At 48.2% G+C, this 144,179-nt stretch overlaps 3 long non-coding RNA genes across 3 annotated transcripts; 1 reads left to right on the top strand and 2 right to left on the bottom strand.

Annotated features, from left to right (window-relative positions):
* Positions 1-19,927: 19,927 nt before the first annotated feature.
* LOC120103128 (uncharacterized) lies at positions 19,928-24,531 on the bottom strand. Its single transcript, XR_015621453.1, has 3 exons — positions 24,162-24,531; positions 23,908-24,035; positions 19,928-23,237 (listed from the first exon to the last, which is right to left on the bottom strand). It is a non-coding gene; the product is annotated as an uncharacterized LOC120103128 (long non-coding RNA).
* Positions 24,532-47,297: 22,766 nt separating this feature from the next.
* Positions 47,298-135,341, bottom strand: LOC120103127 (uncharacterized). The gene is made up of 3 exons (XR_015620487.1): positions 135,220-135,341; positions 92,302-92,385; positions 47,298-47,744 (listed from the first exon to the last, which is right to left on the bottom strand). It is a non-coding gene; the product is annotated as an uncharacterized LOC120103127 (long non-coding RNA).
* Positions 51,330-52,506, top strand: LOC148006042 (uncharacterized). The gene is made up of 3 exons (XR_015620486.1): positions 51,330-51,579; positions 51,694-52,036; positions 52,426-52,506. It is a non-coding gene; the product is annotated as an uncharacterized LOC148006042 (long non-coding RNA).
* Positions 135,342-144,179: the final 8,838 nt, after the last annotated feature.

Genomic DNA, 144,179 nt, shown 5'->3' with positions numbered 1-144,179 from the left:
GGGCTTGATGACACATGGGATGGGAGTGTGTTTGTTTTTGTTTTATTTTTTGTGTATACGTTTTTTCTCCCTTGGATAAATGATAACCAGGGCCCGAGCTGCAGACAGTGAGATGTTCCAGTGGTCCAGGAGCCTGCATTTCTACCATAGACTCTGGCAGCCCCTTGCAGTTTTGCACAGTAAACAGCCACAGGAGGCTACTGATAGGGATCTGGGATCAGACATCCACAGGCTGGACAAAGACACTGAAGTTTGCAAGACGAAAAGTGTACAGTTGTACACTTTTGCTATTGGCTTACAACGGTCCCTGTCCCACAGCTCAGGGCTGTGCACGGACAGCGAGCTCTGTGTCTGCATCAGGCGACACTCTGATACCCGGGTGCCCCTGTCCAGGCTAGCTCTTCAGCTCTACACCCTGCTCAGGGTTCTACAGTAACGCCTCATCAAATCCCCGCAGGGTCCTGATGAGGTCGATGCTGTTTTCCCTATCGGCTGTTGAGGAAATGAATGCTGAGAGTTGTGAAGATGTGTTCAGGGGCGATGGACTCAGGATCTGACATGGAGATGAGCTGGCTGCAAAACCCGCTCACAGCCCCTGCTTCAAGCTGCCAAAAAAAGGATTGTAAACGGACGGGTTTAGCATAGTAACTAAGGAAGGTGGTCCTTTCCCAGGTACGGTGGGATGGCGAGGCTCCAGAATGGCCTGCAGAACTGAGGGCAAGAGGAGCAAAGGCACCACCAGCCTGTACCCTGCCCCTTTTTGACTGGACTTCAAGTCCCTGCCACTGGACTCAGCCCTTGATATGAAGAACCCATTTCAGCCCATGCCTACCGTCCTGTCCCAGCTGCCGCTCTGTCCCCTGCCCATTAGAGATGAAATCACCCTCACAGTGGCCCTGTTCTTGCCAACGCCTTCAACCTCTTTGTCTCCCCCACACGCACACCTTATTCAGCTAAATGCCAAGTCGGGTTTAATCTAACTGATCCCCTCTTTATTTATTTTCCTGCCGAGGTATTGGCTTTCTAAGGGGAGCAGGATTAGAAGAGGATAGACTGTCCACAGTTCCGTCTCCACCCTGGGTCAGACCTCAGCTCTGACAGCGTGACCTTTCATGACCTTCCCTGTGTCAACTCCGTCTGCGGCTCTTCCAGCCCCACCCTCACTGGCCTGTTTGTCTGCACAGCCCTCATCCCCGACACACTGCTCACCCTCAGAATCTGATGCCTGGGAGAGAAGGAGGCCAATCACAGGGGCAGGAAGCACTCTGACAAATTAATGCCCAAATCTTACTCCCCCCACTCCAGCTGTGTGATGAGGTGTCATTTACATGCAGTAAAACCTGCCTGTTTGAAGTGTACGATTCAGTGATTTTTGGTATACTGACAGGGTTGCACAACCATCACCTCGTCCAGTCTCAGTAAATTCCCATCACCCACTTGTAATCGCTCTGGTCCCCGCCCCCAGCCCAGGACCACCGCTAATCTGCTTTCTGTCACTCTAGATTTGTCTGTTCTACACATTTCATGTAGATGGAATAGTTCAATCTGGGGCCTTTTGTGTCTGACTTCTTTTATTTAGCAAAATGGCTTTGAAGTCCTTCTCAGGAGCACCTGACAATGTTAGTCCTCTTTCGTTGTAGAATTGCGTGGGTCTAACACATGTACTTAGGAACCTACTGCAGAGGGATCTTTGGGTTCTGTCTACATTTGGTCTGTGAAGAATAACACCACCATAACAGTACGTAAGTCTCTGAATTCACACGTCTCCCTCTGCCTCGGGTGGACAACTAGACTGGTACCCAGATCTTGTAAGCTCAGCTGCATCTTTCTAACCTTCATCCCCAGCATCACTGACTGAGGTGTCTCCAATGGTTATAGAATTCTTTGCCTGCTCTCTGTACTCCCTCGTGTTGCTTTTGGGAGTTTTATGCACTCAGACTATTCTCTCTCTCTCTCTCTCTCTCTCTCTCTCTCTCTCTCTCTGTCTGTCTGTCTCCTCCGTCTATCTCTCTCAATCTCTCTGTCTCTCTGTCTCTCTCTGTTTGTCCCTGTGTCTCTGTCTCCATCTCTGTCTCTGTCTCTGTCTCTCTCTCTCTCTCTCTGTCTGTCTGTCTGTCTCCTCCGTCTATCTCTCTCAATCTCTCTGTCTCTCTGTCTCTCTCTGTTTGTCCCTGTGTCTCTGTCTCCGTCTCTGTCTCTGTCTCTCTCTCTCTCTCTCTCTCTCTCTGTCTCCTCCGTCTATCTCTCTCAATCTCTCTGTCTCTCTGTCTCTCTCTGTTTGTCCCTGTGTCTCTGTCTCTGTCTCTGTCTCTCTGTCTCTGTCTCTCTTCACAGCACTAGGTTAACAACAAGACTGTTGTGTTGCTATGAGGACAAAATGATAACGTTAGGATGGACAGACTCTAAGGACTCTAAGGTGGCCTCAGGACTCCCTCTTCCTGCTGTCCCACCCTTTGGTAATCCCCCTCCCTTGAGTGAGGTTGGGATCCATGACATGGATCACTAAGACCTGGATTGAGACTACCAGCTTGACGAGGTACCAGCTTGGCGAGGTAAATGGTCTTGTTAGAAAGGCTGAAGTGACAAGCTACGGGTTCCAGTGGTCAGCAGGGGCCTTGAGTAGCCTCTGGAGGGATGGCCTATCAGTGGGTCTCTGGAGACTATACAGAAACTCTGGCAGATAGTTATCGAGGAGCTAAGGCCTTCGGTGTCGTTACCACAGGGAACTTAGTTCCATCAATTCCTAGAGGGATTCCTTCATCAGCTGAGTCTCCAGATATGATGTGTCTCAGTTCCATGTTTGGAGCCCATGAGACCCTATGCAGGGGACCTTGCAGTCATATCAGGACTCATGAAGACTGTAACTAAAGAAGCGCGTGCTGCTTAACTTGTCTGCAGGAACTCAGCGGCATAAAATGAGCACAGATGAAGAGCTCACAGGGAACCAGCGCCCCCTGAGCATTGGCTGGTGCTGGTGGCCGCGGATCAGCACCTTCCCTTAGCTCCTACGAGCTAAACCTACCCCAAGAAATGGGCAGAAGGAAGTGAACCTCCTTCCCTTGCTGCCTAGTATCTTCCCATGTTCCTGTGTTTGCTTCCTTCCTTCTGTTCACTCCACTTTGCTGACCCCCTCCACCCCTCCACAGAGACTGTTCTCTTCAAAGTCACCAATCACTCTTAGTGGGCTGCATCCGGTGGTGTTTGGCTTCTCTGTCGTCTTTGATATCTTTGACTAGAGAAGCGTAGAGCTTTGTCCAAGGGAGACATTGAAACCAAGCCCCTTTCAGAAAGGCTCCAGGTCGACCAAACCTATCAGGGTTGGTGGCTCCTAGTAACCTTCATTCATTCATTTGCATCCATTATCAATCCACTTATCCATCCATTCATCCATACAGCCTTACACATGCTTGCACACTTTTTGTATGTTGCAGATGGAGTAACTGAGACTCTCAGTAATAGAGGCACAGTCCTTATTGTCAGTGGAGAATCTGTGTCTGACACAGAGGGAGATGTTGATGCATAAGTGAGCAGCGGAATTTCAGAGTGGTGTGTGCTATGACAAGGCCAGGTTGAAGGAATAGGGAAAGACTAACTACGCAGGCCAGCTTAGACTGTGTGATCAGAGAGGGTTTCCTCTGTGGATGACTGGGGCCGGTTGATTGTAAGTTGGGCAAATAGGCACCACAAAGGCCGCCATGTGGGAGAAATACCAGAGTGTTCAGGGACCAAAAGACTGGGGACTGGGACAGGGTTGTGAGATCAAACAGGACAGCCATCAGCTCAGCTAGGTGACCCCAGCATGGGGACAGGGAGCGTGATGGTATTCCCAGGGCAGTGGCGAAGCAGCAGAGTTGAGAGCAAAGAAGTCGTTGACCTGATTTTTGTTTTGAAAAAAAAAATCACTCTGGTGGCTGCATGATGAGTAGATTATTTTGCAAGGGTGAAATCAGAAGATGAGTTGGATGGTGATTAGAGGGCGTGGGGGAGAAATCAAGGGGGTTCTTTGACAAGGGCTATGGGTCAGGTTTCCCAGGATACTGACCCTGCAATCCAGGGCATTTGTGCAGGTCATCTATTGGGGAGTATCTGGGTCGTGAGGACAGTGGGACTGAGCAGAGCAAGACCTTTGACCACAGCAAAGTTGCAACAGAGCCTCAGCTGGAAACTCTGAGCCCTGGGAGATACCCTGCATCAGGAGAAAGAGACAACCAGGTTCCGATCCACCAGAATAGCCAAGTCCTGGATGTGAGGTACAGGCTTAGTGAGGGACAGAGCCTTGGGTACAGGCTGCACTTTAGTTGAAGGAAGCTACCGGAGAAGGATCCTGCAGTTATGAGGTGGGTTTAGGCACACCACAGCACCCACCCAGGGCTGACAGGCAGAGAAGGAGAGAACCAGCATTCAGAACATGAATCTCAGTGGACCTCACAACTGGCCCAGGGGTAGGAGAGAACAAAGGGGATAAAAACTGTAGGTTGGTGTGAACTGAGGCCAGGAAGAATTGCAGCAGGGTGGAACACTGACTGAAAGGAGTCGGTTGCAGAGGGGCAGTTCTTGGAGGACATACAGTTAAGTTTTGGCCATGTGCTCCCTAAATGGCCAGGGGGCACCCTTGACATACTGTCAGCCTTGCAGCATGGCTAGTCAGCCTGGGACCAGAAGAAGGTGAAAGGTGAAGACACAATTTGAGGGGAGGGAGGGTATTGTTCCCTTCAAGCTATAGAGGAGTCTGCAAAGACACTGTAGATTGGCCAAGAAGCAGAAGGATCAGGAGTAGGCAAAGTGAATACCATGACCATTATATTTGGTAAAATAAGGATCGCCAAGAGTCTTTTTATTTTTAATTTTTTAATTAATCAACTAATTAATCTATTTATTTTGGGAAGTCTCATGGAGTTTAGCCTGGCTTTATATTCACTGCGCAGGCGAGGATGACCTTGAACTTCTGGACTTCCGGTCTCTGTCCCTTGAATGTTTGCAGGTGTACTTGAAGGATTACAGGTACATGCCAACAAGACCAGTTAGCATGGTGCTAGGGATTAAGCCAAGGGCTTTGTGCATTCTAGGCAATGCTTCTACCAACCGAGCTACATCTCCAGCTTTTTCAATATCTTCTTTATAAAGGGCCATACTCTTTAACCCAGACTGGTTCAAACTCACAGCAATCCTTCTGCCTCAGCCTTCCTAGTACTGAGATCACAGGCCAGACATGACCTTACTATATCACCCTATTGCGGAGTCTTTCCTTAAGGAACGGTGGCGGGGGTTGTGGGGAGGTCAAAGGGAGAGTCCAGGGTGGAGATGTGGTCAGAGTTACTGTAGACCGTGGTTTGCTATGTGTTACTCTGCTATGAGAGAAAAAGAACCAGACCTGCCAGCAGATGTCTAACCAACAGAGTTTAAAAGCTAGGCTTGCCCGCAGCCTCCTCGTCCACCCATGAGGATGATGAAGCAGAAAGTGCTTAAGAGGATGAGCTGGGCAGAATCCAGAGCATGGATGCCGAGTTTGGACATGGTGGGCACAGGGGACCTGCATCTGCATAGCCAGGTACATGAGCAGACTGGTAAAGAAGAACGCTTATTTTCTTCTGAGGTACGACTGCAGGGGAGGGGCACCTAAAGAGTTTGCTAAGCAGCTGAGACAGACAGTGCTGTTCCTCATTTCCCAGCATGCACTGGGAAAGGCTGGGGTAAGGACCTGGCATCTAAGACTCTTCTTTCCCCAGGGGTTGGAAGGAAGCTTGGTGGGCACACTGAGCTCAGAGGAGGCCAGTGGGACACAAGGGCAGGAGGTCTCTTCAAGCCATCACCTCTGCCCCTCTTGCTTTGAGATGGTCTTGGACCATGAAATTGAGAAGCTTTATGGCTTAAGACGGGGCTGTCTAACCACAGGATGGAATTTCCTGAGCCAAGGTCACCTCTTCTCTAGACAGCCGTCGGACAAAGTCTACCCATCTTCTCCTTGCAGACACCATCCGTTCTGCCCTGAGATCAGTTTCTTTCCGACCCTCGCAGCTGTGTTTCAGATTTACTAGTTATGACAAAAACAGTCATAGTTCAATGGTCCTGACTCCACACTGGCTTTCATATTCAGATGACCTAGCAGATCTTCATGCCAATTTATTGATCCCCATCGGTTGTAATAAGCGGAGCTGTATCGATCACTCCTTTGCGCGTTCTGTTCTGAGGACTGAGCTGTCTCTAAATCCAGAAGTCACCTTCATTCAGCGTCTCTTCCTCATGCTCCTCTCCCCTTTTAGCCCCAGCCTCCTCAGCCTCTCCAGTCACATACCCCCTGGACCTATGGCAGCTCTGGCCTTATATATAGAAGCATGTTCTTCCCTGGGCTCCCTTGTCTGCTGCCACATCTATCCATGTTTTCATGACCTCTACATCCCTCTCATCCACTGTACTAGTTAGCTTTATGTCAACCTGACAGAGGCTAGGGTCATTTCTGAGAAAAATACCTACTTCCAATTGGCCTGCAGTTAGGTTTGCTGGGCATTTTCCTCATAATTGATGTGGGAGGACCAAGCCCACAGTAAGCGTTATTATTCAAAGGAAAAGGCAACTGAAGCTAGGGGTAGAGGCAGGAGGATCTCTGTGAGTTCTAGGCCAGCCGTGTCTACAGAGTGAGTTCCAGGACAACTAGGCCACAGAGAAACCTTGTCTTACAAAACCACCACTACCACCAAAAGAAGGGGAAGAAGAAGAAGAAGAAGAAGAAGAAGAAGAAGAAGAAGAAGAAGAAGAAGAGGAGGAGGAGGAGGAGGAGGAGGAGGAGGAGGAGGAGGAGGAGGAGGAGGAGGAGGAGGAGGAGGAGGAGGAGGAGGAGGGAAGGAAGGGAGAGAAGGGGAGGCAAAAAGATGTGAGACTGGGTTGTTGTTGGGGGTGGTGGCATTAATCAGTCTTCCTGCCTTCCTTCCTGGTTTCTGCTTCAGTTCCTGCCTCTGGGTTCCTGCGTCTGGGTTCCTGCCTTGAGTTATTGCCTTGATTTCCCTCAGTGATGGAGTGCTCCCTAAGAAATAGAAAATGAACTAAACCCTTTCCTCCACAAGTTGCTTTTGGTTAGTGTTTTATCCCAGCAACAGAGAAGCAAACTAAGAACCACAGAGCTCTCACCTAAGCTACAGGCCAAGTTCCAATCTCTCCATTTAACTACTGTCACAAGTCACAGGTCACCTCCCCAAAGCAACCCTTCCTGACCACATGTTCAAGGTCTGCATAAGCTTATTGTTGCTTTGACAAAATACTCAAGAAAACCAAGGTAAAGGAAGAAGGAGATTTGTCTGTCTGTTTTCTTGTTTGGCTACTGGTTTCAGAGGTATCAGTCTATGGCATTGGTTCCATCATCTCTCAGCCTGTCATGAGTCGGAGTGTCATAGATGGATGGTCGGTGGTCTGGTTGTGGTGGAAGGAAGCTCCTCCCTTCATGGCAGTCAGAAGTAAGAGGGCAGGGGAAGAGGTCAGGAGGCATGGGCAAGATACACACTTCAAAGACATTCCCCTTCAGTGACTCAGTTCTTCTACCCAGGCCCCACCTAATACCCCTGCTCAGTATGAGCTCATAAATGAATGAGCCCATTGATAAAGTTGGCCCTTTCATAGCCTGCTTCCCTCAATAGGACCACAAGCCGGAAACCAAGCTTCCAACTCGCGTTCCCCTCTGGGGGATGTGTCATATCCGAGTCGTAGCAGCATCCTAGCCTCTGCACAGATTCCAGTCTTATAATACTAATTGCAACGAGCTTTGTTTTTAATAGCAATTTCAGCTTCACTGCTAAATTGAGCATAAAGTGCCGAATTTCCATCTGTCCCTGGCCCCTCTACACACTGTCAATGTCCCCTGCCAGAGTGGCACATTTGCTGCTCTTGATGAACCCCCCTGGCATCATTATCACTGAGGGCCCATGGTTCACGGTCTCGCTTGGTCATTTTGTGGAATTCGACAAATGTATAATAGCATGTGCCCACCCATGGCCGCATCACATGACACATTCTCGAACTCCTCTGCCTGGCCAGCACTCTGTTCCCTTGTATTTCCAGAGACCACCCTCTCTAGCTTAGCAATGTGACTTCCAGTACTTCCATGTCTTTTCATGTTTAATAGCATATTCCTTTCACCACCTGAATAATATTCCATGGTGTGGGGATACCATAGTTTATCATCCGTGCATTTACTGAAGGACACACACGTGAATTTACAGGACTGTCAATGTATATCTGTTCTCCTCCTCCAGAAACTAGAGATGACTGTGTCTGTGCAACCGTAGCACCGAGCAGAGTATCTGGTAGACAGTCGATTTTCAGGGAGGGCTTGCATGATCCTGGAATGATGGTTTAGTTGTCAAGAGCATACACTGCTCTTGCAGAAGACCCACGTCCTGTTCCCAACATCCACGGCAGGCAGTTCGCAAACGTGAGTAACTCAATGAAGCCTTGGTAAATGAGCGGCTGGACAAACTAACTGATTAGTGGTAGCCTTCTAGTGACATCAACCTTTTTGTGCCCGTAGAGCTAAATGTGACCTCTCCTAGTCCTGCCCGTTGACAAGCTGCTGAATGACTTGAGCTCTCCTGACAGACATCCATCTGGAACAAAATCTGATAATGTCTGTGTCCTTCTCTCCTCTTCCTCACTCCCACACCCAACTGCTCCCCCCAGCTTCTATAGCTCTCTCCTTGGGGTGTTTCACCAGACTCTTTCCACTCTTCCCTTTCCTACCATGTTCTCCCCCAACCCCTGAATTTCACCTGAATTATTTCAGCAGCACCCCAGACCTTATTATTATTCCTGCTATGGAGTTTTACATACCAGACGTCTCAGTTGCTTCCCCAAAATGTCCCCCACCTCCTCATTAAAAATTTGGAACAAGCTCTACCCCCTCAGGATTACAGTGGACCACCTTACAGAGATGTTTCAAAGGTGCTCATGAGCCAGCCCCACACGTTTGTGAAGCTCCAAGGAGTTCCTAGAATGGGGAAGCCCAGTAAGCAACTGCATTCTATCCGTTACTGCCACATAACCTGGAGAGGAGATTGTGACGATGCGAGAGTTGTCACCGAGTGTCTCAGGACCAGGTGCATGCCATATGAAGCAGATCCTTCTGTCTTTCCCCAGATGTCAGAGTCTGACCCAGCGGAGGAGGCCTCAGAGAGGTTTCATTTCAATGGTAGGGTCATCCTGAACAGATGGGGCTTGGGCCTCAGGAGAGGCATGAACACCCTTGTGTGGAGGAGTCCAGTCAGAAGTGGAGATGGTTTTGTGTCCTGGCTGAGGGTGGCTCACTTGGATCCCCAGAGTTCAGCGAGCTTCCTCAGGAGTCATGGCGGGGGTCAGAGGATTTCATGAGAACCTACCAACACATCAGTTCTATGAGACGAAGAGAGCTGCTCAGGGACAGCTCCAAAGTCATGCCTTCAGCTGCTGAGTCTGATGCTCAATCCCAGCATCCCTTGCACCTCCCTGACAGCACTCCTTTCCAGCCTCAGCTATCGGATGGCCCTCTGTTGGCTCTGGTCCATGGAGGCCATAGCTCCATCTCCAAAAACTTCCTATTGAGCTCCCTTTTTGCCTCAAATCTACAGATGTGTGAGCGTGTGTGCGCACACGGGTACATGTACACATGTACAAGTGCATGTGTGCACAGGCACACACACACACACACACACACACACACACACACACACACACACACACTTCTCTTCTCAGAAATTGTCCATATCCTCAGTCCCCATGTTACTGCTCCATCATTAGCTCCAACAGTCCAAAATTGTTATTTCTGGCTGCATGGTTCCTCAGGTCACACAGACTCTGGTTCACACCTCTACTCTGCTACTTACATGTGACCAGTATTCAACAAACCACATGTCCCTTTTGGATCCCGGTCACCTTATCTGTGCCTTGGAGACAATCGCATAGTCACCACCATACAATGAGGCCAGAAGCATCCCCAGCAAGATGCTGAGCCAGTGGTGGCCTCTGAACAGCACATTTGCTGTCCACGCTCTTTCTAGCTTGCTTGTTTCCACACCACTCCTACATGCTGGCCCAGCCGCTCCTAAATCTCCATCAAACCCATGCCCAGGATTTGTCACCTATGAAACCCAGCACGTCCTCTGGGAGCATCATGGAGCCCAAGTCTCCATGAGCCTTCTCCCTTTGAGTTTGCATCAGCATGTCTGCTCATGGCACAAATGTTTGATAGGCTGTCAGTCTCTGCCTCTTTGAATTTGTTTTGGGTTCAGTTCTCTTTGAGTCATAATCTCCCTGTGGATAGGACCACAGGGCATCCTTCAACTAGAAGGCAAATGGGTTGGCTTCAGGAAACTTTAAAACAGCTTGGGGTTGCAGGGTCCTCCACAGATGTTAGTTACATAAGTAGATGGGTGGGAATGAAAGTCGCCCAGGCCTGGGCTCTCAGTCCAGCAGTTTTCTGTCTGTGTTCTCTGAAGCCCCAGGATGATGGTCTTATATAAGGGAACTTTTGTAAAGATGGCCTGTCCTCAGTCTCTAGAAGCTTCCCCATCCAGCTCTCCTCTTGCCTCAAATCTTCACACACACACACACACGCACGCACACCACACCACACATACACACACACACACCACACCACACACACACACCACACATACACACACACACCACATATACACACACCACACACACATACACCACACACACACACACCACACATACACACACACCACACATATACACACACACACACCACACCACACATACACACACACCACACACACACACACACCACACCACACACACACACCACACATACACACACACCTCATATACACACACCACACACACATACACCACATACACACACACCACACATATACACACACCACACACCACACACACCACACACACATACACCTCACACACACACACACACCACACATACACACACACCACACATATACACACACACCACACACCACACACACCACACACACATACACCTCACACACACACACACCACACATACACACACACCACACATACACACACACCACACCACATATACACACACACCACACCACACATACACACACACCACACATACACACACACCACACATATACACACACCACACCACACATGCACACACACACCACACATACACACACACCACACATACACACACACCACACCACACATGCACACACACACCACACATACACACACACCACATACACACACACACACACGTACACCACACCACACACACACACACCACACATACACACACACACCACATATACACACACCACACACACATACACCACACACACACACACCACATATACACACACACACCACATATACACACACACACCACACCACACATACACACACACCACACAAACACACCACACCACACACACACACACCACACATACACACACACACACCTCATATACACACACCACACACACATACACCACACATACACACACACACCACACATACACACACACCACACATATACACACACCACACCACACATACACACACACCACATACCACACACACCACACACACATACACCTCACACACACACACCACACATGCACACACACACCACACATACACACACACCACACATACACACACACCACATACACACACACACCACACACATACACACACCACACACATACACCACACACACACACACCACACACACACACACACACACACCACACCACACATACACACATACCACACACACACACAGACACCACACATACACACACACACACACACACACACACACACACACACACACACACACCCTTGAAAGGCCTCATTACAACAGGAGACCAGGTCTTGCCCTTCTCTGGTCAGCATCAACCCTGTTGGTAGAGGCCTCAGTGGGTTTCCTCTGACACCATCTGGACAAGCTAGCCTCTGCACTCAGGACTTGTGGACACCCGAGGAAGCTGGGGGTCCCTGTTGACTCCTGGAAAGAGTAATTGTAGAAGCACAGACCAGGAATTGCCAGCTGTGACGGCAAGGGCAAGTAACGTGACCAGACCCAGATTAGCCCAGTTGAGCTTGAAGTCACCAATCCAAGCAAGAAGCTTGAGGCAGGGCCATGTCCATCCAAGACAACAAGTACCAGATCACTGAGCCTGGCTCGAGTGACCAAGGACCCAGACCATCCTACAGACATGTATAGAGTTCATGGATCACCTCAACACACATAGACTAATGCACACGTGTGCACATGCTCCCATAAACACCAGTGATGAACTTGGCTCCTTGCCCCCTCCTTCTCCCTGGGTCAGGCTTGGAAGACACGGTTCAGTGACCATTTCAGGTAAAGCCCAGGCCTCTGAAGCCCCCTAGTCTGGGTTGCAGGTTTGTCGAGTGTCCAGGGGGCAGGCTGTGCAGCAGGTTACTGCTTACTTGTGACTGGGCAAAGGGGTGGGAATCTGAAGCCCTTACTGCCCATTCCCACTCTCATTTTAATGAAATGGCACCCCCCAACCCCAAATCTTCCTAAGGTAAGAGTGAAATTGATTTTCCCTTTTAACTCGAAAGCAAGATAAACACATGGCACCCTTAGGGGCGGAGGGGAAGCACTTAAAATAGCTCATCTCTGGGAGCAGGCTGCTGCATGCAGAGTTTGGCATAGACAAGGGCTGAATGTAAATGGTAGAGAGGCAGCTGGGCCCCTCTTGCCCCGGGGGAACAGGTGAGAGTACACCCCCATTCCCCACCTCTGCATCAAGGGACAGAGCATCAGGGTTGACCCTGTTTTCCAAGGCTGGCCTGGGGACTGTTCTTCCAAATCATCTGGACACCTCAGCCACAGCCCTGCACAGTCAGGGGCTTATTGCCCCACCAGGTGCCCTGGCAGCTCTCATATGTCTACCCTTATTGAGCCCATAGGTGTTCCAGCGACCTCCCCTGCTGATGGAGGCACCCCCACCCATCTCCTTAGCAACCTGAGTCTGCCCAGACTCCTCAAGGATCAGAACAATGAGTTCATCTTCTCCCCTATCTTCACCCCTGAACCTTCTGCCATTTCTGAGAAAGCCCTGTCTCCCCACCAAGTGGTACCCAGCATCTGGCTGGCTGGGGTTAAAGAAAACTGCAAGTTTCCAGAAAGGATGATCCACTGCACAGTTCTATGTGAGATCAGAGAGCTGGGTTTGAGTTACAGTCTGCTCATTACTGCCTGGTCGAGTCACCCACTTTGCTGATGTAGTCCCCGAGTTAAAGATAGATAGGGTCTGTAGCCATGAGCGGAGCATCTCAGGATGGCACAGCTATGAGGAAATATGCCCACTTCTCACGGACGACGTCTCCAAATCTGTGCTGAGGGCAGAGGGGGATAGTTAAGGTCACAACAGTGTCCCAGTGAGTTGGTAAGTCAGCTAGTCACTTTGCAAACTCTGCCTGCCCAACCATGGGCCAGAGACAGGGACACAAAGCTAGTCCCTAGATTCCTCCCACACCAAAGAAGTCTAGAGACTGGCAGGGAGGTAGACCCACCAGTAAGGCACCCTCCTTGTGAATGAGTTGTTGCCTGGGACTACTGAAGTGGCCTCCTGTGGTAGATGGAGTCTACCCTGCCTCCTCCCCCTTTGACTTTGAGCTTTGCAAGGCTACTGGCTTTACTTGACGGATATGGGTAGAGGTCCCTGCACATCAGCGCTGAAGGAAGTTTCTAACACCTGCCTGCTTCCACCACCATGCCCTGAGTGTCTACCCACCCCCGGAGAGGAGTGTGGCATGAGTTCTAGAATAAAGACAAATCAAGTAACTAGACACCCATCTGAAGCCGATATAAGAGGTTTGTTCAAGATCAGAGAAACCACAACCAAGGCAGACCCTTGAGTGTGCATCAGTGGGTGCTGGTGTATAAGTCACTGATGTCTGTGGGGCAGCTTGTTGGGCAGACGAAATCTGACTGATACACTGGGCATGGAGGGCCAGAATCAACAGGGAGAACAGGGGAGAGCCCTCAGATAGAAACAGCATCAGGAGAAGGAGAAGAGACTCAGTCCAGGAATGGAGGTCAAACCTATGAGTCTAAGACGTAAGGACAGAGGTGGGCACTGACCTCGAGTCCTCAGATCAGTGACAACAAATATCTGGGATGCCACACCCGAGCACTGCCCATGGCATTACAATTGGTGGGCACTGGAGTTCTAAAAGGGACTCTTGGTTGAGTACAGCAGGGCCATTGTGCCATAGAGAATCACTTCACAAGTCTAGACCAGAAATTGGGAGGGGGGACAGGGGGAAGCCGTGAGTCAGAAAGAGAAGCTGCAAGGTTAGAGGACCACTTGCCTGCAGAGCTTGGGCAGGTGAAGGACCAAGGTCCCATTAAGACCTGAGAGAGAGAGAGAGACAGAGAGAGAGAGAGAGAGAGAGAGAGAGACAGAGACAGAGACAGAGACAGAGACAGAGAGACAGAGAGACAGAGAGACAGACAGAGACACAGAGACACAGAGACACAGAGACACAGAGACAGACAGAGACAGAGACAGAGAGACAGAGACAGACAGAGGCAGAGACAGACAAAGACAGAAAGACAGAGACAGAGACAGACAGAGACAGACAAAGACAGAAAGACAGAGACAGAGACAGACAGAGACAGACAAAGACAGAAAGACAGAGACAGAGACAGACACAGAGACAGAGAGACAGACAGAGACAGACAAAGACAGAAAGACAGCGACAGAGAGACAGAGACAGACACAGAGACAGAGAGACAGAGACAGAGGAAGACAGAGACAGAGAGACAGAGACACACACAGAGAGACAGAGACAGAGGAAGACAGAGACAGAGAGACAGAGACACACAGAGAGAGACAGAGAGAGACAGAAACAAAGAGATAGAGACAGACAGAGACACAGAGAGAGAGACAGAGGCAGAGAGACAGAGACACAGAGACAGACAGAGGAATACAGAGACAGAGACAGAGAGACAGAGACACACACACAGAGAGAGAGAGAGAGAGAGAGAGAGAGAGAGAGAGAGAAAGAGAGACCTGCCATGCCTTGCTGAGCAATTTTCAAAGAAACCAGGAAAGCCAGGGCTATGGCAAGGGCAATGCCTTTCTGTGGTGAGTCAGGAGTTAGGCCTTCCTCCACAGCTGCCTACAAGGATGCTTCCTGGAACCTAAGGTTGTCAGAGGTTACTATGAGCAGGTCGGTCTCTAATGGAATAAGTCCTAACACAGTGTCCCCGGTAGCCAGGGTGGTTGTGGGCCCAGGTCCCCAAGCTGCTGTCTGAGCATCACCAAATGCCCACCACTCGAGAGCCGAGTGGAGCCAACGCCTCTCTGGCATTTCAAACTTTTATTTGTGCACTCGATCGGATATAGCACTGCCGTTTAACACACCGCCCGCCAATCTATATTTATTGACATGGAAAGATGTCCACAACATATTGTCGAGAAGAAAAAAACCATTTTCTACAACAGCATGTGGAGTCTGCTCGTGCTCATTTAAGCCGGCGTGCATATGTGTTTACAACCAGACAGAGGGGCCTGCGGAATCTTCCCCAGAGTGGCAGGAGTGGCTGATTCTGAAGGAGTTGAGGGGTAGGATTTATTATTTTCTTCTTGGTTCATTTCCGTGACTGATTCTTATAATAATGGACAAAAGAAAATTACCAAACATTTTTTTTAAATCCATTATGTTATTTGGGCAATTTTATAATGTAGGACACGGGCTGAGAGAATTGGCTGTGTTCGCTGCCTCCCTCTTCCCTTCCCCCTCCCCCGTATCTGAGTATCCTCTAACTAATGCTTTAGAGTTGCAGCTCTGTGGCCCAAGTTTACTATACCAGGAAGAGGCACCTGGAGGGCCCCACTCACACCCGGTGCTTGGAGAGTGCTGGAGTTGGTGGGAACCTCACCTCAAGCTGCACACAAATGACTAGATGAGGACCACAGCTACCTTGCCACACAGTCTCCTCAGTATAGAATAATGGTTCTGTTAGGCCCCTGTACAACTTGGAGCCCTGGTAACTTCAGTTCACATTTGTCTTAACTCAGACATCTACCTGCCTGTCTCCCTAAGAGTGGCCAGCCATAACTCACGGGCCCTACCGTATCTATTCTATGTCTATGTAGCTGTTGAGCTAAGAACAGGATTTGGCCAGGTGGTGATGGGTCATGCCTTTAATCCCAGCACTCGGGAGTAGAGACAGGCAGATCTCTGAGGTTGAGGCCAACTGGGTCTCCAATATAGTCAGGGTTATACAGTGAAACCCTGTCCTTACTCCCCCAGCCCTACCACCAAAGAATAGTATGTTAGTTTGCTTTTGTGTGTGTGTGTGTGTGTGTGTGTGTGTGTGTGTGTGTGTGTGTGTGTGTGCATGTGTGGTGGTGCTTGTTTTAGAAGTTCTGGTGTTTTCACATACTCCATGGTGCCTGTGTGGTGGTCAGAGGACAACTTTTAAGAATCATTTCTTTCCTTCTGTCAGGTTTGGTGGCAAGTGCCAAGTAAGCTTCTCATGGTTCAAGAACAATTTTAAAAGGAAAATTTAGCTCTCAGTTCCAGAAGTTTCCCCAGTCATCTGGCTCCCTGCTTTGGACCTGGGGTGAGCAGAACATCACAGCGGGAGTGTGGAAGGGGCAGCCGAGACTTCAGGCTGCCCCCCAGAAAGCAGCAACAGGGTGTGTCCTTCCAGGGCTTCCTCCAGCAGGGTCACCTCTGACTCTCCACCATCTCCCAGTAACACTGCCAAATTAGAAACCCATTAGGGGCTTGGTCCATCGTGCAGATGGTGCTGGCTTTAAGCTGGGGACCAAGATTTCAACTCAGGAATGTTTTGGGGGGACACTTCAAAGACAGCTCAAAACAAGTGCATTGTTTTTAAGAGAATGAGATAAAGAGCAAGTGGCAGTGACCACGTGTGGCCCACGGAGTCTAAAATCTTTTGTCAGGTGGCCTTCACAGGAATGGTCAATACTGGATCGGGTACAGGGCACAGCAGCAGCCTGGTGGCACCTTGTCTATTTTGGAAAGTGGCAGCTAGTGAGAGGGGGAAGCAATGCTCTCCGAGGCCCAAAGCTGCTCTGTAGCTCTTGGTTGGCACAAGGGTTGGCAGTGCAGATACTCCTGTCAAGTTCTCCTGGGAAGGGAGGCAGGGGTGTGGTTAAGACTTCTGGGGTCGCCCTCTTCCAGAAGTTGGGCAGAAGGGAAGAGCTTGCCCCCAGGATGCTGTTACCCTCACTTTCAGAGGAGCACACCGGCCTCTAGGACAGAGTCAGCATTTGTGAGCACAGAGCAGAGAGCACAGGCCTGAGGGCCCCAGGTCCTAGCTTCGCCTGCCGATTTGCTCCTGAGCTGGCTGTGGCAGAAGGGTCTCTTAGACCATCAGTGACTTGACTCAAGTAGGGAACCATAACTGGTACCAGCTTCTTGTTCAGCCAATGAGGGCCCTGGGCCTCGTGCACAGTGACATAGGGAAGACCACACCAGAAGGGTCAGGCACCATCTTGCATGAGTTTGCAGGAGTGACCCAGTCTGCAAACGGCAGGTTCAGGCTACCAACTCTTTCTAGTTCTAAAGTCCCCATCCCCTTCCTTCTCTATGATGTTGCCTCATGCAGCATGTGGTGGCTCTCTCCTGGCTCTCTCTCTCTGGGGCACCCTCTTCCCCACTTAGAGATGCATCAGCAAGGGAGCTGCATGTCCAGCTTCTACCAGCTCTGCCCCAGAGACTCTGAGCCAGTCAAGTGTGGCAGGATCCAGTCTGCCGAGACAGACTAATGAAGCAATCTAAAAACAATTGTTTGGAACACACAGACATCTGGGTAATAATAGACTACAAGACAACTGACCAGTGAATTTTCTCAGGGCCACTAACAGAGCAAACTCTACCTCGGCACATGCAGAGAGAGCATGCGACTCACTGGGGCTGAAAGCGTCTCTGTGAGAGATTGAGACAGACTCACCGCACAGGCTCAGGGTTGGTCTGTGTGCCTCTGTAGTGCGTTCTCTCTCTCTCTCTCTCTCTCTCTCTCTCTCTCTCTCTCTCTCTCTCTGTGTGTGTGTGTGTGTGTGTGTGTGTGTGTGTGTGAAACGCAGACACATGCTTAACAGCACTTTCGTTTCTCATCGACATGCATGGTACATGTATGAAAGGACACCCATGCAGTTGCCCACTCAGACATATCCACAGAGACACATACGTGCAGATTGTGGCAAAACGTGGTTCCAGTTCTCTACCGCACACTTTCTCATTGAGGGAGTAGAATTGATTTCCCTGCCCTTGACTTTTTCAGCTGTATGTTTTGCTTTAACCAATACATTAGGGTCAGTATGACAGAGTGACCATTCCAAGGCCAGGTCTTAAGAGGCTTCTTTTTTTTTTTTTTTTTTTTTTGAGCTGAGGACTGAACCCAGGGCCTTGCAATTGCTAGGCAAGTGCTCTACCTCTGAGCTAAATCCCCAACCCCCTTAAGAAGCTTCTTAACCACAGAAGGAGTGTGCCTGTGCAGGCCACTGGTCTCGGCAGGCAGACGAGCCATGAATGGAAGAGAGCTGCTCCCACAGGCCAGCCAGTACAGAAGTATGTGGGCTGAGAAGAGGGGTCATCTTCTAAACCAGTTGGCACCCAGATCCATGTGCCCAGAGACACAACAGCCCCGTGGTTGTGCATACATGAACACCTGCATCAGGGGACATTGCTTTGCACACCCACATTCTCCGGACAGTGGCGGCGCCCACAGCTGGGTGAGGGCTGCCAGTGACACAAACCTGTCTCATTCTCACCTTAACTCCCATAGCCTCTCTTACACCATTGCAGAGGCTAAAAGCGAGAAGCATTTCCCCCAAAGGGATGTATAGCTTCAGAGTACAGAGATTTTCCCCAAAGCCTCCTTTGAGCGTATCTCCCAAGGACCCAGAGTTCATTCCCATCACAGCTTCCTCAGGAGGGAGGAACCGGCTGTCACCTGTGACTTACAGCAAGAACAAAGGGAACTGCAGAAGTGACGTGGGTGGGGCGGGGGGGGTGTTCTACTTGTGGGGGCATCTACAGGGCACATGCAAGGTCCTGTTATACTACACCCTGGGCAGTTCCCCCCCAACCCCCAGCCCGAGGTGAGCAGGTATCCAAGTTCCCAGTGAGACTGGTCTCAAGAAACCACACCATGTGAGCTGCCCCTGAGCTGGCCTGGGGTGTTCATATGACAAAGCCTTGTCTGTTTCCCCTTGAGGTCGGATGACTCAAGTTCTGGGCAGATGCCACAGCTTCTTGAACATTAGCAACTGAGTGTGAAATGGGTCCTCTAACATTAAAGGGATGTGAAGGGGTAGGAGAAGAAAACTCAGACTCCTAAACTGAACTGCCTGGATTTTTATCCTATGACCACCATTCATGGCAGATATAGGTCTCAATCTCTCTATCTACAGACTAGAGATGAATGCCACCCCTTCTTGGTAGGGCTTGGGGAGGATGGAGTGGTATGCCCAGCATCAAAGGACATCCCTTAGAGCTTGGCAGGCCTTATTGCTTGGCTGGCAGGCGGGCCAGCAATAAATGGCAATCACCACTCTGACCACTCCAATTAGTTCCTGAGGGCTGGAGCCTGACCTTGGCTTTGCTCGGTGTTGTACATATGCAGCGCCAGAGTCGGGCACAGTGTGCGTTCCATAAAAGTGTTGAATGAACAAACTAATGAGTGAGGCTACAGTCCCAGAAGGAGAGTAAGAATGAAAAGCCTCCAGGGTTGGTAGTGATGTGGTTCAGGGTTGAATTATAAGAGAACAGCTTCTAATAGTCACAGGTCACGACGGTGTGTGGCAACTTTATTTATGGCCCCCTCACAGCTGTGACTTCTGCAATGGTCCAAACACATCTCCCTCTGATAGCGACTGACTCTGTTATGGGGTCGTTTTTGTTCTTGAAGGGACGAATTCAGTCAAAAGACAGTTCGAGCAAAGGTTTATTTAGCAAACCAAAGCGAAGCCAACACTGCAAAGAGAGGAGTGGATTGACTCAGGCTAGAGGAACTTAGTGGGCTATACACTGTGGGTTACGGATACGCTTTGAGAGTATTTGTGAGTTGATTGACACATATATATGACAAGGTCACTCTTTCCCCTCCCAAACCATGGTAGATGGGACCACCCTTTTAGGGAGTTCTTCATAAAATCCTCTAGAAAAGCTCACAGAGCAGGGGACAGGTATCTAAAACCACAGTGCATATCATATTGCATGGTAGTGACACCAGACCTTTGGACAGGGCAGACCCTTTGTTAGTGCACACATGCGGAAAGATGCCTTGGTGAGTTCATTCCTGATCTGGTGGGAACAGCCTCACCACAACTTCAAGATGTTCATCCACAAAGGAGCCACTGGGCCAGCAACAGATACAGCTACCAAGATGGGGCCATGGTTTCCCTCGGTTACCTTATATCTAATTCTTAGCCTGCATGGTACAAAATCCTCATCACTTCCCATTTCAGACTCAGGGAGACGGAGGTTAGCAGTGGACAAGCTTCTCCTTGAAGTCTGACTCCTGGTCACTCTCTACCCTTTCTAGAACTGTGTGAACACATTTGAGACCATCTACTCTTCTTCTTTATTTGATGATGAAGTTAAGGAGAGTGGCCACCTCAAGACCACATCGGGGAAGGGGCAAGACTGAGGCATACTGAACTCAAACCCAAGGCATGTGAACTCTCTGCAGCTGGCATATGGTATAAGGTACATTGTAATTTACCCAGCGCTACTTCAGCTCACTGAGAAGACTTCTCTGATGTGGGGTTGGCCCTCCATCCATTTAAGACCTACCCGTTTTTGTCTCAAACTGTCTTCCAACCATCCCATTCCCCATTGGGTAGTGGACTGGCTTCCATAACTCTACAGCAAGGAGGGAAGAGATCTCAAATAGCCCAAGAATGAAAAATAGTGTGTCCTTGAGAACAGATAAAAGTCAAAACCTGTCCATCAGAGGTTACTATCATCTTCTCTGTGATAATAAAAATTGCCTGTGGTATAGAGGAAACCTGAGCTTCATCCATAAAGTCAGCTCATCAGTGGAGAGAACCCTTATGATCAAGATCTCCAGGGGACTGCCTCTCCTTCCCCAGTGGATCTCTGCTAGATATTTGGATCCCTCCGTTTGATGGCATTCCCTTACTGTTGCTATCTGTTCTTTCCCTAGGAAGCCTCAGCTGTGCTACCCATTGCTCTGCCTTCCACTCTAAGGAACTTCACTGACTCCTGACTGACTCAGTCGGGGTTTCTCTGCCAGTTCCTGCTGGATGCCTTCTGCACCAGATTTGATGATGGTTTTACTATCTGCTTCTATCACTCCTATTCATTCTTTGACGTTGGCTTACTCTATACTCAATAAAGCCACTCATTCAAAGCAGATAGTATGGCCACCATGGATCATTCTCGGGGCGCTCCAGAACAGTCTGAAGACTGGCACTGACAGCTGAAGACAACCAGTGCCTAAGCCTCAGGCATGGCAAGAAACCATCCGTGTGTGCACGTAACTTGAAATACCTGGGTGGAGAAGGAAACTTGTATCCCTCCAATCAGCAAGCATGCACTAAGCGCCCACTGCTTGCCAGTCTCTTACATAAACATCTGGGCTTATAAAGATGAGGTCACAACCCTATTCTGGTCAGTAGATACTACCCCCCAGTCCTGGCAGAGCAGAAAACCAAGAGCTCAAAGCCTGAAGCATGGTGGTCTACATCCCTCCAAGACCTGTCCCCAGTGACCTACCTCTCCCAGCTATGTCACCTACTAAAAGGGTTCCACAGTGTTGCCCCAAAAGACTGTCAGAAGTAGGCTAAGTGTTCAGACACGTGACCCTGCAGGGGACATTTTGGAACTAAAGCAGAGCGGGAAGTGAAGGTTTATTCTGCTCATGGATTCAGGGGTTCTGTCCACTGTGACAAGGAGGGTGAGAGAACAGTTCATACCATGGTGAACTGAAAGACAGTGGAGCAGTAACCAGAAGGGTCCGGGGCAAGAAGCAGCCCATAAAGATGTCCCCAGTGAGCAACTTCCTCCAGTTAGGCCCGTCTGTTACAGTTGCAGTGCCTCCCAACACAGATTTTCTACTCCATTAGTGGCTTAAGTCTTCCTTAGGTTAGAAACTTCATGACTGATGGAAAGATCTTCAAAAACAGGTCCTAAACTGTGCTTCAGGAATCCTCTGAGCATTTCTCCACCTGGTCAACCTGGCAATCAAACTATACAGGCTGAGAACTGGCATGTGGGACAGAAGGAATAAGTGACTCTCAAGCTCTGGGCTTCCCCAATCTCCAAAAGTCAGGAGATCATTATAAATCTACAAAAGAGAGAGGGGTTGGGGAGTGGGGAGGCAGATGGAGTGGAGAATCCGGAAGATGGGTGCAGCCAACCTCTGCTGCCCCTGAGGCTGGAAGACTGAATGATAGCTTTGGCATGCATGTAGGTTGAGGGAAACTGAGAAGGGAGAACATGGAAGCCTGGTAGCCAGGTTTGAGAAGGACATGGGAGAGAGAGGCCATGACAGTTTGGATAGTGGCTGCCATCTTTAATCCGCTCCTGTCAGAGTTTTGCTGTCAAGGGAAGTAGAGAAATCAAGGGGACCTGGGCAAGAGAGGGCCAGAGATGGGCATTTTAAAGATGGGCTATGTAATTAACTGTGTTTGTGGTGGAATGAACCACCCAGTCATGGCAGAGAGGGAGATAGAAGGACATTTACACTGTGGGCAGAGGTGAGAGGTCAGGGTGTGGGGTGGGGCTAAGGAAGCCCACCTCTGAGAGCTTTCATATTTCGGGGAAATAAAGACCAAGGTCATCAACTGACCTGAAAGCCACCAAAGACAGCTGTGGGCCATTCATCCTTGGGTCCAGGCAGAGTTGCCGACTGTAACTTGCTGCACCTTTCTTACTTAATGGGGACAATGAGTGTCCATCTCCACAGCATGGGGAGTGTTCCCGAAGCAGCTCACACTGCACTTTCCCAGAAGGACTTTTCCAGAATCAAATTCTGAAAGTCCAGGTTGGCCTGTCCCAACTAGAGCAGGCAGGAGGCAGCAGGTGCAGGATCCAGCAGGAGTCTCCTGCAGGGATCTTTCTGGAGGCGATGCCTGCAGCCAGCCCTGCTCACAGCCAGTGACAAATCCTGTAGCCAGGGCCACTTTGTTGTTCTGCTAAACTATATGATTACATGTGTCAGTCCCCTCAGAGCAGGAAAGCCCGTCTTCCGGTGCCTCCAGGTGCCTGTGCTGTGAGAAAGAAGAAACAGCTGCTAGCTCAAGCCCTTGCTCCCTCCCAGACCCTGGCTTCCAAGCATGGCTTCCTACAACCAGTGGCAGTGAGATGGGACAACACGGAGACACATTCCAACTTCAGCAACTGCAGTCGGTGTTTAGGAAGCTGGCTCTGCCAGTGGCTTTCCCCCACCCTCATACATGGAATCCTAAAAACAGCCACAAGCCAGCTTTGATATTGCCTGCATTTTACAATGACAGCTGGCCCTGTGGCTCAGAGAAGTGATGTAAGGGGTTCAAAGTCACCCAGCTGGGAAGGGGTGGAGCTAGAACTGGAAGTCAGTACAATCTGTTGATGAAACCTACATCTTAAACCTTGGCAGACCCTTCTTCCCATGAGGACAATAGAACCTCAGAGGACCCAGGGAAGATGTCCTTAGTTTTCCCCCTGGGAGAGTCTTTCAGAAGAATCGGCAGCAGTCCCCTTCTCTACCCTTTTCCTCTAGTCAGTATGGCCAAGCTCATACTGTCTGGGTTTGAGTCTTATCTTAGCTGTTTATTGCCAGCATGAGCTTGGACCCAGCATACAAACCTCCCTCTGTCCATCTCTATAAAATGGTCCTGACACATCACCTCTCTCCCAAGGGGATGCAAAAGCCCCTGTCATGCTCAGGTGTACCCTTACCCTCTCCTCACTCTCCAACCAGGCCAAGGGCAAAGTCAGCCATCTCCTCCTTGGTCCCGGACCCAAGACTATAACAGATGCAGCCTCCCAGGTGGATCACGATTCTTCGTTCACCTCTGTCTCCAGATCTGTGTAACACAAATATCAAGAAGAGAACGCGTTTCACCTTGAAGAAAGGCTTGCCAGGAGCTGGGAGTGAGGTGCAAAGCCCTCGCACCCCGCCCCCACCCCAGCTTGGTAGCAGCGGCAGGCACCTGTTCTCTTTGGAGGAAGCTAGGAGCTCTGCTGATGCAGTTGGAGTAAATGCAAATTGGGAGTGGGTGGAGACTGGCTGCCAGGAGCAGGGAATGTGAGGGGTGAGACGTCAGTGCTGCTGGGAGAGGATGTGGTGCCAGTCCAGAAGCCGAGCCTGAGGTCAGGGCTAGAGAAAACAGATGAGAAGTCCCTGAAGACAGAGGCAGCAAGGAGCCAGCCTAAAATCCCAACACGTAAGAGGTGGAGGTCAAAGGATCAGGAATTCAAGGCCATCCTTAGCTATAAAGAGAACTGAATCCAGCAAGTCCCTGTTTCAAAGGGAAAAGAAAGTTCTGTAGCAGGAAGAACCAGAGAGAATATGGAAGCCTGACAAGTTAGAATCTGGGTGGAGGCTGGATGGCCAGAGGTGGCCACCAGGTCCTGCAAAGACCAAAGGACACAATGTTCTTGGAGACAAGTTCAGTTGGCAGGCCAAGACTCTAATGCTACCTAGACATGGGAGAGAAGTAGGTCATTTGGCTCTGTACCCAGAAAGCCATTTGCCAAGGATTATTGTAAACTTTGTGTCAGGGAGGTCAGGGCTCTAGGAGGCCTGGCTATTAAAAAAGAAGCCTATATTTCTATATTGCTATTGTATGGCAGGCCTGAGCCCTCACATAGATGATCCTGACTGATGACCATGGTTACATAGGACTTTGAGATGTCCCAGCAGGTCTACCAAGCTTCTTGTAGAATATTTCCAGTGATACATCATGGCTCCCCCATGCCTCCTGCCCCCAAGACAGCTCAGAATACTGGATACTGAAAGTGGGAGTTAGATGCCTGTATTCAACCTAGAGGTGAAGTAGCTGGAATGGGATAGAGACAGTAGGAGACAAAAGGGGAGGAGGGAGGAGAGACTAAAACCACATAGGTATTCTTGAGTGGACTGTCTTATAGAACACAAGAAGAGCAGTGTTTTCTATCCAAGACCAGAAAATTGTGAGGTCCCCTGAATGTTGGCTCTCCTAGAAGATGAGGAAGGAAAAAAGCAGAGATAGCTCTAGCAGGCTTGGGACCAAGATGATGGCTTAACTACACTCACCAGTCCTCCATACTCTGTCTGTGGCAGACATCACTAATCAATCATGGCATTCCTCGATTGACAAGGCTGGATTGTAGTTTCATACAATATATACTCTGACGAAGGTCTTTAGATCCCTGTAGGTGCAACTGCCAGCCATAGAAAACTGTAGAGGCCCTTAGAAGGCCTTAGAAGGCCACACTTGGCCCTGGAGGTCAAGTGCAAATTCTAACTCAGTCTTAAAGTCACCATCATTGTTCATTCATTGGCTTAGGAGCCTATTAGGTCATGGGGTGCATTTGAGATCAGGCTTCCTGCCTTTCGTTCTCCTGGCTCTGATTGCAGGAAGCCAGGGTTGGAGGTAGGAGCCCATATCTTGTCTTCACTCACCCAGGACCCTGCGTAGTGCTCTGGTATTCTGGTATTCTACCTTCCTGCCTCCCAGGACCACCCTACTCAATGACTTGGAACTATGCATAATCAATGAGAGGGATGCTGGTAGCAGGTTTCTGTTTTAATAGCTGTGCTGCCAACCAGGGGGTAATACAAATAACTGCAATTGTTCTAGAACACTCAGAGCAAGTAACCAGACAAGATCTTCACCAGGGTGAACAAGGGCAACAGGAGACATCATCATTGGATAGGGACATCGTTAAGGCCTGAGTCAGCCCTGTAAGCCGCTCTGTCTCACGTTATTCACAAGACGGTCGGTCCTATGGCAATGTGGTCAGGATGTGATTGGCTGGCTTTACATAATGAGGAGCCACATCCACACTGTAATCAGGCCTGGGAAACACCCAGGAGTGTATGGTGACTCGAGAGACGAATCCTGGAATGATGTCCTTGTAGAGACTCAGAGACTGGCTTTAGGGTGCAATAGTTAATGAGCCCTGCTCCAAATTTGATTCTCTAATTTGGCAAGTTTTGGAACTCCAGCCTTCTCTCTTCTATTAGAGGGAATGTTTAGATGAGGTGGCAAGCACACTGTAGCACCCCTACCCTCAATCCCCCAGCCTTTGTCTGTGGCAGACATCACTAATGGATCACAGCAATCTCTATTGTGTAGGCTACAACTCAGAGCTCCAGCCAGCATAAAAGAAAACTTTATCACCAGTTTTACTTTAAAAATATCTTTTTGGATGGAGAAGACACAGTGGGTACAGCACTTGCTATAAAAGCCTGAGAACCTGAGTTGGAATCCAGACCACCCATGTAAACAGCTTCATGGGGCTGTGTGAATAGTGACCCTAGCTAGCATCAGAGGGAACAGACAAGGATCCTGAAAGCTTGCTGGGCAGCCAACCAAGCCAAAACGATGAGCTTCTGGCTCAGTGAATGATCCTGTCTCAAGACAATAGGGGCGAGATACCTATTGACACCTATAGAGGAAGACACCCCAATACCATGCTCTGGCCTCTGTTGCTTGCTTTCTTAATAAGCCTTGAAGTGGGCGCATGCACCTATGCACAAACGTGAATGCCACACCCACTACAGATAAAATAAAATTAATTAAATTAAATAAAAGCATCTTTATAAGGATTGAGGGTACAGTTCAATGCTAGTGCTTGCCTAGAATGAGCAGCTCCCTGGGTTTTGTTCCCAGAATGCGACGTTGTGTGGTAGGAAAGGAAGAGGAAAGGAGGGTAAGGAAGAGAAGAGGAACCGCATTTTCCAAGGAGGCTGGACCCAGCGGGGTTCTTGCCTCTAGTGACTGACCATGCGGGAGCACCTTAGCATTTGCTGTATGCACATGTCTGTGCTAGTCAGGGCCCTGAAGAGAACTGTCATGGTTCCAAACAACAAGATGGAGGCCATAAGGTCAGACACACATGCTCCCCACAGAACCCTGCTGAGCGCTGCTTGGCTGGACAGTGGCAATGGGTGCCCGCTCACCTGAGTCTGAGGACAGCCACCCTTCCCTCTCCTTCAGAGCACTTCAGACTGGCTTGGGTATACACTCTCCACAGACCGGATTTCTGGCCCCTCCCTCGGAAGTTAAACTGTGGGCACAATGAATGGAAAGAACCAGTGGGCGGTCCTGAGCACTTATTCTGGGAGAAGTGTTTCTGGAGCACAGTGTTGGCATAAAGGTGAAAAGGGAGAGAAAGATAAAGACAGACAAAGGATGAGGAGGAAGATGAGAGAGGGGAGAGGGAGAGGGAGAGGGAATGAGGGAGAGGGAGTGAGGGAGAGAGACAGAGAGAGAGAGACAGAGAGAGAGACAGAGAGAGAGAGAGAGAGAGAGAGAGAGAGAGAGAGAGAGAGAGAGAGAGAGAGAGAGAGAGAGAGAGAGAGAGAGAGAGAGAGCATATCCCTTCAATTGACACGAGCTTTCTATTAAAGTCCCCTTGGCTATAATTTTAGGCTTAGTTCTTTCACTTATAAACAAGGACCCAGATAGATACCAGTGCACCTCAGAGACTCCCCTCTCTCCAAGAAGAAGACACACGTATGGGTGGTTCTGGAGGCCAGCCCAGGAAGGTCCCTGGGGGGAAAATTGCATTGACAGATCATCTACCATAAGATGCTGGAAGTCTGAGTCGGTAGGACATAGGACTGACATGGCAGGGGGCTGCATGAGGAGTCACACAGTTGTCTAAGGACAATTCATGAGAGTTTGTTCTTTCCTTCTACCACACAGGCTTGAGGACCAAACTCGCATCCTCAAGCTCAGCAGCAGGCACCCAGAACCCCTTCTACCCCACCCCTGCAGGATACTCTGAAGACACTCACACTTGCCTGCTCCGTGCTGAGTGCCTCTGAAGCTGGTGAAACCAAAGCTCTGGCAGGGGAGAGGCGGGGCGGTGGCAAGAATATCCTCAGTGGCAGAAGTAAAAAGTTCTAGCACACAATGACGTCACAGCAGACGTCCCCAAGGAAGAGGGCGGGTGAGCAGAGTCAGGTTTCCCCAGGCTTGTTAAGAGTCACTCTTTCACCGCATCTTTCATTATCGTGACAGCTCTGCAGGGAGAGTTTTGCATGTAACATGATTTCATTGCTAACTAGCCAGGGCTCTCCCAGACAAGTTTGGCCAAGGCATGAGCTGAGCACTGTACATCCTGTCATCACAGGCACTGTGTGCTGATAGGACAGTTCAATTTGGGGTTGGAATTCTTTTTTCTGTGTCCTGGTTCCCCCACCCCTCTCAGCAACTCGGTCCTATAATAAATTATGTCCTACTTAAGACGACCAGAGTGGGTTTTCTCTGTGATGGACAGCTCCAAGTTTGGCCTTGGCTTTCCTCCCCACCCCCTCTCTCTGACAGTGTGGTGCTGTGGCTAGCAGTATTAAGGCTGGTTAGAAAAGCATCCAGTTAAATCCAGGCTGCATCATATCTTGCCTCTGAGTCCCAGGGACCAGGATTGAAGGGGGCATCTCCATCCGCACATGTGATTGGGGTCTGGCCTCGGGTAACCCTCTGAAGCTTTAACAAGTTCCTATATGCAAAGTGCATGACGCCAGACAGAGCCAGTGCTGCGTGAGGACGGTGATTACAGTGCTCACCGCACCAACCCCGGCTTCTCCCCGGCTGTGAAAAGTCAATTTAGGAGCAGACAAAAGAACATTCAAGGCATAAAAAAGGGGACCTTGGCAGTCTTGAAGGTGAACCACACCAGATGAAATAAAACAGGAGTTAATGCAAGGTCTCAATCTTCAGTAAGGAGAATCTGAACAAAGACGGGGAGGCCGAGACACGGGGCTTGATTGTAATGTATATGAGGCAGACATGTGGGCTTTAGAGAACTGATCAGTGTACCACTGGTGTATGTGTCAATGAAGGTCCAACACCGTCTGTGGCTGTATTAATAGAGACCAGGTGCATAAAAGACGGAGGTGTAAGAATGGTTCTAATTGGTGTTGGTCAACGTACATTACCCATATTCAGCCTAAGTCTAGGAAGCCTTACCGCGATGGGGTACATTCATAGCCGCTTGGTTCACAGGAGCAAACAAGATGGGAAGACCAAGATGACAGCTAATAGTCATGGCTCTCTTTTTACACACAGGAGCTGCTCCAAACCTATTCTTCACTCTGTGACAAGTAGAAATGGGACAGACTGTGGAGGATCAGGATCAGGCTCAAGGACAAGCCATGGAGGGCCACAAGTGTCCCTAGAGTGGCTATGATGAGGTTCTTTAAGGCATTCACACCAGCACCAGCTTCTCCCATATATCACTACTTGGTTATAGAGTTTACCCACTGAGGCTAAAATACTCTCTTTAACGGACATAGTGATCAGTCTATAGGAACCCCACAAACCAGTCTAGCTCCATCTGGACAAGAAGAGGACAGAGCATCCATGTGTGAAAAATAGTCATACCCCCACCCCACAAAATAAGTCAAACTTATTTCTAAATGAGCGGAGAGACCCAAATGTGACCAGTGAGGCCTCCCAGAAACAGACACAGCCCGGCCACTTCTTTACCCCAAAGGTACAGGAACCTATGTACCAGAAAGGATTCAGTCTCCATGATAGAAAGTAAGCTAGTTACTCCCCAGATCTTAAGGCAAGCTGTTATTCTTGAATAAAAGACTACATTTCCCAGGCTCCCTTGCGGTCAGATTGGGATCATGCGGCTGAGTTGAGGCCAATGGGTAGTGAGCAGAATGAAAAATTAGCCTTCCTAGGCCAGCTGTTAAAACCACTGGGGAGTGAGTATCTCTGGGCTCTCCTGTCTTTTCTCAGTGACTTAGGAGACATGAGTTAGGAATGGTGAAATCCCCAGACAGGAGGAACCTGGATCTCCGAGTCACCAGTTGTGGGGAGAGCAACCTGCCCTCTCCCCAGACTGCAATAGACACTAGCCTTTGAAGCTGGAGGTGCTGAGGAAACACGGTATAAAACTGGAGGCTAGCCTGGTCTGCACAGTGAGTTTCAGGCCAGGCAGGGCTACAGAGCTAGACCCCGTTTCTTTCTTTTTTTTAAGCTTTGTGGTATTGAGGGAGACAGATGTCCGTGCACGGCAGACTGTCACCCAGCCTGACTGTTTCTTCATTGTGGTCTGGAGCAATCCAGGTTAGAATTGCCTGATGAGATGACTAGGGCAACCTCTTCTCAGTGTATCTCAGAGACTTGGAATCACAGACCTATTGGAGGCCCAGGAACTGCAGTCTCAGCAGACTGCCTAGTGACTCCTATTCTTCCTGACGCAACATGACTCAGTGTGTGACCTCCATCCTCGGAGCCCATGTATTACTTAGAGTGAGAAATAGTCCTGCCAGGCAGAGTGGAGCTGGGTCAGCCTGCCACATATCTCCAGCAGACGCACGGATGCAAATGGTGTGATTCTAAATTTCCACCCCAAGGTCCTTTGGGGCCTGGAACCTTCCTCAGAGAGTTAAAAGGTGACATCTTACCGTCTCTTCATAGATGGATGGAAGTGGTGCGTGCCTTTAGTCCCAGCACTCAGGAGGCAGAGACAGGTGGATCTCTGAGTTTGAGGCAAGCCTGGTCTACAGCGCTAGTTCCAGGAAGGCCGGGGCTACACAGAGAAACTCTGTCTGTGAGCAAATAAAAGGTCTTTTCATGTGCTTTAGAGGGCACTTTCCTCTCCAGATGTTAGTGGAAGTGTCTAGGAGATATTTCATCCCTAGTTCTAACTCTCTGCACTCCCGGACACGTACACTGTAATGAGTGAATCAGGTGGCAGGCACTCCAGTAACCTTGGAGTGTCTGCTGTGCTCCTTAGTACCCAGCTTTCTCTTACCCTCTATCTCTAGTGTGGGACTGTGGGGGTAGGGCACACGCAGTGTTATTTGACCCTCCTGTGTGCCACCTCTTCATCAGGGCACAGCTCAGGCACTGAGTGGGTATGTCAGTGTTGATCATGCCAACCTCTCTAATGTTCAGCTTCTCCACTACTGGTTCTGAGGGGTATGGGTGGGGGAGAAAGGGAGTCAGGTGCAGGCTGTACCTCCAGGCCGAGAGTCCATGCTGCTCAGTGACAACACCGAGACTCACCTGTCTATCCTCAGAGACCCTGTGTATCTCAAGGCCTTGTGTAGAGAGTGTGAGAATGATGTGTCTCAGGGCAGGAACACAAGAGTTAGGTTGGTTCTGATTGAGTCTTGAAAGACCTGAGTTATCCTAAGTCCGTGTCTTCTCCTTGACCCCTACTGCCCTAGATCTGGTCTGGTCTGACGTCACTGTGTTCTATCGACCCATCTGGAAACTTAATGGAGTTATAAGGAGCAAGACCATGCTGCCTGCCCCTTGTGTAGCCTGTGATTGTCCTGCGAACACGAACCTTCCAGAAACCATGACCTGAGCCCCTGGAGCTGCAGTGGGAATGTTCGTTACTGTGTGACATTGACTCTGGATGTACAGCAGAGAATTACACCGCCCTGTTGAACTGAACAGCCCTAGAAATAAGTCTCCTGCAGCTTCACAGAGGAGGCAACCTTACAAGTCAAATAGGGGGAGAGTTGTAAAACAAACACCTGTTTTATCTACAAACACATACACACAATTCGCAGACTTTTTTTTTTTAAAGAAAGCAGGTCAGTGACAAATCCAATTTTGGGACAGAGTCCTGGGGGGCTGGAGTGTGACCTAGGCTGATGGGGAGTCCCCACTAGGGTTTCCGTGCCTGGGGAATGTTCTAGTTCTCAGACCAGAGTGAGAATATTGGTCTTCATTTTATTATCTTCATAACATATATGCCTTATATATTATGCATGTGCTTTTATAAGAATCCGATGAAATGAAAGGGGAAACCAGCACCTTCTGCCTGCACAGTGTCCTACAAGCAGTTCTGTGTCTCAGCCATAACCCCAACATTATCCCCAACTGTCACAAGGACCACAGTTAAGGGTTCACAGGACACTGGCACCAGTGTTTGCTTTGAACACTCAGCCTACGTAAGTAACCACAGTTACCTCCGGCTGATGATAGGAGACAAAGAACTATTTCTTACCTACATTTTAAGAATGGGGAAACTGAGTCAGTGAGGTTACCTTGCCCAAAGACGGAAACCTATTACATGGAGGAGCCGGGGTCCAAATCTAGCATACCTGGCTCCTAAAGTTGTGTTCCTAACCACTGGGTGGCACATCCCCTCAGACCACAGTTCTCCTGGTTTCTCTTCCTGGCTCTTCTGATGACTTCCATCTTCCAGACCATGAACCAAGGTGGAGCTGCAACTGCAGACCCACTCTGTGCAGCCTGACTTCATATCACCAGAAGCAGACGCAACAATCCCCATCCCCTCCCCTACCAATCGGTGGCAGATCCAGTGAACGGCCAGGATCCATGTTCAGCCTACTGTCTTAGCAGCCCCCCCCCCGGGGGGGGCACGAGAGCTCCGCTAAGCCTCCTCTCACCTTCCTCTCTATCTGGTCCTCAGTAGGCGGGGCTCCTGCTGTGCACAGCTCCATTTGGTGAACAGGTCTCTGATGGCCAGTGCCTCAGCCTCCTAGAAACAAACCCCACAGAAGGCTTCCCGAGCAGGGCTAGACCCTGCATGACAGCAGCTGCTACTTCTGTTCTCTGCTCCCCTCAAACATGAAGGCTCTGAAGTACCTCCAGGGCCTCACTTCTGGAGAACAGAGACTTAGGAGCCCTGCCAGCCTCCTCCACCCTCCTGAGTCCATTCCATTCCAAGCGTCTGTGACGGCACCACATTGCAAGAGATATTAATTGCTACATTAAATTCTATGATATTGCTTAAGAGAATGTTCATTTAATTTCCTTGCAACTGTGGTCAACCTGATCTTTAATCGAAACTGACAGGCACAATTTAAATCAGGTAGCAAGCTCCCCCCATCTCTAAAAGAGCTAAGAATGGCATGAATATTAAACGGGTCGGGACAGTTAGCAACACTAATACAGCTTAAGTCGGAACAAGCCTGGCTGTAGCTTTTAATTATTCATGCTCCCCTGGTAAGTCAGGCCCTGACAGCAGTGTCACACAGAGTTCAGGAAACTTCCTCGATGTGACATGAAAGACGAGGGGGTGGGCTGGGGAGGCAACGTGGCCCAGGGTCCTGAGTTAGGTCCTGGCTCTCTAGGAGTAATTTGGCTTAGAGAACATGCTCTGGGGTTGTTCCTGCAGTCAGATGTTGGCATCACTTAATGCTGGATGCTAAGTATCGGGGGATGGAGACGGCAGGGCTGGGGATGGGAGGGGTTGTGTATGGGCATACACCCACCTCAGAGAGCTGGAAGCACAGAACGGTAGAATAGGCAGAGACGTTACAGAGACAGACTTATCTGGAAGCAACATATGGAGACAGAACCAGACTCCCATAACAGACACTGAGAGATAGTGCAGGGACAGGTAGTCAGTCAGCCCTGTACCGGGGCCTGTCTGTGGTCCATGAAGACTAGGATAGAGGGTGGGTACTGGGGAGTAGTGTAGCCTAAACTGCCCTGTGTGTGTGTGTGTGTGTGTGTGTGTGTGTGTGTGTAGACTTCCCTTTATAATCCAGGCTGCCACTAAACCTATGACCATCTCCCTACCTCAGCATCCCAAGTTCTGAGATTACAGATGTGTACCACCACACCCAAGCTCTCCAGAGAAAGAAGCTATACCGGGTGTGCCCAGACTAGCAACTGGAGATGAGGGGGAGGTGCTTACCTCGAAGGCACAAGGTTCTGCCGCAATAGGAGCTCCCACAATGTATCATGGGCGGTGTCAGGTTCCTAAATCACTGGAGCACCAAAAAAAAAAAAAAAAAAAAAATCAAAAGCGCCTGCAGCAGCTTGAGTAACCACCAAGGGTGCTGATGGAAAAGGGTCATGAGGACTAGGAACACGCTTCAGGGAAGCCAAAGGGGATAGATCAAGTTTAAACCTTGCCAGAGAGGAAGCAAGACCTCGTCGAGAGAGGACATGCAGAGGGAGAGGAGGCAGGAAGAAAGCTTAGGGGGGCAGCCAATAGGGAACTTGCTCAAAGCCAGCGGGGATCTCTGCTAGCTTCCCCCCTCCCCCCCCACCGCAAAGCCAGGCATCAGTCATTCAGACACTCCTCAGTGTCATCACCCCATTCTCTGCTGGGGTATTAAAACAGTCCAAGGACCCTCTCCCCATCCACGGTGCCTCAGTTTCTCCATCCTCCAGTGTGGTGTAAAGACTGTGAAGTGGGTTATAAGTCTCAGTTGAGTTAACCTGAACTACAGAAAGATGACCACATTCCTGACCCAAATAGAAGGGCACCCTGTGTGGTCACTTTGTACAGCATGGTAATGGGCCCCTGCATTAAAGCATATACCCAAGTCTAGTCTTCCCAAAGCGAATCCAGGCAGGCCTCCTGTCTGGTTCAGCTGGACAGAACCTGTTTTCATCTCCCCTTCTGATTACCCAGGCGAGGCTCCTTAGGGTGGGCCTTGTGGCTGAAGTTTGCCTACAGTCTCTTGGCCTGCTCTGACTGGAGGGGAAGGCAAACGGAGAGCAGCCTGAACGTGTTTGCCCTCTGCCGTGGGTGACATTTACACACCTAGAAGCAGGGACGGGCGTGGAGGCTGGCAAGCCATCCAAGTAGGAAATCATGTGTCCCCAGTGCTAGGTCAGCAGACTTAGAGGGTTTGGGCCTTGACATCTCCATCTTCCTGGGACACCAATGTCCCTGTCCCCTCCCAGGACCAACAAATATTTCAGGTGTGCCTGAGGATGTGGTTAGGGACGTGGAGGTGAAGTGCCTTCCTGGCCAGGCTCTGGCGAGGGAGACTGAAAACACAGCTAGGCTGGCAAGGATTTCAACGTGGTGACAGCAGAGTGGCTAGTCAAGACCGGCTACCCTCTGAGAATGAAGGTGTGTGTGACTGTGGTATAGGCCACAGGCTCACCCAGCTTCTGTGTCTTCAGGCAAGGGGCAACTGCAGAGGTGAACACAGAGGTGCAGTGCCGGTGGGGGGCCAAGGACAAGCGAGTCTAGACACAAAATCAAACGGATGTGAAGTGTGAGGTCTCTGCTAAGTTACTTAACCTTCTCTGAGCCTCACTCAGGACAATCGGGAAGCACTGACCGAACCTGGCACCCAGTATGGCCCCTTCAAGCGAGGGCCTCTGTCCTTTCTTTTATAAAGAGACTGATAACCAAGAGCAATAGGAAGCACAGCCCCTCCCAGCCCCTGCTTCTCAGAAGTCAATGATGCAGGCACTGGGCCTCATGGCAAACAGACAGCTCTGTAATAGAGAAGGGCATCGAGGCCGTGCAAGGCTTCTAGAATGTGAATAACGTAAGACAATAGATAGGACCTCGGTGTGGATGGACCCACACAGGCTGCCCGGTTCAATCAGCAAATTTGTTCTGCTGCACACCGGGCGCTGTGATAGGCCCTCGAGACGAGACTGAGAAGCAGCCAGCAAGGTCCTTGACTCTACCAGAACTCAAGCTGTGTGCTGCCACAGTGGAGTCCGGACCTCGTTAAGGAGACAACGGTGGCTGTGGGTCACGTGGAGATGGTGCCCTGCTGTATGCTGGCAACGGGATGGATCCTGCTTGTAACTGCATCCTTCTTGGGTCGGTCCTGTGAGGAAGGCACTCTCAGTTGCCTATGTCACCAAGTGGGGAAACTGAGGCAGAGAGTTCAAGGTCAAGTCTTGGGTCCAGGTCACAGGACTAAGCAATACCCTTCATCGTATCCGTGAGAAGCGCTTCCTCCAGGTTGGTACATGGAGTGTGTGCATGTGTGTGTGTGTGTGTGTGTGTGTGTGTGTGTGTGTGTGTGTGCGCGCGCGCGCACAGTGGGGGTTGTGGGTCTTCATTCCCACAGGGCAAAAGAAAAAGGAAGCATTAAAACAAAGGAGGGATGTTACAATAGAGAATCAAACAAGGAATATATTCTAATAAGCTTGGCATTTAGCAGGTGCATAGTAAATGTTTGCTAACTACAAGAAGAGAGCCATGTGGTGTCACTTTTTCGGCTGACCCCTTAAGAATGATAACTAGTCAAGTAAGGAGCTCGAACGCCAGTAAGTGCAAAGGCCCTGTGGTAGACAGTTTTGGCATGATGGAGGGTTTGGAGAGGCTCTGGGCTGAGGTACAGCAGACAAGCTATAGAGTGCCAAGAAGGTAGGTGTCAGGCATCCTATCCCCGGAGGCCACTAGGGTGAAGGGATTGGAATCTTAGGTGGAATCTATTTCCCTTCCCCTCCAATCGGACCTGCCATCTGTTGGGACCAATAGGAAGCCACGGAAGTGAGAATGTGGATTTCTTCACCCAAGCCCTCAGTTCAACATTTGCCACTTTAGAACTCCAGCTCCCTCTGGATGCTCAGTGCTGGCTGGGAGGAGCCCTGATCCAGGAGGGAAGTGAGGCCTCTGCAGCTCCAGCTGTGCTTCTAGCTGCAGGCAAGTATGTGCCTGCTTACCATCACCAGGTGGTCACCAGGTGGTCACCAGGTGGTCACCAGGTAGTCACCGAGTGGAACAGAAGAACCGGCCTGCTGAGCCCACTCAAAACCCTTAGAAGAGAAGGGGATGACCACTGTTCCAGGGTAACCCATTCCACATCCTCAGGCCCCTGGCACAGGATAGATCCCGGGTGAAGGCAGCCTCGGGCGCATGCTTTGGACTAGAACTTGGCAACTCTGAGGTGCTTTGCAGGCACGGTGCTAGAGAACATTTTCTCTAGCCCCAGTTGCTGGTGCCAGTGTATAACTCTGTACAGACTTCAGACCATTCTCCTGCCAGCTCCTGACCTCACCCTGGTGACCCTGCACACAGAAGCTGTGCCCATGCTGCTTCCTGCCATGCCGTCCTTACTGTCCCCAGAATACCTCTGGTCCAAGCCCCAGAGTCCATGCCAGCCTAGGGGCTTCTCTCAACCCCCCACTCCTAGGGATCAGCTACCCCTCCAGCTCCCCTCTGCACTTGGATGTGACTCACTGACCTTTATGAGTTGGAGACTTGATGGACCTGGTGTTTTATTAACCTAATAAAAAGGCAGCCGGGTGCAGGGGCTTAACATTTCTAGAGAGGAAGGCTCTGCCCCCCGGGCATTGGGAGGAAGAAATACTGTCTGGGGCTGAGCTCCCCCAGCTCCAGTCCCAGGGACTTCTCACAGGAGGCAAAGAGCAATTCATTGTATTCTCCATCAAACAGCACCAGCGAGCTCCAGAGCTTAATTTAATTTTGTAATCAGTGCAGGCACAGGCAGAGGAAGACTGCTCACTGTTTTTTTCACGTTGCTTTTTTAATAGGATATCTGACAGCACACATAATACAGTGGCTTTATGCAATAAAGAATGCACATGTACACACACACACACACACACACACACACACACACACACACACACACACACGAATGTACAGCCAAGCAGCAGCCTGAGAGTAAAAGAAAAAAAAATCCCCAATCTGGAGGCCAGAGCTCTCCTGTCTGCTCACTTTGTGGCTTTGGTAAGTCTCTTGTTCCCTTGTGCCTCTCAAGTTAATAAGAACATTGTTTTCATGTTTCCTCATTTTTTGATGAAAATAATAACCAGCTAATATTTATTGCGTGCTTCATACAAGTGCTGGGGAGCGTGCAAAAGATTTTGCGGATCTTTGGACCAAGCCTACTGTGAGCATCCCATTTCTCGAGGAGAGATCTGAGGCACAGAGCGATGAGCAGCTTGCCTGATGGCACACAGCTTGGAAGTGATGGAGCTGACCCTCAGTCGGGCCTTGGGTTTGAAGCAACAAATTCGGATCCTAGGTGTTTTAGCAGGAGCAGGTCATTGAAAGGCTGGCAAGTGGCTGGGGAACCCTGCTTGTGGCTGAGCCCATGAGGAAGTCACTTCTGCTGTCTCCACCCACAAGTGTAGCTATATGGGCATGACGGCCAGGACGGCTGTATGTGCATGACATGGTGGCCAGGACATACCTTCCATTGCTGCACTGGTCTTGCCACTCATGCCCAGGAACCCCAGCTGTGCTTGTTAGTGTCCTAGGACAGCAACCGCCTTCTGTGGGAAGCTTTACTTCACTGTCTTCTATCTAGAGTCCAGACAGGGTGTGAGCTGGAGGAACGGGCCTGAAAGCCCGCAAGCATTGCTCCTCCCTTGGGGTCATGGTACCACACTGGAAGCTGTCCAGAAGGAAATGGCTCAGAAAGTCTCTGTGGTCACAGCAAAGCGATGCTGTTCCCAAGGGAAAATGGCCAGCAGGCAGACGTGAACTTCAGTAGAGCCAGAGGAGCCCATGTTGAGAAAGAGTACTGGATTTAGGGTGGTGTCAGCCGGAGACAGGGGATGTTGCCCTTCCCCTGGACAGCTCTCCATCTGACCCTACCTGCTCTTGGGGGTTAGAGGTGAGTTGGCACAGAGTCAATGACACAGACTCCAGGAGCAGGTGATAAATGCTACAGCAAGCTCATCTGAGCACTGCTGCAGGCTCCTTTAATACCCTGCACCGGAGCCCCATTGGTCCCAAGAAAGACTTTCTTGTGAACAGCAGTTCCTGATTGGCTGGCATTGTTTGCACTAGCAATCCTAGGTCTCTCAGGCAGTCCTCAATTAGGTCCTCCTGTAGGAGATGCTTTTGCAGCTGCACAGCTCCCAGCGTTTACACAGAGGCAGCCCCACCATTCCTGCTACAGTGGGAGACAGATCAGCTGGTAATGTGATCGGTTCACAGACATGAGGATCAGAGTGTGAGTCTCAGAACCCACAGAAAAGGGATGGGTGTGGTGGCGCATGCTCTGTATTCCCAGTGATGGGAAAGCAGAACCAGACGGATCCCTGTGGCGCTTTAACCATCCAGCCCCAAGCAAGTGAAAACTCTGTCTCAAGGCAACAGGGTAGGGCCAGCATCATGGCTCAGTGGATAAGTGTTTGCTGTGAAAACATTACAGCCTGAATTCAAGCCCCTGGAGCCCACATAAATGTGGAAAAAGAACCAACTCCCAAGGTTCCGCCCTAACCATCACCTTCACACACACACACTGTAGCATGCCCACACTCATACATCATGCAAAGCACTAACACAATTATATCAAAGTCTGAGACAAGGAGGGATGGCGCTCAATGTTGACTGTGGCTGACACAGACATGCCCACACACACACACACAGGAGCACACACACACACACACACACACACACACACACACACACGCACGCACGCACACACACCAGCACACACACACAAGACACTGGCTCAGTTTCCAATGCAGAGTGAACCTCTCAGTGGGGTTTGCTAGGGCTGAAGGGACGCGAGAATCAGAGGCATCAGAACAGAGAACTGACAGGTCTTCGTAGGCACCTGCTAGAACTTATCAGGGCAGAGAGAGAGAGTAAAAGAGTCCCCGACCTAAGTGTGCACCATTCTGCTAGGGAGTTAAGCCATTCTCAGAAAGATAGAGAAGCCCTCCTCCAAGAGAACAAAGACACCATCCTGGGACTCGATGGAATGCCCAGGCTGAAAAGGACATATCTGGAGCCATCCATGTAGAGAGTCCTTCCTTTGCCTATCACATGAGATGACCTTAAGTTTGACACTGTCCACATAGGCTCAGCCACTGCAGTCCCACCTCTGATCAGGAAGAATAGAGAGTTGTGCCCTGCACCGGGCTCCTGTGGGCAATCCATATACGTTTCTATGCCAACCTGCCTCCACCAGCAGCCCACTGTTGCCCCGGGAACCCTCACGAGCCCTAAGTCAAGTTCTCTGTTCCCTCTTATCACCCATCCATCCCCTGGACCAGAGCCCTGTGGTTCCCTCCCCAGGTGACCAAAGCCAGCTGGGAACCATGGTAGCACCTGCCATTCCTAGCTCTACACCTGCCTGTACCATCTTGCCTTGGACACGGGTGGGCCAGTGTCAGACTATCAGCCATACCTGTCCCTCAAGTCCACCTCCTGCCTGCGTCCCAGAGTCTGCCCCTAGGATGCAGAGCCTCGATGAATGGGAGGAGCATCGTATGATGCTGTGAGCTAGAACCAACCTCCAGGGACACTGGCCTTAGTAGCCACGGACCTTGAAGAGCACACTTTTTTCCTTATGAAGGGATGGTGGAAGGATTGGATGACCCCACATACATCATACCCGTCACCAAGCCTCATTCGTGGTACCCTGATTGCCAGGAGCATGTCTGCTGTGCCCGGCACCCTGCTCATGGTCAACCTCAGAATCTGTAAATAAAGAGGACAAGGAATGTACTGCTGTCGGGGACAGAGTTTCTGACAGAAGCAACTGAAAGGGGAGAGTGTTGTTTGGGCCTCTGGGTCAGATGGCACGAAGGTGAAACTGAGCTCTGGCGGTGGTGGTTGGAACTAGAGATAACATGGTTCATCAGGCAGCTTCTGATATGGAGGCCTAGCCTTTGACCATGAAGGTCTAACCTTTGACCCTGAACCCCAGCATCTGACCCTAAAGGACTAGCCTCCTGAACCCCAGCCTCTGATCCTAAGGTCTACTTCTGTGGCTCAACATCTATCAGCTAAGCCCCATATGTCGAAGGTTTTACAACATCCCAGAACAGTCCCACCATCTTGAACAAGTAAGTATCCAAGTGCATGAGTATCCAGGGTACATCCTATAACCAAACCATGACACAGATGGGCTGCTGTCCCATCGTTTGTCTCTTTTGAGGGCCTAGGAATGGAACCCATGTCCTTGAGCATGCTGGGAAAGCACTCTTCTTCCACCGAGCTGTGGTCCCAGCCTAGCATGCTTGCCTAGGTTCCAAGAATTCTTGGAACTCCCTTGCTCATGTGTGAAATCAAGGAAGCATGTCCGCATGTACATTCAAATGCAGGTCAGGGTGGCCGCATGGGTGTGGTAGCCAATCTCACCGCCTGGGCTCTTGCTGGGTCCCGCCAGCGACAGGCAGCCTCCTGGGCAATGGTGGAGCTGTGTGTGGAGTGGGATACAGCATCCACATGCACCTGAGTATTCGAGCGTTGAGCTTGCGACTGCACAGCTGTGACAATCAATCGACATCATTTGAACCAAGGCAGTTTGTCAAGTTTCTGGGCTGGGCCATCCATGCCCTGCAGCTTCTTACGGACCCACCCGGGTCTACCTAAGTCTTGCATCTGAAGGAGGGAGGAAGTATAAGGCTGCCCTGTACACCTCCTGTGTCTGGGCGCAGATGCTGCAAGCGACAGGGAGTGGAGAGCCAGCCAGAGGCTGGGGGAGGAAAAGTCAGAGACAAAGAGACACTGCTGCCAAGTCCTCTCATCTCCAGCAGGGAGAGGGGCATGCAGAGAAACTGTGAATTTCACAAGTTGAGCTGGGGACAGGTGGCCTCCGGTGCTGCTGTTTCTGCAATGGAATACGGTGTGTGCATGCACCTGCGCGTTCGAGCAGTGGGCTTATGAGTGTGCATCTGTGGGCACGTTAGACAGTCGCTCTGAGAGTCCCACCCCACAACAAAGGGCACAAGCAAGGTTGAACTCAAAACGGGCCCTTCAGGACTCCACAATCTGGTGGCAGAGGTAGAGAAGAAGAAGGAGGGCGCCTAAGCAAAGCAGCAGTGCCCATGCTGCGGAAGTGCAAGTTGGCCGCCTTCCACACCGCCCATGCCAAGTTTCCTGAAAGCCATCCCACCCTGTCCAGAGGAAGAACAATCACGGCACAGTCCCCAACACTGAAGCTGGTCCTTCCATGGGGTTCGAGGCCGTTTCCAGTCCAGGGTACTGATATTTTATTGATTATATAACAGTCTGTGGATGATGTGGATGGGGGCATCAAAAAGCCGTTTTCCCCAATAAAAAGCTAATGCACAAGAAAGAAAGAAAGAAAGAAAGAAAGAAAGAAAGAAAGAAAGAAAGAAAGAAAGAAAGAAGGAAAGAAAGAAAGAAAGAAAGGAAGGAAGGAAGAAAGAAAGAAAGAAAGAAAGAAAGAGACAGAGAGAGAGAGAGAAAGAAGGAAGGAGGAAGGAAGGAAGGAAAGGAAGGAAGGAAGGAAGAAAGAAAGAAAGAAAGAAAGAAAGAGACAGAGAGAGAGAGAGAAAGAGAGAAGGAAGGAGGAAGGAAGGAAGGAAGGAAGGAAGGAAGGAAGGAAGGAAGGAAGATGTTTCCTTCCAGCTCTTCCCATGGACCAGGCCGCCCTGTGTGGGTAGCTGGCATCTTCTCGGGTCATGCAACAACAGCCCAGCAAGTGTCTCTATGCTCAGAACTCAGTTTGACACATGCCAAGCACAGCCCTGCCCTCCTCCCCCTCACTCTGCTCACTCAAGTTGGAATCCTGCTCTGGTAATTCCCCTCCTCCTCTGAGGGCCACAGGATTGGAAGAAAGAGACACACAACTCGGTCACTCTTTTCATCAGATCATGGAGCTGTCATGGCTCCTGTTGGCTTCTCAGTTTGCAGCCCAGAGAGTGGATGCTCCAGGTATAGGAGGCCAGGATGGTGGCAGACAGGAAACAGCCACCAAGTTCTCAAGCTGAAAAAGCCAGGGTCAGCCCCAAGACGCCGGCCTGCAACGGCCTGCAGATGGTTACTTCACCCGGCTTTTATTTTGTTGTCCACGCTGAGGCTGTGCTCTGCCTGGGACAGTGGAGATTTCTCGCTCCTCTCTGGAGTAGGGGAGGGACGCCCACAGCGCAGTGGCTTGCAGTAGAAAGGAAAGGAGAGGCCAGGTGGGTGGAGGGAGGAGGTGTGGGACTTGGAGGGCAGCCTGGGCTACATAGAGAGACTCAGCCGCAAAAACAACAAGAAGAAGAAGTAATAGGAAGCCCAGCTCGCCCAGAAGTACAATTAGCAGCGCAGGATTCCACTTGAGTGAGCAGGGAGTGCGGGGGAGGAGGGAGGGCAGGGGCTGTGCCTGGCATGTAACAAGTGCTCTGAGGAGCACCCACAAAAGACAGCTCTGAGAGAAAACAGCCGCCTGTGTTAGAAAAACAGGTATGGGCCCCGGGAGCCAAAGGAGCGGCAGCAATGCAGGAGGCAGGGGGTGGGGCCTATCCAAGGAATCTAGAAGGAGCTGGGCAGAAAGTGGGGACAGGGCTCAGCGCTGAGAACTGCCTTCAGCCTCTAGCAGACCCAGTGGACAGGTTATGACGAGTTGCTGACCCTTCTATATGTCCCCTCTCCCTTTTTTTGAGAATCACCTCATGTTTCCTCTTTGGTAGACACTCATTTGCCTCATCTTATAACTGAGGAAACTGAGTCATGAAAGTAACCCCCGGTTGTGAGGTGCTGGGCGGGCGTGTGGCTTGTTCGCCCAGGTCTCTGACCAGCTGCATATAGGCTGGGGAAAGAAGGAGCGCAAGATTCCGTCCTTGAGGGGCCTGAAAGGAATTTAATGTCATGACTAGGGCAGAAGGCTCAACCTAGGCCCCATAGACCTTTATTCCCCATTTGTTTGTTTGTTTGTTTGTTTTGGTTCTTTTTTTCGGAGCTGGGGACCGAACCCAGGGCCTTGCGCTTCCTAGGCAAGCGCTCTACCACTGAGCTAAATCCCCAACCCCTATTCCCCATTTCTTAATACTTATCCTTTCTTCCGGTGGGTGTGCGTGAGTGGCGCTGGAATCATGGACCTTGCCCCCTATCCCTTAGCCTGAGCCCTGGATAGAACACTCCTATGGCGTGTGCCCAGTGGATGGGAGATCCAAGACTGACAATGGAGTCACACAAAGGCAATATCTATCATTCGGGAGGCAGGGGTCACCTAGAGACAGTCCACACCACCACCTTCCTCTCAGCACCACCCTAGGCCAAAGTCCTAGGCCCTTCAGTCTGCCCTCCTTCACTTACGCTCCTGCCAGGTCATCTCACTCCTTGGGCACTGTGCCAGCTCCCATGGTCTAAAGGTCATGCCCATTGTACAAATGGGTACACTAGAGGCTTCTGGGACAGCTGTCATGTACACGGTCTCCCACCCTCACTACACCCCTTCATTCAGTCACTCCAGCTGTGGTAACTCCCCAGTGTATACTTGTAGAAGGTGAGTAAAGAGGTTTGACCTCTGCAGGTCTCAAGGACACTGGGTCAGGGAGGACACACAGAGACCAGATGGTAGGGGCTCATGAGCTGCACAAGAAGTTAGGGTCCACGGTGGGGTGGAGGCTGTGTTCATGCCTTAGATTAAGCCTGGGCCTGGGCTTCTGGTGGAAGGCCAGCTTTGGCTACTCTGAGATGGATCTGGGTGCCGCCCAGGATTCATCCCTGACTAAGGCAAACCTACTCACAACAGACTGCAATCCTCGAGGTTCGGGAAGTCTCACTCCCCCAGGGCTGCTGTTCTGCAGGAAGCCAGCACTGACTCGGAAGCCTGCTCTCAACAGCACAAGTGATAGAGAGAAGTACTCCTTCTAAAGCGTCTTAAAAATAAGATCATGTATGTATAACTACACATATATATTTAGAGAGGGACTAGGACAGATGGATGGGTACTCGGCAGAGTATTTTTAATCCTGGAGTCAGGATTATATAAGGATGGAGAAGAGAAACTCGAAGGCAGGTGGTGAGTCATGTGGGCAGGCTGGGAGGCAAGCCACACCTCCCTCCAGCTCCACCAGCATCTGCAGGTGCCAAGATTCATTCCTAGGACCACAGCAAGGAGGGAGGAAAGGGACCCTGCTCTCCCTGCCCCCGCCCTGGGTAGGGAGAAGAGCATCCCTATAGGTGGGCTGGCTTCCTGCAGGGTTGGCAGGCCTAGCAGAAGGAAGGGAGAGACAGGCAGGGGCCAGGCATTGCCTAGTCACAAAATCTGAGTCCTAGAAACACTCATCAATTTCCAGGAAATTGGAAAAGGCCTTGGAGATATTTTCAAGTGAGTACTTGGCTCTGAGACGCAGATTCTCTGGCGTCCTCGCCATCCTGTACTTTGTTGAAGGAGTGGGGGTGGGGAGAATCCTGAACAAGCTGTCCAGAAGGCACATGCAGAAGGACCACCTGGGGGGTGCCAACAGCAGAGAGCTCTTCTCCAGGGTCATGAAGCCTTTGCTGAACCCAACAAGCATGTGTGAAAGAAAGATGATTTGGGGTGATACGCCAGGAAACGTATCTTCCCTAGGAAGGAAGAGGAACCGAAGATGAGTAAAGAGAGAGGCTGGGTGTGTCTGTCCCTAGGGTTCTAGAAGAATGCCATCTGTCTGGGAGGTTTGCAGAGTCATGCCTGAGGTAGGAAATGAGAGCCAATGGCAGAGCAAAGTCATGACCCTTTGGAATGCTTTCCTTTGGATGGTTTTGGATCCAAAGGCTCAAAGCTGCCATTGGTGGGCACCCACACCCCTTCCTGTGAAGAAGAGCTCCCATGTATGTCCTCTGACTCCCGTGGCTCGTACTGTCATTTGCTGAGTTTTGAAGGTTGCAGCATCATGCCTGTCATGGGCGAGCATAATCCACTCATCACCCTACACTCCCTTCTTACAACTGGTTTTGCTACTTTGTGGGTTTTTTCTACTTTTATCTTCCTGGCTTCATCCCAATCACTAGATAGGAGAGAAAGAAGGACAGAATGGAGAAAGAGAGAGATCTCCAAATATAATTTCTTTCTTCTTGTTTCTTCTTTGAGTACAGCTACTGACAAACCACAACCAACCCTCCCCTCCCCAGAACAAACAACAGCCAATCACCAGCTCTGCCTCTTGGAGGCTCTGAAAAGTTCCCAGAATTCCAAATGTCACACAATCGCAGAAACTATCTGCAGCTGGCAAAGCCACACCTCTGCTAGAGCACGAGGCAAATCACAGCTGCCGAGGACAGTCTGAAGCAGCCCTAGATGCCCATACCTGAGAGTGAAAGGAAAACACATTCTCATAATATTTGTGTTATTTAAAGGAACCAAAATTCCAGAACTCTCACCACAGCAGAGGCTTAAGGTCAGTGGCTAAACTGGACTTCAAATCCTGCCTCTGAGACTCCCAACTTCAATCTCTGATTTGATTGAATAGATGCGCAAATCCCACAGGTACTACCCTCCAGGGCAGAGCCCTTCTCAGAGCTTGGACACATACAGGCTACTTGGCAAAAGCCAAGAGAGGAGTCAGAAGATACAGACACTACCCAGAGGTAGCTTCATTCCTCTTCAAGTCAGCCACAAGCAGAGCAAGAAAATAGACTCCACCCTTCAACCCTTAGGAGTGGGTTTGCAGCAGCAGTTGTCCTGGGTTGTTTCTTACCGCCCTTAATCATGGGCAGGGAAAGGGGAGGGAAAGGGTCCATGCAACTCAGAGGTGCCTTCACCTACCCAGGAGGCAATGCTGTTCACCTCAAAGGAAGTAGAGCTTTGTGGTTCCCATTGGGAAAAAAAACGTAATGGAAGATTCAACATGACACAGTGCATTGGGCAAAGTCTGGGGGTGGCCTGGCCTCTGTGCTGACCTCCCACCCCCCCTCACATTGCAGTAAGAAAAGAGAGATGGAGATTATAGGGTGGTGGGGCTAGATAGGTGGAGCACCTGAGGAAGGGTGATTGATGTGTCAGGGAGAAAGAGACAGTAGACAGACAGGGAGCTGGGAATGACAGTGGGTAGCCATGAGAGACAGAGGTGTGGAAACCTACACCATTGAAAGAATAGCAGAGAAGAGCTCCGAGGGACAGGACAGCTAGCTGAGCAGACATGGAGGACTTGGAAGTGAGCAGACAATCTCTTAACTTCTAAAGTTTCCTGTCTGATCAAACCAAGGGCAGTAGAGGTGAGAAGCCTTCAGACATGGCAACCTTGGTAGCAGTGCAGCCATACAGTGAGGCAAGGTAATTAAACAAAATTCCTAGCACCAGTGGCCTGGGAGATGCTGAAAGCATCCTAGAACCATCAGTGATCTGGGAAGGGAGGATGGGAGATAGGGGAGAAAGAAAGAGAACATCAAAAGAGGACATGACACGAGAGAAGACAGGACACACCAAGGCCACCAGAGAGATGCTGGTGTCAGGGAGCTCGAGAAACAGAAGCAGGATGAGAAAGAAGACCAGAAGCAAGGAGGAGAGACCATAGGGTCAGGGAGGTCAGAGACCAGATGGGACCAGCAACGTCAGCAGAGGTAGAGAAAGACACAAAGACTTCCAGGAGCAGAAATGCCCAAGATAAGTCTGACAGTCACACAGTATGGAATTAGACCCTTGAGCCTTCCCCTAACTCTGTCAGCCTCGACCTCCTTAATTATCAAGGGTTAATGTTATGATCATCCCTGATGGGCCCCAAGATCTGAAAGATATTTGTCTACCAAACAATCTGCATTTCATAAGAAATAATTAATTTCGCTTCCCATTTTTTATTCATCAAAGACGTCAATAGCTGGCAATCAGTGCTCCCGATCAGCATGAGAGCGGGCGCTTTGTCACACCGAGTTGCAGCGGTGCCAGCCCAGCGCAAAGGAATCTGTCACAGGGTCATCAGCCTCACGCCGCCTCATCACAGGTAAAACGCTTGTGTTATGTTCCAAGAGATGTTGTCAGCAGTTCAAAGGACGTGGAGAGATCCCACTGCCTTCACAGACCCCTGGATCCAGGGTCCCTATTTTCAGATGACAGTCCAGAATGTCCACCAAGTTGTGGGATGTTGGGCTGCACAGCGTGTTGAGTCTCTCCTTCCTTGGGAGCGCGAGGCCAGAGATGAAACACGCCTTCTGTCCGAATAGCACCCTGTAGCCACTAAAGCAGAGGTTCTCAACCAGGGGTCAGATGACTCTTTCATGCCCGTTGCCTAGAACATTGGTAAGCACAGATATTTACATTATGATTCATAACAGTAGCGAAATCGTAGTTACAAAGTAGCAACAAAATAATTCTATGGTTGGAGGCCGCCTGGTCATGAGGAGCTGAGTTAAAGGGTCACAGTATTAGGAAGGTTGAGAGTCGCTCTTTTAGGGCAACAGGAATCACACTGACATTTGGAAAATTGGGGTAGAAAAATGGCAAGTTCTCTGCTAGCCTGGGATTCGTTGCAAGACACTGGCGCTCAGGCAATCAATCAGTCAGTCAATCAATCAACTAATCAGTAAGAGAGGACACAGTGCTTCGGCAATGCTTTACTCATGGTCTTCCTTCCTGCCCACCTCCCCAGCCAGGCTTCTTCTGCGCCTAGGATTCTTTTCTCCTGGCCTCTCATTACTTGACTCACTACCCCTTTATTCTTCTCAAACAAATCTCCAGAGTCCCCTCATTATCTTCCAAACTGCCCAGAGCCATGACATCTCCATGCAGTAGGAACAGTGTAGTAAAGTCAAAGCCTAGAGGACTTCCAGGAGACAGAGAACGGACCTTTCAGGAGGCATGGAGCCAGAATGGGAGGTTAAGTGGGGAGGCAGAGAGGCCCTCTTGTAGACCAAGGTCAGGAACTGAGACGGCACAAAAGTTGTTCTTCAACCTCACTGGACAGGGCTGGACTGCAGAGCATTCTCCCTGCAGGGCTCCTCAGGCCTGGTGTACGAGTGCAAACCTTGGCCTCAGAAGCTCAGGGTAGCCAGACCCTACCACTATCCTTGCCACTATGCTCCATAGAGTTCCCCCGCCCCACCCCCTTTCCTAGTTGGCTAAGCTGTCAACTTGACAGAGTGCGGTTATCTGAGGGAGTCTCACCTGGGGGATTCCCCCGAAAAGATTGACTTGTGTCCATGCCTGTGGGGTAGATTTTGTTACTAATTCATGTGGGAGGGCCAAGCCCATTGTAGTATTACCCTTGGGCAAGTGATTCCGGGTTATATAAGAAAGGGGGCTGAGCATGAGGCAAATGGAGCAAGCCAGTAAGTAATTTTCTTCCACAGTTCCTGCCTCTGCTCCTGCTTGAGTCCCTGCCCTAATGTCCCTCAATGACAGGCTGTGATTGGGAATGTGAAACAAGTAAACCCTTCTCTTCCCCACCAATAGGAAAGCAGAAAAGCAAACTAGATCTCAACATCTCTCTCTCCCTCCCTCCCTCCCTCCTTCCCTCCCTCCCTCCCTCCCTCTCTCTCTCCCTCCCTCCCTCCCTTCCTCCCTTCTTCTTCTTCTTCTTCTTCTTCTTCTTCTTCTTCTTCTTCTTCTTCTTCTTCTTCTTCTTCTTCTTCTTCTTCTTCTTCTTCTCTCTCTCTCTCTCTCTCCCTCCCTCCCCTTCCTGCCTCCCTCCTTCCCTCCCTCCCTCCCTCCTTCTTCTCTCTCTCTCTCTCTCTCTCTCTCTCTCTCTCTCTCTCTCTCTCCATTCACAGTTTTTCGTCTCCTCGCTGTTTGTACATGTGTGCTATCTCTCTTGACTTGAAAGCATCCAACTTCACGAATATTGGTGACATTAACTCCCTGACTGAATATTAAAATTAGGAGAAAATTTTATTTGAAGAAAGACTTGAACAAACGTGGTATCTGGGGAGCCACGCACTCCCCGCTCACTTTCAACCTTGTCTATAATTAATTTCTACTTAGAAATCTTGTTCATTTATTTATTCAACAAACATTTGCTGCCTGCCTATCATGTGCTGGGCACTACCTTACCAGCTTGTGCACTACAAAAGCCAAAATGCAGCCCTGGCCTTTTAGGAAGCAATAACAAGAACAGGACAGGGATCAGAGGACTGGAAAGCAAGGTGTCTGGAACAGACCTAATGGAGCTGGGGTCTGAGAGCTTGGGGTACGCATGGCAAGGCAACCAGCTGACACTCTCACAGAGACAAAGGTCAAAGAGAACAGGGAATGATCTTGCCCAAACCTGAGGGCCACAGGGAAGCTGGAAAAGGATTGAAGAGAAAAAGAGAATCTGCAGACAAAATACATAACCTAGAGAATGAGCGGGCTGCTCATGAAATGCCAGAGAGTGTAGGGAGTGGCGGCTGTATGATAATGAGGTGAATCTGGCACCCTCCTAACAACAGTACTGAGCATGCGTGGAGTTTTGCACCTGCAGTCAGTCTGCCTGGGGCGGTACTATGCTAAATGGGAGTTCATGCTGCGCCAATCTCTGGAGGACAAGTAGCTGGGATGGCAGTGGGGTGACTCGTGCCCCACCAATCCCTGAAAGAAGATTAGCATACTGTTGTGTATATAAGCCGAGCGGCTTTGCCACTCGGCGCGGTAACACTTAAAGCTGTAACACTTGGAGCTGTAACACTTAGGGCTGGCTGCCGCCTCCTCCCTGTATCAACAAAGAAGGTGTCCTGCAGTAAAGGCTGTTGAGAAGAATCCAACCGTGTTGCGTCTTCCTTGCCGGACGAGGTGGGCGCGACAAGAGAGCAGTGGACTGTTTAGAATGGGGTACGGGGTGACGGAGGGTGTGGGAGAGGGGACGGACTGGAAGAACGTAAAGAGCCTGTGCTCAACACTAGTGAGATTGTATCTCTCAACTCTGTCCTTGGCCCCTTTGAAGAGGGTTTGACAGGGAATGACACCAGAAGTCTCGAGTGCAGGAAGGACCCTTCTGGCCTTCGGGGAAGCTGCTACAATCATTCAGGTGAGACATGAGGAAGGTCTGGATGAGGGTGTTACAGATGGAGGAGACAGGTTGAAATGGTAACAGCTAGAGACCATCTTCAGGACTCAGACCGAAGGGTCAGGGGTTCATCAGCTGTGTCACCATGCTAGCAGCCTGTCTGGGTTGGCTGTACTCTAGCCTTGGGCTCTGGATTTGGGGGCTACAGGACAGCAGTGGCCCCACCTCTCATTGTGGGCTGCTCTAGGGGTTTCTGGACGGGCTTGCTACTTGTTACTGGGATTGCTAACAGCAGTCTTTGCTTGCCTCTGCATTCAACAGAAGTGGGGTCCTTCCTGCCTTTAGCCATTACAGCTCTGCTTAACCTAAGCTCCGTAGGACACCCTGAGCACCTCTGCTTTATTCAAAATCTACCCCTAAAGTCGCCTCTCTCTTCCTTGATTATCTCTCTCCTTGTAGCTCCAAAATGCCACTGCATTCCAACCTATCCTTTCACCCAATCAGGATGGAAGTTTACGTTGGTTGCCAAGGGGAACTGTGCTCTTTAGTTACCTCTTCAGCCATCTTTGAAGCTCACCACCACTGTGAAAGTTACTTTGCATGAAATTCTAAAGGGGTGCTCATTAACTCGATTATGCTGGCAGAAAGAGTTCTAACCAAGCTACTTTGAAGGGAAACTTCCCCCCCTCTTGAATATTTTAGATGTATTTTGTAGCATAGAATTGATTAATTATTAAAGCAAATTGCGTAGTGGTTCTTTTTCTCATGAGGAAAAACAGATTGAAGGGAAAGAGGGAGTGAAGGAGAAAAGGGGGGGATGGGGAGGGAAGAGAAAGAGGGAAGGAGAGGGGGGAGAAAGAAAGGAAGGGAGGAGGGGGAGAAAGGAAGACTACTTGAGCACAGAAAAACAGAAATGGGTAAGTAGAGGAATCACAAGGCAGGGTCAGAAACGGAGCCATTACAGATAAGTTCCTGTTGGAGACACTCTGCTGTTAACTCTCATTTTGGGGGATGTCTATGAAACTAACAAAGCCGTGTTTACCCTTCATAAACTATTTGAGCAAGTGACATCAGCATCAGTCCTGGTTTCTGTGCTCTCCGAGGCCACCGATGCTTCACACACCCCTTCTCTGCCCAGTATATGGTATGTCTTGCTGCTGTTGACCGGGATCATGACTCCGTCATGATTGGTGTGCCACCCACCTTCTCTGCTTGGGACACAGAACTTGTTCTAATTCCCTCTCTTCCTCAAATACAGAAACCCCAGTGTCAATACTTTAAAAAAAAAATCTCTCACTGACGAAGAACCTGTCAGATCCGGAGATGTCAGTATAGTTTGATGGAGGGGTCGACTGGAACAGGAAGAACACCAGCTCACATCTGACCAGAGAAACAGCCATGCATGTGTAGACTGCTGGTCCAGGATCACAGAGAAGAGCACCAGGTTCAGGGCCATTCCTCCACCAAACACTGAGCCGCGCTTTACTGTAGAACACAGAACTCAACCACACAGTACCCACAGAGGGGCTGGGAAAGCGCCTGTTAGGCAAGCACGAGTGCCTGAGTTTGGATCTCCAGCCTCCTGTAAAAGACTGGCCTAGGTAAACCCAGTGCTATAGGCTGGGGTAGAGACAGGTGGACCCCTGGGGGTCAGTGGCCAGCCAGGTAGAATCGATGAGCTCCAGTTCAGAGGGAGACCCTGTCTCCAAACATAACATGGAGGGCTGGCAAGATGGTTCAGTGTGTAAAGACATTTGCCACTGAGGCTGGTGGCCTGAGTTCAATCTCGAGATAGAGAGAAGGGTGTAGGATGATGTCACAGGTGAGGTAAGGATAAAAGGAGGCCTGTCATTGGAGGAGAAGGAAGGATGGGCGGGAAAGAAGTTTGAAGGAAGAGGAGGAGACTAGGGGAGGGAGGAGGAGACAGGGCGGAGGAGAGGGAGAGAAGCCATGGCAGGTGATGTTAAGATTCTGCTCTGTGTATTTACAGGTTGTTATCAATGTTCCTAAGGGATGGATGGTACCGGGCTTTGTGTGTTTAAGTAGGTAATTATATCTTATCAATTGGGTCAAAGATTATTGTGTTGTGTGTTCTTTTATGTGAGGGTTTGAGTGTAGGAAAGTGTGCGGCTGAGCTGTGTTTCCACCAAGATATTTAGCAGATATCTTGGGCACCGCTGTGCGGACCTAGCGGGATGAAAGACAACTACTCTTTTTTATTATTATATTTTTACAACAACAGAAGGGGTCTCACAGATATTCTTCTGAACACTACTCAACTACCATGATGCACACACGCATGTGCGCGCACCTGCACACACACACACACACACACACACACACACACACACACACACACACACACACACGGCCTGCATCTCCACTGAATAAATAAAAATGTGATTTTAAAAAAGATTTATTTGGGAGCCTGAAAAGATGGCTCAGTGGTTAAGAGCACTGACTGCTCTTCCAGAGGTCCTGAGTTCAATTCCCAGCAACCACATGGTGGCTCACAGCCATCTATAATGGGATCTGATGCCCTCTTCTGGTGTGTCTGAGGACAGCAACAGTATACTCATATACATAAAATAGATAAATCTTTTAAAAATATTTATTTTTATGTGTGTGTATGAGTGCCTTACACCTGTGCACACACCCATATACAACACACACGCATGCGCATAGACAGTGTTGAGTTTACTTACCTTCAGTGTTCGGTTGCATTCATTCTTTTCAATTGGAGGGCACATGTGTGCCAGTGTGTACATGGAGTGGTCAGAGGCCAGGGGCTGGGGGATTTGGTTCTCTCCTTTCACCATGTAGGACCCAGAAATTAAACTCAAGTCATCAGGCAGCCAACACCTTTACCTGCTGTCTTAGTGAGGGTTTCTATTGCTCAGGTGAAACACCATGACCAAAGTGCCCTGGGAAGAAATGGTTTATTCACTTAAACTTCCACATCATCATCAAAGGAAGTCAGGACAGGAACGTAGCAGGTTGGGACCCTGGAGGCAGGAGCTGATGCTGAGGCTGTAGAGAGAGCTGCTCACTGGCTTGTTCCCCATGGTTCTCTCAGCCTGCTTTCTTATAGGATCCAGGAATACCAGCCCAGGGCTGACCCCACCCACGACGGGCTGGCCACTCCCCAATCGACCACTAATTAAGAAAATGCCTCCCTGGTTTTAATGGAGATGTTTTCTCAAATGAGGTTCTCTCCTCTCAGAAGACTTGAGCTCGTGTCTAGTTGACATAATACTATCCAGGACACCCACCGAGCCATCTTGCCAGCCTTCAACGTCTACACTTTTGCAAAATTTGGGTACTTGTTCTGGGCCAGGCCTGGGCTCACAGTTAGTAGTAACAGGTCTGGAGCTCTGATCCAACTCTGAGGCAGCTGCGGCTGCGAGTCTGGAGTCCCTTCACATGGTGGACTAAACACCATGGTCTCCAGGTTCCTGTTAGGACGCTCCTCATCCTCTGATCATGTCTGGTCTCATATTCTGCATGTTCTACACTCATCCTGAGAGGGAGGGAGGGAGGCAGGGAGAAAAAGAGAGGGAAGCAAGGAGGGAGAGAGGGAGAGAGAGAGAGAATGACAGAAGCAAATCGTTTTAAAAGAGAAAAAAAAAAAAAAGCAAAAAGCCACACAGAGCCGATGCACTGCCAAGCCATCTTTCACTCCTGTGCGTTATCTCACAGCCCTTGTTGACACACTGACATATTTCCCCTCGTCGCAATCAAAGCAATTGTAGCATCTGCATTGTGGTTCCACTTAGTGTCTCCTCATAAACCTTTCCCCAGTCGCTATACAGTCTCCGTAATGATCATTTTTAATGTCTGTGTAACAAATGGATGCAGCGTGATTTACTAAACATCGCCCTAATTGTTGAACGTTTGTGCTATTTCCACTTTTTTTTTTCTTTCATAGATTCTGTCATGATGAGCGCTTTTATGCAGGAGCTGCATGGGGGTGAGGGAAGGGCTTTGCTGTCAAAGGGAGTTGAAAACCTGCTCTGCAACTTCCCCAGCTGTGTTGACACCAGGGTTTCCCCCAGGGGAAGGGAGAAAGTGGGTGATGCCAGGGCAGAGGGTGAGGGCTTTAGAGGCTGAGGGGAGGATGCAGCAGGGCCTTCACAGCTTCCCCACAGCTCCTGGCTGGGCAAGGGCGGGTGAGCGAAAGGAAGTTTTCTGAAAGATTCTTTCTCCTTTCTCAAGTCTTCTGACCCAAGTCCTCTGTTGGGCAGTGAATAGAAGCTGGAATTCTGGGATGTCTCGTGAGAACAGGAGGTAGGGGGACATCCCATTGGCTTCCTCTGGGCTCTACAGCTTGAGGCCAAGAGTCTTGAACTACTCCTAGACCAAGAAAGCTTTCTTTGGGCTTCTTCTCTTTCTACAAGAAGGTTCATTCTGCTTCCTCTCCTCTCAAGAATATTCTTGACTGGCCTTGAACTCCATAGGTCATTGAAGATGACCTTGAACTTCTGATCCTCCTGCCTCCACATCCTGAGTGCTAGGATCACAGGCATGCCTGGTTATGCAGTGTTGGGGTTCAAACCCAGAGTTTTGAGTATGCTAGATAAGCACCCCACCAAGGCTACAGCCCCAGCCTCTCCCCTTTAATCTTCTCTGCGGCTCCATCAAGGTAGATGACATGAAAGTTACCAAATTTCTGGACTCTTCCAAGGTTTGTCACAATCTTTGCTTTGGAAAACCCCGATAGTCTGTGGGATTTCACCTGTTCTTGTCTCTTAAGGATCGAGCTACCTGGGCTCAAAGATGCATCTAAAATATTCCAACAAATCCTCTCATGGCTTCCAAGCTCCAGTGGATGACTGTTCCCAGGAGGTCACCTGACTAAGTATCTCCTTCGCAAATGTGGTCCTTTTTCCACACCAAGACAGCAAAAGGAAGCCACGCCCCTACAGCTCCCTGCAGATGTCCATGTTCAACCCCATCTCAGAGAAGCCCCAGGTTAAGTGATAGAAAGAGAACGGGAGCTTGAGACAGCCCACCACAGGCCTGCCCGGGTCCTTCCCTGTCCTGCTTACCCCTAGAGGGAAACCATCCTTCGCTACCTCATAGGGGTCTCCCTGCAATGCTGGTCAGTAGAAGAAAGGGCCAGCTGAGCACTGACAACCTGGGGAAAGTTGCTGACTGCCCTTTCTTGGCTGTCAGGGCTAATCAACATCAGGGCAGTTAATGGAGAACACAAAACCTATTTAAAAGCTACATTTACCACTTGGCTGGTTCCATTACATCGTGCAATATCCAGGTGCCACGATTCCTCTCAAAGTGTCTGTCTCGATGCTTCCTTGAGCTGCCGAGGTTAGGAAGTCACTGCCAAAAGCTACCCCAGGAGGACTTCTCTCCCCCCAAATCCCAACCCCCACCCTTACTGCAGCTTGTCTTCCAACTCAAGAGCAGAGGCTTCCCAGCCCATGGAGCCACCTGCAGTGAAGATTCTGAGGCAGAACTCTGCCTCCTGCCTCTCTCTCAGGGCCAGAAAGATGTCTCATCCTGGCTATGGCAACCCTGTGCTTACAGTTGGCTGTGGTGACCACTTTCTACATAATCATATAAAAGACTGTGGGGTCCACTGCGCATGAACTACACTGGAGACTTCAACCTCTCTAGCCCTCTCTGGTCTTGGTTCCAAGGTATTTGAGAAAGGACATTACCATGTCTTCTCGGCATGGGCACCTCCTATTTCCCCACCCCAGAATCGGTATTGCTGGAGACCTAATGGGTGACTAAAGACCTGGGTGTTCCATTTCAATGAAACCTGAATCCCCTTGCTCTCAGTCATTCCTCCCTGACAGCTCTTCCAAGGGGTACCATGCCACCCCGCCTCATGTACTCAAGCACTTCTACACTTTAATACAAAACTTGCTTCACGTGGGCTTAAGAATGTGATTCAGAGGGTAGAGTGCTTACCTGGCACACATAAAGCCCTGGGTCCTATTCCTAGCACAGAGAGCAGGAAGGCATGTGTCCGTTAATCCCATACTCATTTGGGGGGATGGAGGTGGCGGTATCAAGAGTCCAAAGTAATCCTTGTCTATGCAGTGAGTTGGGGCAGCCTGGACTACACAAGTCCCTGTCTGAAAATAAACAAAGAAACAAAAAAATCCCACAGCTCCACAGAAACTTCATGCTAAAATCCAGGCTCTGAAGGGGCTCGGTACTGGCATTCATTCATCCAATAAAAACGCTCTGACTTCCTGCTAGGCAGTGTGTGTGGCCCAAGCATCCAGTGAGAGCAAAGCCTGTGGTTTAGAGGCAGACCAGGGCAGAAAAGGGACAATCAGAGAATTACCTGCAGACTCTGAGTCACATGGTGAAGAACGGGTATAGAACTAGAGAACAGGTCATGGAGGGCTGGGAGTCACCAAGACTGTGGTCAGTGACATCCTCAGGGAGGCCCTTGGGGGCAGTGCCTTGCCTATGCTTTGCCAGTGCGGGTGTTAACTGCACGGAACACACAATTTCCTAGAGTCAGGCCACGAGGAGATTCCCTATCACCATACCTAACCTTTCAGCCACCTTTAGCCTTCTGCTCAAGTTGAGGAAGACCTCAAGTACTTTCTCCCACAAGAATAGTGTCAGCCTGGAAGGAAAATCCTTCCAGAGTGTCCCTAAATGGTACAGGTACTCTTCTAACAAGCCAAGGACTCCGTTGATGGAATGAAGGACCTGCCAGCCTCCTGCTCTGATGCTCCCAGACTGGTTCTCTTGATGTGCCCACCCCTCTGGAAGAGAGGAGGTGTCTTGGTTAGAGTGTCTATTGCTGTGGTGAAACAACCCGAGAAAGAAAAAAGGATTATTTTTCTATCTTATGCTTCCGGGTGACAGCCCATCGCTGAGGGAAGCCAGGGCAGGAACTTGAACAGGTCAGCAACTTGGAAGCAAGAGCTGACACAGAGGCCGTGGAGGAGTGCTGCTTACTGGCTTGCTCTTTCTTGCTGTAGATTTGCATGAGAGTATTCAGTAAAAACCATGTGACACCATCAATATTAGATTCTCTTGCAATAGCCTCTGCTGAAGATACTAGCCTCAGGAAAATTCTAGGGACAAGGGCAAAAGCAGCCACATTCCCGGCCAAAGTATCACAATAATGGTCTCTAACCCTGTTGTTAATATTCTTCCCTCCTAAAATCTCTTGGGCTGAGCTTCCATAAGCCACATAGCTCTCAGTACTGTCTTCCAAGCTCCTACTAAAATGACCCTTTAAGCTCTGCTTACAGCATTCAACTGCTTTCCTAGTCCAAACATCCAAAGACTTCCACATTCCTCCAAAAGACATCATGATCGGTCCTGGCACAGCAATACCCCAATCCTGGTACTAATTTCCACCATAGGTACTTTTCTATTGCTGTGGTGTGTGTGTGTGTGGGGTTTAATAATCCACTAAGGCCAGGCAAATAAAAGCATTTAATTTGGGGTTCATGGTTCCAGAGGATTAGACTCATAATTAACATGATGAGAAGCATGGCAGTAGGCAGGCAGACAGGCAGGCATAGCACTAGAGGAGTAACTGAAAGGTTACATCTAATCCACAAGCATGAGAAAAAGAGAAGGGGGCTGGGGGGAACTAACTGGGAATAGAGAACTAACTGAAAATGACTGAGCTTTTGAAATCCCGGTGCCTGCCCCCAGTGACACACCTCCAACAAGGCCACACCTCCTAATCCTTCCCAAACAGTTCCACTAACTGGAGACCAAGCATTCAAATGTAGAAACCTGTGGGGATAATTCTCATTAAAACTACAAGAGGTGACAGATTCCTGCTGTACAGGAAGCTGAGTTCCAGCAACCTAGACTTCCTAGCAATCAATGGTTCCTCCAAGACCTTTCCTCTAGGGAACTGCTCAGCTATCATCCATCCTTGCAACAGAAAGCCTGCTGTACTACAAATATTTTTAATCGGGGTCTTGCTGTGTAGCCTAGGCTGGCCTTGAGCTCATTTTCTTCCAGTCTTTTCCTCCCAAGTGCTGGAATTTCAGGTAAATTAAATGGAACTTGATAGAATGAAAAGAGACCCTATTCCGTTGACCCATGAGGAAATCTGGAGACTACACACACCGGTGACATCTACCATGTTTCCCCCCAACACTTGCCTATCAGCTCAATCTACATCCCTTTATCTGGCACATGACTGGGCCATAGTGTAAGTAGAAGGCCTGGTTTCAGCAAGATGAAGGCTGCCAGAGCTTCATCCACATAAGCACATATTCATGAAGCACAGTGCAGGTCAGGAGTTAATTCCAGGAAGCCTAAGCTTACTATGTGACTTCAAAAAGACCCGTTTTTCCAGTCTCATTTCTTCTTCATGTAAAATGCAGGATTGGAGAGATGAGTCTCACTGAGTAAAGGCACTTGCTGCCAAGTCTGACCCTAAAGATCCCCAGGACCCACATGATAGAGAAGGGAACTGGTACCCACAAGTTCTCCTCTGACCTTCACATGCACATGTATGTCTGCCCCCACATACCATAGATAGATAGATAGATAGATAGATAGATAGATAGATAGATAGATAGATAAATGTAATAATTAACAACATCTTTAAAAGGGTATGGCTAGGTCTATGGCTTTCAGGTGGTTTTCTGTAGGACCAAACGTCCCCTAAAAGCAAAGGGAAGGCAGATACAAGGATATTATCAAGTTGATAACAACTATATCTGGTTTGTACTAGGCCCGCTGCAGCGAATACCCTAAAGAACTTGCTACTAAAGCAACTTTGAGAATCACTACAGTGATGGTCGCTAAGGCTTCCATCCCTGGTCTTCCAGCCCTGACAATTCTGTAATTGATGAGGGAGTAAAATAATGTATGCGAAAGGGGTTCAGAGCATGGTCGGGGCCAGCAAACCACTCCATTATCACTGCTGAGAGGGCCAGGAAGTGCTCAGAAACCAGAAGCCTTCCTCTGCCTCCTTCTCTTCCTCTTCTTCCTCTTCCACCCCCTCCTCCTTCCCCTCTTCCTTCTCCCAGTCTTCTTCTTCTTCAAAAAAAAGGGGGTCTCATATCTCCCAGGCTGATCTCAAGATAACTATGTAGCCAAAGATGACCTTGAACTGATTCTACTGCCAGTGCTGGGGTTACACAAGGGGACCTCCATACCTGCTCTTCTCCACCTTCCCTCCTCACTCTCCTCCTTTTCTTCCTCTTCTTCCTCCTCTTCCTCCTCCTTTCTGTCTCTGTCTGTCTCTCTCTGTCTCTGTGTCTCCCTGTGTCTGTTTCTGTCTCTCTGTCTCTGTCTCTGTCTCTCTCTGTCTGTCTCTGTTTGTCTCTGTCTGTCTCTGTCTCTCTCTGTCTCTGTCTCTGTCTCTGTCTCTGTCTCTCTCTCTCTCTCTGTCTCCCCAACCCCCTTACCCTCTGTTCCCTGGTCTTTCTTGCTTTGTAACCCAGCTTGGCCTTGAACTCATAGCAATCCTTTTGCCACAGTCTCCTGTGTGCTGGGAAGTATGCTACCACACCAAGAAGGCCTGCATCTTCTCACCCTCAAATTGAGGATTGTCAGCAGAGTTCCTTGGTAGCTACTCAATCCAGAAAGAAAACAGAGAGAGTGGGGAGTGGCAGGGAGGACCTAGGACCCTCAGATGCTCAGCTACCAAGAGGAAGAGGCATAGACCCCAGCCTAGCAGCCAGCTCTAAGCAGACCTCCCCGTCTGGTTACCATGGAGACAGATTGCATGGGCCCAGGGCACTGGTCCCTCCTCCAGAGGCAGCACCAGCTCTGTTGATTACTTGTACTGAAGGTGTGGAGGTGGGCACCTCTACCCTCTCCTTGTTTTCTCTCCTGCTACCATCCCTCTACCTCTGCTCACCCTGGGGGTTCCGAGGCAAACAAAGGCCAGCTCTCCTTTGGGTCCAGGCAGTGGGCAGAGTTTGTAAAGGGCCTGGGTACCTCCGTCATATCAAGCAGTTGGGAAGGGGTGTGGCGGGTAGGAACCAGAAGCAAATGAGTTGAGATTTGGAAGACGTAGGTGACCAGCTCTGCTGTGGAGGGCTGGGTGGGTGATAGGGGAGAGACTAAAGGTGGGAGACACAGCAGAGACTGCCAGAGCCTCTGGAGTAAAAGGAGACCAGGCCTTCACAGAGACAGCACATAGGCAAGGGACTGGAAGAGTAAGCCTGGAGTTCCCTGGATTCATTCTTGGATCTAAAACCTTAGGGCCCTCGAGGTATGGAATAAGACAGCTTAGCTTATCCCGAGACCTCTTCTCTAGAAAGCTTCTTCTAAAGACCCTATCTAAGGGAAAAGCACCCAGGATCAAGGCTGGGTATAGTTACCACACTACAGAACCATCTAGAGATTTCCGTGCTAAGTCGCATGGCTCAGCATCATAGAGGTCCCGCCTCTTCCATTAGTCTGATTCAACTTGATATCACACAGGATTTGCTGTAAGCAAATCCAAGCTGGATCCTACTATGTAGCCCAGACTATCTTCAAACCTAAAATTCCCCTGCCTCAGTTCTTCAAGTACTAGGATTATAAGCATGCACAGCTAGGCAAAAAATTATTAGAATTGATCTAGCTTCGTGTTTTAAAGTTGATCTTGGAACCTCTCTTCCTTTCAGTAATTTTGGACATCTCTTGCAGAGTGTAATACAGGGAGAAGAGGCAAGACAGAACAGAGCAGAGACAGTTATCTCTGTAGTCCTCCTGTGGGTCAGGCCTAGTCAGGGAGTACTTAACCCAGACGTGGCTGTGTACATGAACACATCATGTGACTTAAAACAGTGAAACCCGTCAAAGACCTGACATTTTAGTGTGAGAAAGTAAATACTGGCGGAATCCATCCGTAGTTGGAAAGATGTTAGAATTGTTATGTGGTTACAGTAAATGCCCCCAGTTCTGATATACCATAAAAAACTATTTCATCCTTGCTTTGAAAAAAACACATGTATGGGCCAGAGGTTGTGACACTGGCCTGCGGTCCCAGCCACCAGGAGGCAGAGGCAGAAGGATAGAAAGGCCATGGGAGGACAAGATGGCTCCTCAGTTAAGAGCAGTTCTTTCTTGAGACCCAGGTTTGGTTTCCAGCACCCAGGCAGCAGCCCACAACCACCCGTAACTCTGTGAGAGCTACTCTCATCCTCTTCAGGCCTCTGCATGCATGAGATGCACATAAACCTCTCTCTCTCTCTCTCTCTCTCTCTCTCTCTCTCTCTCTCTCTCTCTCTCTGTGTGTGTGTGTGTGTGTGTGTGTGTGTGTGTGTGTGTCTGTGTGTCTGAGGACAGTCTAAGGCACACAGTAAACTCAAGTTCAGCCTAAACAACTCAGTGAGACCCTGTCTCAATGTAAAAATGTAAATTAGAAAGAGACTCCTGATATAGCTCAGTTGTAGAGTTCTTGCCTAGGGCAAGGTCCTGGATACAGTATATAGTTCAACAAAAATCAATACATATATACATATGTATACACACATACATGTATGTGTATATATGTGTATACATATATATATACTATACACACATATACATAGGATTTAACTAGTACTTATTATAAAAATAAAGCTGGAGTGAGGCAAACACAGAACAGTTCCCTTTTTTTCTAGGGGGCCAGATGCAAGAAACGATTCCCTGAATTAGTATGAGTTTTAGTCAGAAATTAACAGCTTGCTTTGAGTGACCAGGCAGTGCGTCAGGCTTCTGAGTCTCTTCAGGTAGACCTGATTCCCTGCAGACATCCAGTAGCTGGATTTGTAGGGCTGAACCCTGGGAACCGTGCCACATCTGTGGAAGCTTGGTTCCTGAGAGAACCTCCCCACAGAAGACACCTGTACTGGCTCTGGGACAACTCTGCCTCACAGTCTCAACTTCCACAGGCTTCTGCATTGCTGTACTGTCCCCCTGGTGTAGGCTGGACCCTCCTGGGAGGCTTTTAAAACACACTGACATGAGTCCATTTCAGACATTTCTGACTGAACTGGTCTGTGTCTAAAAGCCAGCCAGGCTGAGGACACCAGTGCAGGCCTAGAGTAACGACACCCAGATCTTGTGGATTTTGACACTAACTGATGCGGGTGCCCCCGAACTCTTATAGATTGGGAGCCCTCCCAGTGGAAAAACAGCATGGGGGTCAGGCTGTTGGGGTGACTCACAGGGCAAGCAGATGGTGGGTCCCTAGCAACAAGGGTCCCAGCTCCTGAACCACCCCCATCCCAAGTTTGGGAGAAAGCCACTGTCAAGAGGACTCTGGGCAGGAACTTTGCAAATGAAGACATTGCCGCTCACCAAGTGTTTGTTTGTAGGGCTAAATGACTTCATATATTTGGAGCTGAAGGAACAAAACCGCCTCGAGACACTGTCATTTTGCCTGCTGCAGTTGATGGGGTTCACTCTTTTCTGCCACGGAGGCACAGGCTGCAGCTATTTTTCTTGTTTTTAACCAAACACTGCGGAATGCGAAGCATCAATTTTTTTTTTTTAAGTAGGTTTCAGACTGAGAAACCCCTAATCCGTCAAGTCATTCACTTCCAGCGTCATAGTTACTCCTACCAGCCCTGCCCTGGCCTGATTCCCACTGCTGTCCCTCCACCCCATCCCTTGGAACTCAGTTCCCCTCCCCAATCCCTGCCCAGCAGCCTCAAAGAGAAGGACCCTTCAGGTCTTTCCTGGAAGACAGCCTTGAGGATCATTCCATGTCTTCTGTCTTCCTCTAGCAGGGTCCAAGGAACCCTCTCTGCCCCTCTGACTACTCCCTTGCCTGGAGTTCTTTTAGCCCCAGGCAAGAAGGGCACCTAGAGCCTCGGCCCTACTGAGCTCGGCTGTGCTGGTTGCTCTCTGCACACCTCTGCGGTCCCATGAGTGCTCCCCACCTGATATGTGAGCTACCTCGATCTATAAGCTCTGTCAGGACTGGCAGGCTGAGGCCAAGTGCTTGAATGCATCAGACTTTCCTCTGACCATCTCTGGCTTTGTCTGTCTCATCTGTAGCCCTGGCCTCCTGGATTCACTTCCAGGAAGTGTAGTTCCTCTGACCATGTCTCTCTATGTGATCTGCGTTCCGATTCAGAGTGCAGGTGAGGACTGCCCCTCCCCCACATTTGTGGTACCTTCCCCTACTTCTGGAACATGTTACCACCATGATGAGGACTGTCTTTATGCCTGCCTTCTCTCCTGTACTAGAAGCTGTTCGTGTACTAAAGACCCAACTCCTGTCCACTGCCATCTCTCCATGCCAACTTTGTCATTATAGGACAGTTCAGTTGAGAGAGCTTCTCCTCCTCCTCCTCCTCCTCCTCCTCCTCCTCCTCCTCCTCTTCCTCCACCTCCTCCTCCTCCTCCTCCTCCTTCTCCTCCTCCTCCTTCTCCTTCTCCTCCTCCTCCTCCTCTTCCTCCTCCTCCTCCTCCTCTTCCTTCTCTTCCTTCTTCTCTTTCTCTTCCTCTTCTTCCTTTTCCTTCTCTTCCTCTTCCTCCTCCTCTTCTCCCTCTCCTCCTCCTCTTCCTCCTCCTCCTTCTCCTTCTCCTTCTCTTCCTCCTCCTCTCCTCCTCCTCCTCTTCCTCTTCCTCCTCCTCTTCTCCCTCTCCTCCTCCTCTTCCTTCTCTTCCTTCTTCTCTTTCTCTTCCTCTTCTTCCTTTTCCTTCTCTTCCTCTTCCTCCTCCTCTTCTCCTTCTCCTCCTCCTCTTCTTCCTCCTCCTTCTCCTTCTCTTCCTCCTCCTCTCCTCCTCCTCCTCCACCTCCTCCTCCTCCACCTCCTCCTCCTCCTCTTCCTCCTCCTCCTTCTCCTCCTCCTCCTCCTCTTCCTTTTCATCATCCTCTTCCTTCTCTTCCTCTTATTCCTTCTCCTCTTCCTTTTTCTCCTCTCCTTCCTTCTTTCTCCTCTCCTCCTCTTCCTTTTCTTCCTTCTCCTCTTCCACTTTCTCCTCCTTTTCCTCCTCTTCTTCTTCCTTCTCCTCTTCCTCTTCCTCCTCCTTTTCTTCCTTCTCTTTCTCCTTTTCTTTTTCATCTTCCTCCTCCTCCTTCTGAGACAGGATCTCACTATGTAGCTCTAGCTATCTTGGAACTCACTATGTAGATCAGGCTAGCCCTGAATTCACAAAGATCTGCCTGCCTCTACCTCCCAAGGCTGTGTCATCACAGCCTCTCAAGAGTGGCTTTTCTTGGGAAGCCCACACTCATACTCTAGGGTGTGCCTTATTCTTTCTGAGTACCTTTATGTCTCTGTCTCTCCCTTCCTCTCCCCATCCCCAACAAGGGTGTGTATGTGTCTGTGTATGTACGTGTTCATGCTTGGGTATGTGCATGCTTTTGCATGTGAGGGGAGATGGCAGCTTAAGGACAATCTTGGGGATCACTTGGGGACCTGTTTGTCTCTGCCTTTCTCTGTGCCTCTGGGGCTGTCTGTACCTCCACACGTTGATTGCTAGAGACTAAAGACATTTCTCCAGGCTGCTTGGTGAATTGGCATACATAGCTAAGACAGTCCCCCTGCTCCAGGGGCAGTCCCTGTGTTCCTCTGAGGTCCTCTGAGCTTGGCCAGTCTCAGCTTCCCTCAGTCCCCACATACTGAATGCTGTCAACATTCTCCAAGATGGCAGTGGTACAGACAGTCATGGAGGCACAGAGGAAAGGAAGTTGGCCCTTCCTGAGGACATGGGTGACAGCTAGCATGCTCTGTCACTTGCTCCAGCTGGGTCCCATAAGGCCACAGTCATCTCTGAGGAAGCACTCAGTAAGGAGAAGACATGAAGCCCAGTGTGGTCCCTAACCAGTTTACACCCTTCCAATGGTTCCTCTTCCCTTGGGCCTTAAGTGGATTTCCCACAGTACTTAAGATGGGGACCAAGGCCAGCATCGAGAGGCCCAGACATTCTCTGTACCTCATTCAGTGCCCAACTCATGTCCTGAGATCCACTGTATCGCATATACTCTGCTGGGTCCGCCAAGGCTTCTGTTTCTTACTTCTGCACAAATGAATAAAGACACACAGCAGCCATGAGTCATCTTAGTCCCATGCCGGGATGGCCAGCCATGCCTGATTCACAGAGAAGAGTCACTCTACTTCCCAGAAGGCTCTCAGGAACCTTCTGGAAGCTTAGGCCTATCTAAAAGACAAGTCTGGGGACCACAAAGCAAGGTCACATGTTGACTTGGTTGGGGTGTGCACCGCTGCCACCTCCCATGAGAGCAAGCTGCTATACTGGATTCTTAGCATCTCAGGGTACAGACCTTAGCCTTCTTGGTGGCAATGCTGCTTTGCTGCCCTAGAAACTTGATCCTGTGCACCAGCTCTTGCTTCTTCGAGTTTCCAAGCATTGTTCAAAAAGCCAAGGTTGGAGCATGCCCATGCCTAGCTGCAAGGGAGTCTGGGAAGGAAAGTTGGTAGTGCATTTGCTTTCTTGAGTGGAAGTTGCTCTGGTCTCAATTGGTGACCCTAGGGTAGGGATTCCCATGAATTATGGAACTAAAAAGAATGGAAATGTCTCCAACAGTGACTGTACAAGTGAACCAGTGAGCCAAGGGCCTTAGGCAGTGTCCCTCGCTGCTCTGACTCAGTTTCCTCACAAGTTTCTCATTCTCAAACTCTGGCTTTGAGTTTCTTATTCATTTCGAATACTGGATATGGAGTGATCCATGAGAGGGAAATCTTCCAGATGTTTCTGTACTAGTAAAGGTAGCCCAGGCGACACTGCCTCAGAGATGTCACATTCCAGAGACAAGAGTTACAGTCAGAGGTTCTTGGCTGCCCAGTGCCGTGGTCACTTTCTTTTGTCTCATGGGGATCCTTGAACTCTGCTGGAGAGACTATGGGTCAGAAAGAATGGCTGACAAATTGGCTGATCAGGCAGAGGTCAAATTCCAAGGCACCCTGCTTTAAGAAAAGGGCTCACCAGCCATGATACTGATACTTATCCATTTGCTAAGGACTCTGTTTGTGCAACTACCAGGTATCAGACCCCATACTAGACTCTGGAGCTATGGCCATAAATAAGACAGGAAAGCCCCATGACTTGTTTGCATTTATATTCTAGTGGGGGAGACCCAGGAAATGGGTAGAATGAGAAAGATGCTTCCAGAATGTGATCAGGCTACAAAGACACTAATAAACAGACACAGTGGAGAAATGGAGGAGCAGGAAGGGAAGACCCCTCGGAGATGACATTTAAGTGGAAACATGAGTAACGGGGGTGGAGAGACTTGGCAGAGAAAGACAGGTGCAGAGAAGGAGAGAGCCTACGGAGCTGTGGTGCTGTCAGAGATGTGCCCAAGAGGGGATTGTCAAGCCACAACACGGTATCTGCCTTTGATTCTGTTTGGGGGCCTGGAGGAAGGTGAACTGATGGCCCTTAAGCCAGAGAGTGGTGTGACCTGGTTTGATTTGTGCTGTCTTTGGGAGATAACATTGTCGGATGTGGGGATTGTGGGATTATCAGGGGAGCAAGGTGATAACAGAGTGAAAGCAAGCTCTGATTCAGTTGAAAGGAAACAGCCAGAAATCATGTCATTAAACACTAATGTGGATGACAGATCTTGCTGGAACCATGACCAGGACATGAAGCATGTCTTGTTGCAGAATTTCAAGAGGAAAGTCCTTAATAAATCACACCCCTTAATAAATCTCACCACACTCCCTGCTGTGTGGCTTTACAAACAGAGGGACTCCTTGTTCACGTGCATGTTCATGGTAGATTGGCTTGGGGTCTCTGCTCCCCTCAGACACTCAGGGCTGCATACTGACAGAGGCCCACCTCGAGGAACCCTCCTCTTCAGTCACGGAGAGAGGAGCAGGTGCTGGGAGCTCTCATCTTCTCTGAATTCTATCACACCTTCTGTTCCCTGCCCCAGCGGACACATGTCTCCCTATAGCTGCAGAGAAGCTGGGAAGGACAGCTTCCCCTGGGGTCAGAAGGCAGTGGTGGGATTAATCAATCTTATCCACGTCTGCTGTGAGCTGATAGAACAGACAAAAAACCACAGCTTTTCCGCTGGCCTCAAACTCACATGTATCCAACATCTGAATCAGCTCGGGTACAAAAACCACTTGCTTTGGGATGACTGTGGTATTGACTGGGTTGCACTGGAAGGGACTGGGCATCCAATGATGGGAGTTATCCAGATTCTGGTCTCTTGAAGTCAAGAAGTTGAGTTGATCTGCTGCCTCTTTCTTTCAGCATGGCAGTGTCCCTCTCCTTGCAGAGGACAGAGGTCATTGCAGGCCCACACTTGCCTGGATAGTTAAGCAAGCTCCTTGCATTACAGTGAGATATTTCTAGTGGATATTTCATTCATATATATATAATTTTCTCTAATAATACCATTTTTAATAATCATAGTTACACTTTGCCACCAGACACATCCATCCTCACACCCCCACTCTTATGAGCACTTTCATATGTCTTAATTCGTATGTCATAACTAATGTAGACCTCACCACAGTCCCCCCTCACATGGATATTAGTATCACATTTTACACATGGGGAGACTGAGGCATGGGGACACTAACTCACCTACAGTATAACAGCTAAAAGTGGAAGATTGAGGATTTGAACCTTGCAGCCTGGCTCAGAAGCCCTGCTCACCAGCTCTGGATCACACTGCCTTGGTTAGACCATGTGCTTACAAGGTTAGGCCAAGATCTACACCCGCACCCAAGCCCCAGGACCAATGGAAAGAGAGAGATGGATTTAAGGCCGCCCTCTACAACATCACAGGAGGATGAGTCTTCCCTGCATGACCACAAGCAGAGCCTGACTACAGCACGGAGCAGCCAGTGCTAAGCCAACTTACAGAAAGAACGTCTTTGTCCCCAACCCCTCCACTATTTATTGGCTTGATATTGGGGGGTGGCGGGTTGTTCGTTGTTTTGTTTTGTTACCGTAACAAGGATATTTAAACGTCTATGCAGATGACACTCAGCTGAGCTCAAAGAAAGAAAACAGAGGGTACAATAGGTTTTCCTCTATGAAGAACTGATACTCCAGTCAGTAAAGCAGACAGCATCCCACAGTCCGCACATTTAAAGGGCGACATGATAGTACATGCTATCGGAGACCACGGAGGGCCGTAGTGGAGCAAGCGGGGGAGGGTTGCTGAGGAAGCTGGCCAGGAAAACTACATACAGCACTGCAGCAGCCTGAGGAATTTGTTTTGAAGCTAGTGGCAAGGGCCAAACCAAGCTGACTGCGGGGCACTGGAGCCAGGAGGATTCTGCCAGCTCTGCTTGGGGACATTGGACAAAGGTTGTATGCACGTAACTGGACAGGCACCATGCAGCAGGGCCTGTCTTAGGGAAAGCTCCCAGGAGAGCAAGCCGAGAAAGAATGTGAGGATCCCAACAAGGAAAGCAAGTGGAAGGTGAGTCCTGGGGGGTCCTCGGACCCTGCAGAAGCCATGCCTGCAGCCTGTAGCAGCAGCCCAAGGATCTCCAGGAAGCTTCACAAATCCCTGTCAAACCCCTTGGAGGAATGCTAGACACGAGCGTTTTCAGTTCCGTCACCTCCAAAGCCACCACCTTCCACCACGTGTGCGTGCGTGCTCTATGTGTACACATACCTTACATAGCTCCCTGCTGCAAGTATCAGGATCCCCGACCGTGTTTAAGTCTAAGGAGAACATATTCCAGGGGAGGCCGGGGAGCTGCTCTTCTTTGCTGTCAGGGAACAGCCTGTGTGTAGATAGGATCCTTCTCTCCCAGTCGTGGGCCACAGACCCGGGGCATAGCCTACTGCCTCTTAGGTCTCTCATCATTGCTGCCTCTGAAAACCTATGGCCTTCCTCCACCCTCCAGCTTTGTTTCCACCTAACAGCTACTTCTTCCCGCTGATGTCTTCTGACCTGATGCCTCTGGTAAACGTAGTTGATTGGAGGAGCCCCGGTCACATAGTTCTCAGTAGCTACCTGCAAGGGAAACTGAGAATATAAGGTGAGTCTAACAGTTAGACCCTAGCTTGGAAGGCGGGACTTAGGACAGGAGCCACCATTCTGTTTTCACAGGCGTCTGGGCTGTGTCTGCTGCACACATGAACACGTGTGCATGCCTCTGTGTGTGTGTGTGTGTGTGTGTGTGTGTGTGCACGCGCGCATGTGCACATGCCCGTGCACATCCATACTCCCAATAATACTTCTTGTGTTGAATCACCAGGGATAACCTAACTTCCCTTCCTTCTCTGGCTTCTGAGCCTCCCATTCAAGAAGCACATCTTAGTTTTTTCCAAAGCCCTCCTCTCCCAATTGCAGAGTCTGCCCACTGGGAAGCTTACAGAGGATGCTACATTGGAAACCATGCCCTCCAAGGGGAAAATACTCTTCTCAAGGTGAGCCGAAGAAAACCCAGAGAAGCCAAGAAAGGAAAGAGTATGGAGAGTTAGAACGGAAAGCTATGCTGTGTCCAGTTCAAGGAAGAACCAAACGCCAAAAGATGACATGGATTTAATCTTTGGGAAAGAGATAAACGGAAGCTTTCTGAACAGAACATTTTGACTGGAACCAGTATACTTGAGCCTGCAAGAGTCCAGCAGGCGTGGGTTTGAATGAGAACTTATTGCAATGGCCTTTGGATTAGAGTGGGAAAGTTCTGCGCGTCTTAAAATCTAAAACCTGTAATTGTAACATGAAGAAACCATGAGTGTCCCCTTGAGATGGTCATAGACTGAGCTGAGTATAACATTCTTAGAATAATCCAGACTCACAGGGAGGGCTCAACACAGGTCAGTCACCTCTTCTGGATGTCGAGACAGAATCTGGGAACTTCTTTTAGCATCAGTTCACACAGCAAAGGGAAGTGGGACAAAGCTGGGGCAGAGAGGCTAGGGAGGAATCAGCTGGGTAGAAAGAGACTAGCAGACAATCCAGCCAGTGGTCAGCCTCCCAGCCTGTGAGGACCATCCCCAGAGGCTGGATGATGTTGACTGGCTGGTTTGGTTGGACATTACGGGCTCTCTGATCCTTATGGCTGTACTCTACTCAAGTTTATTTTTCTCCTCTTGCTATTTTCTTCATAATGAAAGCTTAGCTTATTGGGGTTTTTTTTGTTGTTTTGTTTTAAATCTCTTCTTGGTTAATAAGGGTGCTAATTACCATGAATCCCTCAAACCCTGCATCAGCTTCCACCCTGTGTTTGTTTTGTTGTATTTTCATCTTCATTGACTTCACAGTATTTTCTAGTTGGCCTTGGGAATTTTTCCTTCGGTGTAACTCTGGGCTTTTCCACCCATGCCCCTGAAATAATCACCCTAGACTTTTTACATATGAATAAACGCCTAGGCCAATTGCTTTGACTCCTCTCCTACTAGCTCATAAGCCAATCATCCCCTTTAAACTAGTCTAAGTCACACACATGGCTAGCTACCTCTCCTTCACTGTCGTGCAACTGTCTTCCTCAGAGTCTGAGGGAATCTCTTCCCAGACCTCAGTCTATCCCATAATTCCTATCTTTCTCTGTCTGAGGTCCCACCTTCTAATCTTGCCTCAGCTCATTGGCCATAGGCTTTTTATTGACAGGTGATGCTTCCACACAGAACACAAAGATTCTCTGCACACGTCTTTCCATCTCTCAGTCATTGGGAACATGCTGTTTATCAGGTCTGCTACTGCCTTGCACCTTCTGCCAGTTTCCAACTTAATTTCATTGTGGTCCTAGAACATACTTTACATGGTTTTGATCCTGCTAAGCGTATGGACTTGCTTTGTGCCCTTAACAGTTAACTTATCCTGGAATGTTCTATGTGCACATAAAAAGGCTGTGCATTTAATGTTGACTATGGGGCTTTCTACAGATGTCTGCTCTGAATATTGGTCCAACTTTTCCTTGTTATCTTATCCTTCGATATTTCTGTACACCAATGACTAGATAACAACTTCTCCTCCTCCTCTTTCTCCTCCTCCTCTTCCTCCTCCTCCTCTTCCTCCTCTACCTCTTCCTTTTTCTCCTCCTCCCCTTCTTCTCTTCTTCCTCCTTATTCTCTTCTTCCTTCTCCTCTTCCCTTTCATCTTTCATCTCCTCTCCCTCTTCCTCGTTTCCCTCCTCTTCCTTTTCTTTCTTCTCCTTCTCCTCTTTTCCCTCCTTTTTTTAATCTTCATTAAAAAAAAAAAAAAAACCATGGACTTATGTGGCCTAAGCTGGCCTTGAACTCCATATGTAGCTGAGGATGACATTGAATTTCCAATCCTCCCACTTCCACTTCCAGAATGCTGAGATTACAGGTGTGAGACGCCACATTAAGTTCTGGGAGGGAAGGATTTGACATGAAACCTAGTGTCTTGTACATGCTAAGCAAGCACTCTACTGCCGTGTCCTTCTGATGAATCGATCCTTTATCATCATAAAATTCCCTTAATGTTGGCATAGATTCTGCTCATATGGAGTCAGTGCACTCCCTGCAGCTGTCTTTTGGTTACTTTCCCATGATTCATCATTTTTCATCTTTTTACTTTCAATCTATAATATCTGGGTCTTTGAATCTAAAGTGTGTCTCTTAAACACAGAATGCAGTTGGATCACGCTATTTATTTATTCATCTTGGCAATCTTGGTCTTTTGATTGCAGCATTTTGTCGCATTCATATTTAATATAATTGCTGGTAAGATGGAATTTGTCAACCTAAAATTTTCTTTTTGTATGTTGTGGTTTTATTTTTGTTTTAGATATTTATGTATTCCCACATCTTTCCCTTGCTGTCTTCCCTTGTGTTAGATGGATATTTTCTAGGGTTCTATCTTAATTTATTGTTTCTTTTTAGTAATTTTCTTTGTAATCGTCTTGGGGTTACAACTGTTATCTTAAGTTTAAAAATTTTGGTTTGGGAGCTTGAAAGATAGCTCAGTAGTTTAAAGCAATTGCTGTTCTTAAGGGGGACCTACTTTCAATTCCTAGCACCCACATAGTGACTCACAACTGTCCTTAACTCCAGTTCTATGGATCTAAGCTTCCTTCTGGCCCTCAGCATACACTAGGCATTTACATAACACACATACATATATGCAGGCAAAACACTTATGCACATATAATAAAATAACGAATGAATCCTTTTAAAAGTCAGATTATACTCATTACAACTTAAGTTTAATGGCATGCACTCTCCGCCTGTGGTATCTCTGCCCCTTCCTGTTTGCCGTTTGGTCTGTCTGCATCACAGACTCGGAACTGATCGGTCCACTGTGTTTTTAGTCACAGAGTAGCACAAAACTATGGAGAAAAATGAACCAGTCTGTCTTTTCCATTTACTTAGATGGTTCTGTTGACCTTTCTCTGTGTTTCTGTGTGCAGATTTGGGGACTGTCTTGTGTCCTTCTGCTTCTGTTTAGATGACTCCCAGTAGTGATCCTTACAAGGATGCGCCTGTCCCATCTTTGTTTCTGAAACATGGTTTTGCTGGAATGTCTGCATTTATCCTGTCTTCACTTTCACCATGAAGAATATGCCTTCTCCTTCCTCTGGCCTCTACATCTTCCGATGTCCTATGAGCTCATGCTGAGGAAAATAGAAAAGAGTGTTGGACAGCCTGGATCTGGAGTTACAGGCAACTGTGGGCTTCCCAGCGTGGGTGCTCTGAGGACCAAACGCTGGTCCTCTAAAATAAAGTAGACTATGGTTGTAGCTGCTGATCCGTCCCTCCAACCCCTTCCCATGGTTGTTAGTGGCAAACAGTCCACAAACAGAGTGTCCCACTGAGTAAGCCTGTCAAACAAAGAGGAGCCCTGGACATGGGCTTTTCTACACTTGATCTTAGCCAAAAGGCCGAGAAGCGATGACATGGGCTTTTCTAAAGAGCTGCTTGCAGTTGTGGCAACAACAACTCTCTGGGAACAGAGCTCCTGTGAGAATTCCAAACCCTTCTTCTCTGCCTAGTGACTGCTCAAACTCTGGTTCCCACAGCCATGGGGCCTGTAAGTCTGTTGGCAGTTAAGGTTGCTTCAGAGCTGAGGATGAGGTTCTTTCTGAGACCAAGGCATTTCTTTTGAATTAATGTCCTCTGGGTTGTTGTAAGCCTGGGATTCATTGTTGGGGTGCTTAACCATTTCCTGATGGATGCTCTGATAGTTTTTTTTTTTTTTTGGTTCTTTTTTTTTTTTTTCGGAGCTGGGGACCGAACCCAGGGCCTTGCGCTTCCTAGGTAAGCGCTCTACCACTGAGCTAAATCCCCAGCCCCAACTCTGATAGTTTTATGGAGGAGATGACTCAGAGGCTCTCTCTCTATCCACTTGGAAGTGCTTCTGTCTCGTGCAAGGTTTAACTGGGGCCCAGCGTGGTCCAGTCTTTATGTTATGAGAATCTTCCTGGACACAGCATTGAAAACAGAGTGCAGGGAGACAAGTAGTATGCGAGGGACAAGTGGAAGTTGCCAGCACTAGCGTGTCAATATAGCATGGTCTACAGAGGTAGAACAGCCTGGAAGACTCACCAGGGTAGTGGTTGGCTTTTGATGGTAAGGATGATGATGATGATGATGATGATGATGATGATGATGATGATGATGATGTCGTCTAATTTTTTACTTTTCATTTTTGGTGTGTATTATGTGCATATGTTTATGTGGTATGTACATGTGTGTGTGTACATGCTTTGGGGGTAGGAGCACATGGGTGTGAGTGTGTGCATATTAAGGTCTCAGGATAATGTCAGATTTACCCTCCATCATTTTTCCTTAATTCTATGAGGCAGGCTCTCCCAATCAAACTCAGAACTCATCGATATGGCTATGGAGATCCTATCTCCACCTCCTGAGGCTGGAATTACAGGCAAGCCACCATCCCACCCAGGTTCACAGGGTTCTGGGGAATCTGAACTCAGGTCCTCATTCTCGTTTCCAAAAGTATTTAACCAATGAGTTTCCCCATACCCCAGTACCTTGGCAGTTTTTTTAAAAGACCAAATTCTGTTCTGGATCCCTACAAGGTTAGAATGAGATCCTGGGTCTACAGGGAAAGCAGGTCCGCAGGCAAGAGGCCCAAAAAGTAGGAAGAGTTAGGCTGCTGTTAATCTTTGGCCATAAAAAAATAAAATAAAATAAGTAAAGAAAGAAAGGAAGAAAGGAAGAAAGCAAGCAAGCAAGCAAGCAAACAATGCTGAGAAAGAGACCCAGCCCTGATGGAGGCTTAGGGGAGGAGGATAGGGCTTGGAGAAAGGCGATGAGGGGTCCTATGCTGTACCTTGGCCCTCGACTACAGACAGCTGGGGGCCATCAGAGCTTTGCCTTCAAGGGTCCTTGGGAAACATGGGTTGTGCCGGGACCCAGCCTCTCCTACCTTCTCAAGAGGCTGCTGCCTCTGCATTGTGCTTCTGTAGAGCCTAGTGGAGAAGCCAGGCCCCGGGGTGAAGTGGCTGCTTTCTTCTCCATTCCTTTCTCTCCCAAGCAATTCTCTGAATAAGCTTTTGTAAGTCTCAGATGTTTCTGCTTTTGTTCAGGTCTAATCCTTCCTATTTATCCCTCCTCTGGTACCTGTTTATTATGTCCCGTTTCTCTTTGGGATGCCAGGGCTCAGCAGATCGGCCTCAACTGATCCTATCTGCACTCAGGCAAACACAATCGTACCTGGGGCTTGTCATCTAGTGCATGTGTGAAAAGGCCGGAGAAGAAGAAGAATTAAGCCAGCTCCACCAAGAACGGCAAATGCAGAGAATTTTTAAAATAAACTGGAAAGCCTCTGAGAGAGCCCATTCAGAGGAGCTCGCAAAGCCCTTCAGTGGAGACACAATGGCACCCAGTGCATTGGCTTTCACAGCCCCGTCCCTCCGCAGATAGAGAAGCATGTGGTCTTGGCTCTTGACTGCTACTTGGAGGGGGAAACAGTCTTCCTTCCTGGGTTATCAAGACAATGACTCATGGTCTCTCGAGTTTAGGCATTTTAGAGATTGTAGCCAGGTAGCCCTGCATAGGGAGTGTTGCAAAATGTAGGCTGAGTATCACATGATAGAAAGAATGAGAACTCAAGAACCCAGATCTTTACTTTCTTGCTGCCCTTGCCAGGATCTATGGAGACAGATGGGCATACCCACACTGTCTTGCATTTGGACTTTTAGTGCCATGTCTGAGCCTGGGGCCGTAGGAGTCTGCAAGGGACGTCTTTGGGAATAAGACAAAGCAGAAGAACAGACAGCATTTGGTTTTTCCCTGGGACCAAGTAATCTCACGAGCTACTGTTTATGGCAATGCTAAAAAGACATCATAGTCAAGCCCACCTGTGTAGGGACATGCATTTTTCCTGACACCCACTGTTCCCGCCAAACCCCCACGTCCTCACCTGATTCTGAAATGGAGTGAAATGGGCTTTCAAAGGTCCTCAGAGACAACCTCGTGCCATGAAAGGTTGTGGCTCTGCAACTCACTGCCCATGGAACCCTTCAACTCCTGGAAGAGTGCTGTGGTCTCTGATACAAAGATGAATTAACCAAACTGTCAGATGATACCCCGGTAGCTTGAGGCTACAAGGCAAAGTTCTGGAACTCCTGATTTGGGCAAGACTCTAGCTCAACACAGTTCCCAGGGTGCCGTGGGGACTGCCCATTCCCCACACTCCGGATGGATGTCCCAGGTGCTCCTGCTGCTGGGTGGGAGTGGAGGGCTGAAGTCCTGTGACATTCCTCATGCCTCCCTGAAGTCACCACAAACGGGCTCCTTTCACAGTCGAGGCTGTGGCAGCGGCTTCAGGCGCCTTTGCCTTGCAGGATTGACATCAATCCTCATTGAAATCAAACTCTCTCTCTGAAACATGCTCCAGTGGAGTGGAATTTTCTGCTAAATAAGGTGTTATTAACCCAGCTCCCGGCTCCTTGGGCCCAGGCTGAGCTCAGCAGCATGGAGGCCGCTCCAAGCTGATGAACCCACTTAAATACCGATTAATAGGCATTGCAGCACTGGCCCAGGCAGGCTTAGTGAACCCTGGGCTCCTCAGGCTTCAGCGCCAGAAATCTCAGACTCATATCTGACTCTCATTCCAGTCCCAGCCCCTCAGAGGCTATGTAGTCTGGGGAATGAGGGATAGCAGAGGGGGTGGGAGGAGAAGGACATGGGGGCGGGGCTGGAAGACCTGAGTTCAATGCCCAGAACCCACTTTTGAAAAGGCAAGGTGGCATAACTCAATAGCATGAGTTATAATCCCAGTGGTGGGGAGGTGAAAAAAACCAGGGCTTGACAAACAGCCACCCTAACCAAAATGGTGAGTAACTAGCAAATGAGACCCCATCCGTCTCAAAATAAACAAGTAAAACCAAGGTGGACAGCACCTCTGGAAGGACACCTGAGGTTGACCTCAGGCTCCGGCATGCACACACATTCTGGCATGTGTGTGTGCATAAAATATCTTTCTTTTCTCTTTCAGCTCCTTTTCTTGCAAAGCATCAGTCTTCCGAGCTTTTCCAAATGGGAAGCCACAGAATAAGTGCAATCCAGGAGGAAGAGTAGTGTGCCCTCCCCAACCATAACTGCTCTGCTTTTGGGTGATAGGTGGGACCGCCACCCTGACAGTGCTGTAACAAGCCACGCAGCCATGCAGACTGGAGGGCTGAGGCAGGATCCCAGCGTAAGGTTACTCTGGTTCTTATGCAGCTCGACGCACGGTTTGATGCCTCTGGTCTAATCATTGCAACCACATACAAGTTCAGTGTATGTAATTCTCAGAGACGAAGCTTTTAGTGCCGGGAGAGCCCAAGAGAGTCCCTGTTCCAAGCTCATTTTACAGCTGACGAAACTCAGGACCGGAGGGAAAGGTCACACTCAAGGTCACCCAATCCGGCAGCAGCAACGCCAAGATTTCTGCCCAGTTCTGCCAACTCTCTCTCCTCTCTGCAGCTGTGCAACGGTCCCATGGATGACCTGTGTTTCTTCCCCTCCAATGACACAAAAGCATCGATAGACACAAACTAATAACCATATCTGCACGATTTCTCGTCTGCATATTGCAGAGGGTACATAGTCAAGTGGCATGTTATTGAAGATCAGAAAACATCGCATCAGAGTCTCCTCACTGCAATAAATGGAAGTACACATATTCATCTTTTCTAGACAGCTGCTCCCTGGGTATTGGCCAGGTATTGGACCCAGTGCTGGGTGTGGGCTCTATAGAGGAGACTGCTTGGGAGGTGCATAATTCTTAGTCAGACCAACTGACACGGAGCGATCCTACAGCTGTGTATGTGGGCACACGGAGCGGGGGCAAACGATCGTGCGCATGCAGACAATTGCAAATGATGTTGTGTGATCAAGTCCAAAAAAAGAAGGAATACAGGACAGCAGAGGCACAGATGGGTGCCTCCCGTCTGCATGGCTGGTCACAACACTGTCAGGGTGGAGGGAGCCTCCCCGTCACCCACATACAGAGTGGCGATGATGGGGAAGGGCACACTACTCTTGCTTCCGGATTGGGCTTATTGTGTGACTTACTGTTTGGGTGTGTTTTATCGCACAAGGGTCACTCAAGGGACACTCGTTTTCTCACTGCTGTGACCAAATACCTGACAAGAAGCATCATAAAGGAAGAAGGATTTATGAGGGAAGACACAGTCCATTATTGAGGAAAGGATGCTAGAGTTTGCTTTTCTGTTGCTGTGATAAAACACTGACCAAAAGCAACTTGAGAGGAAGGGGTTTCTTTCATCTTGCACTTCCTAATCGCAGCCCATGACTGAGGGACGTCATGGCAGAAACTCAAGGCAGGAACCTGGAGGCAGGAACTGACTCAGGGATTATAGAGAAATGCTGCTTCCGGTTTGCTCAGTTACCTTTCTCGCACTCATATCAACCACAGTGGCCTTTCACTTCAATCAGCAATAGAGAAACTGCTTTGCAGACAAGCCCAAGGATCAAGCGATCAGTTTGATAAAGGCAATTCCTCAACTGAGGTTCTCCCTAGTTTGTGTCAAGTTGACAACTAACCAGCACAGAAGGCAAAGTGGTCGGAATGCGCAGCCTGAACTCTTCAGAGACCAAACAGGAAGTGGGGCTAGGCTCTAATACTTCAAACCTCACCCACAGTGATCCACTTCCTCCGGCTCCTCTAGGTTCCACAACAGCGCCACCAACTGGAGAACCAAGTATTCAAACACACGTGACCGTGCCTGGGGGCGGGGGGGGGGAGGGGCGGGGGCGGGGAAGGGGGCAGGGGCGGGAGGCTAGGGGGGTGGGGCTGCAGCATTTCACAGCCGAACACCCCACCAAGGAGCTGACATCCAAACATCCAAACTGTAATCTGAAGAATGAGGAAAAACCCAGCCATGCAAAAGGAGAAAGAGGAGCAACCAAGCAGAAAGGAATGGCATTGGGTTTTCCTATCATGGACAATGGGGTGAAAACATTTTCAAATTAACACATGCTTATTGTTTTAGAGTCAGGGAAGCAGTCGCATTCCCTCCGTTAATTGCCTGGCTTCTCAGAGCTGGTGCCATCGATCAGTCTCTGTGCTGTGCTGGCCTCTGTTTCCACACCATTTGCTCAATGTGTGGCTGAAAATGGACCCTTTAGCAGGGCAGGGGCACTGCTCCCCTTTAACCTCTGTTACCAGACTGGTCACACACAGATTCCATCTCTTTGTTGCTGTGTGAGCCTCAGTCTCCCCACTTGTATAATTGGGGGATAATAAAAGCAGGACCTCAGATGACTGTGGTGAGGTTTAAACAAAATTATGTATGTGCAGGTGCTGCCCTGGTGTGGGATGAGCTCTGCTCCATATATGTGGCCTCCTGATGACAGCAAGTTCCATTCATACAAATTAACCGCTTTGTTCATAGAAGGGTGTTGGCAACTTTGCTTCAAATCAGTCTTTCCATGCACACTACAACACAGAAGGGTGGAATGGGTTCCTAGGATTATCTGGGGAGCCCTTGTCAGCTCCCCAATTTTTGCTTTATCTCTGTAAGTTAAACCTTCATTCCAGTTCTCTCATTTCAGTCATCTGAGGTGAATTCTACTTTTTTGGGGGGCACTGAATGATCTGGTCACATTCTGCAGACTCAGACCCAAGGGTCCATGGTCAGCCATGGTGACTTGTCTTAATAAAACTGTCTATCTAGCCTCTCTGATCGGCCCCAGATCCAAGATTTCCCTTTTGCTCTGAGTGTCTTAGAGTTGTAAGTTCCTGCCCTGTCTCTACCTTCTTGACCAGTGCTGGTCTTTCTAGGACTGGCCTTTGCCTCCAAGTCACTGCCATGCCAGGCTTTGCCCTAGAAAGCAGCTTAGTGGGGACCTAGTCCTGGACTCTCATCTCTGTTCACACCTCAGGACCAGAGCTTGCCTTCTGTCCTCCATGGCTTGGCCTCCACCTTAGCCTTGGTCTTAGCCTCCGAAGCTGTGATTTTTTAACCATGTCCCAGGGCATCTCAAAGAATGTATTCCTGACAGGTGGGCTGCCACAGACTTAAAATCTCAGCACTCAGGACACGGAAGCAAGATTAGAATTCGAGGCCAACATGGGCTAGAATGCTGACACTCTCTAGACAAGTGGAGGAAGAATTATCATCATCACCACCACCACTATCATCACCACCACCATAATCACCACCACCACCACCACCATAATCACCACCACCACCATCATCATCATCATTTCTGGTGTCTGCCTTGAGTCCCTAATGTTCCCACAGTTCTAGAATGTTCTTGGCGTCCAGAAAATCTCGAAAGCAGCTTTGTGTGGTTTTGCTCTCTTCTCCCCAGCTCCCTCTGGTCCGTCCAACACACCTAGTTTCGTTTCATTTGCTCAGCAGGGTCCCTGAGCATCTCCTGCCTCAGGACCATTAGACCAAGGAAGCTCAACAATGTCAGGAGATGTTTTAACAACCGTTCCTTCCGAAAGGCCAGGACTCCAGGGTACAATGGCATAGTCCAGAGGCACAGGGTTCTTCTGGAAAGTGATCAGAGATCAAGGTCTGTGATGTCTGAGCCTTAGAAATGCATCAGATGCCAATGCCTTGGACTAGAGGGACAGGGATGGGCAGACGACTCCAGACAGGGGCCGCTACAGAACCTCGGGAAGTATGCACCATGGGGGGACAGGTAGTGAGTGGATCATGGCTGCCCTCGGGCTTGGAGCTCCATGTGTAGATGAGTGATGAGAGAGGGTCCAACCAGAGAGAATAGGGCTATGGGAATAGTGGTCAATGACTAATTTGGTTTGGAAAGGCCTGTGGACTATCTACTTGGGCCTGCCCAGTTAGGTGAAGGGTCTTGATGCATAGATAGAAGTTTGGGAGTCAAAATCTGACCATGAACACCAAATAGGAAAATAGGAAAGCTGAACACAGAGATGACAGGCATCAACATTTATGAAGAATGTTCTGGAAAGATGAGGGAGGTTCAGATGTGAGTGAGGCAGGAGGATGTCCCATCATCTGGAAGCCAGGTCAGGAAAGAGTATGGAGGAGGAAGAGGCCAGTAAGGAAGCAGAAGTCAAAGCAAGTACAGCTTGGAGCAAGGCTTTGTAGCTAGCTCGAATCCCAGTCTCCCTTTCACTTTCTATACGGCCTTGGACAAGGTGAGTGGCCTCTGAGCCTGGCTTCCCTCCATGTGAAGAAAGGCAACAGCACTGGTGTCTACCTCCTAGGGAAAACACCATCACAGGGCTCAGTGGACAAGGCTCCATGTGAAAACCCCAGTGAGTGCCCAAGCTCTCGGGAAATGGCCTGGATGTGGCTGGCAAGAACAAGACATCCCTTGGTGAGGTTCCAGGGAGCAATCCAGGACATAACAGAGGCCCACAGGAGTCCTAAGGGGACAAAACCCTTGCCATTGCTGCAGCATGTACTTGGGGAGTGCAGACATGGATGCTCCCCAAGGAAATAAACTGAGAGAGGGGCTGAAGAGGGAGCAACCTGAGTGAAGGCTGAGAGAGAGATGGCTGGCCATCGCAGGGACCAGAAGGTCCCTACTGCCCTCGGGTGCCAAGCTCAAGGGTAAATGGTCCCAGGACTGGACAGCAACCACAGACACGGTCCTGCACTGTGCATTACAAACACGAGAATGCGATCATTAGGTGATTATGTTTTTAAGACCCAAATTGTTTCACTTGTTTCCCTGCCAGCTTTCATTGGGCCATCAGTCATTCCCCACACAGATAGCATTTCTTATGTACATTGACAGAATAAATTACATGGTCCTCATCCAGCAAATCAACATTACAGGGGAACATTATCTTCTGCATGGTGATGCCTGGGCACACCATAAATCCTAACCAGGTTTATTACATCTGTCTTGTCATAGATTCATTTTATTGAGAAGTAGAGGGGTTTTTTTCCAGATTAATAATCACACATTAATAGATGAGATTCTTTTTTGGAGAATTGTTTTCTTGGGGTAGCTGAAGAAAGGGCAGTATGGCTTCCAAGTGGTGTCCCACCAGAGGCTGCTGCCATAAGGATGACCTTGTCATCCTGACAGTGTCCTTCAGGACTGGGAACCAGGAACTCCTGGGAGGACTCTAGGTCATCCATTGATTCCCCACCACCACCACCACCACCACCATTTCCCAACTCTCTCTAAATGCCAAATTCTGAAGCTTTCGATGTGGTGTCAACAATGTATCATTACATTGAACCAATCCAGTGAATGTTTGGTGAGTAACTATCATGCAAACCAATGAGAGCTGACCCACAGAAGACTGAGGGCAATTTTGGGTGGGTTCTTGAGTCAGGCTTCCTGCCTGCCTGCCTGCCTGCCTGCCTGCCTGCCTGCCCTGAAGATGTCTTGTTAGCTCTGCATCTCCTTCTCCTTTTGTGCTAAATGATCTGATTGGACCAGACCAAGCTTGGAAAACTACAGCTGGCTTGCAAGGTAAATCCAGCTACGGCATGATTTAGTAAGTGAGGTCGCAGGACAGCCCTGCCCATTTGTGAAGCACGGATGTGTGGCTGCGAAGAAGACTCTACCCTGCAAAGCCTATAATATTTAATCCCCAGACTTCTATAGCAAATGTTTGCTGGCCTCTGGACCAGATAAACTCTAGGTGAACGAGATTTGGGCAAAGCTATGGCATGGCACTCAGGTGCACACTGTGGTATTGATTGGAGCCCACTGTGTCAAACTCATTCTTGGAAATACCTTATTTCATTCTTGCAAGGTCTCAGTGGCAAGATTCTACCCTGGAGGTTCTAATGCTCATCTGCAGGCAGAGACAAGGTAGAAACTTAAGTCTTATTTGGCACCAATTTCTTACATCTTTGGACACTGTGCCCGATCAAGATGTTAATTGGTGAGTGCCAGGGAAACAGGGAAATCTCTCAGGAGACCTGACATTTGGCATATAGAATGTTGAAGAGCAGAGAGGAAGTGTGATTAATCTTGCTGGACCTGGTAAGAACGTGATCCCACTGTCGACTGCCCTGCCTCTCAGTGGGCGTTTTCTCCCTTTAGCCTTATGGTCAAACTCTTCAGTTGGTTCCCATTCAACAGATGGAAACGCAAAGTCCAGAGAGGCAGGTGCTAGACCCAAGGCACATGATGGTTAAGCTGTATGTGTGTCTGCAGTGAATGCTTTCAGCTACATTAGACCGGCTGCCCTGGGCTGAGAGAGAAGGGTGGAGGGATGCTTTGGGGCTTGGTATCAGGTCCATCCCTGGGCATCAGAGTGTCAGAACTCCAAAAGAAGGCAAACCTTGGGCAGGTGGGAGCATCAAAGTTCCAGCCCTAGCTGTCTGGGGGTTATCTCTTGGCCCTTTCCTGGTGCAGCCAACTTCCTGCCTGAACAAAGCAGTCTTCTCAGCCAGAGAAAAAGCCAAGGAATACACACACACACACACACACACACACACACACACACACACACACACACACACACACAGAGAGAGAGAGAGAGAGAGATTCTCATCCCCTCCCCACCTCACACCCCACATCTCCACTCAGTCCTACTCTCTCAGTCCCTCCCACACAGCTCTCCTGGCCCCTCCCACAGGTCTCTCCTGGCCCTTCACAGGACTCTCCTGATTTCTAGCCCCCCAGAGCCTGGTCTCTGTCCTCACAGGGACATCTCATGGATCAGCAGACAGCCCCCCATGCCCCGCACAGTCTAACTCCTTTTTTTCCCTGGAATCCTGCTCCTTAGACCAACAAAGGCGGCCCCATCCTCACAGAAGCTTGGCACCCAGCATTGAAGTGAGCCCGAACACATTTCTCTCTCTCCTTCAACATCTAATCTATTAGCTTTCAAACTAGTAACAGGATCCCATCTCTTCTCACTTTTGCTGCTACTAACCTGGCCCTAGGCCACCATCAGCTCTGACTCCAGCCAGTTACCTGCCTGTCTCACTGCTGACACTGGGCAAGAGGATCAGTGGGCAAAGCTTCTTGTTGCTCAAAATGTGTCAACACCTCATTTCCTACTCATGAACCAAATCTCACAATACCAAAAATACCCCCATGGCCCTGCTATCCCTGCCCTAGCCACACAGCTCTCTCTCTCCTCCATCACCCTGCTGGGCCTCAGTTCTCCTGTACCCTACAGAGCAGCCTCCTGCTCAGCCTCAGAGGAAACACGGCCCCTAATTGCCTTCCTGGACCATCTTGCAGCCCAGGGTCTCTGGGCGTTCCCGGCCAGCCGTGTGCTCTTCAGTAAGATATCCATGGACCCTGGCAGGTTTGCTGCAAAAGTCAGCGTGTTTCGTGTGTCTTCCCTTCCTGCTTCCCCGCCTGATTTCCCTCTGTACCAGTGACTTCCAGCTTGCTCACCGGTCCACTCTCGCTAAGTGATAGTGAGCAGCTAGCTCACTAAGACGTAAGCTTCACACAGGCAGGACTTGGTATCTGTTTAACTCATGGCTTTACAATAGCACGCACTCAGCTTAAGAACTTATTTGTTGGGGGTTGGGGATTTAGCTCAGTGTCAGTGGTAGAGCGCTTGCCTAGCCTGCAAGGCCCTGGGTTCTGTCCCCAGCTCCGAAAAAAAAAAAAAAAAAAAAAAGAACTTATTTGTTTGGTGGCTGTATATGTATGGGCCACATGTGGGGCAGGCTCTGAATGGGTGTTCCTTCTGCCTCTGTTCTAAACTTTGCCTCCCTATTCCCTGCCAAGGGCATTCTTGTTCCCCTTTTAAAGAAGGAGTGAAGCACTCGCATTTTGGTCATCCTTCTTGAGTTTCATGTGTTATGTGCATCTAGGGTAATTCAAGCATTTGGGCTAATAGCCACTTATCAATGAGTGCATACCATGTGTGTTTTTCTGTGATTAGGTTACCTCACTCAGGATGATATTTTCCAGATCCATCCATTTGCCTATGAATTTCATAAAGTCATTGTTTTTGATAGCTGAGTAATATTCCATTGTATAGATGTACCACATTTTCTGTATCCATTCCTCTGTTGAAGGGCATCTGGGTTCTTTCCAGCTTCCGGCTATTATAAATAAGGCTGCTATGAACATAGTGGAGCACGTGTCTTTGTTATATGTTGGGGCATCTTTTGGGTATATTCCCAAGAGAGGTATAGCTGGGTCCTCAGGTAGTTCAATGTCCAATTTTCTGAGGAACCTCCAGACTGATTTCCAGAATGGTTGTACCAGTCTGCAATCCCACCAACAATGGAGGAGTGTTCCTCTTTCACCACATCCTCGCCAGCATTTGTTGTCATTTGAGTTTTTAAAGAAGTGCAGGCCGACAGGAGACGGATGTAGATCTCTCCTGAGAGACACACCCAGAATACAGCAAATACAGAGGCGAATGCCAGCAGCAATCCACTGAACTGAGAACGGGACCTCCGTTGAAGGAATCAGAGAAAGGACTGGAAGAGCTTGAAGGGGTTCGAGACCCCATATGAACAACAATGCCAAGCAACCAGAGCTTCCATGGACTAAGCCACTACCCAAAGACTATACATGAACTGACCCTGGGCTCCAACCTCATAGGTAGCAATGAATAGCTTAGTAAGAGCACCAGTGGAAGGGGAAACCCTTGGTCCTGCCAAGACTGAACCCCCAGTGAACAAGATTTTTGTGGGGAGGGTGGTAATGGGGGGAGGATGGGGAAGGGAAGCCCGTATAGAAGGGGAGAAGGAGAGGTTAGGGGGATGTTGGCCCATAAACTGGGAAGGGGAATAACAATCGAAATATAAATAAGAAATACTCAAGTTAATAAAAATAAAAAAAAGAACTTATTTGTTTACATGTGTGTGTCTGTATGAGTATGTGGGTTAGGTGCACGGATGTACACACCTGAGCCTGCACACAGACACCAGAAGAGGCGTCAGGTGTCCTCTCTCATTATCCCCCATGGTTCCTCAGAGGCAGCGTCTCTCCTTGAACCTGAAGCTCAGGTCTCAGCCAGGTTGGACACTGGCAAGCCCCATGGGTCCTCCTGCCTCCACTCATTGCTGAGCACTATGGTAATAGGCCTTGGTGGAAAACGTCCAGCTCAGAACAGAACTCTAGGCTTCGTGATTATGGAGCAAGGACTCTGAACTGTTGAGTTAGCTCTCCAGCCCCTATATAAAAGTCTAATCATTTTTTATGCTGTTCCTCTACATGGAAAGGGAGTGTATTTGATCAAACTGTATGTTTCCTCATGTGAAAGGTGGATGAAGCTGGTCCCTTACTCACAGGTATCGTTAGGAATGACTGACAGCCAGAAGAAGGCTAATGAAATGGGGTCTGCAGAGTCTGCCTCACACAGCCGGACCACAAGCTAAGTTCCCTTGCATGTGAGATCGAGCGCAAGGTGAAGGTGCTTGGCTTTATCACTAACAATGGCTCTCAGGAAAGATCCTGCTTCTCCTTGTACCCTGGTTGCCTGTCTGGACTACATGGTATTGTTTTAGGACAACTGAAGAAGATGAAGTACAAAGGATGCTTGGCCTGGGACCAAGATCATTCTAATGCAGGTGACATTGAGGCTAACAAAGAAATGAAGAAACATACCCAAGAGTACACCTGGGAAAGAGGCCCTCGCCCGGGCTTGCCTTCTCTGCTCCCTGGCCTCTTGGTGGGTAGACTTCAGAGCAGCCCAGGCCCAAGCAGGTAATATGTAACAGTCTGTCTGTCTCTCTGTTTTTCTGTTTTTTTCTTCTCTTTTTAGCATGAAAACCCGCCCTAGCACCTCTCATTATCCACTTCATCAGTCTCAAACCGTCAGCTAATTGCGTTCCCCAGCTGCCCCTCCCTCCTGCCTCTTCATGGAAGCTCAACAGAGCACAGCTGCCTCCCTATTTGGGGCTCCACTGGGGAGATACAAACAAAATGTAGCCTACGGTACCCTAATGCCTTCCCTGGGCACCTCTTCTCCACTGACCCTGTTTGTTTGTCTCTGCATCCCCACCCCCAGGATCATGGATGCAGGACAGCCCAGGAAGGGGGGGCCCCCGTAAGTGCTGCCTGGACATGCAAGACTTCACTGATGTTGCTAAGTCTGTAGCCTTTGCAAAAGGAAAACTCAGGAGGTTTGCTTGATCCTCATTCCACCTCTCTGCAAGAGGTCACTTTCCAAAGCCTAGTGCAGAATGCAGCCAGGTAGATGACAGAGGAGACCAGAGAAGAGGAGAGATTGGCTGGGGTTTCAGGTGTGGGCTTCAGTAGAGTCAGAAGGTGAGTAGAATGCTTGGGTCTGTGTAGCCGCCACCTGATGCTTAGCCATGCATGGGTCAAGGCTAGGCTGCCTCACAAGAGTGCCTGGTGGGAGAGCCGGGTTGCAGTATTGGAGATCACAGAATTCTGAGCCATGGGGGTGCCATAGGAGAGGGGAGATCTTACTGAACACCTGTATTCAGCAGAGACTCCCAAGGGGGGACCCTTCTGCACCCACCTAGAAAAACCCAAACCAATCCATGACAGAACCAAGCTGACTGATTAATGAATTGTGCCCAGAGAACAGAATCCTCTTTAAAATAAGTCAACAGAACTCTAGATCCCAAGGTTCTAACCATAGTATCCAACTCATAATTTGTGAATTTTTTTTAATACAAATCATCACTGTGGTGCTATTCTAATGTCTTGGACCCCAGCACTCAGGAGACTGAAGCAAGAATTTGGATTTGAAGCTAACTTTAGCTATATAGCAAGACCCTATCTCATAAACAAAGTAAAAACACGAAACAGCACAATGTAATCTATAACCAAGAAGAAAATCAAGAGAAAGAGACCTAGAGATGACTCAGGTGTCAGATATAGACATAAAGGACTTCAAAGCAATCCCTCGAAATATGCTCAAAGATTTAAGGAAGAACGTATATACTGTGACTGAATCAATGGGGAAACCCAAAGGGGGAAAATGGAACATATAAAGAAGAATCAGGTAGGAATGATAAATGGAAATAGAAAATTTCAATGTTAAACAACGGGAAGCTAAAAAGAAAAGTTCAGTGAGTCCTTGAAATTAAGACAACTGTGGGTCCTGGAAGAAATTCTAATGCTAATAGTACAGATAGAATTGGAACCCACAAAAGAGAGATGGATGGGTGCAAGTAAGCTGCAGGCCAGGACTCCATGTTTGCAAAAGATAAAGCACATTGCCCAAAGTATGCAAAGAGCCCTGAAAATGCACCAATTAAAAGCTACCCAGTTAAAAATCCAAAATACTTCAGTGGTCACCTCGGCAAAGACGATATGCAAATGATATGCAGATGATATGTAGATTGAAATATGTTGAAAGTCACTCAACATCACACAGCAGCAGGCAGTTGCAACTTAAGAACTCCGTACATGTTAGAATGGTCCAAACGAGACAATGCATGGCCTGAGTTTATTAAGTTGACCAATACACGATGCACATATGCACCAACACATGGCTTTGCACTGTTAAAAGACATTCATTAATTATCTGTGGGTGGAAACATTAATTTAAAGGGATGGCCTAAATCCAACATCTGACAGCCCCAAATGTTGACAAGGAGACAGAGTGACCGTAAGTTTAATGCACTGTGAGTCTGCACGTGGTTCAGTCGCTTGGGAAGGCAGTCTTGCAGTTTATTACAACACTAAATGTGCATTTCCTGGCATTTGCCCAAATAAGTAAAAACCTTGTGTCCACCCAAACCTGCCGAGTAATGGTTATTAAAACATAATCGGCATCAGAGAGGCTGCATCCAGCAACTGCTAGGAGCAGATGCAGAGACCCACAGCCAAACATTAGTCAGAGCTCACGGAATCCCATTGAAGAGGGGGAGGAAGGATTGTAGGAGCCAGAGAGACAAGGACACCATAGGAACATGGCCCACAGAATCAACTAACCAGGGCTCATAGGGCCTCACCAAATCTGAAGGACAGTCGGGGAGCGTCTATGGTTCTGACCTAGGTCCTATGCGTGTTATGGCTATATGGGTTTGTGTTCTTTTGAGACTCCTAAGTTTGAACACGGGCTGCCTCTGACTTTTACCCCCTGTCTTTCTGACTCTTTTTATCCTACTGGGTTGCTCAGCCAGCCTTGATAAGAGGGTGTGTGCCTAGACTTGTTGCAACTTGGTAGTTGGCCAACTCTTTTCTGAAAGGAAACAGAGAGGATTGGGTGTCGGGGAGAGGAGAGGTGTGGGGAGGAGGGACTGGGAGAATTGGGAGGGAAAACTGTTGTCAGGTTGTAATATATGAGACAAGAATTAAATAAATGAATATCCTGATTCATAATCACCAAACCTTGGATATAAACAGGATGACCTCTAATAGGTAAATTAAACAAATACTGACACATCCATTCAATGAAATACTATTCAGAACTGAACAGAAATGAGCAACTCAAGGCACAAGACAACATGGAAAAGCCTGAAAGGCATGTTACTGAATGCAGGAAGTGAGTCTGGAAAAAAAAAAAAAAGGACATTCTTTATTATTCTAATAATTCAGCACTCTAGAAAAAAATAAAACTGTGGAGTTTTGAAAATATCAGAGGTTGTTGGCTAAAAAGCAGAAAGAAGGCAGACACAGCTGGGAGACTTGCAGCAGGAAGACTGTTCTACAAGACCATTCTGTACTCCTGTGGTGGTAGACACGGGTCAGCACGCATTTGTCAAAACCCACGGATTGTATGCCACCAAGAGTGCACCTTAAAATAAGACACGCACTTTGGTGATAACAAGGTGTCAATGTTGGTTTGTCAGTTGCAATAAATGTACCACAGGGATGGGGAATTGTGACAGTGGCGAAGTCTGTGTGTGAGAGGGGATGATGGGCTACATAGGAATTCTACATTTTCCACATGGTTTTGTTGTGAACCTAAAACTATCATACAAAAAAGCAGATTTCTTTAATTTTAAGGACAAAAAAGTGTTTTAGATGGGATGATGGTGTCAACCCAGGAAAAATGTAACTAAACCCAAACAACATAAACAGGCTCCCTACACACACACGTACATTCACATGCATACGCACACACACACACACACACACACACACACACACACACACACACATAATGGTCTCCTCCATGGCATATAATAATCAAATCTCTGGAGGAATAAAAAGGAGAAAAAGTAAAACCCCAAGGGCAGTAGGAAGAGAAGAGACAATGCACACAGATAGGAAGCAAAGATTAGAAGTTAGAACGTCTCCTGATTTACCATGACATGGTGGCGGTCAGAAGGCAGTGAGGGACTCAGATGAAAGAAAACCAACTCATGATTCTGAACGTCTGTGCTCAAAAATAATTCAGAAGTGAAAGCAAATGAGAAAATTTGAAAAATAAAAAGCAGGGGAATTGATTAGCCACAGATATGAACTCTAAAATGGTATAGAAATTCTTCAGGCTACTGTAACAACACGAGATGGAGCACGGGTCCCTGTCAAAAAGAAAAACACACGGAATTGGGGTCTTTGAAGGGGTGGAAACAGCACAGTGGAAACTTCCTGGAATCTATGAGGGTGACCCTAGTGAGGACTCCTAGTAACAGAGAACCCTGAGTCTGAATTGGACATCTTTGGGAGCCAAGCGAAGCTTCCAGTCATGAGATTGGGTTGCATTAGGTGGCGAGGGGGTCCAGTGGAGATCCCTAACCCAGGCTGATGCTAGAACAGAAGGTCACTCTCTGAACTCACAGCAGGCCCCGTTGATGAAGACGACACCCTCACAACTCATTGGACATAGAGAGGTTTGAGCTGTGTCTGCGTGAAGCCTTCACGTCTATGTTTTAGTATGTTTAGTATGACTAGGTACTCTGCAGGCTATAGGGAGAGAAACCTGGACACCAACCCAGCCACAAAACCCTCAGCCTACAATCTGTCCTGCCTGCGAGATGTGCTGAGGCAGTGACGGCGCAGAACTTGTAGGAATGGCCAACCAACATTTGGTTTAACTTGAGGCTCACAGCACGGGAGGGAACCCATTACCTCCACTGCCCGGATGGCCAGGAACCAGACTGGATAGCTCAAAAACCAACCCAACTGGACAAAAAAAAGAAAAAGTCAATGAAATGATTCCTAATGAAATTCTACTATATTCAGGGATCAGCGTCTTGTCCGGTTGTCATTAGTAACACTTCTTTCTGCGGCAGATGGACGAAGGTGTAGAGACCCCCAGACAGACATTACATGGAAAGAGAGTCTAAACGGAAGGTCTCATCGGGTGATAAGGGGACCTCGAGGAAGAGGGGGAGGAAAGATCGTGGGAGTCAGAGGTATGGAGGACACAAGGAGAGCATGGCCCACCAAATCAACTAATTGGAGTTCATATGGGCTCACAGAGGCTGAAGTAGCAAGCAGGGGACCTGCATGGGTCTGCACCAGGTTCTCTGGATATGTTATGGCTGTTAGCTTGGTGCTTTGTGGGACTCCAAAAGGCGGGATCAGGTATACCCCTGACTATTTAGCCTGCTCTTGGGATTCTTTTCCTCCCGCTGGGTTACCTTGTCTAACCTCGATAGAAGGACTTTTGCCTTGCTTTACTGTATCTTGTATTTGTCATAGAAGAAGAGAAGGAGGAGGAGGACAACAAAGAGAATGATGATGATAACAACAACACAGTGACCAAAGTGGAGTCTACATGAGAAAAGAAAAAACTTTCTTCCTTCTTATTTTTCCCAGATAATATGTATGTATGTAGTGTGTGTGTGGATGTGCAGGTGTGTGCATGCAGAGCCTAGAGATCAATGCCAAACATCCTCCTCTATTGATCATGAATATTTTAGAGTCTCTAATTAACCTGGAATTTACTGCTTGGGCAGAACAGCTGGCTAGCAAGCTAGCTCTGGGGATTCTCCTGTCCTCACCTCTAAGTGTTGAGAGCAATGCCCTTGAAACCCACCATTATTGATGTTATTATTATGGTTAACATTAAGTATGACTGGGTTCATGGAAAATCCCCAGCCAGCTGCAGAAGACTAATACAAATCTGGTGGTCAGGATGAATAATGATATGATAAGGTTCTGACCTTGCTGAGAAATACATCTGACGTCAGGATGCCCAATGTGATGACCTGTAACCTTTCTGAAAAACCAACATCCTGTTGACATCAGCTGAGCACACGAATACTGTGTCCTTGGCCTGAGTAAATGTTTCCCACTTCCCACCTCTCTCGATTACCCCTGTTATGGTATAAATTCAGCCTTGGGAAAAAATAAAATTGTCGCTTTGATCAGACTCTTGTCTTGGCATACTTCTTCGTGTCTCTTGTCCCCAATTCTCTTCCAGGTACCCTCTGCGCCCTCGTTGACATCTAAGGAGCAGGGTCACAGAGGCATGCTGCATGCCTGTATTTTACATGGATGCTGGAGACCAAACTCAAGTCTTCATACCTGCAGAGCAAGTTCTTTACTCCTGGAGCCATCTCCATAGCCCTTAACTTCATTTCTTTTAAATAAAATGTATCGTTTTATTTTACTTAAGACAAAAGTCATACTGACTAGCAGGAGTTAAATGTAAAAGGTAAAATGAATGCTAAAGTAAAATATAGGAGGGAAGAAACAGAATAGAATTCAGAAAAGATTCTTACACTATATATGGAGTGAAGTAATATGTATCAAAGGTGAGCTTTGACCATGTAAGATCATGTGATCAGTCGGCCAGATGGGTTAATGGGAGAAGCATGCTTACCTCATAAGCCCGAGGACTTGAGTTCAGATCCCCAGAACCCACACAAAGTTGGACACAGTATCACACGTATGCAGTCCAGCAAGCCTATAAAGGGAAGCAGAGACAGAGGATTCGACAGAAGTTTGTGGGTTGGCTAACATGGCACTCACAGAAGTAGACAATAAAAGACCCTTCACAAATGGTAGAAGGCAAGTACCAGCTCTCAAAGTTGTCTCTGACCTCACATGCACACACCCACACTTACATCAACTTACCTGCACCCCCCAACACACACACACACACACACACACACACACACACACACACACTTTTTTTTAATGTCTCGTGCCTGAGACATGGTGGTGCACATCTATGATCCTCACACTCAGCATTCTGCGGCACAGAGATTGTTACTTTGAAGCTAGCCTGAATTACACTGGAGGATCCTATTTATTAATTAAGCAATTAAAATGCATTTAGATGTTCCTAAAACAATTACCTTAAAAGAGACATATTTTTAAAGATATTAGATGAGTAAAACCTAGACTATTGACTGGGAACATGGTTCAGTGGTAGGGTACTTACCTAGCATCTGTAAGGCTCGGGTTCCATTCCCGGTACCATATAAAACTAGAATATTAAAAACTTCCAACAACCCAAATGAGGCGGGGAAAGTAGGGAAGAAAACAAAACGTAACAAGAACACAACATAGGCATCACATAGCAAAATCATAAGTTCAAAATCAGCTAAATCGATAATCACACTAAATGTAAATGAATCAAAAATTCCAATGAAAAGACAGGAATTCTTAGAAACAAAAGCAGCATATAATGGTATCTTATAAGAATAGACGACGGTGAAAAGGATACACCATGAGAACATAAATTCAGAGTAGCCATAATAATATGAGAGAAAACAAATGTAACACAAGACAGTTGGAAGATAGTCAAGATAGAACCATGACTGTGAATAGCTATCTAACTCTGAGTCTTAACAGATAAATGAAAAACAGCAGAACAGGACCAGCAGTGTGTTCCACTGTATGTAAGTCATGACACAATGAAAATTAGAGTGTGTATTTGTGTGGACACAAACCTCTGCGGCTCAAGAACCAGTCTGGAGTGCAAGATCAAAGCCTAACCAGTTACCAGGAAATCTCGACTCCACGTTTCAAAGGCGTGAGCCAGAATTCCAGCCTCTCATTCCCAAGCCAGGGAGGTGTCCGGCAGCTGGGGCATAAGGCAACAATAGTTCCAGCGAAGAGTTGAGTGTAGTGTTCCCTCATATCTGCAGCTTCACTGCCCTCAGTTTAAATTGCCCACAGTCAACCACAATCAGAAAGTATTAAGTGGCAATTTCCAGAAATGAGCACCTGATAAGTTTTAAATTCTTAGCATGGTGATGAAATCTCTTGCTGTCCTGCTCCACTCCACCCTGAATGTGAGTCATCTTTCCTTATCTATACAACACACACAGCTACTTTAGTCACAGCTATCTCCTCGGCTATCGGCTCACAGGCTATTGGGTCGGGATCACAGAGCCTGTGCTCACGGAGCCTTCAGGAAACATCTTAACACAAGCCTACATGGCTCCCACCCCTCTGTTTCATCATGCAGGCATTGTGTCACCTCACACACTCACGGGGGGAAAGTGACCACAGTACAGCAAGTCGCTTTAGAGAGACAATGCACACAACCTGTGTGTGTCTGTCTGTGCACGTACATGCATGCATACGTGCGCCTGCCTGGGGAGGGCAGAGCTCAGTGTTGTGTCTTCTTTGAGTCCTTCTCTGTGCTGTGATTTGAGATGGGATCTCTCACTCACTGAACCTTTAGCTTACTGACTCAGCTAAGATAGCTAACCGGAGAGCCCTAAGGAAGACCAGAACTTATGGAGCATACCAATAAGGTCAACTTTTTAACTTGGCTTCTGGGTATCCAAAATCAGGTCCTCATGCCTTCGCGACAAGCATTTTACTAACCGAACCATCTTCCCAGCCCCTATAAATGCCTCTTTTTCCCCTTTTCCAGGGCTGGGGCTTGAACTCAGGGCCATATGTGTGTTAGGCAAGTACTTTTCCACATCTCCACCCCCATAAACTGTATTAGAGTACATTACACTAGTCTATGACCGACATTCTCAATACTGTCTTATCTAATTCATGTCAAATTTTGTGATAAATATGCACACATAGGAAAAACCATAGGGCATAGGTTCACAACTGGCAGTTTCCATAGGGTTGTCTTAGAACAAACCCCTGTAACGTTAACCATGAGGGATTTGGGGGAGGGGTATGTTGAAAATGCTCAATTGTAGGTAACACACAAATGACGCAAGAAAGCTGGCTTCCTGGCTCAGCATGTCCACTTCCTTCACAGAGGACAGAAGTGGTTTGAGACCCCGCATTGTCTATACACGTATAACTTCCCAGCTGTCCTACACTAGATCTTCAGGCTATCACAGAGTAATCCCTGGATACAGTGTAGCCACTGATCACTGGATACAAGCTTGACAGAATGATTGAGTGAGTGAGAAAATTAAAGGGAGGGGAAGGAAGAAAAGAGGCAAAAGACGAGAGAGCCAGGAAAGACAAAGCTTCCAGTGTCCCCAGATGAACTAAAGGCATGTGGTGGGGACCATGAGGTCAGAGTCAAACCCCCAGCTTGCTACTTCTATCCTAGAGTCTCTTAGGATGCCTGCAATACCATACTGGTTTGCTTCCTCCCAATGCTGCCCTGTCTCCCACCAGCGGGACAGCAAGGCCCTGAGTGCTGCGGTGTCTCACTGCTGCCTCCCCCCAGGACTTCTCATCCCTGGACTTCAGAGTGTCCCATACTAAATCAGACTTTTGTCTGCCAGAGTCCAATCTCAGCTCCTGAAGAAAGAATCAAGAGTCATTGATCGAAGACTCTTGCCTTAATTCCCTACCCCTCACCCCATCTCCACAATGAACCATTTCGCAGACAATGGCCATCATCACAGCCTTTGTGCAGGCCCAGGCATCCTGAAATTGAGCCTTCAATCTCCTCACAGACATGCACAGGAAATGGAAAATCTATGCCTGTCCCAGATGGCGCAGTGGCTGTTGGTCCCAAGGCACACAGGAGACCTGCTTCTGGACTGCAGAGAGAGTCGATGGCCTGGTCTAGCCTGAGCAGGTGGAAACCTGTCTCCCACGGTCACCCTGCAGGGTGGGATTAGCCTCACAGCTCCTCTCTTGTATTACCTAGCTACTTGCTACAGGACAAGGGACAACATAGTGTGTTATCTCCTGGCTCAAACCTGGACAATCCAAGCCCCAGAGTCCTGTTGCAAGACAGTCTCCGGGAGAAGACAATGTTCAAAGAAGTAGGTTTATGAGAAGGAAGTCAGACAGTGAATGCTCCACCTAGGAAATACCTACCCTTCAGGGTACTAAATCAACCTGAGGTCAGAGACACCCCTCCTCCTAATTCCCAAAGGATGGCCAGGAATATTTCTGACTCATCCATTCAAAAAGTCACTTCTGCGTAAAATGCTGTCTGGTCCCCAGAGGGACTCCCAGCTATGTTGAACAAAACCTTTACTATATTGAGATAGTTGGGGACATTTACTTAGGAAAGTGATATTAGAAAATACAAAGAACTTACTGTTAATTTTTGTTAAATATGATAATGTAATTATATAAGAAAACATCTTTTTATTTATGTGCCCTGTTGATATGGAGCAGAGTAATATCTTGGATTTTCTTCCAAACGCTTTAGCACAGAGGATAAAAAAGGAAATGAAAAGGACGATAAGACAGAACCCAGGCTCGCAAAATGAGATGCTCTGATTGATTAATGATGCCTGCCACAGCAGGGGCAAGAGGCAGAGGGTGGTGACAGATATTAGTCACCTATGCACCATTCTGGCTGGCCCCTTGTTTGAGGGATAAATGTCTGTCCTGCTCCTCCAGCCTTGCTTAAATGATGCTTTTGTTGTGTATCGATTAGCTGGGAGTTGATATGTTTTTTTAACAATCCAGTTTATTCTGTTTCTGCTCCGAGACAAAGCTAAAATAAGAGCTATCAAGATCTCAGCTCAACAACTGCCATTATTCACTGAATTTTATATAAGGATTCGGATTTTTTTGTTTTAGAGTTAAAGGACTTCCGCTCTCCTTTCCTGCAGGGAGGAAATGATATCATCAGCAACCAGAACTGTGGCAGGCCCTGTGCCCAGTGGACACTCACCTCATCTGGATAACCACAGTGCCTATCTCCACACCCTCGCTCCCCACCCCCGCCTTCAACTAGGGCTGTGTTGACCCTGAATTTTAGGTCAGATTGCAAACAGTTACACAGGGTCACCCAGAGGTGACTTGATGAGTTAGGAGCTAACCTCGAGCTCTCTGATTCCAAAGACAGTTGGTCAGACCATCTGCTTTTCTGCCTCTCACTGAATGCCTGGACAGGCAAATGCTACAATTTGGGGGCCACACAAAAACAATCCAGAGAACAGGAGCTGTCTCAGTGAGTATAGGGCATCCACTGCCATGCTTGAATACTGAGTTCAAGGCCAGCGCCCCATGTGATGGAGAGAGCCAGTTCCTGCACATCGTCTTCTGACCTCCATAATGCACCTGCACATGTACATGTAAACAAAGAATGCTGGAGGCTTGTAAATTGGACTGTCAGGAGAAGAGGGGCCAAGTTAAAGTTCTGCTTGCAAACAGGTAACTCAGGGGGTGCTGAGTGTGCTAGCAGTGGGAAAAGGAAGCCCTAGGGACAGCCTGCTAAGGAGAGGGGACACTTGGGGAGCAACTGAGCCCAGTTGCTTTAAGCCACCAGGATGGGGCTCCCTCCTCTCCAAGTTCCAGTTGACTGAACAAGCCACCCCCCTTTAACCCCAAACATCTAGCTCGTTTTGAAGCCAGCGCTCTGTCAATTAATAAAAAGTACAAACTGGAAGACGACATCGGCGAACCTGGAGACACAAATCTGGGGCTCTATAAATAGAACTCTTTGTTGTTGTTTCAACCTTGTGATCCTCCTGCCTCCCCCTTCTGAGTGTTGGGACTACCGGTGTGAGGTACGACAATCAGCAGACTCTCATCAGGTGTGGCAGGTGTGGGGTTTTATTTTTTCTCCTTTCCTGATGATCTAAGGAGAATCAAAACTTTTTGTATGACTTTTGCTATTTTTGTGGGGTTCAAATTTCTATCAGGAGTGGGGCGTTTTACCTGTTGTATTTGCTAGGGAGTGCCTTCAACCTAAAATTCAAAACCCTGGCATAGGATTCAAAGGCACTGCTCACGAAAAGAATCTGGCATTGTACGGGAAGTGAAATCCATAAAAACACAGAGGAGGCAGGTTGCTGTTCTAGAGTTTTCTATGCTCCTTGCTGCTGCTTTTGTTTGCTTCTTTTCCCTTTTGAAAGGCCTCCCCAGGCCACACCCACAGTTTGGGGTGTTTTTTTGTCTTTGTTTTTGTTTTTAGAGAGATATCTGGGAATAGTTTGTGATAGTTTGAGATGAAGCGTATAATACCAGTGAGGAGTTTAGAAGTTGCTTGCACGCCTGAGTCTATGAGAACCAGGAAGGAGCTTGCGGAAATGGCCACTCATAACTGTCTCAGCAAATGCTTGTAGCTACAACCTGGGCTTTGGCATGGACGATCTCTGTGCCTGGCACCTGCTTGGTTTTATGACTTGAATGTGAAATGTCCTCCTCTGGGCTCCTGTGTTTGAACACTTTGTCTCCAGCTGGTGGCACTGATTTGGAAGGTTATAGAACCTTTAGGAGGCGGAGACTCGTTGGAGGAAATGAGTCTCTAGGGCCAGCCCCTTGAGGTTTGATAGTGGTTGGCTGCTTCCTTTCTTCCTGGAGATAACAAAGTAACCAGCCACTTCATGCTTCTGCCTCCCGGCTACAGCCCTTCTTAAACTAAGCCAAAATAAGCCTTCTTCCCTTAAATTGCTTCTCAGTAGGTGTTTGGTGACAGCCAACAGAGAGTAACTAATAAGAGTTGTAACTGTTGATGTCCTTTACTGACTTTATTTCTATGTGAAAATGCAGGGACACACTAACAGTTGCAACAATGGCTTTGGACTGGTTACCAGACGTTACTAAAATGTCATCCATGTTTGATAGGGCTGGAGAGATGGCTCAGTGGTTAAGAGAGTTCGCTGCCTAATCAGGAGGACCCCAGTTCTGATCTTAGCACCTACATTATGCCAGGTGTCCCAGTGTACTCCGGTAACACAGCTTCAGTGGACGCAGAGACAGGAGGACCCCTGGGGCTTGCTGGCTTCCAGCCAAGCCAAGGAACACCGAGCCCCAGGTTCAGAGAGAGCCTTGCCTCAAAGGAACACATGGAGAGTGATTAAAGAAGACACTCGACCTCAGTGCCCCCACACACACCTGTAATGCACACACACACACACACACACACACACACACACACACACACACACACCCTCACACACATAAATAAATAAACAAGTAAACTTCCTAATAAGATTTCTATATGTCTAAATTCTACAGCCTTTCAAAACCTACTGTCTCCTTTAAATCTAGAGAGTGATAGCCCAAGTCCCCCAATTGGTCTGAAAGAAAGCCTAACCCTTAGTCAGCTTATTTCCCCAAGGATGTCCGAACTCTCCTCCCACCCCTCCACCCCTGTGTCCTACAAAACAGTCCTGGTTTGTCACATGAAATTCAAACAGCCCCCTGGTTTCCCACAGCTTGGACCTGAAGTGCTGTGGCTTCTGGCAGCTCAGTCCTGCTTCCCCCATTGCATTTCTCTGGATGGTTTCTGCTCTTGTGAAAGTCCCATCCTAATTCCCCCAAGCGCATCTAGGACCAGATGGTCACATTTAAGGAAACTTTATGGAAGGCTTGTGGGGAGCAGGTGGGGACTGCAGTGGGTGACTGGCTCTAGCTCGTGCTGCAGCTGCATGCCTTACTGTCAAGGCATCTCCTGTGCTACTGGCCTGCTTTCATGGCTGGAGAGTTTCATCCCCTGCCTGGTGTTCTCTGAGATCCAATAAGAGGGTCATGGAAACTATCTTCCCACCCTTCCTCCCATGACGCCCAAAGTAGCAATCCACTCCTAATGCATTCCAAGATGGTCTAATGCCTTACTGCTCCCAAATTCCATTTCAGAAAGGAGGGTTTGGTATCATGATTATAGAACCAACATTATATGAAAAGACTCATCTCGGGGCTGGAGACGTAGCCCAGTTAGTAGTGTTTGCCTAGCACGCACACAAAGCCCTGGGTTCGATCCCCATCTCCACAGAAGCTTAATATCAGGACACACACCTACAATCCCAGTATTTTCAAGGCGAAGGCAGAAGGATCAAGCTATCAAGGTCATCAACAGCTACGTAAGGAGCTCAAGGCAAATCTGAGATGCTCAAGATACAGTCTTGAAATTAGCTAATCAATCAATTTATTAATTAATGAAAAGATCTGTCTTGAATTCAGATGTAATTTGCCCTCGAGTTAGTGACAACTTTTTGCCTCAGAAAACTTCCTAAGGGAGCTGTGGGTTCTGAAAACAGTTCTGAACTGTCAGTACCAGGTTCTGCCTTGATAATTGGAGGTTGTCTTCAGGCCTAGAAACAAAGAGGACCTGTGTAGAAGAAGGACCAGAGCAGCAGGGAGGACCTGTGTAGCAGGGAGGACCAGAGCAGCAAGGAGGACCTGGGTAGCAGGGAGGACCTGTGTAGCAGGGAGGACCTGTGTAGAGGGAGGACCTGTGTAGCAGGGAGGACCTGTGTAGAGGGAGGACCAGGCTTCCTCTTTATGGTCTGCTCTTTCACACCCATCTCCTCGAAGCACGATGTCTGTGCCCCTGCACCCCAGAACCAGCTCTTTTACACTGTGCTTCCCGTGCTGGACAGACAGGAAGTTTTGGATCAGGCTTCCAATATGCACTGGAGAAAGAGCCTTTGGGGGCTGCTGTAGTGTCCTTGTGACCTTGTAAAGGAGACGAAGCAGAGGCAGGGGACAGTATGTGACAAAAGGCAGGATGATAGATACATCCCAGGGTCTACCTCTTGGGAAAGAAGAGAGAGAGCAGAGTACTCGATGGTACCTTCAGCAGTTTATGTAGTTCTGGTTCCCCTCTGTGGAATCCATTGTCTGGGGCCGGAATGGGGTAGAGCAGTGGGATGGAGGGGACAAACCCACTTTGAAAACGTTTAAAGCCCCTTATCTTGGTGTGTTTTCCTCTCAACTCCTCAAACTAGAGCATGTTTCCTCATTCTCCAAGGAGAGGAAGCAATGGGCTGGCAGCCATGGCCTGAAGCATGCTTCCTGAGTGGGAGCTGCTTATAGAGCCGTGGACTCCGCATCCTTGTCACCCCGCAAAACGCAGCCTCTGAGTTTGCATCAGGCTTGTCTTTATTTTTGTTTTGTTTTGATGAAAGCTTAGAGGGTTTGTTTCTTGGTTTTGGATGGTGGTTTTTTGACAGTTGGGAGAGGGGCATGTTTCTGTTTACAGATTTTTGAGTCAGAGTCTTACCACATAGCCCATGTTGACCCAAACTTACAATCCTCCTGCCTCAGTCTTCCATGTAGCTGGGCCCACAGGCTTGTAACTGATGTGCTGACACTGTTCTTCCACCGTCCATATACTTCGCCATCTGTGTTGACTCTGACGGTGAACATGGCTTTGGGTCTTCGGTTCCTCTACTCAGTATTAACCATATTCTTCACTACTGTTACTTGGAGTTCTTCTGCCCGAAAGTCAACACTGGCTGGCATCCATTCCTTTCCCCATTTTATTACCTTGATTTCCATTTGGGTGACGCAGCTCCCTCTATAGCCCCTGCTTCCTTGAGGAGACCCAGAAGTAGGGCCTGATGCCTGATCCTTACGCCCCAAACATAGCAGCTGCCACCCTAAAAACACCGTCAAGTGTTACCAGTGCAGGCTGGGAGCCAAGCGCCTCTGGGTTCTTGGACTCTTATTCAGAGAATCAAAAGCAAGGGCTCGTGCAGACTTGCACAAGAAGCCAAATAACTTTATGTGGAGCTAAATGATAGCGCAGATTAGACAGGGCTGCATAGTCGAGATTACATGTGCAAGACACATTGGCCATGGGCCACATGACTGAAGATACTCAAGGGTCCCAGACTGGTGTTTTTCCATGGGGTCTAAGGTAAGGAGGCACTTGTTACTGAGAGGCACCACCGTGTGCTACACAGACTGAGGTAGCAAAGGAATGAAGAAAGGACCCAGAGACGCTCGGGGAAGCTTGGATTGGGTGTACTGAACTCTAACTAACTGCGGCACCCCGGGAGCTCAGCGTGTTTATTATGAACAGTTAAACAGGGAGGCAGGGTTCATGGCATTGACAGTCCGTGTTCTATTACTATGAAGAGACAAAAGGACCATGGCAAGTCTTATATGGAAAGCATTTAATTGAGGCTGGCTTACAGTTCAGAGATCTAGTCTATAATGCCATGGCAGGAAAGAGGTGGCACACGGGCCAACATGGTGCTGGAGAGGTAGCTGTGAGTTGTACATCCTGATCAGCGGGCAGCAGGAAAAGAATGAGAAACCGGGCCTGGCTTGAGCATCTAAAACCTCAAAACCCACCCCCCAGTGACACACTTCCAACAAGGCCACACCCACTCCAACAATGGTGCCACTCCCTATGAGCCTGTGGGCCATTTTCATTCAGACTGCCTCAGGCATACAACTAAATCAAGGAGCTAGGTTTAGCTAATCCTGGTAGAAGCAATGTCTTGCGGAGATATGGTGGGCAATTTCTGCACATACTATCAACATTTACACTCAGACCAGAGGAAGACCTTACCATTCTTCTGAAGCTCACCCGGGGGAAGCATTTGCCAAGTTCTCATTGGTCTGAGGCTTTGGTCCTTAACACGGTTGGCTCATGTCAACAACACACACCCACTCAGGACTTCACAACTCTACTTCCTCTGCTCTCCACAGGGTATAGTTTGGGTGGTTCTTAATTTTGATTGATAGACCAGGTTATAGAATTATCTCTCTACTGCACAGGTTCTATCCCATAATAAATAAGCTTTTAATAATATGTAGGCCCAATTAGTGCATAGGCATAAGATGATAAATAGGGGCCTCTCTCTAAAAGATTACTAGAGGACAGAGTTTGCCTGCACCAAAAACCAGTTCAGTCTGACTTGGTCATTCTATTCTTCATATCCAGACACAGAGAATATGCTTGAATAGAAACTGTCTCAACTTTATTGCTTCCAGGAGCAGGGAAACTCATAGAATTGCCCAAATATAGAAATGAGTGTAGCCTAATGCAAGTGTCAAGGGGTTCTGAGGTTTCTGGGTGCACTGTTTGGAGGTGTATGTGTGTGTGTGTGTGTGTGTGTGTGTGTGTGTGTGTGTGTCCAGGACTGACGCACACAATCACATAAATGAAACACCTGGAAGATGAACTAAAAGAAGAGATGGACTCTATTAAAAATAGTTGAGGACTTTCATGTACACTTTTATCAATGGACAAATCAGCCAGACACACCCACCCCCTGAAAAAAATGAGGTCGAAGTATACTCTAGTACACACTTGACCAAATGATGTCAGAAAATCACAGTGCATTTCATTCAATAGTTGCAGACGACAGCATGGTCTTCTCACCAGTACATGGGACAACTCCAAGATAGACTGGTCACATGTTAGGGCAAAACCAAGCTTCAGCACATAAAATAAAGTAACATGTCAATTCTTTGATCATAAGGTAATAAAAATAGAAATTAATGAGAAACTGTAGTAGTGAGACAAACACACAGAAATCAAACAATATTCCCTTGGCTGACATATAGGTCAATGAAGAAATCAAAAAGCTGTTGAAAATTTTCTGTAAACAAGTGAAAGTACATTACACGGCTGTGAGATACTGCCAAAACCTAAGACAGGAGAGCCTACATCAAAAGAGGGGCAGGAGGAAGCAGGAGAGAAAGAGAAGAGGAAGAGGAAGCAGGAAGAGAAGAGGAGGAAGAAAGGGGGAAGGGGAAGAGGGAAAGGGAGGAAGGACGATTTTCATTGAACAGCCTAATTATGCAGCAGAGAAAATCTGAAAATCAAGAACAAAAACACATAAATTAGAAGGACATAGATAAATAACTCTGATAAGAGCCAAAATAAACTGAAACGACAAAAATTCAAACTGCCAAAGAAATGATTATTTGTTTTTGAATAGTCGTCTTGTTCTGTTTTGATTTAAGATTAAACAAAATTGAGGGGCTCAAAATCACCAATCAAAACGACCCTTTAGCGACACTAACTGCTGTGGCTGTCATATGCCATGCACTGGCTCGGGCTGGAAGCCTTGGTCCCAGCTGCTGGCACTACTTCAGGGGGTGCAATACATTTTCTAAGGTGGGGCCTGGCTGGAAGGAGTAGGTCCTGGGGTATGGCATTAAAGGGCAGCATGTCGCTGGTCCTCTGCTATGTCTGCTTCCTGACTTCTGTGATGGGAACATGTCTACTCCACCCTGCCCTTCTATCATGGCCTTCAGCTCACCACAGAACCAGGGCAATGAAATGAATCAGCCAAGGGCTGGCGCCTCTGGACCATGAACCCAAATAAACTTTCCTATGTTGTTTTCTCAGATATTTGTCACAGTAATACACTGAGGGAGAAAATCCAAATAAAATCAGACTTGGAAAATCAAGACTTTATAAGCAACACCATGGAAATACAAAGGGTCACTGAGGACCTTCAGGGAGGATTGCATCAGGAAACAGGAAAACCAAGGAGGAGCAAGTAAATCTTAGCTACATGTAATCTACTGAAACCGGACCATTGGCTACCACAAGTCAGAATAAATCAATAACAAAATTAAATACCTAATAAAAGGCTTCCATATATGTATAGCCAACTATTTTGTATATCTATCTGTTTTTTTAACTATCTGTTTTTTTTTTTTAATTTCCACAAGGTCCATGGACTCTTTCTTTATTACATTTTTTAATTTACATTTTAAATGTTATCCCATTTCCCAGTTTCCTCTCTAGAAACTGTATCCCACCCCCTCACTCCCCAAAACCCACTTCTATGAGGGTACTCCTCACCCACCTATCCACTCCCTTCTACCTCCCTCAGTTTCTGTTGCTATGTCCCCCTTTTCATTTCTGATTTTGTTAGTTTGAATACTGTCTCTAAGCCCTCTGAGTAGTCTGGCTAAGGGTTTATCTATCTTGTTGACTTTCTCAAAGAACCAGATCCCAGTTTTGTTGATTCTTTGTACAGTCCTTTTTGTTTCTACTTGGTTGATTTCAGCCCTGAGTTTGATTATTTCCTGCCTTCTACTCCTCTTGGGTGAATTTGCTTCTTTTTGTTCTAGAGATTTCAGGTGTGCTGTCAAGTTACTAATGTATATTCTCTCCAGGTTCTTTTTGGAGGCACTCAGAGCTATGAGTTTTCCTCTTAGCACAGCTTTCATTGTGTCCCATAAGTTTGGGTATGTTGTACCTTCATTTTCATTAAATTCTAAAAAGTCTTTAATTTCTTTCTTTCTTTATTCCTTGATCAAGTTATCATTGAGTAGAGCATTGTTCAACATCCATGGATATGTGGGCTTTCTGTCATTTTTGTTGTTATTGAAAACCAGCCTTAGTCCGTGGTGATCTGATAGGGTGTGTGGGATTATTTTTATTTTCTTGTGTCTGTTGAGGCCTGTTTTGTGACGGATTATATGGTCAGTTTTGGAAACGGTACCATGAGGTGCTGAGAAGAAGGTATATTCTTTTGTTTTAGGATGAAATGTTCTATAAATATCTGTTAAATCCGTTTGGTTCATAACTTCTGTTAGTTTCTCTGTTTAGTTTCTGTTTCCATGATCTGTCCATTGATGAGAGTGGGGTCTTGAAGTCTCCCACAATTATTGTGTGAGGCGCTATGTGTGCTTTGAGTTTTAGTAGAGTTTGTCTTGTGATTGTGGGTGCCCTTGCATTTGGAGCATAAATGTTCAGAATTGAGAGTTCATCTTGGTGGATTTTTTCCTTTGACCAGTATGAAATGTCCTGCCTTATCTTTTTTGATAACTTTTGGTTGAAAGTTGATTTTATTAGATATTAGAATGGCTACACCAGCTTGTTTCTTGGGACCGTTTGCTTGGAAACTTTTTTCCCAGCCTTTTACCCTGAGGTAGTGTCTTTGTCACTGAGGTGTGTTTCCTGTATGCATCTAAATTCTGGTCCTGTTTATGTATCCAGTCTGTTAGTCTATGTCTTTTTATTGGGGAATTGAGTCCATTGATGTTCAGAGATATGAGGGACCAATAATTGTGGTTTCCTATTATTTTTGTTGTTAGAGATGGAATTATTTTTGTGTGGCTATCTTCTTCTGTGTTAATTGAAAGAAGATTACTTTCTTGCTTTTTCTAGAGTGTAGCTTCTCTCCTTGTGTTGGAGTTTTCCATCTATTATCCTTTGTAGGGCTGAATTGATGGAAATACATTGTGTAAATTTGGTCTTGTCATGGAATATCTTGGTTTCTCCATCTATAGTAATGGAGAGTTTGGCTGGATATAGTAGCCTAGGCTGGCATTTGTGTTCTCTTAGGGTCTGTATGACATCTACCCAGGATTTTCTAGTTTTCATAGTCTCTGGTGAGAAGTCTGGTGTGATTCTGATAGGTCTGCCTTTACCTGTTACTTGACCTTTTTCTCTTACTGCTTTTAATATTCTTTTGAATTTGGTGTTTTGACTACTATGTTACAGGAGGAATTTCTTTTCTGGTCCAATCTATGTGTAGGTCTATAGGCTTCTTGTATGCTTATGGGTATCTCTTTCTTTAAGTTAGGAACATTTTCTTCTATAATTTTGTTGAAGATATTTACTGGCCCTTTAGGTTGGGAATCTTCACTGTCTTCTACACCTATTATCCGTAGGTTTGATCTCATCGTGTCCTGGATTTTCTGGATGTTTTGGGTTAGGAGCTTTTTGTGTTTTACATTTTCTTGGACTGTTGTACCAATGTTTTCTATGGTATCTTCTGCCCCTGAGATTCTCTCTTCTATCTTCTGTATTCTGTTAGTGATGCTTGCATCTATGACTCCTGATCTCTTTCCTAGGTTTTTTTTATCTCCAGGGTTATCTCCCTTTGTGATTTTGTTATTGTTTCTATTTCTATTTTTAGATCCTGTATGGTTTTGTTCAATTTCTTCACCTGTTTGGTTGTGTTTTCTGTAGTTCATTAAGAGATTTTTGTGTTTGCTCTTTAAGGGTTTCTACCTGTTTAGCTGTGTTGACCTGTATTTCTTTAAGGGATTTATTTGTGTCCTTAAAGTCGTCTAACATCCTCGTGAGATGTGATTTTAAATCAGGATCTTGCTTTTCTGTTGTGTTGGGGTATCCTGGACTTGCTGTGGTAGGAAAACCCAGTTCTGAGGATGCCAAGTAGTGTTGTTGTAAAAATATAAAAATAAAAATGTATTGATGGTCTTTTACCCCGCTAGGTCCTCACTGCGGTGCCCCAAGATATCTGCTAGATATCTTGGCAGAAACACAGCCCAGCCGCACACTTTCTTACACTCAAATCCTCACATAAAAGAACACACAACACAATAATCTTAGATCCAATTGGTAAGATATAATTGCCCACTTAAACATACAAAGCCCGGTACTATCCATCCCTTGAGAACATTAATAACAACCTGTAAATACACAGAGCAGAATCTTAACATCACCTGCCATGGCTTCTCCCCTCTCTCCGTCTCTCCTTCTCCTCCTCTCTCTCTTAGTCTCCTCCTCTTCCTTCAAACTTCTCTCCCACCCACCCTTTCTTCTCCTCCAATGACAGGCCTCCTTCTATCCTGTACCTGCCTCACCTGTGACGTCATCCTACAAAGTAGCCTTGGTTTCTGTTGCTTATGTTCTTGCACTGCCTCTCGCCATCTGGTTATCTCTGGTGTTAGCTGGTCTTGCTGTCTTTGACAGTAGCTTGACCCTGTAAGTTTGTGTGTCAGCACTCCTGGGAGACCAGCTCTCTCCTAGAGGGATCTGGGCACAGAGGGCTGTGGCTCAGGGTCAGCTCCAGGAGCAGACAGAAACCAGAAGGCAGGTCTATGGACTCTTAAAGAGCCCTGGGAAATGAAGATTCCAGTAAGTCTTAAAGAATTCAAGAAGTCATGGGAACCAGGAAATAGGGAAGAGCCAAGAATTGCCTTTCTTCACTCATCATAACATCTTCCACCTAGGGCTGGATATTTACCTTAGTCACTAATCTGTTGCTGGACAGCTGGGTTATCTTCATACCCTGGCTAGTATGAACAATGTTACAGTAAACAGAGAGGCGTTACGTCTGAGGTCCTAATTTCATTTCTACTGTGTGTGCACATACACATGTGGTGGTGGGGGAGTGGGTGTATGTGCATGTGTGTGTGTGTGTGTGTGTGTGTGTTGCTGGGAGTTTTACTCGCTAGTCCATTTCGAGCTGTGCTCTGTACGAAATGTGAGATGCAGTCCAGTCTCAGTTTTCTGCCCATGGACACCCAATTTCCCCAGCATTGTTTGCCGAAGTGTTGCGGGCACTCTGTAATGCACCGACTTATTTTTAAGCTGTCCGTTCCAAACCATTGGTCTGTACACGTGTGTTCCCAACAGGCTTATCTCTCTGCAGGTTTGTTACACACGGAAAGCACACTGCCACCTCCAGCCTCCCCGTTCTTACTGAAGTTGGTTTGGCTGTTCAGAGTAGTTTTATGCTTCTGATGTTCAACATCTGTCTCCCACTAATACGGCTAAGTTCATTCCCAAGTATTTTACTCTTTTCCCCCCTTTTAGACAGCTCACCCATGGTATATAGAAAGCTCAGTACCTTCTATACATTGATTTTGTGTCATGCGACTGTATTGACTTTGTTCATCAGCCCTCACAGGTTTTTATTTGTGGAAATGGAGTCGGAACCTCGAAGATTGCCGCGCCTCTATGTTCATGGCAGCATTGTGCATAATAGCTGAGCTATGATAATAGTGTAAGTGTCCATCAGCAGACTCATTTTAGCCCTCGTTGGAAGGCATCCCACTTCGTGAAAGAAGCCAGATAGAGAAAGGAAACACCACACTGAATCTAACCTGTGGGGTCGGACGCCATCACACACCCACAGAAAAAGAGTACTGGTTGGGGGTTTGGGGGAAGGGAGTGCACGGAAGATGTCAGCTAGTGGTGCTAAGTCCTTACCTCACACAAGATGAGAATGTTCTGGAACTCTAGTGCACAATGTGAAAACTACATTTAACAATAACCCTTGGATTCTGTTAAGAGGGCAGCACATTTTCTCAGGGGATTCATCTAAGGAAATAAGGAGAGGAAACTGATAAGAACATAGGTGAGATGAGGGACAAGCTAGTTAGCACGGCTGCAGTGACGGAATCACAAGACATACATATGTGATACGAACGTGTCACAGCCTGCACTGCAAACACATGATACTCTATTTGTCAATTACACCGTAACAAAGCAGGGTGTCTGAGACCTCTGTCGTCATGGGTATAAATCACCTCAGGTGCTCATCTCAGCAGCAAGCATACCGAGCCTGAAACAAGAGAAGACTGGCATAGGGTAGCCACCATGGACAAGCACTGGCCTAGTTTCATTTCTGTTGCTGTGATAAAATATCCTTTCCAGAAGCATCTTAAGGGAGAAAGAGTTCTGTTTCACCTTATAAGTCCAAATTGCAATCCATTGTGGAAATGTCAAAGCATGAATTTCAAACAATAAGTCACAACAATTCACAGTCGAGAGCAGAGATAAATGAAGGAGTATATGCTAACTCCCTTTGTTTGCACTCAGCTCAATTTCTCTTCTCTTTTATGGTTCAAGCACTCCTTCCTAGGGAATGGTGCCGACCACAGTGGACTGGGTCTTCCCACATCAATTTAAGGCAATTCCTTACATACACGCTCACAGGCAGTCCCTTACTGAGATTCTTCCCAGGTGGTGGTAGCCTCTGCTTTGCTAACAATTACAACTAACAGTCACAGAATTGATGGCTCCTCAGTAAATTACAAATAGAATTTTCATGTGAACCAGAAGTATTCCCTGAAGAGTTAAGACTCTCACAGATATGTTTGTACATAAGTTATTGCATCATTATTCATAATAGACAAAAAGTAGTCCCAGCCCAAGAGGGTCACTGTTAGATTAGTAAATGCCATTCTGTATATACATGCAAAGGAATATTAGTCAACATTTAAAAATGAAATCTGTTAAAGGAAGGAAACTCTGACACATGGTAGATACCACAGCAATGAACCTTGGGTGCATTTGGTCTGATTTAGATGTGGCTTGAGGGCATCACACAAGAGTGGGTGGACTGGAGCTAGTGCAGAAGTATTGAAAGATGGGGTCATCTGTAAGGGGTGGGGGCTTCTAGGAGTCCTCGTGTCAGTGGGAGCACTGCCCTCAGAGAGAACTGAGAGTGAACCCAACTTTCAGATCCCGAGTTGTCCTCACTTCATATTTCCAGATGTGTTGGGGGTGATCTTTTTGTGCACCATGCAAAAATTGTCCTCAAATGTTGAGTTCTGTGAGGGCAGAGAGTTGAGTGTAGACTAGACTTTATTATTCATGTGGCTACATCATATTTTGTAAACACTCCCTCTCCCACCTTCTGATTGGCCCAATAAAAACACTCCCTCTCCCACCTTCTGATTGGTCCAATAAAAAGCTGATGGTCTATAGCAAAGGTGGAGAGAATAGGTGGGACTTCAGCAGAGATAGGAACTCTGGGAAAAAATCAGGCACAGGAGTCAGGAGTGGGAGGGTTCTCAAGGGAGATGCTGAGGAATAAGCAGGCCAGGGCAGAAGGAGAAGTAACTAACAAGCTACATGGAAGAATTTAGATTAGAATAAACGAGTTAATTAAGTTATACGAGCTAGTCTGGAATAAGGGTAAGCAAGGTCTAAAGCTGTAATTAAAAAATATGTCTCCATGTCTTTATCAGAGCTGGGGCTGGCATAGAAAGTCCATTACAGTTACATGATGATCCTTTCCCCCCACTTTTGTTCACTGTTGACACCCAATTTGTTGGGGCCTTCGCAGAGGCTAAACCAATGTGGCTGTCAATCTCACACCTTCAACCTCTAGAACCCTGAATTAAACAAACCTCGTTTCTCTACCAACATGATCATGCCCCGAGTATTTTGTTAGAGTAGTTGTGATGATTAAACTTCATTATCAACCTGATGGGAAGACAAATCTCTATGAGTCTTTCTAGAGACTCAGAAGAGAAGATCCACGTGAAATGCAGTCAGCACACTCTATGGGCTGGGGACCCCAAGAATGCAATGGAAAAGGGAAGGAAGTGAACTGAATACCAACATTCATCTCCCCTCTGCCTCCTGACTGCAGGTGCAATGTGACCAACCATGTCATAAACCAACGTCCCCCCTGTGATAGCCATGCTTTCCTCTCTTTTCCCTAACTGTATCCCTTCAAACTAGGAGTCAAAGTCAACCCTTCCTTTGGTTGTTTCTGTCATGTATTTGGTGGGGGAAAAGGAACTGATATGGTCCTACTAGAACAGCATTAGACCAAGTGACATAAGCCAGGCACAAAAGCACAGACACTGCACTGCTCCATTTACACACATCAGCGCAGACATTGGATGACTCCATTCACACACATTTGCACAAACACTGGATGGCTCCATTCACACACATCTCAGGTTGTAGGATTCATAGTAAGGGGTAGTTGCCAGAACTTGGGGAGGGAACAGCTCCACTTCCTCTTTTTTTTTTTCTTTTTCTTTTTTTTTTTTTTTTTTCCGGAGCTGGGGCCCAAACCCAGGGCCTTGTGCTTGCTAGGCAAGCGCTCTACCACTGAGCTAAATCCCCAACCCTGACAGCTCCACTTCCAAAGACAGATGAAAGGTGCTGACTTCCCCTTCTATGGGCATGTACTGAATGTCTCAGAACTTACACTTAATAATGGATAAGACAGCAGATGCTGTGCTTTCTGTATTTTATCATAATTTTTCAACAAAAAAAAATTGCCTTGGTAGGAAAAACTCAGGTTAATGGTGACAGAGGGAGAAAGATGAGGGACTGGGCTGCAAAAATGGCTGAATGTTTAGGGACAAAGAGATACAGCTATACTGGGAAAGGTGCCCACACTGAGCCATGAAACAGTGCAGTTAGCATGCTCGAGGGCCTGTTTGAGCAAGTCGGGGGTGGGGGGTGGGGGGTGTCTCACTATCCTGGGGCTGAGCGGGGCTGAGCAGATGTTGGCATCCTGGGCATTTAATGGGGCTGTGTTCCCAGAGTCTGCTACAGTGGTAAGACATTAAATGTAAATTTCTTGATGTTAAAATAACCGGTTAAGGAAATTTCAACAGGATGATATGAGTTCCAGGGATACTGTGGATCCAATGAGAGAGTGTGAACAGATGGAGGTGAAACACTGGCAGGCCTGGCCCAGGAGAGGCATCACAGCCCTGGGGCAGGCGCAGGAAACTTCTAGAACCAAAGCCTGTTTCCCTCCTCACCTCCACATGTCTCTCTAGTGCTTAGTGGAGAGGCAGCTGCAGGGGAGAGGGACGAGGACACACATTTACTCAGTGAAAGCACCATGGAAAGCTGCTACCTCTCTCTTGCTTTGTGCAAGGGCAGCTTGTAGCTGACACATGAGACCTAAGTGGGAATGCTGGAGGGCAGAAGGGGCTCGGTGTCTCTACCTCAGTGATAAAGCAATGCACTCCATCAACCACCATAGGCAGCAAGATTCTTTTTTCCAAGGCTTTGACTCTGTCAGAACTCTGTAAGGCAAGACTGGAGACATGGGTCAGTGGTTAAGAGCACTTACTGCTCTTCCAGATGATCTGGATTTGGTTCCCAGATCCTACATGGCAGTTCACAGTCATCCTTAATTTCTGTTCTAGGGGCTTCAGCACCCTCTTCTGGACACTGAGGGCATCAGGAACACATGTGACACACATATGTGCATGCAGGCAAAACACTAAAACAAGTAAAAATAAGTGAATCTTAATAACCCAGGAGTCTAACAATCACCACTCATAACAAAGTCAATGCTGAGACCTCTGGCACTGACATTTACTGAGCTTACAGAGGGGAGAGAATCACAGCATCCCCAGGTGTACCAACAGTGAGATTGTCTCAGAAAATGGGCTTGTACTGCTTTGAAACAGGGCCTGGATATGCCCTCCAACCCTAGTCTTTTTGCTAATAGAACTGAACCCATGAGTACTGGCTGAATCAGTGGATTCTGGAGTATCTTTGCTAACAAACAAAAATTAATAAAGCCAGAGTCTCAAGAAAGAAGGCTGCCTACATTGTTGCCTGACAGCAACTAACAGAGGAGCCACAGCTAGCACAAAGGCCATCTCAGTCCTATTGAAAAGAGTGATGACAAGGACATCCTTGGCAATTATCTGCTCAACATTGAAGTACTGTGACCCTTCCTAGGAACCAAATGGACCAAAGAGAATTTATTCCAAACACCTTCTCTTAATGCCTTTAATAGTTACTCTTTGAGGTTGACCACACTCTCATGGATGGCCATTCCACCATCCTTAAAATTGATTCTTTAAAATTCCATGTGTTCAGCAAAACTGGCATAATAAAGCAAAAGCAAAAGAAATGAAGATAAAGAAAATAATAACAGTGATAGTCTTGAGCCCTAACATAATGACAATTACACTAAATGTAAATGGTTCAAATATACCAAGTGAAAAAGGAAAATTGGCAGAGAAAAAAATTTATCAGCCCAACTATGTGGTATCTTCAAGGAACTCATTTAAAAGCAAACAAACAAACAAGGAGGGTCAAAATAAAATAAATCAGAAAGATTTCATGTGGATGTCACTCAAAAGAAGATCAGGAACTGTTGGATCAATGACAAATGAAATATGCTTAAAGAAGATTGACAGAAACAGAAATCAATATCACATGCTGCATAATGGTATGTGTTTATCAAAAGTTCGAGGTGATTCTACATTGTTGTGCACCCAATGGAAGAGCTTCAATGCCTATGCACCCATAAACAATTGTTAACCTCATTCAAGCAGAATTTATTCTAGGAATGACAGACAGGTTCAATAGTTGAAAACTTATCTGTATGGTCTTTCTTGTCAACAGGCCAAGGGAGCAATACTGGAGCTTTTTTAACAGTTGGTGTTGAAGTAACTATTGTCTACACGCCTTCTAACACATCCTATAAAAATCCATTTAATAGATCAACTTGAATAGAAGACACTGAACTGTGAAAATGCATATAAGAAAACAAGAAAGGAAATCTTCTGAGCCATGCTTAGTGAAGACTTCTTAGACACCAAAATCTTGATTCACAAAAGAGGAGAGTTAATAAGTTAAACTTTACCAAAATTATAAAATTTACTCTAAAAAGAACCATGTTCACAGAATAAAGACAAGTTAAAGACCGAAAACATTTAAAACAAATATCTAATAAAGGACTAGTAACCAGAAATAAATAAAGAATTCTCAAAACTCAACACTGTGCCCCCTCACATTCTTTAGTATAGCTACAACACTATATCATAGAGGATCATAGGTGTAAAGACAAGGAGAAGCTGGAACTTTGGGGCACAGTTGGAGGGAATGTGAAGTAATACAGATGCTGCGGAAAACAACACGACATCCCTCAAATAATTAATAAAAGGAGAATACAACCCATTGGCTTCACTTCTGACCCTAAAGAATTGAATATGGAGTCTCAGAGATACATGCACACCCACAACCCCAGAAACATTATTTAGAATGGTGAAAGGTAGAATCAAATCAGACCTAGTGACAGAAAAATTGGTAAACAGAGGAGTATTATTCAGAATCAAAAGAGATGACAATTCTGACAAAAGCTTCCAAACCAGTGAACCTTGAGGATCTTACATGTAGCAAATAAGCCAGTCATAAAAAGGTAAATTTCCATGATTCTGCTCATATAAAATATCTAAAAAAATTCAAATTAAAGTCAAATTCTTAGGAAGGAGGAGGAAGGTTATCAGGAGTGAGGTAGGGAAAATGGAGAGATGTTTAGAGGGCAGGGAGTTTCAGTTTTGTAAGGTTAGAATGTTGTGGAAATTGGTGTGTGATCATAGATATGTACAGTGCTCTTGAACTAGGCACTTTAAGATTATTAGAATAGGGGTTGAAGAGAGGGCTTCATGGGTAAAAGTACTTGCCATGCCCAGAACCCACATAAAAACTGGATACAGTAGTATCTATAATCTCTAGAATCCCAATGTCCCTTTCAAGAGATGGGAGGTAGAGACCAGAGAATTCCCAGAAGCTAATGCCAGGATCCTACAATGAACAATGAGAGATGTTGCCTCAAACAAGGCAGAGGTAAAGACCCATGCTTGAGGTTGTCCTCAACTTCCACAAATGTGGCCACACAAACACATGCATACACAGACATATCATACACTAAAATATTAATGGTAAATTCTGTTGTTTACCTTTTACTATAATTTTTAGAAAAGCTCAGCCAATGAGAAGATAGAAGACATGAACACGTATTTTACCAAAGGTAATAGAAAAGTAGCAATTAAGCTCATAAACTTCAACATCCCTAACCACTGGGCAGTGCAAATTCAAGCTACAGAGATGCCTGGCACAGCCATTTAGGCCTGTCATTCCAGTTCTGGGGGAGGGAGGACTAGAAGTAGAAGGATCAGGAATTTAGGGCTAGCTTGGCTACACAATTAATCTGATGCCAGCCAGAGTTACATGAGACCCTGCAATGCCCTTCTGGGTAGTGGCCATACCAAGTGCTGGTGGCAATGTGGAGAAGCCAGATGTCTCCTGGATGTAAGATGTTGCTATCCTCTGAAAAATAGTAGAGAAGTTTACTTAAAAGCTAAACACACCCTGAAGCATACAAATCTTGTTTCTGCTCCTGGACTCTTATCCCAGAGAAATGAAATACGACCATACAAAAATACACAGTCCACATCCAGAAACAACAAAAATGTTCTACAGTATGAACATGTTTTAAAAACCCTAGTGAAAGCAGAACTCCCCCATGGAGGGACAAGGACAGCAACCCACCTACAAAACCTTTCACTCAAAATGTGTCCTGCCTGCAAGAAGTACAAGGACAAAGATGGAGCAAAGACTGAGGGAATGGCCAACCAATGACTGGGCCAACTAGAGACCCATCCCATGGACAAGAACCAATCCCTGACACTGTCAATGATACTCTGCTATGCTTGCAGACAGGAGTCTAGCATGGCTGTCCTCTGAGAAACTCCACCCAGGAGCCAGTGGAATGAGATGCATAGACCCATAACCAAACATTAGATGGAGCTCAGGGAGTCTTATGGAAGAGTTGGGGGAAAGATTGAGGGCCCTGAGGGGATAGGAACTCCACAAGAAGAGCAACAGAGTCAACTAATCTGGACTCTTGGGGGTTCCCAGAGACTAAACTACATGCACAAAGAGCACACACAGGCTGGATCTAGACCTTCCCACACACATGTAGCAGATATGCAGCTTGGTCTTCATGCAAGTCCCCCAGTAACTAGAACAAGATCTGTCACTGACTCTGTTGCCTGTCTATGGACCCTGTTCCTCTAACTGGGAGAGGATGTGCCTAGTCCTGCAGTGACTTGATGTGCCAGCTGGGTTGGTACCTAGGGTCACCTCACTCTTCTCAGAGGAAGAGAAGGGGGAAGAACTGTGTGAGTGGGGACTGGGAGCAAGGGGGGCTGTGATTGGGATGTAAAATGATTGATTGATTGATTGATTGATTGATTGATTGATGGAAAGACAAACCAAAGTACCCTGGTACGTCAACACTAGAAAGAAGAGGGGAAAATGATTAAAGCACATGGCACCTGGATGTAGCTCAAGGTCAGAGCGGGGATGAAACCAAGATCCAGTGTCCCAGGATATACAATTCCATGTAAATAATGTCCCCTGATAAATTAATCCTCTAAGTTAACAAACATAACATTCCTTAAAAATACTAAATGATAAGATTGGAGAGTGGGGCAACAATTGCCAAGGTTGTGGGAGTGGAGAGATGCTGACCACAAAGGAGGAGGTCAAGGAACATTGGCTCTGTGTCTTCATTGTGATGGCTACGTGATCCGTACAAAAAAAGCAAAACAACAACAAACAAACAAACCTTCACAGCGCTAATCCATGCTCTCTCTGATACTGATATCCAGTTGTGATGCTATGCCAGAATTAAACAAGATGGTTGAACAGGTGAAGAGTCCCAAGACCTCTCTCCACTGCCCTTGCAATTTCATGTACATCTATAGTTATCTCCAAATAAAACAAGGATTGAAGAGCTCAAGGCAGGGCTGGGGATGTGACTCAGTCAGTAAAGTATTTGCCTACCATGCACAAAGTCTTAGATTCCATTCCCAGCACTTCATAAGCCAAGAGTGGTGGTGCACACCGTCATCCCAGCACTTGGGAGATGGAAGCAGGAAGATCAGAGTTCAAGGTCATCCTCAGCTACTTGGCAAGTTCCAGGCCAATGTGGGCTATGTGAGACCCTGACTTAAAAAAAGAAAAAAAGGAAAATTATATGAGCCCAATAGCGGTCTTTTTCCAACTGTCATGTGAATATGGGTGAGTGGGCCCCCTTGCCAGATGCTGTTGAGGCTGTCACTGTGCACAGGGTCACCTTTCTGGCAGATGAGGAGGCATCTTCTAACCACCATAAACTGTTGCCACTTGTGTATATGTGCAGGTGCAAGGTGCAAGCCCACGTGTATGCTGAGGGGCAAAAAGGTTGTAGCTGGGAATCAAACAGCCTTGATTCGATGTGGATGGGCAGGGCTAAAGCAATATCCGTAATACCTGGCAACCACTAAGACCATGACACTACACTGCCTATGTCCCTAATTGAAGGAGTGCTAAATTTCTGCCTCCACATTATTTAAAACAATCTCTCGGGGCTGGGGATTTAGCTCAGTGGTAGGGCGCTTGCCTAGGAAGCACAAGGCCCTGGGTTCGGTCCCCAGCTCCGAAAAAAAGAACCAAAAAAAAAAAAAAAAACCAATCTCTCTCCCTCTCTCTCTCTCTCTCTCTCTCTCTCTCTCTCTCTCTCTCTCTCTCTCTCTGTGTGTGTCTCTCTCTGTGTCTCTGTCTCTCTGTCTCTCTCTGTCTCTCTCGTGTGTGTGTGTGTGTGTGTGTGTGTGTGTGTGTGTGTGTGTGTGTAAATGTGAACACATACCTTTGTTTTTATGCAAGCTCACATGCTCCCTGACTCTGCTGCTGGTGAAACACATCAGTTGGGAATAGTCTCACCACATCTCAGGAGTTTTAATGGGCTCCTATTTTCATCTCTGTTCAGTTGAAAATATTTTCTTATTTGCATGGCGATTCCCTCTCTGACCTGAGGGTTGTTTGGTCATGTATTCCTTCCCATCTCCTCAGACCCACAGCCTGGCTCCTTGCAAATGTGTTCCAGCCACTGCTGCATCCTTGGAGCCGCTGGTGGCAGATGCTGGCCTAACACTGGTGACTTGCGTGCGAGCTGCAAGTTGACTGAGCTCTTGGCCACAAAGAGCAAGACAAAGTTCTTCAAATGTGGACGTCTTACTGAGCCAAGAGTTAAACACCACACACACACACACACACACACACACGCACGCACGCACGCATGCACGCATGCCCCTCCCCCCCCTTTTTTTAATGAGCAGCACATGCTCCAGTTTCAAAGGCACTGTGGCTGTCTGATGGGGAACCTGGGGTTTGGGAAGGTCAGGACAGGTGTCCCCAGCTGTGGGTCCTTCATGCTACCACCTGTCTGGGCTTTGTCCTTCTGCTCTTTGTCAAAGTGAGGAGTGACCTTGGGGGCTACCAGGGAACAGGATGAAAAGCTTCTCACTGAGGAGAAGCCACAGCAGGCTCTAGATGAGCTGCCCTGCACTGCCTACAATCAAAGAGGCACCTGGGGCGCTAGGGATGAGGAGGACTGGGGAGTTGGGACTGCACACTGCCACCACAGGATGGGGAAGGGCTTGTCACAAGTCTGGAAATCCAGGGTGAACTGGCCAAGCGTCACCTGGGCTCTGTGACACAGAGGGTTGGGAATCAGAGAACCTGTGGAATTGGTTTCCAGCACTTGGCTGACCATGCTGCCTTTGGGATGCCCTTGAGCTTCCCGGCTTTGGTTCCCCATGGATGCAGAGAAGAAGCAGAACTAGATCTTTCTCTTCCTCACTCTGAGGGAGTGGCCTGGCCCCTCTGACCCTCAGCCTGCCACATGTGGACAGAAACAGATAACATTTGCCCAGTGAGGAATCAGTAGCTAGACCAAGGGTGTAAGAAAGGCAAGTGTTGAGAATTGATGTCACCTGTTCTCCAACAACTCAGCCTGACTTTAGGAACAAGGTCATAGCAACAGGGATGAATTGTCATCTTCTTGGTGCTCCACCCTCTACCAACCCTCAAGGAACTTGACCTGCAGCCTCTGCATACACTATCCTCCTTAGACATCCTACGCCTGCCTCTGCAACCCTCCAGAGGCTCCTGGGTGAGTCCTGGGTACACTCAGGACACTGGCCTCTGATGCCCATGCTCACCGAGAGGTCTCCACTTTTACAGCAACTCTCCAAACACAATGGGAATGTCTTACCAGGCCAAGGAACTTCCCTTAGAGCTCTCCATGGTGCCAGAATGCAGGGACCTGGTGTTGCATAAAGCAGGGATACTAGCTCCTCACCAGGACCAGGACTAGAGAGAGAGACACTTGGGGACAGGCTGTGTAAAGAGTTCTGAGTGTCGTCCAGCTGTCAACCCCACACTTTGCATCTCTCTAGTCCCATTCTCGCCATCACTGTGGAAAAGTGTACACACGGACAGTGCTCAGAATGCTCAATCTTTGCCCATGTACAGACGACATGCCCATGCCTAGGGCAGCTGCTTGCCCCCACACACAGATGCCTACTAGATCAGATGGAAGAAAATACTAGAACGCTCTGCTAGGACCTGGGAAGGAGCATTGCTGAAGGAAACTAAGGTGCACACTGAACCCAAGTCTGTCTGTCTCCCAGCTCCAGCCTAGGTGTGAAGAAGGGAAGGGAGGTGCATAGTGGGTGAGGGAGAAGCAAAAAGGAATCATGGGAAGTCCCTGATTCTCAGCCCTTGGGCCCTGGGAGGCAGCTTTATGTTGTCTAGGATGCCTTCTCCTGTATGTTCCAGCCAATAAAACAGAGACATTTATTTTTCTTCCCAGTTACAGCCTCCTGCCCTCTGCCCTCAGCTGAAGTTGCACTGGGATCTATATCTCTAGAGAAACCCTCCGCTGAGCATGGGTCCTCAGCCCTTCCCACAGCCTATAAATGATGTCACTGTCTTCTTTCTTAGGTGAGTTTTTCCAGGAAGATGTTAGGGACCCAACATGGATAAGCAGACTCCAGTGTTTTGTTGGTTTTTTTTCCTGGCTCAAGTCCTAAAGGCTCTGGATCCTGGGGGAGACCTCAGCTCAACTTGCCTAGGGCTGGGTCAGCATGCCTCTGGGTCTGATGATCTCCACTTCGGTCTGTTAGGATTCCAGGCACGGTGCAGCAAGTCTCGACTCCTTGACTGAATTAGCCACTTACACAGGTGTCTGTCTGCCGGGTGACATGCTGCTGGAATTCCTAAAGGCCCCTGACTTATTCTAAAGGCATTTCCAAGCCAGATCCCAGACCTCACTAACCACACACGGACCAAAGCCTGAGAGTATCTACCTAGGATGTGGGGAAATAACAGGGGGCAGAACAGTGGAGGGAAGAGCTGGACATCCTCACTTCATCCCCTCCCCCACATCCCAGGCCATCCACCCTGTGGAGAGCCACAGAAGTAGGAGTGTGTGTGGTACCCCCGTGTTTCTGTTCACCCTCATGGACTGACAAACCACTCCAAGCTTAGAAGATTCATATCTACCCATCTCTTGAGAGTTGACTGGGCAGAGAATGACAGACTTGGCTGGGTGCCTCTTCTGCTTCACGCAGAAGCATCTGGGTACACAGCTGGGCCAGGCTGGGAGATTCCACTTTGTTTCTTCGTGTATCTCATGTTTTAAAGGGTGACAGAAGGGTTGGGGTTCACTCTCCATTTCTGTGAAGTTCCCACAAGTCATGATCTTTCCATGTGGTCACCGTAGGACATAGGGCGGTAGTCTGGTTTCTTACCTGGCAGCTCTGGGTCACAAAAGGAGAAGCTTCCAGACTTTCCTAAGGCTCAGCCTAGACCTGGCATTGCAACAGTGCTCTGTTCTTCTTTTTAAACTAAGTCACAAGCCAGCCCGGACTTCCCAGGAGGGAACCATCCAGGAGCAAGAGGACCAGGAAGGCAGAATTAGTAGGGTTCATCTTTGGAGTCACTCCACCAAGGAGGAAGAATGCTTTGATATGGCCTTAGGTTCCATTGGTGATTCAAACACACACACACACACACACACACACACGTGTTGGGACATGGCCAACCAGGCAGATATAAAACCCTAATGTGGCTTGAGATGTCTGTTGTACAAGTCAGGTGTGATGGTGCACACCTGAGATCCCAGCATCTGGGAAGCTAAGGGAGGAGGATCGTGCGTTTGATGGTAACTTGCCTTAACAGCTGAGAAGAAAGAGGAAGAGGAGGAGGAGGAAGGCAGAGGGGAGGTGGAAGGGAGAGGTGAAAGAAAAGGGACAAATAGGGAGGAAGGGGGAGAAAGGAAGAAGAAGGCAGGAAAGAAGTGACTTCCACTTCATAAGTTCAGAGTAGTGAGTGTGACGATTCCCACAATGGTGACAGGTTCTGGTTGGGATCCTCAATTTTTATTGTAACAATATGCCACCTGCTCTGTTAACTGTCAAAACATACAAATACCTGAGGGAAACCCCACTTGACAAGTTCTTTCCCAAGAACATAGCCTGGAGCCCACTACCACCCTCTTCTACATCAAAAACTCTCTCAGAGAAATGAAGTCTGTGACAAGACCCCTGACTTGTTTTGGGACCCCAAGCTGCCAGGTGAGAAGCCAGACTACTTCTTGTAGCTACCCTTGGGAAAACCCAGTCTGCTCCCTCAGAATCGGGACAGTGCCTGCAGGGTGGCTGCAGCCCACGCCTCTGCCTTCTCCATCTCTTGCCTCTGAGCCTTCATTTTCTACCGTTCTGCACCCTACTGTCTGTTGAGGTTGCTATAAGCCTTCCTTGGGAAGGGATGGAGAAGGAAGGGGTGGCCATGCAGACTGACTGAAGCAGTAGACTTGGTGTCCCTCTAACAGTAACCCAAAATCTGACACAGCTGCAGGAAGACCTGGTGACGTCATCTAGAGGTGACCCACTCAGCACTGGCACTTACTGAGTACCTGCTGTTTGCCTAACCGGTTCAAGGCTTTGAGGTCCCATCTGTGAACAAAGCAAGTTCTCTCCAGGAGGACAGAGGGTTGGAGAGGTCTGACTAGCAAGAACAAGATGGTTTCAACCAAAAACAAAAACAAAAACAAAAACAAAACAAAACAAAAAACCAAAAACAAAACAACAAAACAACAAAAAACAGAAGATGAAAGTGGTCAGGGGAGTGAGGGGATCTGCTGCCCTTTAACTTAGGGAACTGAAGGGAATATGGTTTACAGAATCGATGTTTGAATTAAAACTTGAAAGACAGGAGGGAAGCCTCTGAGGGGCTTCCAGGATTAAAAACAGTCTATGCAATGGGCAAGATGGTGTAAAGGGAGGCCTGCCATGCCAGGAATGGTTCTCAAAGGAACGACTCAGTGGTCTGCAAGATCACTGTATTTGTAGAAAACAATGTCCTTATTTTCTTTAAACTTTTTCTTGGATAAAACATTTGTATGCATTCGGGGTGTGCACCGTAGGACTTGGTGTATTTAAACACCGAGGATCAATTAGACTGTGCCCGGGCCTCATCTCACTGACCTGCGGGTTACTTCCAGCTGGTTTCCAGGGTGCATGTGGTACGCTCCCCTCACCGTTTCTGTACAGCCCGTCTCCAGAACTTGCCCCTTCTGGCCAATCAAAGCTCCATCCCCACAGGCGTGAGCTTGGGCGATGTTGAATTTCTGTGACTGGCTCGTTTCACTTGTAAGGTATTCCCCAACTTCACCCATGGTGCCAGAGAGAGAGAGAGAGAGAGAGAGAGAGAGAGAGAGAGAGAGAGAGAGAGAGAGAGGGAAGAAGGAGGAGGAGGAGGAGGAGGAGGAAGAGGAGGAAGGGAGGGAGGGAGGGAGGAAGGAAGGAAGGAAGGAAGGAAGGAAGGAAGGAAGGAAGGAAGGAAGGAAGGAAATGCCTATTCCCTTTTTGAGGCTGAATAGTATTCCAGAGAGAGACTCTAGCTCATGTTTTCTTTCTTCATTCACTTGCCAGTGAACACTTAGGTTGAGTCTGTGTTCGCTAAAGTGAACGTGGGAACACACAGAGCGATCTCTTCACTACTCAGTTCATTCCTTCGAGTATAGACTATAAATGGTATTGCTGGATAATGCCTCGGTTCTCTTTAATTTTTTTTTTCTGTAAGAGCAGTATCGATTAAACCCTTGTCAACGGCGGTCTCCAAGCATCCCCTTTCCTTCAGATCCTTCCTGACCTATTGTGTTTATCCTTTTAATAATGGCTGTTCTCACAGGGACACCCACCCCGTCGTGATGTTTATGAGCATATGATTGGTAAACATTTGAATATTAGAAGTGTAGGGTTTTCAGTTGGTTGCTGCTCAGGGTATCTCTTCAGCCCTGCTGCTGCTGTTTTAGCTGGATTGCCGGTTTGCTACTCATCTGTAGGAATCCCTTCTACACCGAATTCCAGCCCCTCATTGACGTGTGGTCTGCTTATCCCTTCTTCCTTAGATTGTTTTCTTTAGGCCGCTGACTGTTTCCCTTGCGGGGGAAGCTCTCTAGTTTGATGTGCGGTCCCTGTACCTACTTCCACTTTGGTTGTGCTTTTAAGGTTGAATCCAAAGAATTTTGGCCTAGAAAAGGGCAGGTAAGCTTCCCCATTGTCTTCTAGTAGCTTTCAGTCTTTAAACCACTTTGAATTAATTTTTGTATGTAGCAAAAGATAAGCTCCATCTTCAATCCTTGCCTGTGGGGATCATGTTTCCCCCGGCACTATTCATTGAAGGGTGCTTCTTCCCAACTTTACTTCCTGGCACCGTATGCATAAGTGACTGGATCAGTTTCTGAGCTCTCAGTTCCGTCCGTTGGTCTACCTATAGACGTTCACGCCTCTGTCAAGCTGTTTCACTCCTATGACTTTGCAGCATAGTTTGTAATCAGGAAGCACGATGCCTGCAACTTCGTCATTCAAGATTATTTGCGGGGTTGGGGATTTAGCTCAGTGGTAGAGCGCTTGCCTAGGAAGCACAAGGCCCTGGGTTCAGTCCCCAGCTCCGAAAAAAAGAACCAAAAAAAAAAAAAAGATTATTTGCATTGTTCAGTCTTTTGGGGTGTCATACACACAAAATTTGGAATTTTATGTGAATTTTTTTGTTATTCTTTGAAAAGTATCTTTGAAGGCTTTAAGAAGGATTGCATTGGATCCATAAATTGCTCGAATCTACAGCATTCTAAAGCTGCAATTCTCAATCTGGAGAGATAGCTGGACACGCAAAAGTGCAGGTGAACGCGTAAGGTCCAGAGTTCAGATCTCCAGCACCCACATCAATGCCAGGTGGGCACTACTCCTCAGGGTAAGGTAAGATGGCCACTGAGAATAGCCATATCCGAGAGCTCTGAGATTGATTGAGGGGCCAAGTGGATAAGTAATCAAAGTTGATTTCCTGCATCAACCCTAGACCTCCATGTGTACCCTCAAATGTGCAAATAGACATACACACATGCACACACGTGTGCACACACACTGATACTCTCTTTCAGACACACATACACACACATTCATTCATTCTGTCTGTTTCTATCTCTGTCTCTGTCTCTCTCTGTCTCTCTGTCTGTCTCTGTCTCTGTCTCTGTCTCTGTCTCTGTCTCTCTCTCTCTCTCTCTCTCACACACACACACACACACACACACACCCTGGACAAAATGATATGCAAGTACTGACGATCTTTCTGCTTGTGTTTCTTTCATTTCTCTCATCAGTGATTTGGAGTTTCAGTCATAGGTTTTTCTCTTAGTTTAATTTACTCCTAAGTATTTTGCTTGCTTTGTAGCTTTTCTGGTTTTTTTAGGTCCTTTTCAGACTCCTGTCTCTTTGTTGTATTCCTGAGTTGTCTGTGTTCTCTTGTAGCTCACTGAGATCCTTAAGGTCACCTTAGTTTCTTTTCCCGTTGCTGTGATAAAATGCCCTGACAAAAAGCAACGTAAGAGAAGGAAAGGTTTGTCTGGGCTCACAGTTCAAGGACAGTCTGTCAGGCAGGGAAGTCAAAGCAGCCGGAGCTTGAGTCAGCTGCAGAACATTACAACCCCAAGCCAGAAGCAAGGGCAATGAACACTCATGCTAAGTTCACTCGATTTCCTGCAGCATCCAGGACCCCAGTGTAGGAAATGGCTCTGCCCAGAGTGGGCAGCTCTTCCTACCTCAGTTAACACAATCAAGATAACCTCCCATAGGCATTCCCAGAGGCCTGTCTCCCAGATGATTCTAGATCCTGTCACATTGACAACAATAACTACCACAAAGGTGATCATTTGAGTTTTTCAGGTAATCCATAACTTCCTACTTCTTTAGGATCCACTACCGGAATTCATTTTGTTTCTTTGTCGGTACCTTAAGTCCCTGGTTGTTCATGATCCTGTGGCCGTGTATTCCTGTCTTCCCATTAGGAGCTGGCAACTCTTCCAGCTTTTATATTCTGCCTGGTGGGGTGGGGTGGAGGTCCTTCCCCTGTCAGCCAGCCTGAAGAATCTGGGTAAACCATCTGGTAATGCTTAGAGGTGGTGATCTCAGGTAGGCTGGTCTGCTGCTGGGTCAGCAAATCAGAGTCCTAGAGCCTACATCCAGAAAGACTGGTCTAGAGCCTAGGTTCTCAGAGATAAGCCTCAGGGGCTAGATGTGGGATCCATGTGGAAGAAGGAATTTATTAAGAATATGGGGTCATCCCTGCTGCTTGGGTTATAGGAATAGACTTTGACTCTGTCCACTAGGGATAGGCTGGGACTGAGGCAGACCTTGAGTATAGTCTGTGGAGATTGAACTAGACTACACCTGAATAAGCATGACATTTAGATCCATAGAAGTAGCCAGAAACCTGAATCGGTAGGGTCTGTCTGGAGGACAGATACACGGGTGCTGATCTAGCACGGACATGGAGCCTGAACCCACAGGGATGAGACTGGGTCTGAAACCTGAGTCTATGGCAACTGGTCATACATATACTGAGGCTTACTGGGCCAGGCCTAGACAACGGTTCCAGTAGAACATGTGCCAGTGTGAACGTACCTAGAATCTAGCTCTGTGCCTGCTTCTGCGGATATTAACCTTTAAACTGGGTTTTCTCCATGTGTTCTGGGACCTAGGTCTACAAGAGCCAGCCTAAAATTGAAGCAAGTCCAGAGTTACATGAGCCTTCCAGGCACCAGGGTCTACAGAGCGCACTGGTCACTGTGTCTGCTAGAATGTGGAGAACACAGTAGACAGCCCATATCCTTCAGGACTGGGCTGGAGCCTTGCCACAGGAGCAAACCTACAGCTATGTCTCCAAGAACCTGCCTGGCATTTGTAAAGGAAGTGAAAGCAGAACAGAATAAACTAAACTGTAGTAGCACCCTGCACCCAAAAGAAAAAAATATTAATGCATTGCTCTGTGGAACTTTTGTTTCAGTTGTACATAGAAGTGATCAACTGGAAAGACTACAAAATAAACTGCACAGTGCAAATTGTGGTTGGAATGGAAAACAGAGCCCACTATGTGGGAAACAGGAGGCAAAGCTGTGGCTGCCACAAGCAGTCTAAAACAATCATGAAAGACATACATGGTATGCACTCATTGATAAGTGGCTATTAGCCCAAATGCTTGAATTACCCTAGATGCCTAGAACAAATGAAACTCAAGACGGATGATCAAAATGTGAATGCTTCACTCCTTCTTTAAAAGGGGAACAAGAATACGGTATCCTTGGCAGGGAAGAGAGAGGCAAAGATTAAAACAGAGACAGAAGGAACACCTATTCAGAGCCTGCCCCACATGTGGCCCATACATATACAGCCACCCAATTAGACAAGATGGATGAAGCAAAGAAGTGCAGGCCGACAGGAGCCGGATGTAGATCGCTCCTGAGAGACACAGCCAGAATACAGCAAATACAGAGGCGAATGCCAGCAGCAAACCACTGAACTGAGAATAGGACCCCCCGTTGAAGGAATCAGAGAAAGGACTCGAAGAGCTTGAAGGAGCTCGAGACCCCTTATGAACAACAATGCCAAGCAACTAGAGCTTCCAGGGACTAAGCCACTACCCAAAGACTATACACGGACTGACCCTGGACTCTGACCTCATAGGTAGCAATGAATATCCTAGTAAGAGCACCAGTGGAAGGGGAAGCCCTGGGTCCTGCCAAGACTGAACCCCCAGTGAACTAGACTGTTGGGGGGAGGGCGGCAATGGGGGGAGGATGGGGAGGGGAACACCCATAAGGAAGGGGAGGGGGGAGGGGGATGTTTGCCCAGAAACCAGGAAAGGGAATAACACTCGAAATGTATATAAGAAATACTCAAGTTAATAAAAAAAAAAAAAGAAGCACTTGAAAAAAATGTAAATAAGATATACTCAAGTTAATAAAGAAAAAAAAAGGAAAAAAAAAAGAATCATGAAGCTAAGGGTGCTGGAAATGAAAAGGCCAGGAAGAGGGACTGAGCGACAACAGGAAGTGCCCATTCCGATGTCCTGGGAGCCAGGAAGAGAAGGCTACTGCTGCCGAGGATCCTGGGAGGAGGAAGGTGGTACAGTGTGATCCCTGTGATCATGACCTGGTGAACGGGTCAAAGCTTGAGGTCAAAGCTGACTCTCAAGGTTCAAAGCCAAGCAGAGAGAACAGAACTGAAACCACGGGGACTCCTGCAAGGTGTTTTGTCATGCAGTGAGCAAAGCAGATGAGGTGGACACTGGGGGAGTCCCAGGATCTCCTTAGGAGATGGAACTGAGCCCCTACACACAACTGATTCTGTCCTGTCATGTCCTGCTGGTCATCATAGTTCCAGAGGAATGGGAGGAACTGGGATTTTTTTTCTCCCTGTCCTGGGCATGGAACTCAGGTCCCTGTGTGTGTCAGGCAAGAGCTCTACTACAGAGATACCATCCAGAGCAACGACACTCCCCCCAACCTTCTTCCCAAGGATACAGAGTTAGGTATATTTTATAAAGAAATGGAAGGGGGTTGGGGATTTAGCTCAGTGGTAGAGCGCTTGCCTAGCAAGCTCAAGGTCCTGGGTTTGGTCCTCAGCTCCGGGAAAAAAAAAAGGAGAGAGAGAAATGGAAGGACAGATGATGGGAGAGAGTATGTTTTCCTTTACTAAGAGCCCATGCTGAGTCATCAGACAGGTCTTCCCAGCTGGACACATCTCTGAGACTCAGAAGCCCCATATGTAGAAACATGGATAATAATCTCAAGGATTGAGGTGGAGAACAAAGGAGATAACAGATAAGATGTGGCACGCAGTATTGGGTACAAAGAAAGTGCTTAACAAATACATTTGCTTGTCTCTTCCACCTCTGCCTTCTCTACACAATGGTGGAGAAGGAGGCTATTCCTTCTTAGCCTCCTCACCATTACCCAAGTCTGCTGGCTTCCTTGGGAATGCCATAACTTTGCTGCCTTGGTCCTCTCTGGTAGGAGAGTGTTGTATAACAATTTCCTCAGAGATACAACCTTTTATCTTGGAAGCTTAAGGTCTGGGCTAAGGTAGGTATCAAGATAGCTCACTGCCTATCCGTCTGTCTGTCTGTCCATTCACCACTATCTACCCATTCACCTATCTACCTCTATCCATCCATTCATGCTCTATGCAGTCATCTGTGCACCTGTCTATCCATAGATACACCACCAACCACTATCCTTCCATGCATCTACTCAACCGTTTATTCATTCATCTATCCATCAAGTATTCATCTGTCATCTATCAAACTGTGAGCTGCATTTAGAGCTGGTTGTAAGATCCCCAATGTGGGTGCTAGGAACTGAACCTGGATCCTCTACAAAGATCAACAAGTGCTCTTAATCACTAAGCCCTCTCTCCAGCCCAAGACAGTATTTCTTTATCTGTGACTCACAATGCCTTTTTGCGTAATAAAGATGTTCAAAAATGTACAGTGAATACATTAATGAAAAAGCATAGACATGCGGATGGATGGATGGATGGATGGATGGATGGATGGATGGGTGAGCAGTGAGCCTTCTTGGTGCTCACTTCCATCCAGACCTTAGACTTTCTCCCTCCCTGAGGCTACACACAACCTGGGCCATCGTTCAAGTGAGCAGTGACACAGCATAGTTCACCTGGGCTGGAGAGAAACCTCAGGAATTCAGAATGAAAATCCGGAGATCCTTTGGGGTCAAAGAAGCACCCAGGGAGAGCCTGGCTCCATGCAAACCTGCAAGGAGCTTCCGTGAGAGAAAATGATTTAATTATCAGAGTGTCACCAAACAAATTGTACGCCTCATTTTTGGGTACTTAATGCTTATGGTAATTAACATTACGGAGATTTTTCTTCTCTCTTCTATTTATATTTAGGTTAGCCATTCACAATAGAGCTAAAATTATTTCAACTAATTTTAGGTGCTCCCTCGCCATTGCCCCTCCACTGCTTCTCCATTGCTGCTCCCTAAATGCAATCTTTAACTTCAGAGACAGCCAAACACAGGACAAATTGGAATCAATGCTGCCTTTGTCTTCGCTAATAAGCGGCTGCCACGCAGAGAAATGCGGAACTGCTAATTGGCTGCTCTCAATGGGGGAAGAGACAATAGTGGGGAGGATGCTGGGGATTAATTATAAGTTTGCCTTCTGCTGGCCCTGGCTTGCAGTGCATCTAGACTGGGCCTCCAGATCCACCTTCAGAAACAAGGTATCACTCTGTCCTGCCCGGAGTTCTCCTGGGTTTAAAAATGCGACCTGGGCACAAAAAGGTCAAGGGAAGGGAAGGCGACCATGAACACTCACAGTGTGTGGAGGAAGAGGGAGGGGGCTCAGGGAGGTATACTCTAGGATGGGGATACTGTGCTCACATGCTCACGATTGAAGCCCTAAGAATGTGAGGAGACTAAGGTTCAGATAGGGACATGTAGGTAAGCCCAGCTCCTAAAGGAAGGTGCACACCCACGAAAGCAGCCAGGCACGAGGACCCCTCTGGGCCTGCACAGGACTCGAACTGCACTTGATCCAAGACTCACATCCTGAGATCTGCTGGAATAAGGCAATGGGCCAAGCCCACTGACGACGTCCAAAGACAACTAGTCCACGTCCCTGCCTGCTTGCCCCTGACCTTCACTATAGGCTGAGCCCGGAGCAGTATGATGACCCAGCGAGGCTAACACAGTTAATGCGGCCAGAGGGCACGGATTTTTGACTTAGGTCTACTGGGTGGAAAAACCTATGGCTTGAGTCTTCACTCCACACTGCTTAGCAGTCATATCTCATGTGGAGACAGAAAATGATGTCAGCGAAGGGTCTCTTTCTAGAACTCCATCTTAACACTGCCACCTTAAACGCTTCATCACTCTCCCCCTAGGCCCTGACCTTGGGGCTTAGGTGAGCAAAACAGAAAAACCAAACATTAAATGCTTGCAGCTAACGTCCTTTGGAAGAGAGAATTCCTGTGTTTTGAGATCGTAATGCTCTTGGGAATGGCCTCTTTTCCTTAGCACTTCTGAGTACGCACATCTATGTAGGACTGATTGATTCTTACAATTGGGCTATTAAAACCTAACTAGGCCGGTGTGAGTCACACATTCAAAAGAGGAGACGGTTTCAGTATGTGAGTGTGCTCTTTTTCTTTTTCTTTTTTTTTTTTTCAAGTTTCCTTTTGTGCTCAACTCAGAGAGGAATATTCAAAATTCAAGTAATGAGGTATTCATGGTGAGTCTCCCTCCTTGATGCCCAGGGTAAAAATAACATAAAATGTTAGCCCTCTCCCTGCTTTCCAGTGTACGCGCAGGCTGGCTCGTCCCATATGCTTACCTCTAAAATTTGAATACGGGTAAAATTTAGAGAAATTACCTCAATTCCTCGGTACATTTGCGGATCGATTAAGACAGGGCCCAGCTTTTTAAGTCGTCCCCAGCTTGTGGGAACCGCAGCCCACATCTGCCTGGCAAACAATGACCAGCTGTCAAGTTTAGGAACAGGCTTGGCAGCGTTTGCTCACCTCAGTAGCCAGTGCCACCCGCTGGGCCCTTCCTTCCCAGGCAGCCTTACCAACCTGCAGGGGCCAGGCCTCCTGCAGGGCATTAATGGTTCTGAAAAGCACTCGCTGCCTTGGGAGCCAAGCAGATCTGCCTGGGCATCCCCCAGTGCTGTCTCCTCCTGGTTAGGAGGCCCTGGTTAGGAGGCCCTGGGCGAATGATCTCACCTTCTTTGCTTTGGTCCCAGGATGGAAGCGGTAAGACACTAAGTAGCCCGAGTGTTGTGAGGAGGGACACAGTGTCCCCTCCCTATCTGCCTGGTAGGTACCCAGTGAGCTGTAGCTATACCTTCTGTTGTGTTTGTCCTTCAGAAGCCTCCAGACTGCCTAGGTCCCTAGGAAGGGAGGCTTGGAGAGCAGTCACTGTGCCTGGCTCCTCCCCTCCTTTCTGTCTTTGCCCCTATGGACCGCCCTGAGTAGCTACCTGACCTACACAACGCCTCAGAGCATCCCAGTCTCCAACAGTTCTGTTGAATGTGACTGAGGGAGTCTCTCCAGCTGTGTGTCCCTCCATGGAAGGTTCTCGAGGTGGTCCTCTGTTCATCAGGGACTGGGACACACACACACCCTTCCTCATTTGAGCTGATAGCAACTTAGCAGTCACCAGTCCCAGTACACTGCATGCCGCAAGGTTCCTACCTGCACATTGCACATACCTTTATAAATCAGGCGCATCTTATCCTACACGGGAACACCCATCTGTTTCCTGCCAAGAGTCCATAATATGTGTCCTTCCTTTCATCTAATTTCTCCAGGACTTACAGGATAGGGAAGGAGGTCCCAGAAAGACCTGGGAGTTTTAATGCCACCTCCTCCAAGAAACCCTCCAAGATTACACTAACATCATCTCTTTTCTTCTTAATTCTCCCTCTCCCTCTCCCTCTCCCTCTCCCTCTCCCTCTCCCTCTCCCTCTCCCTCTCCCTCTCCCTCTCCCTCTCCTTTTCCCTCTCCCATTGTAGGAATATTTTTCCACACCCCCTTTTGCGACACTCTAGCACCATTATGGCTGAGACAGAACTACTGTTGCTGTCTCTGACCCTGGCTCCCACAACTCTACTTGCTCCGTCTCTCCCACCTAAAGCACGCAATTCCACCCCAGAATGCAGAGGTCTCACTCACTGGCCTCAGGGTTGTGGAAAGTGTCCTGTTCCTTGTTTTCCTAAATTAACCTCTGAAGGGTGACCAGGCCATTGGGGACAAATTCTGAACTGATCTACAGCCCCGGGGACCTCCCTGGAGGAGATTTGAGCTGGTCCTGTTCTCATTCCCTCACGAGAGCTCTACCCTAGACAAGGAGAGCCCAGAGCCGATAGCTTAGGCACCCATGACCTGACAATGAAATGGCCTCATACATGAGAACACACCAGGAGCTGATGGGATGGGGCCTACATACAAAGACAGAGACTAGTCAGTCGGACAAGTTCCAGATCCTGGAAGGAGTGCACTGGAGAGAGAGATAGGAACAGAGACAGAATAAGTAACCTGAAGACCCTTGAGCAAGGCCCTGTTCTCAGGACCTTAGCCTCCCGCAGAAAGCTAATGGCGTTAAGTAGGCAGCTTTGGAGGTCCCTTGTAGTGAGCCTTCCTGAAGGGTGGACCTGCATGGATGAGGAGATCTGATATCCCCTACTTCCCATCCCCCACTCAGGCAACCCAATAACCTTGAAGGTATCTCCAGGAGCTGGCTAGGGAAGACAGAGAGACCCAGTCTGCTTCGCTTGCACAGAGCGAGCGCAGGTGTGCCAGATTCCAAGGGAGCAGGCAGTGAAGTTATGCTGGCTTCTCTTGGCTTCACAGAAGACCCCGATGCTGAATAAGAAAACAGCCAAGGGCCTGAGCTTGCCCTCGGATCCCCCTGAGGGTCATATGCAGCTCTTCCCTCTCTGGGGCCATGGGTGCGTGACTTAGCTCTCCTGTCTGCCTCCTGTCTTGTGGTGCTAGGAGCTGGTCCCCGAGCCACAGGAAGAGCAAGCCAGCTCCACAGGGGATGCCCCAGCCAGGTGTGCAGGGCTGTGCTAAGCAGCCTGCCAGCCCGACAGATGGCAGAGCAGAATTGCCATCCATCACCACTGTAAGTGGCCAACTCTCTCCCAGTGTCCCAGACAAATGACTCCTCTCCTGCCTCCTCCCATCCCCATCCATCCACCGCTCCTGCCAGGCAGCCGGGTGGAGCTGGTTACTGAGTGTGTAGACTGTGGGGGAAGGGAGAGCAAAGCACCACGTGGAGGTATATCTGTCATCAGAGAGCCAGTCGCTAGCACCGTGGAGGGGAGGAGACATCACATGAGGGTACCAGTCCCACAGAAGTGTGTGTGTGTGTGTGTGTGCACGTGTGCACGTGTGAATGCCATCTACCCACTAAGAGCACCACACAGGAAGAGATGTGATCTGACCTTTCATCCCGGTCAGTCATGGCTTCAGTTCTTGAGAACAGCCACTCAAGGCTCCTGGGAGAGTTTGATATCTCCACTGTGTCCCTTTATGCACCTTATAAGGCACAGGACTGATTACAGCCCTATCAAGTGTCAGTCAAACAGCAGGTCACACGTCAGCCCTCTTGGCCCTGAGTCAGAATATCCTAACACTGCAGGTCTGGTCATCCCACGAGCCCTAGCTCAGACAAGTGTCAGGCAATTGAGAACCCACTTGATGTCAAGACATTCAAGCCAGTGAACTGACTGGGTAACTAGAGGCTCCACACTGTAATTCTGTCCCAGTGACAAGGGCAGTTCTAAGATCCCTGCTGAGTATGACCTGGAATACTGCATCTCAGCTCTCCTGCTTCTCAACTCTGGTGATTGACTTAATTCTGTCAGAGCCTCCATTTGTCTCCTCTGAAAAGTGGAGCTAGGTAGCCCACTCCTGCAGGACTTGTGCCGTGCCAGGCCCTCCCAGAGATGTGACATGAGGACCATTATAAGTGCCTCAGATAAACCCCAGACATTGCAGGATAGCTGGGCCAGCAGACAGTTGAGGGGAGAGGACCGTAGCCCTCCCCCAACCCCATCTCCCCACCTCACCCCATTACAGGAGCAGGGAGCAGAACACAAGGAGCTTATAGTAGTTGAAATGAAAATGGTCCCCATAGGCTCATAGGGATAGGAGGCGTGGTCTATTAGGAGGAAGCATGTTAATGAAAATGGCTCCCATAGGCTAGTAGGGATAGGAGGCGTGGTCTACTAGGAGGAAGCATGTTAATGAAAATGGCTCCCATAGGCTCATAGGGATAGGAGGCGTGGTCTATTAGGAGGAAGCATGTTAATGAAAATGGCTCCCATAGGCTAGTAGGGATAGGAGGCGTGGTCTACTAGGAGGAAGCATGTTGAGATCTCAGAAGCTCAACCTAGACCCAGTGGCTCACTCTTCCTTCCTGCTACCTGAGGATCTAGATGTAGAACTCTCCGCCCTTCTCCAGCACCATGTCTGCCTCTGTGGCACCATGCTTCCTGCCATAATGGACTACATCTCTGAACTGTAAGCCAGCCCCCAATGAAATGTTTTCCTTTATGAGAGCTGCGTGGTCATGGTGTCTCTTCACAGCAATAGACATCCTAACTAAGGCAGGGGTCAAGTCTATGATGGCTCCAAAAGGAAGAGTTCATGCATTTCAACATCACTGGAGCCTACCAGCACTACCACCACCATGCACCACCATTTTTCCCTTCCTTCCTTCCTCCCTCACCTCCCTTCCCTTCTCCCTCTCTCTAATTCTGGGGACCAAATTCTGGCCTCATTCATTATATAAGAGAATGCTCTACTACTGAGCTCAACCTCCACCCCAAGACAGTCACTTAATTACAATAGACCTAATATTTCGTTCCTCCTTTCAAATGCCAGGGACCCAAGAACAAAATGTGGAGGGACCTGAACTGTCCGTTCCTGTGACTGTGAGCTCTCAGACACCCATACGTCCTTCTAAGCCCAGATCTTCTCCACCTCCTAGGTGCAGACCTTCTCAGACTCCCGCCTTACACACGCTTTCCCCCTGTACTCCTGTCCTATGAAATCCCGTTCTCTCTCACTGGCTGTCCCAGGCAGCTGTACCTCTCATTTCCACCCCCAAGAGATTAACTCGATGCCTAAGACACATAGAAAATGAGTGAATTCATTCCTTCATTACTTCAATTATCTTTAAAGTCCTATAAGCCAGAAGAGTTATACAACAGGTTACCAAAAAATGACCTCAGTTAAGCTGTATCCACAGAGCTCTGGTAGGAAGAGCAATGGAGATGAGAGACGTGCTCTTATTCTGTATTGCTTGAGAAGAAAACCAGATGGTAGAAACCGGAGAGGAAATAGAGTCTTAAAAAACCAGGAGTCGTGAAAGCATTCAAGGCTAGAGAGAGGAGCTTCAGAGTCCCTAAGCAGAGGGGCAGAGGGAACTTGATACCTCCTCTCTCTAGGGCCCCTTCACAACTCCGCCATCCTCCCCAGCCCAGGGCATCCTGGCTGCCCCACTATGTCCCATCCAATGGAGACAACAGACCTCTTAGGCCCCAGGGAAGGCCTGAAGCAGCAGGTAGAGTCTCCAGGCCTACACGGATGACTGCTGGACCAAGAAGTCACCTGGACCCACAGGCAGGCCACGTGATGTTTGGCAGGTTCAAGCAACAGGCTGGTTCAAGCAATTAGACATCCCTAAACAAATCTACTCCGGCTTTACATTTTAAGCTGCTTACTTCAGGGAATAAACAGTAACTTGTGGTCTCCGGGTTGATGCAGCGTCTGATTTTTCTCACACCTTTGGGAGCAGGTGAGACGAGCTTGCTCACACAACTCATTCATTCCCAGGGTTCCTAGCCACACATGCACCAGTAACGCATCACAATGAGGTTAGAGGCAGACACTCCTTCATCAGCCCCAATCTGCTTTCTCTGGATCCAGCCATCCAAGAAGAAGCCTCGCCCAAGCAGTCACCTCCAGTGAGGTCTTAGAAAAAAGCCAGGCTTCCTCTGTAATTTCCTCTTGGACTCCCACCGCCCCCTCCCCTCCTCCCCGGCTAATTACAGGAAGAATTGTTATGCTAATTATCATTACTCACTTCTGTGCACAGAGTGTGGGGTCTAAATTTAGACCCCTGCTGCTGGGGGCTGAGGATTCACACGGTGCTGAGAAAGATCCTCTTTAGAAATGGAGGTTTTAGGGCACAGGCTGCAGAAGAGTAAATGGGAGGAGAGCTGAGGTCACAGCCCATGGCCCTGCATGTCCCATCTTCTGGTCTCTGGGAAGTGTTGCCTTGCAATAGAAGGCTTACCTGGTGGGCTTTCTCTAAAGGGACAAAAATCCATGGGTTTTGGGCTGTATACCCAGACTTGTGGTGATGAGACCCTATGGGAAAGAGGCTCCTTGTTGGGTCCAACTTCATGGACCAGAAGTTCAGCGTCCTCAGGAAAGTTACTTTACCTGTCGAGTCTGTGTTTTAACAGAGTCTGGACCAAGGTACTAGATTCACAGGGCTGCTGGATGGTCCCATGAGAAACAGCTGGAGCTGGTGTCCAGACACCTGGGATGGTAGCTATGAGAGGAAGGAAGGACTTTACTTTAGTCTGAGAGGAAGGATGGTTCATCTGGTGAGTAAGGAACTTAAAGTTCAGAACTGGCTCGGACAAGAGGGTCTTATAGGACTAGGAGCTGTCTGGTTGAAGCTGCCTCATGGTCACCACTGTTTCTATGTCCCGACAAAGTTGCAAGGGGAAGGTAGATGTCTACTCCTTAGGCTCACTATGGTCTTCATTGAGTCCAAGGCTACTAGGGGAAGATCACCCTGTCTGCTACCTCCCCAGCTCATCACCTGCCACCCAGATGCCTGAGCTCCTCCAGGCCATGCCTTTCCCTGTCATAGATGGCAGAATAAGTGGTCTGAGACCCAAATTTTGTTCCCTAATATCTCCTCACCAGCACACAGCAGTCGCTGGAAGGAGGAGACCCCGTCAGATAAGAGTCTGAGGAGTGTGAAGGCCAAATCCAGACCAAGACCTGCACCTAGTCTCAGATCCTAAGTTGTAAACTCTACCCTGTCAGCTCCATACTCCAGTTAGGAAGAGCCCCTGGGGCTTTCCATCTGTCATCTGAGCCCCCACAAGGAGGATCTGAATCTCAGGGTCAGCCAGGTAAGGAGTGCCATCCCATTGTGCAGGGCCATGAGCTCCAGACATATGGGGTCTATAGGGAAGCTCAGAGCTCCAAGAGCAAGGACAGGAGTTCATGCCCTGCTTAGATCTCCTAGCTGCCCTCCTCAAGCTCAAGGCCTCTCTCAGCCCCAACAGCTTTGACTTAAGACAGAAGGAGCTGAGAGTGTCCAGTAATGGGGCACATGACTAGTGTGCTCCAGGCCCTGGGGACAAGCCCACTCAGCCCCGCTGTCATGGAGCAAAGCAACACCACATAGGCACATAGCAAACAGAACTATTCCTGCAGAACAAGATGGGGACACAGATGAAACCAGACAGCTCTCTCAGTGCCTCAAACGAGCTTAATTGATCATTGAGCTGCTATTATCCCAGGGCACATAGAGGTGACACAGGCAGATCTGGCTAGGTCTGGCTGTGTGGGAAGGAGCTATATCTCAGGCTCTTCTCCCAGGAAAACCAATGTCCAGAGACCCATCCTCCATCCTCTTTCTCATCCTACAGCCTGTGATCAAGGTCCTCATCACATACGTCACACATTTCCACATCTAGGCTCAGAACTTGCTCCCAAAGCGCCACCTCTGGCCTAGCTCTCTCTCCAAGTTTCCACCAGACACCCAACTTCCACCCAACGCCCTCACAGGCACCCTGTCTAGACCACCCCACTCACTGTCTACACTGACCCAGCAGTCTGTAGTCTGAATCCACTGTCCTTGAATATGCACCTCTAATTCACCATTTCTTGAAGGAGGCCAGTGTGTCCCCACAGCCAACCGGAGCCCCATCCCCCACAGCCAGCAGAGCCCAACCAGACCCTCCGGGACACATCTTGACTCATTCAGCCAGGCTTCAAGTTAGTAGCTAAGTGCTCTCAATCCTGTCTTGGATCAAGACCCTGCTCCCTGGCCCTGATCCAAGCGACAACTTGCCAACAACTGTCCACAAAGAAGTGCGCATCTTGAGGACGGTTTGTCCTGAAGCTCCAGGGAGAGGACGAAGGAAGCAGGAACTGGAAGGACCACACAGAAGAGGTTTACACTGCACTCACGGAGCCTTCCAGTGCCCCCTCTGCCTTCAGCCTTCCCAGTATCTGCACCTACTGCCATGTAGGAGGCAGAACAGGAGCCCCAGTGTCACCACACCCTGACCTCTGGCAAGGGACCCTGCAAATATTAGTAAGTTCAATCTGCACCCTATCTCTAAGCTAGGATAGTCATCTGGGAACGTAGTCATCTGGGGATGTAGGGAGTGGACAGCTCATGACAAAGGTCTTTTTGAGAGGGAGTCAGGAAGATCAGAGCCCAGAGACCAGGGTAGCAGAGTTTGAAGAAGGCAAGAGCTGCAGGCCAAGGAATGCAGGTGGCCTCTAAACAGTCAAGGGCTCCTTTGGAGCCTCAGAGGGAATAGGCCCCTGACAACACCTTAATTTGGGCTGTTTAAAACTCACTTTGATATGGAGAGAGAACCTTACACACTGCTGGCAGGAAGGTAAACTTACGCAGTTGCTATGGAAATCAATATGGAGGATCCTTGACAAATTAAAATTAGAATTAACGTATGGCCCTCCCAGCAGTTTACCTGAAGCACTCTAGGTCAATATACCTGCACACCCAGCCTAGGTGCTCACCAGTGAATGCACAGGTAAGGAAAACATGGTAAAGCCAGGCATTCGAGCGAGCACATGCCTGAAGCCCCAGTACTTGGGAGACAGACGAGGGCTGGATCACTGCAAGTCTGAGGTCAGCCTGGCCAACAGCAAGTTCAGGTTATCCAGGCTACATAATGAGACCCCGTCTCAAAAACTAAATAAATACAATTTAAGAGTTGGTGTATAGACACAATGGGATTTTCTTCGTCTGGGAAGAATGGTGAAATCATAGCATTTACAGGAAAACGGGAAATCATATGCTAAGCAAGATAAGCCAGACTCCAAAGGGCAATACTCATACGCTCCTTTCTATATAAAACCTAGATTTAAAATTATTTAGAATAGATGTCTGTACGTGTGTATACATGTAAGTGCGTGTATTTTTTTTTTTTTTTGGTTCTTTTTTTTTCGGAGCTGGGGACCGAACCCAGGGCCTTGCGCTTCCTAGGTAAGCGCTCTACCACTGAGCTAAATCCCCAGCCCCAAGTGCGTGTATTTTTAAAGACCGACTTAGAATTCTGACCTCCAGAAAGAGGAGATAATAAACCTGAGTGTTGCCGTTTGTTACATCAGCAACAAGAAACTAAAACGTGTTCTTTCTGTTCACTGGGGAAAACCGAGATAGGACTTTCGGTGAGGGACCCACAGTTCATCATGAGAGAGTGGAAGAGTTAGATTCAAATCTCTGGCACAGGATTCCTGGGTGAGATTCTCCCACAGAGACAACAGGTCTGGGGTAAGCTCCCATCGGTGGAGGAATTCAACATGGTGGAGGTGTGCTGTGTCACCCATTGGCCTGGAACTTTGACGAGTAGGTCGGGCTAGTGGGGTTGACAGGTCACAGGCATCTGCCTGTCTCTACCTCACACCTTGCCCTCTGAGATTACAAGCGCGTGCTACCCTGCTACTGTATCTGGCACAGTTGCCTGGTTTCTGGAGGTGGAACTCAGTCCCTTGCATTTGCAAAGCGCCACTTTGCCTTGCCAGCTGATCCGCCCCACCCCCACTCCTTACTCCCCACATCCCATCCCACTATGCCCACACCAGCCCTAAAGGAGAGTTTTCTATCAGCCTGGTTTGTCCTCAGTTCTGATTGCCTCGTGGCAGGTCCCTTCCACAAGAGAGAATTTATTGTTTTATACATTTTATTCTTTTTTACTTACTCACTTTATATGATGCTTACTGCCCCCCTCCTGGTCACCCCCTCTCATAATCCTTCCCCCAAACCCGCTCCCCTTTTCCTCTGAGCTTGTGGGGGCCCTCCTAAGTATCCCCACACACAGAGACACACTGGCACTTCAAGTCTCTGTGAGGCTAGGCACCTCCTCTCCCACTGAGGCCAGACCAAGCAGCCTAGATAGTAGAACATATCCCACATCCAGGCAACAGCTTTTAGGATACCCGCCCTATTTCCGTTCCCAAGTTCTGAACCCCCAACCCCAACCCCTACTCCCCCGCCCCGTTCCCACATTCCGACACACATAAAGTCCAAACTGCACATCAAGGGCTGCAGGTCCCGAAGGGGACTGGAATTCCATTAGAGTGAATTTCTTAAGCTAAAGCAGTGAGTCCCATGAGCTGGATGGGGAGGCCCAGAGCAGGAGTTCACCTTCCACACTCCACAAACCCCAGGGGATTCCTGCAGCAGTCTGGGCTCCCAGGGACAGTGAGTGAAAGCCCCATCTGGTAGGTATCTCCCAAGATCCAAAATCCAAAGAACCTGTTCACTTCCCGTCTCATAGCAGGAGCACGTGATCTCTCTCTCTCTCTGGCCGCCCTGAAGCAGGGGCCGAGCTGGGAGGGTTTAAGAGCCTGTCCAAGTTGCTACTAACGATTTTTAGTTACTTAATTCTCCTAGAGCGGTGACAGGTCCCCATAACTTAGGCTTTATTTGCTTTCTCTTGAATGTCACATATAATTCTTGTCGAAATGTTTATTTGCCTAATGCAACTTTTAGTGCCTGGGTAATTTATTCTCCCTCTTTGTCAACCAAGAAGGAGGAGAAAGGCTACTTTTAGCCTCTGGCTCCATTATGGAAAGTAATACAGGGCTCTCTCTGGCTTTCACCTCCAGCCCAGCATGGGGGGAGGGGCTCAGCTGCACATACCTTCCCTGAAAAACACCAAGCTGGCTGCATTTCCACTTCCCACCCTCCCCTGTGGGCTGCAGGCTCAGCTCACACAGACAACATGGGCTGCAAGCTTAATCCCGCCACACAAGCAACATGGGATTCAACTCATATAGACAAGTGAGCCTTTGTCTTCCAAAGCAATAACCAGTGGATAGGGGACTTGTCCTTGGTCATCCCTGGGAGAGGCAAAGCTCAATTCTCTGGATGGATGTCATTGTGGATGAAACTGGCCCAATTAGCTGTGAGAAAATTCCATTCAACTGACACTGAGTACCTACTATGTTCTGGGTCTTTTGCTGGGAAATCAGCAATAAACAATCGGTGTTCCTGCCCTGGAGGAGCCAGGTGTGTAAACTGACAACAGGGACAGGGTCTGTAACAGGGAAGTGACAGAGAAATGGAGGTTGAGGAAGGAAGAGGCCACAGTCTGTCAAAGATGGCAGAGTAACCAGGATAAGCCTTACAGGAAGGGCCAGGGAGGAAGGAAGACACAGGGAGCCCATGGTAGGGGAAAATCAGGATGGTACCCTGGGTACTGAGAGGTCTGGGTGAGACAGGATGCAGAGGTGAAGGTCACTCACAGCAGGTCTTGGATAATCAAGCAATGAGAGCCAGACAGTAGTTTGTGTAAGAGGATAACCAGGTCGTGGTATGGTGTCGCAGACTCGGATGACACTGGAACCAGGAGGGCAGAACTACCTTGAGGATCTCTGGGATGATGCAGGAGGGAGGTGGGGAGGGAACCTGGGGCAGGGAAGAAGCAGAACAAGGCTGCAGACGTTCACAGCTGCTCAGTGCATGTGGGTATAGCTGATGATAAGTGTGGGGGGGTTGTTGGGGGGTATGGATGTCACTTTTAGATAAGGAGCATTGGCAGAGGCCAAGCATGAACAAGAAAAGGTCACCTGTAGACACAGCCACTCTGAAGTTACCTGAAGATGCTCAGGGAAGAGGGGAACTCTGAGGCACTTGAGGAACAGTCTCGAAGGGCTTTGCCAGGCTTCACTGGGGACCTTCAGCAATAGCTCAGTGCTCTGAGAACTAACACCCCCTGCTTCCTGGCTCTAAGAGGCAGAGCTGACTTCCTCATATGTCTTCACCTAGCTTGTCCTAGCACAGCCTGGGCAGGAGTAAGGGTTTGCTTCTCCTGATACCTCCCTGAGCTTTGCAGAACTTACACAAGCCAGTGAGGGAAATACACCATGTCTTCAGGCCTCCAAAGGACTGAAGAAAATGGGGGGTGGGGTGTGAAGGGCTCAAGGAGTTCTTGGTTGTTAGAAATCTAGGGATGAGCCAGGCTGGAGGTGGCTGTGAGCACCTCTGAATCTCAGAGTGCCCCAAAGCCACCTCAGGACCCTGATCCAGTCCAGACTCAGCTGTCCCAATGGCCTGAAGAGACAGGCTGATTAATGCATAGGACACTGCAGGGTTCAGATAGGGCCATTCATCCAAATTGGAGTAGGGAGGAGACTACTAGCTTCTAGAACCTTCTGAAGAAGGTTGCTGTATTTGCTACTTAAAAAAAGATTTATATAGGTGTGTATATGTGTGTGCATGCGTGTGTGTATATGTGTGCAAGAGAAAGAGAGAGAGAGAGAGAGAGAGAGAGAGAGAGAGAGAGAGAGAGAGATTTCTTGCACATGCACACACACACAGGTGCCCTCAGAGTCCAGAGAGGGCATCAAAACCCCTGGATCTGGAGTTACAGGAGTTATAAGACACCCAACATGGTACTGGAAACAGAACTCAGGTCCTCTGAAAAAGTGCTTGTAACCACTGAACCCTCCAGTCCCTGTTACTTTTATCATTACTATGACCAAAATAACAGTGAGAACAACGCAAAGGAAGAAATCTATTTCAGTGCATGGTTTCGGAGGGTTCTGCGTAGAGTGTGAGTAAATAGGGCTGCTCATATCCAGTGGACCAGGAAGAGAACAGATGGCTCTAAAACCAGCCAAGTTAACCATGACAATCAACATCTCCCAAATGTGGCCAAGGGTGTGTTTAAGCAAGACTGGGATGTCGTGGCCACAGAAAGTGACCAGGGACACACTGGAACTGTACCCTGCAGAGAAGGGGAGGGGGCTCTGTAGCTTGCCAACTCCTAGCACAGATTCAAAAATCAGGGGTTGTGAGTTCAAATCATGGTGTTGCTACCTTGAGAAAATGGCTACCCATAGCAGTGACCTCAGGGAAAATCCCTATGCTTCGGTGCCTGCCTCTGCATGACAGGAATTACAACAACGCCCACCCTGCATAGTTGTTAGGAACGTTGAGTGAACGCTTACAGCATTTGGAGTTTAATGAGCATTCAAGCATTCACAAGGTGGGTGGTTCATGTGTATTATTTTTGTAACCATGTCACCATGCTAAAAGGAGCCACAAAAGCCAGACTGTCTCCAGATGAAAACTCCTGAATCTAGCTAAAACCAGTGTTTGTCCCCGAGATGGGAAGGAACATCCTGTCACCTGTCAACACACCCAACCGTAGGAGAAGGAACTGCCCCAATTCTGCCCATTCTGCTGGTCTGTCTACCTTCTGGTGTTCCCCGGCAACAGAGTAAAGGTCCCTCTCCCAGTACAGTGACCTCCCTCGTCTCCATACCCCCAGGTATTTTTGTCATAGTAATAAGGATGAATGTGGCAAATACATCAGGGTTTTTCTTCAGAAGGTCCTAGAAACTGGTCTTCCCTGCTGGAGCCTGGGTGAGTAGCATCCTCTTAAAGCAGAAATCACAGTTTAGGAGCCAGGTGCCCCCTGGACTACCTCCTCAATTTCTTCATCAACATTCAGCCTGAATTAAAGGTCTTTTCCCCTGCAGCACCTTCCATCAATCTAGAATGTTCTCAGAGGATTCCTGTGTGTAAATCAGCTCAGGTCCTTGAGGGACCCTCATACTCTCCTTGGGGACCGATGGAGGAGTCCCTTCCCAAAGTCCAGGCCTCAGAGCCAAAGGTTCCCTTTCTCCACGTCTATGTCCAGAGCCCCATTCTGCCTGCATCTATGGGGAAGCACCCAGAATTCCAGCAACCACCACCATATTCATCCAAAGAGCAGAATCCTCTAGCCACAAAGAACCCAAAAATCACTGCTAATCACATTTGCATAATGTGATTCTTTTCCTCAGCAGATTTACCTTCCTAATTATGCTGTCTCCAGCCAATATTAAAGTGATTTTGCACTCCTCGGCTTTTGGTGTTGAGCCAGGCTGCTCCCACAGTAGGCGGGGAATGGGGTTAAATTGCACTGGAGGCCCAGGCTTTACTACCAATTGGATAATTTCTGGTATGAAATGACTACAGGACTTACATCCCTGCTGGGGCACTGGGGTACAACCAGAAAGCCCATGGCTTCACCGCTTGCAAAGCAATAAGCGTTGTCTTGATCGAGTTTCATCCCAGGCAGGGGACTTGAGGTTGTTCTTTCTGGGCATTTAGGAATAGTTCAGAGTGCCGAGGCTAGACCTTCCAGTTCTGAACATGCAAAGATGGTCTTCCAAAGACTCCGTGTTGAGTTATACAGCTCAGGCCCCAGGTGTGCACACCAGTGCAGAGAATGGTGACAGGTAGATCAGCATGCACTCCTCTGCACCTCGGCCGCCTGCACGCTGACACTGGCTTTGCCTCATGATTTGTCTTCACCCACGGAACCTTCTCAGACACAAGAACTTGAATAGTGTGCTGCCTGAGAGCTGTTAAGGCTGTCCCCGAGCCCTGTCAGATGCCATGTGA

The sequence above is a fragment of the Rattus norvegicus genome, chromosome 5 (assembly GCF_021556685.1).
Source record: "Rattus norvegicus strain SHRSP/BbbUtx chromosome 5, alternate assembly SHRSP_T2T, whole genome shotgun sequence".
In the NCBI taxonomy this organism is placed as follows: domain Eukaryota; kingdom Metazoa; phylum Chordata; class Mammalia; order Rodentia; family Muridae; genus Rattus; species Rattus norvegicus.
This window is presented reverse-complemented; position numbering and strand designations above follow the sequence as displayed.